The sequence below is a fragment of the Salvelinus fontinalis genome, unplaced genomic scaffold (assembly GCF_029448725.1).
Source record: "Salvelinus fontinalis isolate EN_2023a unplaced genomic scaffold, ASM2944872v1 scaffold_0027, whole genome shotgun sequence".
Classification (NCBI taxonomy): Eukaryota; Metazoa; Chordata; class Actinopteri; order Salmoniformes; family Salmonidae; genus Salvelinus; species Salvelinus fontinalis.
Genome location: NW_026600236.1, coordinates 506,639 through 648,298, shown reverse-complemented (window position 1 = coordinate 648,298; position 141,660 = coordinate 506,639). Strand labels below are relative to the sequence as shown.

The following is a 141,660-nucleotide window of genomic DNA, read 5'->3' as shown; positions in this document are numbered from 1 at the left end:
CTGATGTACGACCACATTTTGAAATTGCACCTTGGTGTATTGTGTCTTAACTGGCAACAGTAAGTTGTGATGGTTTGTCAGGGCCAGGGGCATTGTTAGTACGATTCCTTCCACTACCGTCCTCACCTAGCCACATCCTTGACCCTGACTGTGGAATAGAACACATTCGGTACGTCACGTCAGGAGAATACAACCTTGCTCTGTTTTGTGTAAGGCAGCAATAACACCTGCAAGGAAAAATATAATATACCTGTAGATGATGGAAAATAAGCCATTTTGATTCTCACATCTCAACCATCCATAGCACCTTCGTCTTCTCTCCCACAATAAAAAAAAAACATTTTATTTTACTTCTCCCTTTTTCTTTGCCTCTTGTCTCTTATTCTTTGCCTCTTGCCTCTTGTCCTACATTTCATCTCTTTAATCCTATTTTCTCCTACCATCAAACGCCATCCATCTTTTCCTCTCCTCTCTTCCAGACTCTAACCCCTCCCCTGTCTCTTTACGCCTCTCTTCCAGACTTTAAACCCTCCCTGTCTCTTTTTGCCTCTCTTGCAGACTCTAACCCCTCCCCTGTCTCTTTTCGCCTCTCTTCCAGACTCTAACCCCTCCCCGTCTCTTTTTGCCTCTCTTCCAGACTCTAACCCCTCCCCGTCTCTTTTTGCCTCTCTTCCAGACTCTAACCCCTCCCCGTCTCTTTTTGCCTCTCTTGCAGACTCTAACCCCTCCCCGTCTCTTTTTGCCTCTCTTCCAGACTCTAACCCCTCCCCGTCTCTTTTTGCCTCTCTTCCAGACTCTAACCCCTCCCCTGTCTCTTTACGCCTCTCTTCCAGACTCTAACCCCTCCCCGTCTCTGTTCGCCTCTCTTCCAGACTCTAACCCCTCCCCTGTCTCTTTACGCCTCTCTTCCAGACTCTAACCCCTCCCCGTCTCTGTTCGCCTCTCTTCCAGACTCTAACCCCTCCCCTGTCTCTTTACGCCTCTCTTCCAGACTCTAACCCCTCCCCGTCTCTGTTCGCCTCTCTTCCAGACTCTAACCCCTCCCCTGTCTCTTTTCGCCTCTCTTCCAGACTCTAACCCCTCCCCGTCTCTTTTCGCCTCTCTTCCAGACTCTAACCCCTCCCCTGTCTCTTCGCCTCTCTTCCAGACTCTAACCCCTCCCCTGTCTCTTTTCGCCTCTCTTCCAGACTCTAACCCCTCCCCGTCTCTTTACGCCTCTCTTCCAGACTCTAACCCCTCCCCGTCTCTTTTCGCCTCTCTTCCAGACTCTAACCCCTCCCCTGTCTCTTCGCCTCTCTTGCAGACTCTAACCCCTCCCCTGTCTCTTTTCGCCTCTCTTCCAGACTCTAACCCCTCCCCGTCTCTTTACGCCTCTCTTCCAGACTCTAACCCCTCCCCGTCTCTTTACGCCTCTCTTCCAGACTCTAGCTCCTCCCCTGTCTCTTTTCGCCTCTCTTCCAGACTCTAGCTCCTCCCCTGTCTCTTTTCGCCTCTCTTCCAGACTCTAACCCCTCCCCGTCTCTTTACGCCTCTCTTCCAGACTCTAACCACTCTCCGTCTCTTTACGCTTCTCTTCCAGACTCTAACCCCTCCCCTGTCTCTTTTCGCCTCTCTTCCAGACTCTAACCCCTCCCCTGTCTCTTTTCGCCTCTCTTCCAGACTCTAACCCCTCCCCTGTCTCTTTTCGCCTCTCTTCCAGACTCTAACCCCTCCCCTGTCTCTTTTCGCCTCTCTTCCAGACTCTAACCCCTCTCTGTCTCTTTACGCCTCTCTTCCAGACTCTAACCCCTCCCCTGTCTCTTTTCGCCTCTCTTCCAGACTCTAACCCTTCCCCTGTCTCTTTTCACCTCTCCCTCCAGAGACCAGGTGGGATGCCCCCATCCAGCCGTATGACCCCTCAGGGCCCGCCCATGGGGCCTCCAGGCTACGGCTCCAGCCCTGTGTCCCGACCAGGGATGCCCAGTGTCATGGACCCCTCCCGTAAAAGGCCTGCACCCCAGCAGATCCAGCAGGTCCAACAGCAGCGCAACCAACAGTAAAATCTAAATATTATTTTAGGCTTGACAGGATTTACTTAAACAGTAGGCTTTCACATTGTTACCAGGGTATAAGGAGGGACGTTACAAATTATTATTAGATTACTGTGATTATTCGTCCTCATTAAGAGTTGACCATGTCTTTGTAAGGGGAAATGAATGTATATACATAGTGTGTATAGGCCTTTTCATTCCTTATCATCTCACACTATTGTTATCTTCTGTTGCAGTACCAAGAAGAAGAAGATGGCGGATAAGATTTTACCTCAGAGGATCCGGGAGCTGGTGCCAGAGTCTCAGGCCTACATGGACCTGCTGGCGTTTGAGAGGAAGCTGGACCAGACCATCATGAGGAAACGCCTGGACATCCAGGAGGCACTCAAGAGACCCATCAAGGTAAACAGATGGGGTTATTTCCTCACTAGGAGCCAAGGCCTGTATTCATAAACCACTTCAAAGTAACCGTGCTGATCTAGGATCATTGTTTCCTTTTAGATCCTAAGGAATAACATAATATGAACAGGGATTTTATAGGCTACAACTCAGCCCAGGACTTTTTCCTGATTTAACAAGTTGACCTGACCAGGAAAAGCTCAGGGCCTGACTTGTAGCCCGGCTCAGGGCCTGACTTGTAGCCCGGCTCAGGGCCTGACTTGTAGCCCGGCTCAGGGCCTGACTTGTAGCCCGGCTCAGGGCCTGACTTGTAGCCCGGCTCAGGGCCTGACTTGTAGCCCGGCTCAGGGCCTGACTTGTAGCTCGGCTCAGGGCCTGACTTGTAGCCCGGCTCAGGGCTACAACTCATTAGGGCCTTCCTCTGACACCGCCTGATATAGAGGTCCTGGGTGGCAGGGAGCTTGGCCCCAGTGAGGACCTGGGGGTGTAAGCGCTTCCATCTGTAGTGTCTTGTGGTCGGATGCTAAGAAGTTGCCAAAGCAAGCGGCGATATAAGAGGCGTTGTCGTGCCCCCTTCACGACTATGTTGTTGCGTGGGTGGACCATGATAGATCCTTAGTGATGTGGACACCGATGAACATGACGCTCTCGACCTGCTCCACTACAGCCCTGTCGATGTGAATGGGGGCGCGCTTGGCCCTCCGTTTCCTGAAGTCCACGATCAGTTACTTTGTCTTGCTGACGTTGAGGGACAGGTTGTCCTGGCACCACACTGCCAGGTCTCTGACCGCCTCCCTATAGGCTGTCTCATCGTCGTCTGTGATCAAGCCTACCACAGTTGTGTCGTTGGCAAACTTAATGAGTCGTGCGCGGCCACACAGTTGTGGGTGAGCAGGGAGTACAGGAGTGAGCAAGCACCCCTGAGGGGCCCCTCATGTTGAGGGTCAGCGTGGCGGATGTGTTGTTGCCTACCCTTACCACCTGGGGGGGCGGCCCGTCATGAAGTCCAGGATCCAGTTGCAGAGGGAGGTGTTTAGTCCCAGGGTCCTTAGCTTAGTGATGAGCTTCATGGGCACTATGGTGTTGAACGCTGAGCTGTAGATAATGAACAGCATTCTCACATAGGTGTTCCTCTTGTACAGGTAGGAAATGGCAGTGTGGAGTGCAATAGAGATTGCATCATCTGTGGATCTGCTTGGGTGGTAGGGGAATTGGAGAGGGTCCAGGGTGATGGTGTTGATGTGAGCCATGACCAGTTTTCAAAGCATTTCATGGCTACATATGTGAGTGATAGTCATTTACACAGGTTACCTTGCCGTTCTTGTGCACAAGAACGATGGTGGACTACTTGAAACATGTAGGTATTACAGACTGGATCAAGGAGATGAAAATGTAGACACTTGTCAGCTGGTTAGCGCATGCTCTGAGTACGCATCCTGGTAATCCATCTGACCTGCGGCCTTGTGAATGTTAACCTGTTTAAACGTCTTAAGGAGAGCGTGATCACACATCCGTCTGGAACAGCTGCTGCTCTCATGCATGTTTTGGTGTTGCTTGCCTTGAAGCAATGCATAGAAGGCATTTAGCTCATCTGGTAGGCTTGTGTCACTGGGCAGCTCACGGCTGTGTTTCCCTTTAATCTGTCATAATTCTCATATATAAACTAATGGCAATATATGCAAATTAATATTAATACCATTTTAATGTAGATGTTTTTTGCATTGGATATATTTACCATATCATTTGGAGACAGAAACCTAAACCTTTTACGTTATCATAAGTAGACATAATTGCAAATATTTAAATCCTTCCAATAGAAATAGAGTTAAGAATTTAACTTTAAGTGAGTTGACTCTTCACATGGGGTGATTTCACTGAACAACAAAAGAAAGGGAATATTGAATGATCCCCAATGATCCATCGCATCTCCCAAATACGTTTTCAACCAACATCTGTAAAACGATAGTCTAGAAACTAAAGCTTTGGTTGTCTTCCTCTCAGGCTTCCATGTCTTCTCCCTGGACCTCCTCAATGTCCACCTCTTGAACATCAGGCCTCATCTTCACTGTCACTTTCCAACCTTGTTGAGGATGGCTCATTGTCGGGCTCAAAAAGACCCATTTGCCCAGATGGCCACCAATTTTTCAACCCTTGTATTGCTCAGCCTGTTGCGTGCTTTGGTGTGTGTGTTCCCAAACAAGGACCAGTTGCGCTCTGAGGCGGCTGATGTTGGTGGGATTTGGAGGATGATGGAGGCAACAGGGGAAAGAACCTCAGATTCACAAAGTCCCTTCCACCAGGTGGCTGATGAGATATGTTGGCAAGACTGCCATATTGCATCTCCATCCCAAAGCCCTTGCTTGGAAGTGTACATCGCCAGACTGCCAAGAACCTTGCCCTCATCCAGGCCAAGGTGGCGAGACACAGTAGTGGTGACATCATAGGCCTTGTTGATCTCTGGCCCTGACAGTATGGACTTCAGGCAGAAGTTTTCACGCTTTTTTATGTATTTCAGAACTGCAGTTTCCTCTGCTTGGAGCACCAGTGAAGTGGGCAGGGCAGTATGGATTTCTTCTCTTACATCTGCAAACAGAGTCTGAACATCAGACAGGATGGCATTGTCTACCTCAATCCGTGCAATGGCTACTGCTATAGGTTTCAGGCTGCTTTACCACTCTCTCCCAAAATACATCATCCAGGAGGATCCTCTTGATGGGGCTGTCCATATCGGCAGACTGTGATATGGCCATTTCTTGGAGAGACTCCTTCCCCTCCAGGAATCTGGCAGCTTCCATGTGGTGCTCTTATTATTCTCACTTTGCTTGGTGAGGTAGATTGCTGCTATAACTTGATGACCCTTCACATACCTAACCATTTCCTTGGCTCTCTTGAAGAGTGTATCCATTGTTTTCAGTGCCATGATGTCCTTGAGGAGCAGATTCAATGCATGAGCAGCACAGCCAATGGGTGTGACATGAGGGTAGGTCTCCTCCACTTTAGACCAGCAGCCTTCATGTTCTTAGCATTGTCTGTCACCAGTGCAAATACCTTCTGTGGTCCAAGGTCATTGATGACGGCCTTCAGCTCATCTGCAATGTAGAGACCGGTGTGTCTGTTGTCCCTTGTGTCTGTGCTCTTGTAGAATACTGGTTGAGGGGTGGAGATGATGTAGTTAATTATTACTTGCCCACGAACATTCGACCACCCATCAGAGATGATTGCAATACAGTCTGCTTTCTCTGTGATTTGCTTGACCTTCACTTGAACTCTGTTGAACTCTGCATCCAGCAAATCAGTAGATAAAGCATGTCTGGTTGGAGGGGTGTATGCTAGGCAAAGAACATTCAGAAATCTCTTCCAATACACATTACCTGTGAGCACCAGAGGTGAACCAGTTACAGACACAGCTCGAGCAAGACATTCATCAGCATTTCTCTGACTACGTTCCGTCTGATTCCAGGAGGACCGTGAGCTGCTGCTATCGATAAGGTGTCTGATTCATCATTTTCACCTTGAATAGAAGTAGAGGGACTTTTGTCAGAGGTTGTGAGCGCTGAGGGAACTTTATGCACTTGGCCAGATGATTCTGCATCTTTGTTGCATTCTTCACAAATGATTTGGTACAGTATTTGTAAACGTACACAGTTTTCCTTCTACATTAGCTGCAGTGAAACGTCTCCACACATCAGATAGTGCCCGTGGCATTTTCCTGTAAAGATTAGGGGGAAAAAATGTTTAAAAAATAAAAATACAATTCTATGTACAGATAAATAGTTAAGCAGTTAGATGAAACAACTCCTTTTTAAGATACATGTTATAAAAATTAAACATGTATGGAAACAGGTGAATTAACACTCCTCAGTTAGCAGGCTAAAATCCCACATGGTAGCAAAAACTAGCAGAAAGTGTTAACAAGTTAGAAATAATTTAAACACATTTTGCTGTAGGCTACTATTTACTAGTTAACAAAAAATCATGTATGTCATATAACATCTCAGGTGATTGTACGTTCACCAATAGAACGGAGGGTAGAGGCAATTTTATGTACCCGTCGACGTAGTTTTGTCAGGGTACCCGCACGTCGGCCTTTTTTACATCGCCTATTTCTCTTTCGTGTCTAGTATTAGGGTCCAGGTTGAGTTTTCCCTGCTCATCACTTCCCATGTTTTCCCTGCTCATCACTTCCCATGTTTTCCCTGCTCATCACTTCCCATGTTTTCCCTGCTCATCACTTCCCATGTTCTCCCTGCTCATCACTTCCCATGTTCTCCCTGCTCATCACTTCCCATGTTCTCCCTGCTCATCACTTCCCATGTTCTCCCTGCTCATCACTTCCCATGTTCTCCCTGCTCATCACTTCCCATGTTCTCCCTGCTCATCACTTCCCATGTTCTCCCTGCTCATCACTTCCCATGTTCTCCCTGCTCATCACTTCCCATGTTTTCCCTGCTCATCACTTCCCATGTTTTCCTCTGAAGATTAAACACATTTTGATAGTGAAATTCAACATGACTGGACTTTTTGTGTTTCAGCAAAAGCGAAAGCTTCGTATCTTCATATCCAACACGTTCAACCCTGCCAAGCCCGACGCAGAAGACGGGGATGGCACTGTTGCATCATGGGAACTGCGTGTCGAAGGACGCCTGCTTGAAGATGTAAGACTAATTTATTAGTTGTGTGTTTGTGTGTTGAAGGTTAGCGTCTGTGTGATTTTATGTAACTTGGTGAAATGTCTGATAATTGTTTTCTTTCTCAGACTGCTGTGTCCAAGTATGAAGCCACCAAGCAGAAGAGAAAGTTCTCTTCCTTCTTCAAGTCTCTGGTCATCGAGTTGGACAAGGACCTCTATGGGCCTGACAATCACTTGGTCGAGGTAAAAAGATGCGGTTTAATGTTAGGTTGCAAAAATCTATGATTAGATTTATTTTCATGAACAATGTAAGCGAATTGCCACCTCCACTCTTCTTAACCACTTTCTCTATTGTAGTCTTAGTAATGAGATTCTGTTCTAAAGTTATTTCTATTGCATAGTGGCACAGGACTGCGACCACTCAGGAGACAGACGGGTTCCAGGTGAAGAGACCAGGTGATGTAGGGGTACGCTGCACTGTCCTGCTGATGCTAGACTACCAGGTAAAAACACATATTATTACACTGAGTACGTTTACATACACAGTAATAATTCAATATTAAACTGATTATGGCCTACCTTACTCGGCTTATCTTAATCAGCGTACGGTCAAAATTGAAGTTAAACACCTGGTTTTCTGAGCATTCTTTCAAATTATTAGGACATGTAAATACCTTAATCGGAGTTCCAGCTGTGTATTTGATCTGCTAGTACCAGCCGAGAGTCTCCCTCGTTAGCCCAGCCGAGAGTCTCCCTCGTTAGCCCAGCCGAGAGTCTCCCTCGTTAGCCCAGCCGAGAGTCTCCCTCGTTAGCCCAGCCGAGAGTCTCCCTCGTTAGCCCAGCCGAGAGTGTCCCTCGTTAGCCCAGCCGAGAGTCTCCCTCGTTAGCCCAGCCGAGAGTCTCCCTCGTTAGCCCAGCCGAGAGTCTCCCTCGTTAGCCCAGCCGAGAGTCTCCCTCGTTAGCCCAGCCGAGAGTCTCCCTCGTTAGCCCAGCCGAGAGTCTCCCTCGTTAGCCCAGCCGAGAGTCTCCCTCGTTAGCCCAGCCGAGAGTCTCCCTCGTTAGCCCAGCCGAGAGTCTCCCTCGTTAGCCCAGCCGAGAGTCTCCCTCGTTAGCCCAGCCGAGAGTCTCCCTCGTTAGCCCAGCCGAGAGTCTCCCTCGTTAGCCCAGCCGAGAGTCTCCCTCGTTAGCCCAGCCGAGAGTCTCCCTCGTTAGCCCAGCCGAGAGTCTCCCTCGTTAGCCCAGCCGAGAGTCTCCCTCGTTAGCCCAGCCGAGAGTCTCCCTCGTTAGCCCAGCCGAGAGTCTCCCTCGTTAGCCCAGCCGAGAGTCTCCCTCGTTAGCCCAGCCGAGAGTCTCCCTCGTTAGCCCAGCCGAGAGTCTCCCTCGTTAGCCCAGCCGAGAGTCTCCCTCGTTAGCCCAGCCGAGAGTCTCCCTCGTTAGCCCAGCCGAGAGTCTCCCTCGTTAGCCCAGCCGAGAGTCTCCCTCGTTAGCCCAGCCGAGAGTCTCCCTCGTTAGCCCAGCCGAGAGTCTCCCTCGCCGAGAGTCTCCCTCGTTAGCCCCCAACCCGAGAGTCTCCCCCGTTAGCCCGGGTGAAGTGAATTCGGAACAGATAAAAGTATGCATCTTAGAAGTAGTTTTCACATAGAAACTTTGTCTGAACTCCGAATCAAATATTCTTCACAAAAATAACATGGTCGCTGGGGTAGAACATTTATTTTGATTGGCTATTTTCTGCATTCTTCAGTGTGTCATCAGGTTGCATGGAAATCATGTATGTGTCCATGTAAACAGGATTATTAGGGAAATCGTTCTTTATGCAAAGCACGTAAACGTTTTAATCAAACTATTATATTAATCTGACTGTAAACAATAATCGCATTGATTCCATGTAACCGTACTCACTGTCCTGCTCATACTAGACTACCAGGTAAAAACACATCCTATTAGTACTGTCCTGCTCATACTACACTACCAGGTAAAAACACATCCTATTAGTACTGTCCTGCTCATACTAGACTACCAGGTAAAAACACATCCTATTAGTACTGTCCTGCTCATACTACACTACCAGGTAAAAACACATCCTATTAGTACTGTCCTGTTCATACTACACTACCAGGTAATAATAATTGCAACCTGGGACCTCTCATATACATCCTCTAGGTGTCACTGAAGGTTTTAAAGAGACACTCCGGCAAAAACAAAAGGATTCAGCTCTTAAAGAAAAGATTCAGACATTTTGAATGTTACTATTTTTGTGCATCTTTGAGCGATGTTATTTATTCCCGGGGTCATTTCATGTGTATCTGCCGTTCAAGCAGGCAGAAATACAGCCGGTATGACGAGTTTTGCATCATATATATAAAACGATAACATTAAAAATGAGGGAATCTTTCCTTTTTAAAGTGAAACTGACAGAATTTTAACTACTTTGCCGATATGAAACAGACAATCGTAAAATCTGTCAAAAATATTAAATTCCCACTTGATGCTACAAAACTACTTTATAAGAAGTTTTAAAAATAGGTAATATTTTATTCCAAATCCCATGCTGTAGAGTCAGGCATTGTTGTCAGAATAGATGGATGCAGTTCAATGCATGATTCATATAACTCACCGATACATTTCTTGGTAGTACAAAACATATAGCTATCAGGTTGTAAATCCCAACTGGCCTGGTACATCGTCTGCTGCCTCCATTCAGGATGCACTGGTTCAGCTTCAATGACTCAATATTCTGGACAGAGACAAATGCAACCAAGGCTGGGAATGTCAATACAATCTAACTAGGAAGGACAATGATCACAAGTTAGTCATAACGTGACTAATAGACTAGCATATCTATTAATGTAGCTAAGAACACTGAGCCTAACGTTAGCTAGATAGCTGCTGGGAGGATGTCATGTCTTTGGACGAGTGGGTAAGTGGCAGAGTTCTCCCCACCATATTGTTTTTCTGTGGCTACGGCTAGAGACGCCGTTCTGTGGCTACGGCTAGAGACGCCGTTCTGTGGCTACGGCTAGAGACGCCGTTCTGTGGCTACGGCTAGAGACGCCGTTCTGTGGCTACGGCTAGAGACGCCGTTCTGTGGCTACGGCTAGAGACGCCGTTCTGTGGCTACGGCTAGAGACGCCGTTCTGTGGCTACGGCTAGAGACGCCGTTCTGTGGCTACGGCTAGAGACGCCGTTCTGTGGCTACGGCTAGAGACGCCGTTCTGTGGCTACGGCTAGAGACGCCGTTCTGTGGCTACGGCTAGAGACGCCGTTCTGTGGCTACGGCTAGAGACGCCGTTCTGTGGCTACGGCTAGAGACGCCGTTCTGTGGCTACGGCTAGAGACGCCGTTCTGTGGCTACGGCTAGAGACGCCGTTCTGTGGCTACGGCTAGAGACGCCGTTCTGTGGCTACGGCTAGAGACGCCGTTCTGTGGCTACGGCTAGAGACGCCGTTCTGTGGCTACGGCTAGAGACGCCGTTCTGTGGCTACGGCTAGAGACGCCGTTCTGTGGCTACGGCTAGAGACGCCGTTCTGTGGCTACGGCTAGAGACGCCGTTCTGTGGCTACGGCTAGAGACGCCGTTCTGTGGCTACGGCTAGAGACGCCGTTCTGTGGCTACGGCTAGAGACGCCGTTCTGTGGCTACGGCTAGAGACGCCGTTCTGTGGCTACGGCTAGAGACGCCGTTCTGTGGCTACGGCTAGAGACGCCGTTCTGTGGCTACGGCTAGAGACGCCGTTCTGTGGCTACGGCTAGAGACGCCGTTCTGTGGCTACGGCTAGAGACGCCGTTCTGTGGCTACGGCTAGAGACGCCGTTCTGTGGCTACGGCTAGAGACGCCGTTCTGTGGCTACGGCTAGAGACGCCGTTCTGTGGCTACGGCTAGAGACGCCGTTCTGTGGCTACGGCTAGAGACGCCGTTCTGTGGCTACGGCTAGAGACGCCGTTCTGTGGCTACGGCTAGAGACGCCGTTCTGTGGCTACGGCTAGAGACGCCGTTCTGTGGCTACGGCTAGAGACGCCGTTCTGTGGCTACGGCTAGAGACGCCGTTCTGTGGCTACGGCTAGAGACGCCGTTCTGTGGCTACGGCTAGAGACGCCGTTCTGTGGCTACGGCTAGAGACGCCGTTCTGTGGCTACGGCTAGAGACGCCGTTCTGTGGCTACGGCTAGAGACGCCGTTCTGTGGCTACGGCTAGAGACGCCGTTCTGTGGCTACGGCTAGAGACGCCGTTCTGTGGCTACGGCTAGAGACGCCGTTCTGTGGCTACGGCTAGAGACGCCGTTCTGTGGCTACGGCTAGAGACGCCGTTCTGTGGCTACGGCTAGAGACGCCGTTCTGTGGCTACGGCTAGAGACGCCGTTCTGTGGCTACGGCTAGAGACGCCGTTCTGTGGCTACGGCTAGAGACGCCGTTCTGTGGCTACGGCTAGAGACGCCGTTCTGTGGCTACGGCTAGAGACGCCGTTCTGTGGCTACGGCTAGAGACGCCGTTCTGTGGCTACGGCTAGAGACGCCGTTCCGTGGCTACGGCTAGAGACGCCGTTCCGTGGCTACGGCTAGAGACGCCGTTCCGTGGCTACGGCTAGAGACGCCGTTCCGTGGCTACGGCTAGAGACGCCGTTCCGTGGCTACGGCTAGAGACGCCGTTCCGTGGCTACGGCTAGAGACGCCGTTCCGTGGCTACGGCTAGAGACGCCGTTCCGTGGCTACGGCTAGAGACGCCGTTCCGTGGCTACGGCTAGAGACGCCGTTCCGTGGCTACGGCTAGAGACGCCGTTCCGTGGCTACGGCTAGAGACGCCGTTCCGTGGCTACGGCTAGAGACGCCGTTCCGTGGCTACGGCTAGAGACGCCGTTCCGTGGCTACGGCTAGAGACGCCGTTCCGTGGCTACGGCTAGAGACGCCGTTCCGTGGCTACGGCTAGAGACGCCGTTCCGTGGCTACGGCTAGAGACGCCGTTCCGTGGCTACGGCTAGAGACGCCGTTCCGTGGCTACGGCTAGAGACGCCGTTCCGTGGCTACGGCTAGAGACGCCGTTCCGTGGCTACGGCTAGAGACGCCGTTCCGTGGCTACGGCTAGAGACGCCGTTCCGTGGCTACGGCTAGAGACGCCGTTCCGTGGCTACGGCTAGAGACGCCGTTCCGTGGCTACGGCTAGAGACGCCGTTCTGTGGCTACGGCTAGAGACGCCGTTCTGTGGCTACGGCTAGAGACGCCGTTCCGTGGCTACGGCTAGAGGCGCCGTTCTGTGGCTACGGCTAGAGACGCTTATTTGCATATAGGCCTACTGTAGCTCTGATTGGCTATGATGCACCGCTCTGAGTCTGGTCCCGGACAAGACAGGCTTTTATAAGGTTTTATTTACAGAAGTGTCTATTAGTTGTCTAAATGTACGGTCACTTTCCCACTCTATTTTGCTATAGAATCTTCTCAAATGCCTGACTATAACGTCATTCCCAAACATTCTATGAATTTCTGAAAACGTGTAAATGACCATGTCTGTGCTTGCTTCAGAATGTAAACAAAGGTATCATATTCTTCTTTGAGGTATATATATGAACAGATTTCTATACGATTTAATGTTGATTAAAAAAAAACTGTCAGTTCCATTTTAAATGGTGTCATGTTGACGTTCTGTTTTTTTATTTATTGAATTTAATATGAACCAGGTGGTTTTGGCAGCAGGACCTTTCTATATCTCTCCCAAATACATTCTTGTCATTTGAGTCTCTTTTCAGAGACTTTTCAATTTGATGGTGTAATGTCACTGCTAATTTCACCTCTCCATACCTTCTCCATTCCCAGCCCCCTCAGTTCAAGTTGGACCCTCGCCTGGCCCGTATGTTGGGGATCCACACCCAGACCAGGCCTGTCATCATCCAGGCCCTCTGGCAGTATGTTAAGACCCACAAGCTGCAGGACCCCCACGAGAGAGAGTTCATCAACTGTGACAAGTACCTGCAGCAGGTGAGCGAGTACATCAACTGTGATAACGACCTGCAGCAGGTCAGTGAGCAGCAAGTGGTCCCGTTGTGGCTCAGTTGGTAGAGCATGGCGCTTGTAACGGCAGGGTTGTGGGTTCGATTCCCATGCGGGACCAGTACAAAACAGTCTCCTATGTTCACAGCTGGAAGATACACAGCGTTCTATGGGAGAGTATCTTTTCCCCACGTTTGTATCTGTAATGTTGAGTCATAGTTATATAACCTGGTGGATGTTATGCAATGTCATTTGCCATTTCATAACCTTTATGGTTAAGGGTAAATGGGCCAGGAATATTGTCCCTAGCCTTAACACACTGTAGACCTCCAACAAATAGCCATCTTTATTAACTGTCCAAAGCTGTAACACACAAAGCACAATACTGAATCCGTGCGTGTCCAGTTCTTGAGCAAATTAATAAGGTTCTGTTTATCCATTTTGTTCTAGATCTTTGAGACCCAGCGTATGAAGTTCTCTGAGATCCCCCAGCGTCTACACGCTCTGCTGATGCCTCCAGAACCCATCATTATTAACCATGTCATCAGGTAGGCCTCTCATCATTATTAACCATGTCATCAGGTAGGACTCTCACCATTATTAACCATGTCATCAGGTAGACCTCTAACCATTATTAACCATGTCATCAGGTAGGCCTCTCACCATTATTAACCATGTCATCAGGTAGGCCTCTCACCATTATTAACCATGTCATCAGGTAGGCCTCTCACCATTATTAACCATGTCATCAGGTAGGCATCTCATCATTATTAACCATGTCATCAGGTAGACCTCTCACCATTATTAACCATGTCATCAGGTAGGCCTCTCACCATTATTAACCATGTCATCAGGTAGGCCTCTCACCATTATTAACCATGTCATCAGGTAGGCCTCTCACCATTATTAACCATGTCATCAGGTAGGCCTCACCATTATTAACCATGTCATCAGGTAGGCCTCACCATTATTAACCATGTCATCAGGTAGGCCTCACCATTATTAACCATGTCATCAGGTAGGCCTCTCACCATTATTAACCATGTCGTCAGGTAGGACCTCTCATCATTATTAACCATGTCATCAGGTAGGACCTCTCATCATTATTAACCATGTCATCAGGTAGGACCTCTCACCATTATTAACCATGTCATCAGGTAGGCCTCTCATCATTATTAACCATGTCATCAGGTAGGCCTCTCACCATTATTAACCATGTCATCAGGTAGGCCTCTCACCATTATTAACCATGTCATCAGGTAGGCCTCATCATTATTAACCATGTCATCAGGTAGGCCTCATCATTATTAACCATGTCATCAGGTAGGCCTCTCACCATTATTAACCATGTCGTCAGGTAGACCTCTCACCGTTATTAACCATGTCGTCAGGTAGGCCTCTCACCGTTATTAACCGTGTCGTCAGGTAGGCCTCTCACCATTATTAACCGTGTCGTCAGGTAGGCCTCACCATTATTAACCGTGTCATCAGGTAGGCCTCACCATTATTAACCATGTCATCAGGTAGGCCTCACCATTATTAACCATGTCATCAGGTAGGCCTCACCATTATTAACCATGTCGTCAGGTAGGCCTCTCACCATTATTAACCATGTCGTCAGGTAGGCCTCTCACCATTATTAACCATGTCGTCAGGTAGGCCTCTCACCATTATTAACCATGTCGTCAGGTAGGCCTCTCACCATTATTAACCATGTCGTCAGGTAGGCCTCTCACCATTATTAACCATGTCGTCAGGTAGGCCTCTCTCCATTATTAACCATGTCATCAGGTAGGCCTCTCACCATTATTAACCATGTCATCAGGTAGGCCTCATCATTATTAACCATGTCGTCAGGTAGACCTCTCACCATTATTAACCATGTCGTCAGGTAGGCCTCTCACCATTATTAACCATGTCGTCAGGTAGGCCTCTCACCATTATTAACCATGTCGTCAAGTAGGCCTCTCACCATTATTAACCGTGTCGTCAGGTAGGCCTCTCACCATTATTAACCGTGTCGTCAGGTAGGCCTCTCACCATTATTAACCGTGTCGTCAGGTAGGCCTCTCACCATTATTAACCGTGTCGTCAGGTAGGCCTCTCACCATTATTAACCGTGTCGTCAGGTAGGCCTCTCACCATTATTAACCGTGTCGTCAGGTAGGCCTCTCACCATTATTAACCGTGTCGTCAGGTAGGCCTCTCACCATTATTAACCGTGTCGTCAGGTAGGCCTCTCACCATTATTAACCGTGTCGTCAGGTAGGCCTCTCACCATTATTAACCGTGTCGTCAGGTAGGCCTCTCACCATTATTAACCGTGTCGCCAGGTAGGCCTCTCACCATTATTAACCGTGTCGCCAGGTAGGCCTCTCACCATTATTAACCGTGTCGCCAGGTAGGCCTCTCACCATTATTAACCGTGTCGCCAGGTAGGCCTCACCATTATTAACCGTGTCGCCAGGTAGGCCTCACCATTATTAACCGTGTCGCCAGGTAGGCCTCACCATTATTAACCATGTCTTCAGGTAGGCCTCACCATTATTAACCATGTCGTCAGGTAGGCCTCACCATTATTAACCATGTCGTCAGGTAGGCCTCACCATTATTAACCATGTCGTCAGGTAGGACTCTCACCATTATTAACCATGTCGTCAGGTAGGACTCTCACCATTATTAACCATGTCGTCAGGTAGGCCTCTCACCATTATTAACCATGTCGTCAGGTAGGCCTCTCACCATTATTAACCATGTCATCGGGTAGGCCTCGTCACTAGGGTCGACGCCTCGCTTTGTCCTCGTCACTAGGGTCCAGAGTATTTGCGTGGTCAGGGGAAAACTCTGGGCCCTTTTTATAACTCTTAGCTCAGATCAGATCTCAATGCCTACAGAATTGTTCAAATGTCTCAGGAACCACATCAATACGATATAGAACTCTTCTGAGATGTGCAGCCTGACTGCAAGAAATGACCATCTGGAACGAACCCAATAAAATGGACTCTGCATGAACTAAATTCTGTCTCTACAGATAGAAGACTGCATGATCTAACTCCTCTCTGTGTGTCACCAGTGTGGATCCCAACGACCAGAAGAAGACGGCCTGCTATGACATCGATGTGGAGGTGGACGACACTCTAAAGACCCAGATGAACTCCTTCCTCCTATCCACCGCCAGCCAGCAGGAGATAGCTGGCCTGGACAACAAGGTATGTAATGGAGCTCATAGTTGAAGGGTCCAGTGTTTCATTGATTTTCAAGGGACAGAATCTAGCCTACAACTTACGGTAAGCTATTCTGAGGCTGTGTGACTGAGGCAATAAACAGCTGTTCTTTCACACTCTGTTTATCTCTGCTATTGTACAGATGGTGGAAGAGTTGGAAAAATAGAGGTGAACAGACAGGAACAGACTGTACAGAGAAACTCACTGAACCTGAAATCAAACAACAAATAGACAGCCCTCCTCCCCCTCTCCTCTTCCAGCAGCCTACTTCAAGTTCAGACTGTTAACAATACAGACAAAGAACAAGACCCCACAGGATGGACTCTGACACACAAAACACACACCCTGTTAGTAGTAGCACTGGCTGCATGTCTCATTGCTGTGATTGTAGAGCGAGCAGAGCTGAGGTAACTAGTGCAGACTAAGGTCGAGAGACCCTGGCTAGCTGCTGTGGCAAAGGCCAATGAAGCACAGCAAATGTACAAGACAACGGTCACGGTACTACTCTACTGAGTGAGGAGCGCTAGATAACATAATGTTCTCCTACAGGGGACAACAGGTGAAGTTTGGCTGGCTGGCTAAATCTGGAACAATGTTAAGAAGTATCTATTTGTATTTAGGGCCCTATTCATTATTTTTTGTTGCCTGATTATTATTATTTTCCTGTTTTTGTTTTTCCAGGTTTCAGTTTTTCCCACGTTTTTATTTTATTACATTTTTTATGTTTTTGCTCCCAAATTAGCACTTCTTTTTTTGCGCCCATAAATCTAAGCCCTGTCTAAACTAGGGGGGGGGGGTATCCTACTAAACTACATGTAATTGTTTTAAGAAGGTCATGCCAAGGATCATTTAGCTGTTTGATTTGGAGTTTGAAAACCCCTTGAAGTATTTTTTTTATTTTTTATTAAAAAGTTTTTTTTAAAGCTTTTAAAAAGAAGAGCATTTTTATTTGGCCCTACTGCTATTAGCCCATACAATTGCTGGGGTATTTTATTAGGATCCTCATTAGCTGTTGCAAAAGCAGCAGCTACTCTTCCTGGGGTCCACATGAAACATGACATAATACAGAACATTTAATAGACAAGAACAGCTCAAGGACAGAGGTACACAAATTTGAACAAATGCAATGAATAACAGATTAACTACATGGAACAACAGATAGTTCCCCCACCAAAAAACTAAAGGAAGTTTGTTCTGAAGTGCCTGTCCTATATCTGAGAGAGATAAGAAAGATCAGGAAACGTATTTATAAAAATAAATAAAATGTTTAGTTATTTAACCCATATTTTTGGCACTAACGTCTCCATATATAGTTACATTCATTTTTTTCATCTTGTACCGGGGACCCTTCAGACGAGGCCTGTGGACCACAGATGAATCATATTACTATGTAGCCCAAACTGTTCGGACGCTACAGACTGAAGTTGGCAGATCGGCTGTACCGACTTCAAACGAGTCCCAAGATGCTTGTGGGGGATGTAGAGTAAAACGGAGAACACCATGGTGTTCGTGGGAGTCTCATCTCTCCATAGAGGGCGTCGTAATCGTTTGTAGGCCGTTCAGACACTACAGACGATTTTATGAGAAAGACGGTCTCATGTAGTCTGACAAACACCGCTTGAGCACTTTCACCGCAGATGCGAAATCATCCAATGCAAAAAAACACATATTATTATTTCATTATGCTGATTAGATAATTAGGCGACGACATCGACTCTAGGGGGTTAATAGATAAACAACAAAGAAATTGGATGGTGAAAGTCCACAAAAATGCTTAAAACCACATCAAGAGACCACTTTTGAGGTCTGGGGAAAAACGATATTTTTTTATTTATTTTGGGGTGTAGTTCCCATTTTAATTCCAGTGTGCGCCTAGCAAGCGGCTGCTGTTAAGTTGTGTTTCTAGCACACGTGATAGAGTTGGCAAAAAGAAATACCCACCGGATTGATTAAAATAATCACGTTTATCTGGCAGAGTGATATCATAAGCTACTATGGCTGCGTTTTGACAGGCAGCCCAATTCTCATCTTTTCCCCACTAATTGGTATTTTGACCAATCACATCAGAATAAAAATTAGGTTACTTTTTTGGGGGGGGGGGTCAAAATATCAATTACTAAAAGAAATCTGTGAATTGTGCTACCTGTCTAAATGCCGTCTGTAGTAAACGTTTGACTGAAGGTTTTTGACAAAGCCTTTCCATCTACCTTGACTGTTTTCGTTTCCTATCATCGCTAACGGTAGATGCGTTAGCGTTAGCGTCATACACAGACAGGGCCATTCTCGATGCCTCTTCAGAAAGTTGTAAGGAAATACAAATTACTGGTGCATTCTGTTCATGTGTTATGATAAATTTGGGCTAATAAATGTTTAATACATTTACCTGTTTCCCTACTAAGTACAATATATTGTTCAATATCTTTTTTTTCCTTCTGGATGTTGTTTTGGCCTAGATTCCTTCTGTGTTCTCTGCATCGCAGATTTTTTTTGTCCCTGTACAAAACAAACTACTTAATCCATCTTGGTTTGGATGTCCATCCTGCAGTATTTTCCCGTTCAGATCCATAAGGGTGTCAGCGGGCTTCAGTTTGGCTGGCACCTAGACGAACCGAACGAGTGTGCTCGCATACTCCCTTAAAAGACGTTAAAGAAAAAAAACTCACCCAAGTACAAAACTAACAAATACGTCGTCGTCATATGTGCTCGAACTCTAGCGAACTGTTTCGGCTGGGAAGCATGCAGACGCCTTTAGACAATAGTGTATTTTAATGGTGAGCTAGGCTTGACCCTCGATATCTCTTCTTCCCCTGTAGATCCATGAGACCATAGAGACGATCAACCAGCTGAAGACCCAGAGAGAGTTCATGTTGAGCTTCGCCAGAGATCCCCAGGGCTTCATCAACGACTGGCTGCAGTCACAGTGCCGGGACCTCAAGGTACACACACACACAAAGGGAAAAGAGTGAGTAGGGAGTGAGACGAGGAGGTACTTCAGGGCTTTATCAATGGCTGGCTGCGGTCACAGTGCAGGGGCTTCAAGGTAACCTAACAGGAAAACACCTCTCTGGGACCTCAAGGTAAACTATGAATTGAACTCTAGTGAACTGGTGCTTCAGATGAAGAAATGAGGCCCCCATGTGTGGGGAGCAGCAATATTATGTGTACAGGCCTCTTTTCTTAACTTGCAAGGTAAACAAAAAAGCTCTCTAGTGCTGCCCAGTTACTGATTACACTTTACTTAATACCTCGCAAATCATCTGGGTCATGTTCATTACGAAGAAAATGCATTGAAATTAACTAAAATGGAGAGGTACTACTTCCAACTTCTCCAGATTGTTATTTTCTTTTGCAAAGCATTTTGCTATGTGTCTTACTGAACATGACCCTTTCCTTGTGTAGTCATAGACTTAGTTAGCCGTTAGCACTAGCTAGCTGCCATGTACGAATGTTGGCTATTAGCACAGTCTAGCTGCCGTGGATGTATGTTAGCCATTAGCACTAGCTAACTGCCATGGATGTATGTTAGCCATTAGCACTAGCTAACTGCCATGTATGTATGTTAGCCATTAGCACTAGCTAGCTGCCATGGATGTATGTTAGCCATTAGCACTAGCTAACTGCCATGGATGTATGTTAGCCATTAGCACTAGCTATCTGCCATGGATGTATGTTAGTCATTAGCACTAGCTAACTGCCGTGAATGTATGTTATCCATTAGCACTAGCTATCTGCCATGGCTGTTTGTTATCCATTAGCACTAGCTAGCTGTTCCGCATGTAGTGTTTGTTCAGCTGATTCTTGGAGGATGACCAAACACCACACTGACTGGACTGTCAATGACAACGAAACCAAGGGGTGAATCTAGCTGAATCCAGTCCAAAGTTCATGGTTATTTCTTCCCCCCCTTCCGCATGGTTGCCTGGCGCCCAGTAACCTTAGTTGTCCTTATGCAAGAACATGCCAGAGTGAATGAAGATGTGTTTTATGAAGCTTGTTGCATGCTTCCCAGTCGAAACAGTTTGGTCATATAGACTATGACGACAATTGTGACGTTTTTGTTCGTTTCGATGTTCGGCTGTTTATATTTTCTGGCTGTTCGAGCACACAATGTTAATTCTTGAGGCAAGTCTTCAAGTTTTGGGTAGCTGAAGTCTACGCCCATTCGTCTGTGATTGGCCGACAGTAAAACTCCTAGTAGGAGTGGCAATGAATTGTTTTTGTTGGCATTCAAGGAGAGACAGATTTATTTTAGATGAATTAAGACTATTTTGAGGAAGTGTATACTGGCTCTGTTGCTACGGCGTCTCGAGGGACAAACATTTAATATTGCTGCTTTTTTTAGTTTTTCAAGCAAAGTTATTTTAAGGGAGTCCTGCTAGGAGCAAACCAAACCTAGTATGCTTTACACAGAGATGGTCCCAAAGCGGTCTCTTCGACCACAATATAGGGATAGGGTTGATGTTGCCTCCTTGCCACAGGTCCACCCCTGGTAAAGATATTTCTGATCTCAATAGAATTTTACTTGTATGAAAAGATAAATATAGATAACATGCATGATGCTTATAGTGCGTAAACAACAACACATTATACCTGTCGGCTTTTAATGATTTGTTACTAAAAGCTGAAAGTTTCTCATGTATATGTGATTCTTTTTTACAGACTATGACTGATGTGGTTGCGAATCCAGAAGAAGAGAGGAGAGCCGAGTTCTATTTCCAACCCTGGGCCCAGGAGGCCGTGTGTCGTTACTTCTACTCCAAGGTAACGTCCTCACCTCTCACCATTCTGTATGTTGCTACTTCTACTCCCAAGGTAACCTCCTCCCTTCTGCCATTCATTCCCCATGAATGGTCATCATTGCTGAGTCATACCGCCAAGTTTTTCTGCCCTACTAAATACTTACGATCGTTATCTAACATGATTTTTAATTATACTTTGTTTTACGGTACTGTTCCCACTGCTATTTACCTAGTATTACCTGGTATTTACCTGGTATTTACCTAGTATTACCTGGTATTTACCTGGTATTCCTTTCACTTATAACACATGCTCTAATCTGTTCTAAAGTGCTCTATGAAATTGAAAATTGGATTACCATTTCTGAAATGTAATATTGTTCTTTATCTACATTTTTAATCTCTTAATTTTTGTGTTTCTTTAAAATGTATTTCAGGTCCAACAGAGGCGCCAGGAGCTGGAACAAGCCCTTGGAATCAGAAACACCTAGACAAGGTTATGTCAAAGAAAAGCAGTGTCTGTTCTCTCTGGGAGGACGAAAAGAGAAGTTTTGGACGTTCATATTTATAAATACACCGCTGATTTTTGTGAAAAGCTTAGATAAACATCTTAGATATAGACTGCTTTATTGCTGATGGTAACTGTAGGATATATTTTAACATCAACTAGCAGCTGTTATGGTTATGTATAAATGTTTGATTGCTACTTACTTTTTTTATATTTGTCCCATTGTCCCACTAAAATATATTTTTGACTTATTTTCTCTCAATGGTCTATCTCTGTTTAACTCCCAAAGCATTTATTTTCTGTGCTGAACTCTCACAGATCTTGAATCTATATTCAGGCCTAAGTGAGGTTGAAATTACCCCCAACCTAAGTATTGATGCTACTTCACAATAACTAATATTGGGTATTTTAAGTAGGGGGCTTTTCAATTAAAGTCGTAACATTTGGCCATGGTGAAAGAGCATTTGGTTCATTTTAAATGCTTGGACTATCTACCTCTGAGTCCAAACTAACTCATAACTGATCAGGTGATAGCCTACGCACACTACCATTCTGCCTTTGGTCTGGAATTGATATTCAGTGTATGTTTGGTATTGATAGGGTTGTGTGAGTATTCAGTATTCACTTCTATTGCCCCGCTGGCTGTTCATTTCTTACCAAGATTATTTTAAATGATTCTAGAATGTTGTGTACCTCCAAAAATTCTACTTTTAGAATCTTGTGTGCTTCTAAATTCTCCTATGAACACTTCAAAGCATGGTGATGACAGGCAAGGCTGTACAATGTTGTGAAACTTCAGTATATTGGTTAATTTATCATTGAAGTAGCCTTTTCATTTTAACCCTACTTTGGTGGAGCTTTGTTTTGGGGTTTTTTGTATAAAAAATTAAGTTTTGAAAGTATGAAGTCTTGTTAGTTAGAAGTAAAGAATATTAAGGAAGTTGTGTTTTAGTAGTAATTACCTCAAGTCTATCTAGTTTTTGTAAATAATGAGCAGAATAATCTGATGTGAAGAGAAAAATGTCTGTTTTTAAAGGACATACCATTTTTGACTCATTGTCTAATGAGCCGTTTGCCTAAGACGTTCCCCAAGGGACCCCAATGGTTTAATCCAGAACATTCTCTATAACCTAGCAGCAAGTTGCAGTTGCTTGTTGGTCCTGTGTGGAAGAGGGGAGACCGTTTTTAGGCTTCACCTGTTCGTTTCAGATGAAATCCTCTGGGGTTTTTTCTCCTTTTTATTTGTTAGTGTGCAGAAGTTATCAACACCCGGGGAAGAGAAGCGTAGAGCTGGGTTCACTTTTTTAGCTGTGACATTCATGAATTTCAGCTTTTTTGCTAGTATGGTAGAAGGCTTTAGGCCTTTAGGTATTTCTGTTTAGATATGACATGTAGAGGATGTAAGAAGCTTTTTCATTGGGCTCAATTCAGTATCAGTCCAGGTGTTCATTTAAATACATCTATTTTCAATGGGTATTTTTATTTGTTTTTCGATATTGAGTGTAATTTCAATCAACGTTCTGATTTTAATGCTGAATTGACCGCAAACCTGTAAAAGGATGATACTGAAGACTGATTTTAAATCTTCAGACATGAATTGTATTTTTTATTTCACGGACCAAACCTATTTTTTTCCTGTATGTTTGAACCCTATGCTATAATAAAGGATATCGTCAATGATAACTTCTCGGGTTGTGAATTAATTATTTAAAGTTGAACCATTTGATGCACAAACTGGCATTCTTACCATTTTAAAGATGTTACCTGCCTAGTGCTCACCTCAGCATCACCGTTTAGTTCTAATAACACACACACCTGTGTTTGTGTCGTTGCTGTGAGAAGTGGGGTGATGCAGAAGAGGGTTTAGTATAACAACCAGGGGAACGATCTGGTCATTGACCTGCAGGTCAGCATATCGTATATCGTGTTCATAGGATAAGGAGTTTAGACATTATTGATATTACTTCACCAAACTTTTTTTTTGCCTTTGACATTATCCTAATCATTCTAGGTCATAGCCTCACCTCTGCGAACATTGAGGTGTGCTAAAGGACACGATGTGAGACTCCTTCCTAACCCAACACATTGTTCCTAATGGGATTAGAACTGGTCCTCTTCTAGCTGGCCCTGCCCGCGCTGACCAATAACTACGAGGGGGCGGGACCCAGACGGTCTGCTAGCCCACGTGTCAGGTATAAATACATTTCGTCTCGGCTTCAGACGCGTCTCGCACCAAGCACTTCAGGAGAAGCTACAGACACGGTGGACTGTCGCACTGTACATCATGGCACTCAAGAAAGTATGCATCATTGGCTCTGGCAACTGGTAAGCACCTTTTTATATATATATTTATTCTAAACATATTTAGCTCTTTCTGAGCTGATGATGCAGAATGATCTTAATAATGTACACGAGAGGGCAGTTTTTGCATGTCAGCGGTTTTCAAATGCCTCACTTAAGGGACTGTAATTTGAGGCGGTAATAACACGGTGAATCTTTGGATCGGCTGTGTATCACGTTTTTAGGTCGTAGAATTTAAGCTGTGAGTGTATCGAGTTTTTTTTTTAGCTCGATGTGATCTCACCAGAAAAATGACAGTTTGAAAGATAGTCCTACAGTAAACTACTGTTGCCCTGTTCGTGTTAGATTTTCCATGCTTTATGATCTCAATATAGTTTATTTAATCTAGTATAATTGCTGGGTTATTGAAGTTTCAGCCACAGTGACTGCACTGGATGTTTGGCTCATGTTGAATGCAGTTCAACTCCGTATGGTTTCTCTCACACACACACAAAAGGGCTGATCGTGTCATATTAATCATATTATGTGATGAACTTGAAGGGTGGCGGTGGTATGTCCAGCAGCCGTGCTGCTATTTTTTATGTTTTATGTAACCTTTATTTAACTAGGCAAGTCAGTTCAGAACAAATTCTTATTTTACAATGACGGCTAAACCCTCCACTAACCCGGACGACGCTAGGCCAATTGTGCGCCGCCTATGACCATAAACGCTTTGAACTGCTGCACTCCAGGGCCTTGGATTTACTTCCTCGGGAATGCTCTTATGTTCTCTGAGGTTGTATTGTGTTGTTATGTAGGCTACTAGTACAATGGGGGGAAAGTAGCTGAATCAATATTGAGTTGTCTGATCTTTAAAATAACTTTTGCCTCATTGATTGACGTAAAATAATGTTTGAGTAATCACTACTGTGCCATTGCACTCATTAGGTGTGGTTTATATTCATTATAAACAGTGAATGTTAATTATTGACTCAATAATAATTTGAGTCCACTTTTTAAGAATGAATTATGGCATCATTGTTTTTTCCTGATCTCTCTCTCCAACATCTGTTACATAATATGTGGTGCTAGAAAGCCTAACTGATTGGCAGCAGTGAGAAACAAGCTTCACTAACCAAATAGAATTGCAAGACATTCAACATCCTAAAATCTCACTCCTAGCCTGTTTATCTCTCAAAGTGGGATTACCTCACTGGGTCTTGCACCCTGATCTAATACAAGTGTGAAGTATATTAGCCTCCTTCAATTTAAGTCATTTCTTAAGATCCTAAAATGTGAACAGGAATGAAACAATAGGATTGTTTGAAAAAGACACTTTTTTGTTTCACATCTACAGGGGCTCTGCCATTGCTTTTTTTGTTTCACATCTACAGGGGCTCTGCCATTGCCAAGATTGTAGGCGCCAATGCAGGAAAGCTTGACGTGTTCGACACGAAAGTGAACATGTGGGTGTTTGAGGAGACGGTGAACGGACGTAAACTCACAGAGATCATCAATACAGACCATGAGAACGTCAAGTACCTGCCCGGACACAAGCTTCCCCCAAACATCGTAAGACTCATTTATTTCAGGCATTCAAAATACTCTGTGGGGGGGGGGGGGGATTGTGTGTTTTAATCATTTTAGAAGTAACACACAACCAAATGTCTTGTGCAGCTAACATACATTTTTTACAGTTTGTCACGATAGAAAACAAAATGTATGTATTACCTTTTCGGTTCAATAAAAAAACAAATTTGATTATTACCTGATTATTAACAAATTATTACCTAATCATTTATTTTTTTACCGACTTTTAGATGTAAGTCTGCCACACATCCACCCGATGAATCTGTCTTCACCCATGTAGGTGGCTGTTCCAGAGGTGACGGATGCTGTGAAGGGAGCAGACATCTTGATCTTCGTTATTCCACACCAGTTCATCAACAGAATCTGTGACACCATCAAAGAACACATCAAGAAGGATGCTGTGGGCATGTCTCTTATCAAGGTGACCGGTTTTTGCTTTCAGGGCCTGTTTTAAAAAATGGCCAGATGTTCAAATGACTACCTCAATGCAGCAGCAAGAGCAAACAATGACCTTTTTTAAGTGCAAACTTCTGATTTGAATATACATAATTTAATACTGCTGCTTCTATTTGTTGTTTGTTGCTGTAAATAGGATGAGGCCTACATTCCTGGTGATCGGTTGTTGTAGGATGTTGATGAGGGAGATAATATGAATAAACGTATCCATGGTGATCTATGTTTCAGGGTGTGGATGAGGGAGATAATATGAATAGACATATCCATGGTGATCTATGTTTCAGGGTGTGGATGAGGGAGATAATATGAATAGACGTATCCATGGTGATCTATGTTTCAGGGTGTGGATGAGGGTCCCGAGGGGTTGAAGCTGATCTCTGAAGTCATCAGAGAGAAGCTGGGCGTCACCATGACAGTGCTGATGGGAGCTAACATAGCCAACGAAGTCGCGGAGGAGAAATTCTGCGAAACAACAATCGGTAAGGGGTGTGTGTTTGGTTGTTTAGGAAAATAGAACACCGTATATCTCTTACCATTAAAATAGCACGTCAATGCTTTTGTGCTACATAAGTAAATATCAATGTATTTCATGATTGTTTTTAAATAATTGTTTTTATTTAATTTAACCTTTATTTAACTAGACAAGTCAGTTAAGAACAAATTCTTATTTACAATGACGGCCTAGGGAACAGTGGGTTAACTGCCTTGTTCAGGGGCAGAACGACAGATTTTTACCTTGTCAGCTCGGGGATTCGATCTAGCAACCTGGCCCAACGCTAAAACCACTAAGCTACCTGCCGCCCCAGGTATGATATTGAAGATATTTTTTCACTGTGTAATAATTCTCCATGGTTTTGTATTTGTCACACAGGGTGCAAGAACAAAGAGTGGGGCCCCATCCTGAAACAACTGATGCAGACCACTAACTTCAGAGTTACCGTGGTGGAGGAAGCTGATGTGGTAGAGATCTGTGGCGCCTTAAAGGTGGGCCTTTAGTTACGCCGGAAGGAGAGGGGGGGGGGGGGAGTGTTACAACGTTCTAACCGGAATGGGGCGGCAGGTAGCCTAGTGGTTAGAGCGTTGGGCCAGTAACCGAAAGGTTGCAAGATCGAATCCCAGAGCTGACAAGGTAAAAAACTATCTGTTGTTCTGTCTCTGAACAAGGCAGTTAACTCACTGTTCCTAGGCTGTCATTGAAAATAACAATTTGTTCTTAACTGACTTGCCTAGTTAAATAAAGGTAAATTTAAAAGAAATGTAAAAAGTGGATGGAGGAAACAGACAGGAAATTTAAGGAAAAAATGCTGATGATCGTGTTTGTGTGTGTATTAATAGGTGCTCAAACAAAGGAGTAACAGACGTGTTTTGGTCATGCGACTGTAACGGATGTGAAATGGCTAGCTAATAGCGTTTCAATCGGTTACGTCACTTGCTCTGAAACCTAGAAGTCGTGTTTCCCCTTGCTCTGCAAGGGCCGTGGCTTTTGTGGAGCGATGGGTAACGACGCTTCGTGGGTGACTGTTGTTGATGTGTGCAGAGGGTCCCTGGTTCGCGCCCGTGTCGGGGCGAGGGGTCGGTCTAAAGTTATACTGTTACACGACCATATTCAGAGAATCTTTTAAGACAAAATTGCTTTTTAGATTTCTATTTTCAGATAAGATCATAATGGTTTAAAACGAGCTCTTCTTCTCCCACCCCAGAACATAGTGGCGGTGGGAGCAGGGTTCTGTGACGGCCTGGGCTTCGGTGATAACACCAAGGCAGCGGTGATCAGACTGGGACTGATGGAGATGATCGCCTTCGCCCGGATATTCTGCACCGCTGGACCCGTCTCCCCCGTCACTTTCCTGGAGAGCTGTGGCGTCGCCGACCTCATCACAACTTGCTACGGCGGACGCAACCGTAAGATCGCAGAGGCCTTCGCCAAAACCGGAAAGGTGCTGTGAGGAGTGTGGAAAGAGTGTGTCATACCTGTTGTCGTTGATATTCTAAATGTTAAAAAATTTCTCTCATGTGTCCCCTCTCTCTCTATATATACCTCTTTCTTTTTTATCTCACTCTGTCTTTGTCTTTGTGTCTCCCTGTGTAGACTATTGAGGAGTTGGAGAAGGAGATGTTGAATGGTCAGAAGCTACAGGGTCCAGCCACTGCAGCTGAAGTCAACCACATTCTGAAGAAGAAGGGCCTGGTGGACAAGTGAGTTACATTTGATGAGTTTGCCTTCAGAATCTTCTGAGAGCGAGTTATGTTCTTAATTGAACATCCAATGACATGTATAAACCACTCTTATAACTTTTTCACACTACTGAGCTGATACATTAATAGTAAATACTCAAGTAAAAGTGAGTCACCTAGTAAAATACTACTTGAGTATAAGTCTAAAAGTATTTGTTTTTAAATATACTTAACTATCAAAAGTAAATGTACATCATCATTTCAAATTCCTTATATTAAGCTAACCAGACGGCGCCATTTTCTTGTTTTCTTTTAATTTACGGAAAGCCAGGGGCACACTCCAACGCTCAGACATCATTTACAAATGAAGCATGTGTGTTTAGTGAGTCCACCAGATCAGAAGCAGTAGGGATGACCAGGGATGTTCTCTTAAAAAGCAGACCATTTTCCTGTCCTGCTAAGTATTCAAAATGTAACGAGTAGTTTTGGGTGTCAGGGGAAAATGTAAAAATACCATTATTTTCTTTAAGAATGTAGTGAAGTAAAAGTTGTCAAAAATCTATATAGTAAAGTACAGATACCCCAAAAAAACGACTTAAGTATTACTTTAAAGTATTTTCACTTAAGTACTTCACACCACTGTATATATACTGTAAGCCAGTATGGTTTGGGTTGGCACTTTGGTGTGAGTCTGAAACTGATGTCCCAGGTTTCCACCTTCCAGGTTCCCCTTGTTCAATGCTGTCAACCAGATCTGTTTCCACGGACACCCCGTCAAAGAGTTCATCACCTGTTTGCAGAACCACCCTGAACACATGTAACTGACTGAAGGATGCTGGGACGCTTTAAATGTTGGAACCAGCCGAAGGAAGCGAGGCCTGACGAGGAGCGGGTTGGACGATGATTCCACCTCATCTGTCTAAATACTAAGACACGCGGAGCGGACAACAAAAAAACTCAGAAAGAAAACTTCTCAGTCAAACCTACCTCTGGTTCTGGCCTGCTGTAATATGCCACTACAATATCATCAAAAATACCCCTTGTTCCGACTGATTCTTAAGTTGTTATTGGTGATGTTGCCACTAGGTAATGTGTCAGATTTTCCAAAATACATTTTGTTTAGAAGAATGTCCCTTGGCCTTAAACAGGTGAATTGTTTTCTGGGAGGGGAAGGGTATGTCTTTAGTTGTCTCTTTTTTTTTGAATTACACATGAGTGGCAGCAGCTATTTTGTGTAAGTTGCGTTTTTCATAGTCGGCAATCCCACACAAAAACACATGAAAGAAGTGCCTTAATATACCTTTTGACCCAGTCACACATTTGTCTTGCAAACAGATTTTATTACCTTGTTATTTTTAACAAAGGACTTGAATAAACAACCGTTATTCACTGCTTATCCCTGGTTACCGCCTTCATTATGTCCCTCTTTATTGAAGTAGCCTATTGCTTAAATGAAAGGATGACATTCATATAGGAATAAATTGTTCAAATAATTCACCCCTAATGTTTTTGGACAGATGTCTTTTCACTGTCAACTGCGTTTATTATCAGCAAACTTAGCATGTGTAAATATTTGTATGAACATAACAAGATTCAACAACTAAGACATAAACTGAATAAGTTCCACAGACATGTGACTGACAGAAATTGAATAATGTGTCCCTGAACAAAGGTGGGGTCAAATCAAAAGTAACAGTCAGTATCTGGTGTGGCCACCAGCTGCATTAAGTTTTGCAGTGCATTTCCTCATGGACTGCACCAGATTTGCCAGTTCTTGCTGTGAGATGTTACCCCACTCTTCCACCAAGGCACCTGCAAGTTCCCGGACATTTCTGGAGGGAATGGCCCTTGCCCTCACCCTCCGATCCAACAGGTCCCAGACGTGCTCAATGGGATTGAGATCCGGGTTCTTCGCTGGCCATGGCAGAACACTGACATTCCTGTCTTGCAGGAAATCACGCACAAAACGAGCAGTATGGCTGGTGGCATTGTCATGCTGGAGGGAGGAGGATGTCTTCCCTGTAATGCACAGCGCTGAGATTGCCTGCAATGACAACAACCTCAGTCCGATGATGCTGTGACACACTGCTCCAGACCATGACGGACCCTCCACCTCCAAATCGATCCGGCTCCAGAGAACATGCTCATACCTTTGACGATAAACGCACCTTTGCCAGTCCTGTCTGGTCCAGCAATGGTGGGTTTATGCCCATAGGTGACGTTGTTGCCGGTGATGTCTGGTGAGGACCTGCCTTACAACAGGCCTACAAGCCCTCAGTCCAGCCTCTCTCAGCCTATTGTGGACAGTCTGAGCACTGATGGAGGGATTGTGCGTTCCTGGTGTAACTCGGGCAGTTGTTGTTGCCATCCTGTACCTGTCCTGCAGGTGTGATGTTCGGATGTACCGATCCTGTGCAGATGTTGTTACACGTGGTCTGCCACTGCGAGGACGATCAGCTGTCCATCCTGTCTCCCTGTAGCGCTGTCTTAGGCGTCTCACAGTACGGACATTGCAATTTATTGCCCTGGCCACATCTGCAGTCCTCATGCCTCCTTGCATGCAGCATGCCTAAGGCTCGTTCGCCTAAGGCCTCTTTAGTGTCCTAAGTTTTCATAACTGTGACCTTAATTGCCTTCCGCCTGTAAGCTGTTAGTGTCTTAAAGACCGTTCCACAGGTGCATGTTCATTAATTGTTTATGGTTCATTGAACAAGCATGGGAAACAGTGTTTAAACCCTTTACAATGAAGATCTGTGAAGTTAATTGGATTTTTATGAATTATCTTTGAAAGACAGGGTCCTGAAAAAGGGACGTTTCTTTTTTTGCTGAGTTTATATACAGTACAGTACATCAGTGTTTTAACTTGGCCGTGTTAGGCCTTCAGTCAGTAGATTGCAGAGGACCTTTCCACAAGTGCATGCTGTGCTCTCAACACCCCTCAATGAAACCTGACCTGAATCTGACTAGCCTGCTACCCTAAACTCTTCACCTTTACCATTTTCTAGAGTGACTACTGCAATGGTTCTCTCTACCGAGAAGTGGATCTCACATAGTAATCTGAAGTGATGGGAGAGAAGACTTGGGCCTATGCAATATTACAATAGATTAAATTATGATCATATCTTGTTTTGGAGCATGGGAATCGTTACACACATGATTTTGAAACTTGCCCGAAATGTCTTCAATATTTGCTGAAGCAGTTCACTCAGGAAAAACCTCTGGAACATTATTATATACCCTAGTGTATTCCAATTTGAATATATTCAGGATAGTCTGTTATTGGTTAGAAATTAAAGCAAAAAAATGATACATATATTCTCAAATTTGTGACGTTGCCATTGTGCCAAAATCATTATGTGAAAGCGAAAGTAGGATCTGCTTAAGTCTGTGAGCAAATGACTAGCTTGTTCAGTACATAGACCAACAGAAGTAGATTTTTTTTCTGACAACAGCTGAAAACATCCACAGGTGGACAGTTCAGAAGGGTTAAGTGGGAACATGCCAATTTGCCAGTGTTATGTAATAAGTAGGCTATCATTGGATTCCCTAGTTGACATGGTTTGCATATTTATTGAGTCAGTGTACTAATAATAGCTAGTCTCCATCACGGCAAAGGTGGAAGTTGAACTATATTTAGTACAGGGCTCAGTGTAGATGGCTGTGGACAAGGGAGCGACTGCTCTAATGTCCATCATGACATTAGCTGCCCTATCAGACATGTAGGACTGGGATACCCCCCATGAGAACATATACTACATGACTAAATAAGTATGTGGACACCTGCTCGTCGAACATCTCATTCCAAAATCATGGGCATTAATATGGAGTTGGTCCCCCATTTGCTGTTATAACATTTTTCCACTAGATGTTGGAACATTGCTGGGGGGGACTTGCTTCCATTCAGCCACAAGAGCATTAGTGAGGTCGGACACTGATGTTGGGCGATTCAAACGACGTTCCAATTCATCCCAAAGGTGTTCAATGAGGTTTAGGTCAGGGCTCTGTGCAGGCCAGTCAAGTTCTTCCACACCGATCTCGACAAACTTTCTCTGTATGGACCTTGCTTTGTGCATGGGGGCATTGTCATGCTGAAACAGGAAAGGGCCTTCCCCAAACTGTTGCCACAATGTTGAAAGGACAGAATCGTCTAGAATGTCATTGTATTCTGTAGCGTTAAGATTTCCCTTCACTGACACTAAGGGGCCTAACCCGAACCATGAAAAACAGCCCCAGACCAATATTCCTTCTCCACCAAACTTTACAGTTGGCACTATGCATTGGGGCAGGTAGTGTTCTCCTGGCATCCGCCAAACCCAGATTTGTCTGTCGGACTGCCAGATGGTGAAGCGTGATTCATCACTCCAGAGAACGAGTTTCCACTGCTCCAGAGTCAAATGGCGGTGAGCTTTACACCACTCCAGCTTGTGCTTGTCATTGTCCAGGGTGATCTTAGGCTTGTGTGCTGCTCCTTGGCCAAGAAACCCATTTCATGAAGCTCCAGACGAACAGTTCTTGTGCTGACGTTGCTTCCAGGGGCAGTTTGGAACTCAGTAGTGAGTGTTGCAACCGAAGACAGATGATTTTTATGCTGTGAGCTTGTGTGGCCTACCACTTTCACAGCTGAGCCGTTGTTGCTCCTAGACGTTTCCACTTCACAATTACAGCACTTGCAGTTAACCGGGTCAGCTCTAACAGCGCCGAAATGTTATGAACTGAATTGTTGGGAAGGTGGCATCCTATGACGGTGCCACGTTGAAAGTCTCTAAGCTCTTCAGTAAGGGCCATTCTACTGCCAATGTTTGTCTGTGGAGAATGCATGGCCGTGTGCTCGATTTTATAAACCTGTCATCAACGGGTGTGGCTGAAATAGCCGAATACACTCATTTGAAGGGTTGTCCACATACTTTTGTGTATATATATATAGTGTACACACAGCTAAATGTGTATCCTCATACAGGATGCTGTTTATGTTTTCTCCCTCCGGTCTATTTGGAGAAGTGCCTAATCTATCTTTACTAGTTTCACGTTTTATTGTTACATACACAAGTACAGTGACAATCTTAACTAGCAAGCCCTTCCCAACTGTGCAGTATTCACTGTCAAAATAGTAGAACAAAAAGAAAAGGTAACAAAATGAGAATGTGAGCTATTTGGGACAGTGCCGTTAGCACATTTACAACGTGCAGAGATACCGGAAATAATTTGAGGTAGATATATAGGCTGGGATTAGAAAGTGACTGGTAGCAGGATAAATAATAATACTAGTCAACAGTATGGCAGCAGCATAGTGTGTGTGTGTGTGTGTGTGTGTGTGTGTGTGTGTGTGTGTGTGTGTGTGTGTGTGTGTGTGTGTGTGTGTGTGTGTGTGAGTGCGTGCGTGCGTGCGTTAGCAAGAGTGTCAGTGTAAGTGTGTCTGTTTGTGTGGGTAGAGACCTGTGAGTGTGCATATAGTCCGTGGAGGGGGGTGGGCAGCTATTGTCTATCTGTTTAAAAGTGTCATTGCTTGGGGGCAGAAGGTGTCTCGGAGCCTGTAAATCCGAGACTTCATACTATGGCGCCATCTGCCGGCTAGAAGCAGAGAGAACAGTCTAATGGCAGGGTTGGCTGAAGTCTGACATTTTTTCGGGCGTTCCTCAGACACCGCTTGGTGTGTATGTCTAGAATGCCTGGGAGCTCTGTAGGGCCTTGTGGACGAGGGCGGTGCAGTTGCCATACCAAGCGGTGATGCAGCAAGTCAAGATACTCTCAATGGTGCATCTGTAGAAGTTCTTGAGAATCTGAGGGACCATTCCAAATCTCTATCTATGCATTATTTTACTGGTTGTTTTCAACATGCCTTACCCAATGGGAGTGGGTGTTATTAGACATAAGACCTATTTTATTACACAGTTATTGTGCTATTATTGTCATACTGTATTTAGATGACATTTCAGAATGTCTCCGTTGCGATGGACGCCTGGTGGGTTATGGGTTATGGACGCCTGGAGGAGCCATCATCTCGTACAGAGAACTCTGAGGGTGGGTTATAGACGCCTGGTGGAGTCATCATCTCCTACAGAGAACTCTGAGGGTGGGTTATGGAGTCATCATCTCCTACAGAGAACTCTGAGGGTGGGTTATGGACGCCTGGTGGAGTCATCATCTCCTACAGAGAACTCTGAGGGTGGGTTATGGACGCCTGGTGGAGCCATCATCTCATACAGAGAACTCTGAGGGTGGGTTATAGACGCCTGGTGGAGTCATCATCTCCTACAGAGAACTCTGAGGGTGGGTTATGGACGCCTGGAGGAGTCATCATCTCGTACAGAGAACTCTGGGGGTGGGTTATGGACGCCTGGAGGAGCCATCATCTCATACAGAGAACTCTGGGGGTGGGTTATAGACGCCTGGAGGAGTCATCATCTCGTACAGAGAACTCTGAGGGTGGGTTATGGACGCCTGGTGGAGCCATCATCTCGTACAGCAAGATTAATTACTTAAAAATCATACAATGTGATTTTCTGGATTTTTGTTTTAGATTCCGTCTCTCACAGTTGAAGTGTACCTATGATAAAAAAATTACAGACCTCTACATGCTTTGTAAGTAGGAAAACCTGCCAAATCGGCAGTGTATCAAATACTTGTTCTCCCCACTGTACCTGGAGCGCCTGCTATGGGTGGGTGCTGCTATGGTGACCAGTGAGCTGAGATAAGGCGGGGCTTTACCTAGCAAAGACTTATAGATGACCTGGAGCCAGTTGGTTTGGCGATGAATATGAAGCGAGGGCCAGCCAACGAGAGCATACAGATCGCAGTGGTGGGTAGTATATGGGGCTTTGTTGACAAAGCGGATGGCACTGTGATAGACTGCATCCAATTTGCTGAGTAGAGTGTTGGAAGCTATTTTGTAAATTACATCGCTGAAGTTAAGGATCGGTAGGATAGTCAGTTTTACGAGGGTATGTTTGGCAGCATGAATGAAGGATGCTTTGTTGCGAAGTAGGAAGCCGATTCTAGGTTTAGTTTTGGATTGGAGATGCTTAACGTGAGTCTGGAAGGAGAGTTTACAGTCTAACCAGACACCTAGGTATTTGTAGTTGTCCACATATTCTAAGTCAGAACCGTCCAGAGTAGTGATGCTGGGCGGGCAGGCAGCAATCGGTTGAAGAGCATGCATTTAGTTTAACTTGCATTTAAGACCAGTTGGAGGCCACGGAAGGAGAGTTGTATGGCATTGAAGCTCATCTGGTTGTTAGTTAACACAGTGTCCAAAGAAGGGTCAGTAGTATACAGAATGGTGTCGTCTACGTAGAGGTGGATCAGGGAATCACCAGCAGCAAGAGCGACATCATTGATGTATACAGAGAAAAGAGTCGGCCCGAGAATTAAACACTGTGGCTGTCACGCCCTGACCTTAGAGAACTTTTTTATGTCTCTATTTGGTTTGGTCAGGAGGTGAATTGGGTGGGCATTCTATGTTCTTTATTGCTATGATTTGTGTTTCTATGTTTTGGCCGGGTATGGTTCTCAATCAGGGACAGCTGTCTATCGTTGTCTCTGATTGGGAATCATACTTAGGCAGCATGTTTTGCCACCTTAGGTTGTTTGATGTTGTTTTTGTTAGCTCTGATGAGCCTTCAAGACGTTACGTTCGTTGTTCTTTTGTTGTTTGGTGTTGGGTTTTTTAATAAAGAAGCATGAACACGTACCACGCTGCACCTTGGTCTTCTTCCGTCGAGCGTTACAGTGGCACCCCCATAGAGACTGGCAGAGGTCCGGACAATAGGCCCTCCGATTTGACACACTGAACTTTGTCTGAGAAGTAGTTGGGGAAACAGGAGAGCCAATAATTTGAGAAACCAAGGCTGTTGAGTCTGCCGATAAGAATGTGGTGATTGACAGAGTCGAAAGCCTTAGCCAGGTCGATGAATACAACTGCACAGTATTGTCTCTTATCGATGGCGGTTATGATATCGTTTAGGACCTTGAGCGTGGCTGAGGTGCACCCATGACCAGCTCGGAAACCAGATTGCATAGCGGAGAAGGTACGGTGGGTTTCGAAATGATCAGTGATCTGTTTGTTAACTTGGCTTTCGAAGACCTTAGAAAAGGAGGGTAGGATAGATATAGGTCTGTAGCAGTTTAGGTCTAGAGTGTCTCCCCCTTTGAAGAGGGGGATGACCGCGGCAGCTTTCCGTACTTTGGGGATCTCAGACGATACGAGAGGTTGAACAGGCTAGTAATAGGGGTTGCAACAATTTTGGCTGATAATTTTAGAAAGAGAGAGTCCAGATTGTCTAGCCCTGCTGATTTGTATGGGTCCAGATTTTGCAGCTCTTTCAAAACATCAGCTATCTGGATTTGGGTGAAGGAGAAATGAGGGAGGCTTAGGCAAGTTGCTGTGGGGGGTACAGGGCTGTTGACCAGGGTAGGGGTGGCCAGGTAGAATGCATGGGAAAATACTTATTTAAATTCTCAATTATTGTGGATTTATCAGTGGTGACAGTGTTTCCTATCCTCAGTGCAGTGGGCAGCTGGGAGCAGGTGCTCTTATTCTTATTACGTCAAGAAAGACACTAGTCTATCTGGTTGGAAAAGTAATAGTGAAGGACCCATCAATAATACCACAGTTTATAAACCCAGAGGTGCAGCATTGCTAGACTACCGGGAACGCTTACTAAACAGACCAAGAAGACCAGGCCAGGGTTTGAAATTTGCGAAGTCAATGAGAGAAGTGAAAAATTATTTCTTAGTTGTTAATTTTCACGAAATCTAAAGTGACAAACAAGATTCTAGCCAGTGTCTTAAGTAGTTGAACATGTTATTACTCCAAGCTCGTGAATGTGACAAACTGACACGTTTTTATTTTCGTCAAAAACAACTTTATATTGAAGAAGTGCTTTAGACTTAACGACTTGCACCACATGCGCAGTTTGGCTAGCAAACATCGCCATCTTCATACCACAAGACAGAACAATGAGACATCTATTTCACAGGATGTATAAATGTGAAGCATCCGCCTGGAGTCTCCACTCACTTCCAAATATGGTAGTGAGAGGAAGCCCAGTGGCCGGCAGTGGGAAAAGATGGAACGAGATGGTTTTTGGCCGATATTCTGATAGTTTTCTCGTCGATTAAACATTTGATCTCAATATAGGTGTCTTTTCCCAAAACTAGAATATGTAACGAACAGAGTGGACTATGTTATGTAGACGTTTACCCTTTGCCAAAGTTTTAAAGAATAGCGTTGTTTAGAAGGAGTGCAAAGGCGAATTGAGTTATTGCACACGCGCACATCACAGAGTAGGCGTTCCCTGTTGCTAGAACGAGCCAATAGGATCTCGCTAGCTCATGCTTGGCTCTGCCCACCTTCTCGTTTGTTCTGCCCACATTTCTTCCCATCTTAAGGCTGTGGTCTTTTTAGTAAAAAAATGTAAAATCTTTGTTCATTCTGGACTGTCTTTGATGATTCCTCTGTTGTGAGGCCTGTTTAATTTCATCAATCCAACAATTCTATCACGGACAACGAAACGTTTCTAGTCTCATCCAACACGGGCACAAAACGTTTCTGGACTCATCCAACACACAGTCCTCAAAGGAAGGGCGGTGGAAACGTTTCCCTCGTTATTTTCCAGAGGATTACATTTCTTAAATCGAAGCCACTTTTGGTGACAATGGCTGCTCTTTCAGTGTGGTTTTGGAACGAGAGGTTTTGGCTCCCACATAATGTGACTTGGGCGGATCTTGCAGACCCAGCGCCCGGGGTGGAGTATCCAAAAGCCGGGCACTTACTCTCTGCCTTACCGCTGGCTGTGGGGATCTTTGCTGTCAGAATACTATTTGAGAGGTACGCACTGTTTTGCTTTTCGAAGTCATGTTACCATGACGTTTTTTCCCTCATGTTTTCTTTTATTAACTATTTCTTGAAGATAACACTCGCCCGGCGGTATATGCACGCACGAGTCTTCGATTGAATAAAAAAATGTCCTTGCAATCGTATTTTTTGGGGGGTAGTCCCATAGATTTATGAATTAGAATACTTTAATAGGATCTCTATGGTTGCCCATCCATGTCAGCCTTATGCTAGCTAAGGGAACCTCTAGCTGCTTGCTACTTCCTAGGGCATGGGGTCGGCAAAAGGTGGCCTACGGGCCAAAACCGTTCCTCTATTTATTTTTTTTGGTCTTCATAATCCTTTCAACTTTTTGGTAAAAAAAAAAACCTCTGTAAAATCACCAATATATTTTTTAATCTGTTCCCAAGTATTCCCACAAATAAAAATAGACATATTTGATTGTATCTCAATGTAATCAAGGTAGGAAAGGATTATGTTATTTTCAAATACAACCTCCTTTTGGGCTTTCTTGTGGTCAATTTGAGCGTACAAATTATTATAATTATGTTCCGGCCCCTTTACCATCCGCTCGGACAAACATCGTCCCGCTGCTAAATCTAGTTGTCTACCCCTGTCCTAGTGAGAGCACTAGCATCTAACAATAGATATCGAAAATAAGCTCATTATCCATTGATATAATAACTTTGACCGACAGTGACAGTACAACAACTTGATGACAAAGTTTGCAGACGGTTCTCAGGGCTGGCCTATGGCCTGTAAAGCACACCTCCCACAATCTCCAGTCCAGGTTGTCTTTAATTCAAACCATGCTCAGCAATCATGGCTATAGACATGGTGGGGAGTAAAACAGTTATAAACCATTATAAACTGGTTATAACAGACCCTTGTCATTGAGAAACTGACACAGCAGGGCTGCAGAATCACAAATCAATCCATTACCAGGACTAATGACACCTGTCCTGTCAGTCCACCCATCCATACCTAAAGAGCTTATCATCATTACCAAACAGCCTCAGGCCTGGTTGGGGACCGACATACAGTATATAGCCTAGCCCACGTCTCTACAACCCTGTTCCTGGAGCGCTACCGTCCTGTAGCTTTTACGCTCCGACCCTAATCTAGCACACCTGATTGTAATAGTTTAGCTAGTTGATAAACTGAATCAGGTTTAGTTACAGGTGGGATTGGAGTGAAAACCTACAGGAGATTAGCTCTCCAGGAAGAGGATTGCAGAACTCTGCCCTCCCCTATGTGTCATGAGTTGGGTTGGGACTTGTCACGTCTATGTGGGAACTAGGCCTATTTGTCATGGATGAGAGAGGAGGAGATGGGTTCCTTTTCTGTTTAATTAGCTTCTGGTATAAACTTGCTTTGACAAGTTTTAGAATCTCAAGGTTTTTGCTTCGGAGGGAGTTTTCCCTTGTAACTGTTGTCCTTTGGGTTAGTCAGGGTTAGTCAGGGTTAGTCAGGGAAAGTTTGGCTGAAATCCAGGATGAAGTATTGCAATGGATGGAGGGATATTGTACGTTTTTAATAGTGGCTCTGAACATCGTGGGCATTTCACCAAACTGTTGGTCATCTTGTACTTGCAGAACCCACATTCATAAATCATCTCAGAGTAGGAGTCCTGCTTTAAGATAGTCCGAAATGTTGTCTTTAGATCACAATGAATAAGTTTAAATGGGCAGGGGTACCTGATTCTCGGGGTGGCAGGAAGCCTAGTGGCTTGAGCGTTGGGCCAGGAACCGAAAAGGTTGCTGGATCGAATCCCAGACCTGACAAGGTAAAAATCTATTGTTCTGCCCCCGAACAAGGCCGTCATTGTAAATAAGAATTTGTTCTTAACTGACTTGCCTAGTTAAATAAAGGTTAAATAAAAAATGCACTACTCTGAGATGCTTGGTACATAACTCCCCAGATCTTCACCAATACAAAGGAGATGGGAAGTCCAAGGGCAAGGGGTTGTTTCTGGAAATAAGGGACCTTAGTCCTTCCTCACCTCTCATGAGAACAAGGGTTTGTTTCTGGAAGTAAGGGACCTTAGTCCTTCCTCACCTCTCAGGAGAATAAGGGTTTGTTTCTGGAAGTAAGGGACCTTAGTCCTTCCTCACCTCTCATGAGAACAAGGGTTTGTTTCTGGAAGTAAGGGACCTTAGTCCTTCCTCACCTCTCATGAGAACAAGGGTTTGTTTCTGGAAGTAAGGGACCTTAGTCCTTCCTCACCTCTCATGAGAACAAGGGTTTGTTTCTGGAAGTAAGGGACCTTAGTCCTTCCTCACCTCTCATGAGAACAAGGGTTTGTTTCTGGAAGTAAGGGACCTTAGTCCTTCCTCACCTCTCAGGAGAATAAGGGTTTGTTTCTGGAAGTAAGGGACCTTAGTCCTTCCTCACCTCTCATGAGAACAAGGGTTTGTTTCTGGAAGTAAGGGACCTTAGTCCTTCCTCACCTCTCAGGAGAATAAGGGTTTGTTTCTGGAAGTAAGGGACCTTAGTCCTTCCTCACCTCTCATGAGAACAAGGGTTTGTTTCTGGAAATAAGGGACCTTAGTCCTTCCTCACCTCTCAGGAGAATAAGGGTTTGTTTCTGGAAGTAAGGGACCTTAGTCCTTCCTCACCTCTCAGGAGAATAAGGGTTTGTTTCTGGAAATAAGGGACCTTAGTCCTTCCTCACCTCTCAGGAGAATAAGGGTTTGTTTCTGGAAATAAGGGACCTTAGTCCTTCCTCACCTCTCAGGGAAATAAGGGTTTGTTTCTGGAAGTAAGGGACCTTAGTCCTTCCTCACCTCTCAGGAGAATAAGGGTTTGTTTCTGGAAATAAGGGACCTTAGTCCTTCCTCACCTCTCAGGGAAATAAGGGTTTGTTTCTGGAAGTAAGGGACCTTAGTCCTTCCTCACCTCTCAGGGAAATAAGGGTTTGTTTCTGGAAGTAAGGGACCTTAGTCCTTCCTCACCTCTCAGGAGAATAAGGGTTTGTTTCTGGAAATAAGGGACCTTAGTCCTTCCTCACCTCTCAGGAGAATAAGGGTTTGTTTCTGGAAATAAGGGACCTTAGTCCTTCCTCACCTCTCAGGGAAATAAGGGTTTGTTTCTGGAAGTAAGGGACCTTAGTCCTTCCTCACCTCTCAGGGAAATAAGGGTTTGTTTCTGGAAGTAAGGGACCTTAGTCCTTCCTCACCTCTCAGGAGAATAAGGGTTTGTTTCTGGAAGTAAGGGACCTTCGTCCTGGAAGTTGTGAAGTAGCCAATCATCACATTCACTCGGTCTAGAACAGAAGTTGATTGTGTTGAAAGTTCAGTTTTTGTAGGCCATAAACCAGTTAATTTATAAGCCAATTCATGAACTTGAACTGTGTTACTAGTGCCAATAATGAAATAAAAAGTTGAATAAATCCATGTAATATAGCCTACAACTTCACAATAAATGAAGAAAATTGATATGAAGAAAATTGTGTTTTATTTCAGAATAAAATAATATCATAATCTGAGTTGTCCTTATGTTAAGGTCCTGATCTGGCTATGCCAAATGGCTGTAGGCTACACTAGTTCATTTAGCAGGTCCTGATCTGGCTATGCCAAATGGCTGTAGGCTACACTAGTTCATTTAGCAGGTCCTGATCTGGCTATGCCATATGGCTGTAGGCTACACTAGTTCATTTAGCAGGTCCTGATCTGGCTATGCCAAATGGCTGTAGGCTACACTAGTTCATTTAGCAGGTCCTGATCTGACTATGCCAAATGGCTGTAGGCTACACTAGTTCATTTAGCAGGTCCTGATCTGGCTATGCCAAATGGCTGTAGGCTACACTAGTTCATTTAGCAGGTCCTGATCTGGCTATGCCAAATGGCTGTAGGCTACACTAGTTCATTTAGCAGGTCCTGATCTGGCTATGTCAAATGGCTGTAGGCTACACTAGTTCATTTAGCAGGTCCTGATCTGGCTATGCCAAATGGCTGTAGGCTACACTAGTTCATTTAGCAGGTCCTGATCTGACTATGCCAAATGGCTGTAGGCTACACTAGTTCATTTAGCAGGTCCTGATCTGGCTATGCCAAATGGCTGTAGGCTACACTAGTTCATTTAGCAGGTCCTGATCTGGCTATGCCAAATGGCTGTAGGCTACACTAGTTCATTTAGCAGGTCCTGATCTGGCTATGCCAAATGGCTGTAGGCTACACTAGTTCATTTAGCAGGTCCTGATCTGGCTATGTCAAATGGCTGTAGGCTACACTAGTTCATTTAGCAGGTCCTGATCTGGCTATGCCAAATGGCTGTAGGCTACACTAGTTCATTTAGCAGGTCCTGATCTGGCTATGCCAAATGGCTGTAGGCTACACTAGTTCATTTAGCAGACAATATTTGCTTATAATTCAGTGACATTATTTTATAGTATTAAGAATACAATTGAACAAAGGCTGAATATAAATATTAAGAATACAATTTAACAAAGCTGAATATAAATATACATATTTTCTCCAAACAATGAGGGAATGCGCACATCTGGCTATTCTTGGCTAACCTTTAAGCGGTTAATAGGTACTCCTATGCTTAATGTAGAGTTGTTAATGTAACCTTAGTTGTTCAACAAATGTTGGGCTGTATGTTTTGAAATTTAATACATTATAAGGCTGCATGATGCGACTCATAATCCAGTTAATTTATAAGCCAATTCATGAACTTGAACTGTGTTACTAGTGCCAATAATGACACATGAAGTAGGATTATCTCTGTTTAACCTGTACCTTGGAAACCTTTTCTTTGTGCGCAGAGGAATAAGCAAAAAAAAACAGTTTCTGTTTTGGCCTAAAACATCCTAAAATGTCTTTACCTAATCCTTTTCTACTGAACTGATTTGGCTTGGCTAATAGCCTTGTTTATGTAAACAGCACATCCATCAGTTCATTCAACATCTCTTTACACTCTCACATACGCACACCTCTAGGCTACATTCATTTTGTGGTTTATTTAATGTTTTTTTCAAATGCCATACAGACAGAGAGAGACAGCTAGCTTGCCGGACTAGCTCAGGTGGCTCCCACCACTGTTGCTGCTCTCAGATATTGTTGACTGTCACAGGAATTACAATCTGTTGTAGTTTCAGCACTGCCTCTGTCTCTTGGCAACAGACCTGGCTTCCAACAGGATGTATTTTCAATAGTACTTTCTTTGGGCTTGATTGAGCTTGCCTGGTTTAATGGACCCATTTGAATAGTCCCAAAACTGGAAACCCTTCCCACCTGGCACTCCAGGCAGGCTAGACATTTTTTAAATGTTTAGAATAGTACTTGAACCCAGGTCTGTTTGGCAGCATGGCAGCATGGCAGCATGGCAACATGGCAGCATGGCAGCTTGGCAGCATGGCAGCATGGCAGCTTGGCAGCATGGCAGCATGGCAGCTTGGCAGCATGGCCCACGGTTTGTTTAAATGGTCTGGTCCCGAGGAAGAAAAGGAACGTTTTAATATGTCTGTTATGTCTCTTCCTGTTGCTTCTGCCTCTGGTCCTATCATCCTTCCCTGCTCAGGAGACCGGTTGTATTAGTAACCATCAGGAGACCAGTTGTAGTAGTAACCATCAGGAGACCAGTTGTAATAGTAACCATCAGGAGACCAGTTGTAATTGTAACCATCAGGATACCAGTTGTATTATTAACTATCAGGAGACCAGTTGTATTAGTAACCATCAGGAGACCAGTTGTAGTAGTAACCATCAGGAGACCAGTTGTAGTAGTAACCATCAGGAGACCAGTTGTAGTAGTAACCATCAGGAGACCAGTTGTATTAGTTACCATCAGGAGACCAGTTGTATTATTAACCATCAGGAGACCAGTTGTATTAGTAACCATCAGGAGACCAGTTGTATTAGTAACCATCAGGAGACCAGTTGTATTAGTAACCATCAGGAGACCGGTTGTATTAGTTACCATCAGGAGACCGGTTGTATTAGTTACCATCAGGAGACCGGTTGTATTAGTTACCATCAGGAGACCGGTTGTATTAGTAACCATCAGGAGACCAGTTGTATTAGTAACCATCAGGAGACCAGTTGTAGTAGTAACCATCAGGAGACCAGTTGTATTAGTAACCATCAGGAGACCAGTTGTAGTAGTAACCATCAGGAGACCAGTTGTATTAGTAACCATCAGGAGACCAGTTGTAGTAGTAACCATCAGGAGACCAGTTGTAGTAGTTACCATCAGGAGACCAGTTGTAGTAGTTACCATCAGGAGACCAGTTGTAGTAGTTACCATCAGGAGACCAGTTGTATTAGTAACCATCAGGAGACCAGTTGTATTAGTAACCATCAGGAGACCAGTTGTATTAGTAACCATCAGGAGACCAGTTGTATTATTAACCATCAGGAGACCAGTTGTATTAGTAACCATCAGGAGACCGGTTGTATTAGTAACCATCAGGACATTAGTAACCATCAGGAGACCAGTTGTATTATTAACCATCAGGAGACTGGTTGTATTAGTAACCATCAGGACATTAGTAACCATCAGGAGACCAGTTGTATTATTAACCATCAGGAGACCAGTTGTATTAGTAACCATCAGGACATTAGTAACCATCAGGAGACCAGTTGTATTAGTAACCATCAGGAGACCAGTTGTATTATTAACCATCAGGAGACTGGTTGTATTAGTAACCATCAGGACATTAGTAACCATCAGGAGACCAGTTGTATTATTAACCATCAGGAGACCAGTTGTAGTAGTAACCATCAGGAGACCAGTTGTAGTAGTTACCATCAGGAGACCAGTTGTAGTAGTTACCATCAGGAGACCAGTTGTAGTAGTTACCATCAGGAGACCAGTTGTAGTAGTAACCATCAGGAGACCAGTTGTAGTAGTAACCATCAGGAGACCAGTTGTATTAGTAACCATCTGGAGACCAGTTGTATTAGTAACCATCAGGAGACCAGTTGTATTAGTAACCATCAGGAGACCAGTTGTATTAGTAACCATCAGGAGACCAGTTGTATTAGTAACCATCAGGAGACCAGTTGTATTAGTAACCATCTGGAGACCAGTTGTAGTAGTTACCATCAGGAGATTAGTTACCATCAGGAGACCAGTTGTAGTAGTTACCATCAGGAGACCAGTTGTAGTAGTAGTTACCATCAGGAGATTAGTTACCATCATGAGACCAGTTGTAGTAGTTACCATCAGGAGATTAGTTACCATCAGGAGACCAGTTGTATTAGTAACCATCAGGATACCGGTTGTATTAGTTACCATCAGGAGACCAGTTGTAGTAGTAACCATCAGGACATTAGTTACCATCAGGAGACCAGTTGTATTAGTAACCATCAGGAGACCAGTTGTATTAGTAACCATCAGGAGACCAGTTGTATTAGTAACCATCAGGAGACCAGTTGTATTAGTAACCATCAGGAGACCAGTTGTAGTAGTAACCATCAGGAGACCAGTTGTATTAGTAACCATCAGGAGACCAGTTGTATTAGTAACCATCAGGAGACCAGTTGTATTAGTAACCATCAGGAGACCAGTTGTAGTAGTTACCATCAGGAGACCAGTTGTATTAGTAACCATCAGGAGACCAGTTGTATTAGTAACCATCAGGAGACCAGTTGTAGTAGTTACCATCAGGAGATTAGTTACCATCAGGAGACCAGTTGTATTAGTTACCATCAGGAGATCAGTTTTTAACCCTAATGCAGTGTGTTTGGACAATAGTCATATTTTTCATAGCTTGTAAACTGGAATGATAGGAGGAAGAGGAAGAGGGGGGATAAAAGGGCCTTTTGTCCCCCCACAAACTGGTCGGAGTAGTTTCAGAAACAAGATCAGATTAAGGGCTGTTTTTGTATTTCTCACATTCTAATCAACCACACTACTCTGGCTGGCTGAATGACTGCCACACCGGGCGAGTAGTGTCAGATTCCACCGCAGTTTCCCTTCCTTTAGCCTGATCCCAGATCTGTATACGGTGTAGCCAACTTCCTGGTCATTGTACATTTACAGATCTGGGACCAGGCTACCACTCTCCAAAGCCACAATACCACACTGCTTTCTCTACTCTAGGTTTCTGGTGTACCCACAGTTAGGCTAACATTTATTGTAGACTACTGGCTTACACACAGTTAGGCTAACCTTTATTGTAGACTACTGGGGTATCCACACAGTAGGCTAACCAATGTTGGGACGGCTGGGTCAAAGGGGTTTGAATCTGTTAGACTAGTGTGTGGTCTGTCTGTTTTCTGAAAACAATTGTTATGATTTTAAACTGTAAACAGTCCAGCCTATAATGACAAAGGACAAGGTCTATACTCTCTATGATCTCTAGGTCTATACTCTCTATGATCTCTAGGTCTATACTCTCTATGATCTCTAGGTCTATACTCGCTATGATCTCTAGGTCTATACTCTCTATGATCTCTAGGTCTATACTCTCTATGATCTCTAGGTCTATGATCTCTAGGTCTATGCTCTCTATGATCTCTAGGTCTATACTCTCTATGATCTCTAGGTCTATACTCTCTATGATCTCTAGGTCTATGATCTCTAGGTCTATGCTCTCTATGATCTCTAGGTCTATACTCTCTATGATCTCTAGGTCTATACTCTCTATGATCTCTAGGTCTATACTCTCTATGATCTCTAGGTCTATACTCTCTATGATCTCTAGGTCTATACTCTCTATGATCTCTAGGTCTATGCTCTCTATGATCTCTAGGTCTATGCTCTCTATGATCTCTAGGTCTATACTCTCTATGATCTCTAGGTCTATACTCTCTATGATCTCTAGGTCTATACTCTCTATGATCTCTAGGTCTATACTCTCTATGATCTCTAGGTCTATACTCTCTATGATCTCTAGGTCTATACTCGATGATCTCTAGGTCTATACTCTCTATGATCTCTAGGTCTATACTTTCTATGATCTCTAGGTCTATACTCTATATGATCTCTAGGTCTATACTATCTATGATCTCTAGGTCTATACTCTCTAAGATCTAAAGGACACTGAAGGAACACTAACATATTGAATGCTATTGAAAACACACTTCACTTGGACAGTCCAGTTGTCTGTACTCTATTGTGTGCAGGACTCACTGATTATGTGCCAAACGAGTTATGCATATGACATGATATTTCATCTCTTCCTCTCTTCCTGGCATCTTGTCCTGACACATAAAATGTTTTGACAGGTCCTGCTCTTTTTTATTAGTTACTGTATATTTCATCTCTTCCCTCTGTCTTTAGCCTGGTGTTGGACAAATATTGAAATGACAGATATACATAACAAAAACAAGTATATCCAACAAGTCATGTCAGCCATTGTGTGAATATAAGTATACCGATGAGAATGGAAGCAGTGTGCACTAAATTGTGAAGAATACAAATGATACTTTAAACTTTGTGTTCCGATAAGTCGTCCTTCACTGATATTCATCCAGGCTTATGAGTCCGTCTGTAAGTGATGATGATGTGCATCGGTAATATACTAAAAGCAATAAGGTACAGATAGGCTGTGTGTTCTGATAGGGCTTTCACTGCTGTTATTCCTTCAGGTTCATAGCCAGTCCATGTGCCTTCCTCTTGCATATCCACGCTGCCTCAGTCCACTGGCGAGCCACACCCAACCCTGTCCTGGAGAAGGTGTTTACATCCATCACAAAGGTACACTAGCATGCTGGCCCGACACACACACACACACTACACACACACACAAAGGTTGAATCAATGTGGTTTTGACCTAATTTGACAATGTATTGTGACTTGGAATCTACATGGAAAATACATTGGATTTGAAAATAAGTCATCAACAACTGTTGTTTTGAGGTGAAATGTCAGCCTAAGGATTACGTTATTATGGTAACCAAACATGGTATAAAATATGTTGAAGAATTTAACTTTAAAACAACGTTAAATGTTATATACACTATCAGAAAAAAAAGCTATAGGCTGGGCAGCACCTCCTACTGGAGAGTTGACGTATCTACAGCACCTCCTACTGGAGAGTTGACGTATCTACAGCACCTCCTACTGGAGAGTTGATCCATCTACACCACCTCCTACTGGAGAGTTGATCTATCTACACCACCTCCTACTGGAGAGTTGATCCATCTACAGCACCTCCTACTGGAGAGTTGATCTATCTACACCACCTCCTACTGGAGAGTTGATCTGTCTACAGCACCTCCTACTGGAGAGTTGATCTATCTACACCACCTCCTACTGGAGAGTTGACGTATCTACAGCACCTCCTACTGGAGAGTTGACGTATCTACAGCACCTCCTACTGGAGAGTTGATCTATCTACACCACCTCCTACTGGAGAGTTGATCTATCTACACCACCTCCTACTGGAGAGTTGATCTGTCTACACCACCTCCTACTGGAGAGTTGATCCATCTACAGCACCTCCTACTGGAGAGTTGATCTATCTACACCACCTCCTACTGGAGAGTTGATCTATCTACAGCACCTCCTACTGGAGAGTTGATCTATCTACACCACCTCCTACTGGAGAGTTGATCTATCTACAGCACCTCCTACTGGAGAGTTGATCTGTCTACACCACCTCCTACTGGAGAGTTGATCTATCTACAGCACCTCCTACTGGAGAGTTGATCCATCTACACCACCTCCTACTGGAGAGTTGATCTATCTACACCACCTCCTACTGGAGAGTTGATCTATCTACACCACCTCCTACTGGAGAGTTGATCCATCTACAGCACCTCCTACTGGAGAGTTGATCCATCTACAGCACCTCCTACTGGAGAGTTGATCCATCTACAGCACCTCCTACTGGAGAGTTGATCTATCTACAGCACCTCCTACTGGAGAGTTGATCTATCTACAGCACCTCCTACTGGAGAGTTGATCCATCTACACCACCTCCTACTAGAGAGTTGATCTATCTACAGCACCTCCTACTGGAGAGTTGACGTATCTACAGCACCTCCTACTGGAGAGTTGATGTACCTACAGCTCCCCTTTAGTCTCCCATCCAGGGTTTTAACCAAGCCCAGCCCAGCTCACTGACTACCAATGTGCTAGCATGAGAATGATTGTTGAGAAATCTCCTCTTAAAAATAGATTCGCTGTTGTTATGGAAGTCATTCCGAAGGGTAGGTTTAACAGAGCAAATTAAATGTGACCAGACTTTATCAATCATCAATGATGATATTTAGGCCTAAATAGCATTTGCAAAGTCATCAACAGCAAAACATATTATTCAACCCATAATTTAACTATAAATAGACAGTAGAATAGGCCTAGGGTTTCAAGCTCTGGTTGATTTCAATTGTAATGATATTTAGTGCTATTGTGTTTGGTTGTTGATATTTGGTTGCATTAACATTTGAAGGAGATTTTGTCTTCTGCTTGGATAGTTCCATCTGTGCCACTGACTTTTAGTATGTCTTTTAATTCCAGTTTGTCTACAAATTGATAATTTATATTTTGGATTCACTTCTCAAATCTCAACCAAAAATCTAAATCAAAGAATAGGACTAAATACAAAATCCAACTTTATTTAAAGTGCATTTAAAAGTTGGATTTGATTTAGTACTATGTTTGGTTTGAGATGAAGACATGAATCCAACATGTCAATTATTAATTTGTAGACAAACTGGAATTAAAGGCAGACTAAGTCAGTGGCACAGATGGAACTATCCAAACAGCAGATGAATCTCCTTCAAATGTTGATATTTGGTTGCACAATCAAACACAACTCAATATCACTTTTGAAATACAATAAATAGCCTATTAACTTGTCAACCAAGCACAATCAATATCACTTTTGAAATACAATAAATAGCCCATTAACTTGTCAAGCAAGCACAATCAATATCACTTTTGAAATACAATAAATAGCCTATTAACTTGTCAAGCAAGCACAATCAATATCACTTTTGAAATACAATAAATAGCCCATTAACTTGTCAACCAAGCACAATCAATATCACTTTTGAAATACTGTGAATAGACTAAAGTTAAGGCTATTTTACAAACTAATGTAACATTCAACTTTAAAACATTTTGAGGTTAATGTAATGGTCTGTGGAGATCTTCACCGTTACTGTAATAATCTGTGCAGAATCTCCCAACAGCATTGATCACTTGCACTATGTACCTTTAATGTAATCTCACCTGTAATCCAGGTCATTTGGTTCTGAGAGAGAGAGAGAGAGAGAGAGAGAGAGAGAGAGCAATCCGAAGCGTCTCTCACTCGCACGGCTCTCTGTCACGTGATAATAATATATGTGTGAAATTTGTTATAATTTAGAATGGACCATTATCATGCACCTGTATCGAAACAGGGTCAGTGGGAAAATAAATGACACCTATACACTTAAATAGCGAATGGAGGACACTTTTCCCCTGGTTCATTTTCATTCCAGCCAGGTAGGAAAGATAAGCAATGTGCTTAATATTAGGAAAGTTAATAAATAAATATAGCAGGCCTAGCCTATAGAAAGCTGATGGAATCCTCCTCTTTTTAATAGAGGCCATCGCTGTTTTCTTGAGCAACATGAGCTCATGGGATCTCATGAAGTGATTGATTCGATTTTCGATTACATTTGCATTGATGTCCGAGTGATTAGAGGGACATTAGAGTGCAGAGTAACAGGCTGTTAGTAAGATTAGTAGACTACTAATGACCATCAGCAGCATCAGAGATTGGAGAAGCCTAATTACTGTGACTAAACGTTCACGTGGAATTTGACTGCCTTCATGACTCGTGACCGCTGGTGTGTGGCGGTAATACGGTCACCGCAACAGCCTTGGTCTCACCCAAATATTACCCAATTATCCACGTTGAAATGACGTAGTGTGCCCCGTGGGAAGTTATTAAGGAAGGTGTTTACAGTGTTTACATCCATCAAAGGTAAGCAACGCTAGCTCGCTGCCACACACACGCAAATATGGTATTAGAGGTAGAAAGAGGAGGAAGGGAAGCGCAATTAAGGTACACTATAGTACATTTTGGTAGATAGAAGGTGCTCTTTGGTAAAAGGGGTAAATAGGTCATCTAAAAGAAAGGAGGACCAAGGCACTCTTCATATAATTAATTAAAATGCCTTTTAGTATGGAATGTTCAATAGAAACAAAGTTTTTTTTTAAACTTTGTTTCTATTGAACATGCCATACTAATAAAGGCATTTTAATTAATTATATGAAGAGTGCCTTGGTCCTCCTTTCTTTTAGATGAAGGTATTAGAAGTGTTTACACCCGTCACAAAGGAAAGCTCGCTGCCACACACACACACACACACACACACACACACACACACACACACACACACACACAGACACACACACACACACACAGACACACACACACACACACAGACACACACACACACACAGACACATACACACAGACACACACACACACACAAAAAAGGTATTATAGAAAGTGTTTAGAGTTTACATACATAAGAAAGGAATGCTTGCTGCCATACACACACACACACACACACAAACACATTAGCTGCCAGGAAAATATTTCTCTCAATGGCGGTAAGCTAGCTCCCAGAAAGAAAACATTTCTGTCTGTCAGCTTTCCTCCTCAGTCCTCACACCGGTCTTACGCAATACAATGCTTCATTTGTTCCTTCTTTCTTCCTCATCCCATCATACTTTCATTTCTCTCTCTGTAACTTTCCCACGTGGGAATTATCTCATCGAAATTGTGGTAAAACTTGGGAATTTGGGAGAAAATTACCAGAACTTTTCGACCCTCGATGTGCCCTCTCTTGGTGATTACTTGTGAGCTGTGAAAATAATTTTGTCTTGAAGGACAGTTAAACGTCAATCAATCAATCTCTACCCCAGAAAACATTTTGACTTCCTGTCAGCTTTCTCCTGATGGCCCACTCCCAGGCACTTGTCCTGTTTTACACAATACTCAACCACCTGACATTCTTCACCCGCTCCTTCCTCCTACTCTCACTCATACTCTATATCATGATGTCATCAAATAGGTCATCTGAGGTGATGTCTAGTACTGTAAACCAGGACTGCCTGTCATCTGAGGTGATGTATGGTACTGTAAACCAGGACTGCCTGTCATGGTGATGTCTGGTACTGTAAGCCAGGACTGCCTGTCATCTGAGGTGATGTATGGTACTGTAAGCCAGGACTGCCTGTCATCTGAGGTGATGTCTGGTACTGTAAGCCAGGACTGCCTGTCACCTGAGGTGATGTATGGTACTGTAAGCCAGGACTGCCTGTCATCTGAGGTGATGTATAGTACTGTAAGCCAGGACTGCCTGTCATCTGAGGTGATGTCTGGTACTGTAAGCCAGGACTGCCTGTCATCTGAGGTGATGTATGGTACTGTAAGCCAGGACTGCCTGTCATCTGAGGTGATGTCTGGTACTGTAAGTCAGGACTGCCTGTCATCTGAGGTGATGTATTGTACTGTAAACCAGGACTGCCTGTATGTTGCAAAGCAGATTTCCCTATTGGAATTTCCCTCATTTATTATTTCATTCATAGTTTCTTCCTCATACTCTTTCATTTCTGACTTATCTCCCTCTCTAATTCCTCCCTCTCTCTGTCTCTCTCTAAAACCTCTCTCTAATACCTCCCTTTCTCTGTCTCGCTCGCTCTTTAATACCTCCCTCTCTCGCTCGCTCTTTAATACCTCCCTCTCTCAGTCTCTCTAATATCTCCCTCTCTGTCTCCCGTAGTGCCCAGACTCGCGACACCTGGATGGGTTATCTAAGCAGTTGGACTGGGATGTGAGGAAGGTCCAGCGATGGTTCAGACACAGACGCAACCAGGACAAACCCAGCATACTCACCAAGTTCTGTGAGAGCATGTAGGTTATCAAACCCAGTACAGAACATATAGGTTATTAAACCCAGAACATATAGGTTATTAAACCCAGAACATGTCGGTTATTAAACCCAGAACATGTCGGTTATTAAACCCAGAACATGTCGGTTATTAAACCCAGAACATGTCGGTTATTAAACCCAGAACATGTCGGTTATTAAACCCAGAACATGTCGGTTATTAAACCCAGAACATGTCGGTTATTAAACCCAGAACATGTAGGTTATTAAACCCAGTACATGTTGGTTATTAAACCCAGAACATGTAGGTTATTAAACCCAGAACATGTAGGTTATTAAACCCAGAACATGTAGGTTATTAAACCCAGAACATGTAGGTTATTAAACCCAGAACATGTAGGTTATTAAACCCAGAACATGTAGGTTATTAAACCCAGAACATGTAGGTTATTAAACCCAGAACATGTAGGTTATTAAACCCAGAACATGTAGGTTATTAAACCCAGAACATGTAGGTTATTAAACCCAGAACATGTAGGTTATTAAACCCAGAACATGTAGGTTATTAAACCCAGTACATGTTGGTTATTAAACCCAGAACATGTAGGTTATTAAACCCAGAACATGTAGATTATTAAACCCAGAACATGTAGGTTATTAAACCCAGAACATGTAGGTTATTAAACCCAGAACATGTAGGTTATTAAACCCAGAACATGTAGGTTATTAAACCCAGAACATGTAGGTTATTAAACCCAGAACATGTAGGTTATTAAACCCAGAACATGTAGGTTATTAAACCCAGAACAGAACATGTAGGTTATTAAACCCAGAACAGAACATGTAGGTTATTAAACCCAGAACATGTAGGTTATTAAACCCAGAACATGTAGGTTATTAAACCCAGAACAGAACATGTAGGTTATTAAACCCAGAACATGTAGGTTATTAAACCCAGAACATGTAGGTTATTAAACCCAGAACAGAACATGTAGGTTATTAAACCCAGAACATGTAGGTTATTAAACCCAGAACATGTAGGTTATTAAACCCAGAACAGAACATGTAGGTTATTAAACCCAGAACATGTAGGTTATTAAACCCAGAACAGAACATGTAGGTTATTAAACCCAGAACATGTAGGTTATTAAACCCAGAACATGTAGGTTATTAAACCCAGAACATGTAGGTTATTAAACCCAGAACAGAACATGTAGGTTATTAAACCCAGAACAGAACATGTAGGTTATTAAACCCAGAACATGTAGGTTATTAAACCCAGAACATGTAGGTTATTAAACCCAGAACAGAACATGTAGGTTATTAAACCCAGTACAGAACATGTAGGTTATTAAACCCAGAACATGTAGGTTATTAAACCCAGAACATGTAGGTTATTAAACCCAGTACATGTAGGTTATTAAACCCAGAACATGTAGGTTATTAAACCCAGTACATGTAGGTTATTAAACCCAGTACATGTAGGTTATTAAACCCAGAACATGTAGGTTATTAAACCCAGTACATGTGGGTTATTAAACCCAGTACATGTAGGTTATTAAACCCAGAACATGTAGGTTATTAAACCCAGAACATGTAGGTTATTAAACCCAGAACATGTAGGTTATTAAACCCAGAACATGTAGGTTATTAAACCCAGAACATGTAGGTTATTAAACCCAGAACATGTAGGTTATTAAACCCAGAACATGTAGGTTATTAAACCCAGAACATGTAGGTTATTAAACCCAGAACATGTAGGTTATTAAACCCAGTACATGTAGGTTATTAAACCCAGAACAGAACATGTCGGGTCATTTCATAGACTATAACATCTAGTCTGGATCTATGGTAGTTATCGACTAATGAGTTTGCCCTTGACCTCTGTGAGATTGTGCACACATTGGTTTGTGGTGTGTGTGTGTGTGTGGTGTGATATGCTCTGACTTGTGCTCCTGTCATTAGTCCTAGCTTGGTTACATCACTGTCTACATGGTTGATCAGGGTCTATATAGTGCATCCAAGGTGAGAGACTGACACGCACATTATTTTGCCAGACGCTTTTTCCCCTCTGTCTGACCCACATCTCTGTCATCTATTTTCAGGTGGAGGCTTATATTTTATCTGTTCATGTTTACCTACGGGATCTGCTTTCTATGGAAGGTGAGATAGTGTGGTGTGTGTGTGTACGTGATTGCTGTTGGCGTAACATTGGTGCGCTGAATTGAGACTGATTGTTGTTGGTCTTTGTTAACAGTGCTCATGGCTGTGGGATACACACCACTGCTGGTACAACTACCCCTACCAGGTGACCTTATACTGACTCTTTATTTGGTTGGATGTATTTTGGAATTACAAAGAGTACTGTTGTTGACATTTTCTGGCAGGGTAGCCTAGTGGTTAGAGCGTTGGGCCAGTAACCGAAAGGTTGCTAGATCGAATCCCCGAGCCGACAAGGTAAAAATCTGTCGTTCTGCCCAGTGTTCCCTGGTAGGCCGCCATTGTAAATAAGAATTTGTTCTTAACTGACCTGCCTAGTTAAATAAATGTTTAATTAAGTAAACTCATGAAGGTGCAAGACAAATAATAGTATGTTACACACATTCAGTAATGTCTGTATCCTTATTCAGATTAACCCTTTCTGTCCCTCCTCCTGACCCCTGCATGTCCTGACCCCAGGCCTGTATAGTCCGTATTAACATAAACCCTGTCTGTCGTGGTCCCTGTTACGATCTAACAGGTCCTGACCCCAGGCCTGTACAGTCCGTATTAACATAAACTCTGTCTGTCTTGGTCCCTGTTGCTATCGAACAGGTCCTGACTCCAGGCCTGTACCACTACTACGTGACTGAGCTGGGCTTCTACTGGTCTCTCATGTTCTCTCAGTTTACTGACATCAAACGCAAGGTGAGACGCAAGACAGGCAACAGATGCTGTCTGTCTGATGGGAACACACACACACACACACACACACACACACACACACACAGTGCTGCTCCTTGTTGGGGGGAGGACGATATAGATATGTTACTAACTAACTAAGATATTTCCTTCTGTTGTGTGATATACAGAGTCAAGTATAGGAATGTCCTTGACTCCACTGGATTAGAGCAGTTGAGCATGGCTCATTATGAAAGGTCACATGGGTTCTGCTCAGAAATACTGTTTGTTTCCATGGTTCCAGCACACGGGACAGGATTCATAGTCATGTGATCGCAGGATAGAATATCCCGGTCCTTAATAGAATTATTGAGATTCCTTTCATGGGTTCCATGGAGTCCAGGAAATCCGTCTGGGGTTGGATAAATCTTAAGAAAACTATGTTGGAGTTTGTAAGACTGAGATTAAGATTTGTTTTTCAAAGCAGGCCCTGTTTTTGGTAGGCTCGAGTATGGACGAATCAGGGAGGAGTTCTAGAACCAAACAGTCTCTCTGTTTGTCAGCCTTATTGAATGATCTCAGTAATTCTTTGCCTTTGATGTGATCAGGAAGGAAGCAGTCATTTTCAATTTAACCAGGAAGTGCCAGATACATTTCACTCATATCATCCTGCCTTGGGCAAGAAATTGCATCCAGTTTATGGAACAAACATAAAATTGCCTCTATGTAAACTGGTAGGGCATGTAAATGCGGCATCACCATTAGGGCTACATAAACTCAGCAAAAAAAAAAAGAAACTGTCTTTCAAAGATAATTTGTAAAAATCCAAATAACTTCACAGATCTTCATTGTAAAGGGTTTAAACACTGGTTTCCCATGCTTGTTCAATGAACCATAAACAATTAATGAACATGCACCTGTGGAACGGTCGGTAAGACACTAACAGCTTACAGACGGTAGGCAATTAAGGTCACAGTTAAGAAAACTTAGGACACTAAAAAGGCCTCTCTACAGACTGAAAAACAAAATAAAGGGAGACAGGATGGACAGCTGATCGTCCTCGCAGTGGCAGACCACATGTAACAACACCTGCACAGGATCGGTACATCCGAACATCACACCTGCGGGACAGGTACAAGATGGCAACAACAACTGCCCGAGTTACACCAGGAACACACAATCCCTCCATCAGTGCTCAGACTGTCCGCAATAGGCTGAGAGAGGCTGGACTGAGGGCTTGTAGGTCTGTTGTAAGGCAGGTCCTCACCAGACATCACCGGCAACAACGTTGCCTATGGGCACAAAACCACCGTTGCTGGGTCAGACAGGACTGGCAAAAGGTGCTCTTCTCTGACGAGTCTCGGTGTTGTGTATATTGTCGAAGGAATGAGCGTTATACCGAAGCCTGTACTCTGAAGCGGACTCGATTTGGAGGTGGAGGGTCCGTCAAGGTCTGGGGTGGTGTGTCACAGCATCATCGGCCTGAGCTTGTCATTGCAGGCAATCTAAACGCTGTGCGTTACAGGGAAGACATCCTCCTACATCATGTGGTACCCTTCCTGCAGGCTCATCCTGACATGACCCTCCAGCATGACAATGCCACCAGCCATACTGCTCGTTCTGTGCGTGATTTCCTGCAGACAGGAATGCCAGTGTTCTGCCATGGCCAGCGAAGAGCCCGGATCTCAATCCCATTGAGCACATCTGGGACCTGTTGGGTCGGAGGGTGAGGGCTAGGGCCATTCCCCCCAGATATGTCCGGGAACTTGCAGATGCCTTGGTGGAAGAGTGGGGTAACATCTCAAAGCAAGAACTGGCAAATCTGGTGCAGTCCATGAGGAGGAGATGCACAGCAGTGCTTAATGCAGCTGGTGGCCACACCAGATACTGACTGTTACTTTTGGTTTTGACCCCCCCCATTGTTCAGGGACACATTATTCCATTTCTGTTAGTCACATGTCTGTGGAACTTGTTCAGTTTGTCTCAGTTGTTGAATCTTATGTTCATACAAATATTTACACATGCTAAGTTTGCTGAAAATAAACGCATTTGACAGTGAGAGGACGTTTCCTTTTTTGCTGAGTTTATTTGCCTGGAGGGGGTGTTTTAGTCACAGACGACTTCAACCGTTTGTCTGGTCATTGTAGCTGTCAGTTTGTCTGGTCATTGTAGCTGTCAGTTTGTCTGGTCATTGTAGCTGTCAGTTTGTCTGGTCATTGTTACTGGACATGTCCTCAGTGTGACAGAGTCAGACTGTCAGTTTTGTTTTTGTGGTTCTTCAAAGTGTTCCTTTCTGACCTTGGCTTCCAGTGCTCCCCCTGTTGGAGTCCATGTGTCTTACTGTAGTAGAGTAGATAATGTGTCTTACTGTAGTAGAGTAGATAATGTCTTACTGTAGTAGAGTAGATAATGTGTCTTACTGTAGTAGAGTAGATAATGTGTCTTACTGTAGTAGAGTAGATAACGTGTCTTTCTGTTACTGTAGTAGAGTAGATAATGTGTCTTACTGTAGTAGAGTAGATAATGTGTCTTACTGTAGAAGAGTAGATAATGTGTCTTACTGTAGTAGAGTAGATAATGTGTCTTACTGTAGTAGGGTAGATAACGTGTCTTACTGTAGTAGGGTAGATAATGTGTCTTACTGTTACTGTAGTAGAGTAGATAATGTGTCTTACTGTAGTAGAGTAGATAACGTGTCTTTCTGTTACTGTAGTAGAGTAGATAATGTGTCTTACTGTAGTAGAGTAGATAATGTGTCTTACTGTAGTAGAGTAGATAATGTGTCTTACTGTAGTAGAGTAGATAATGTGTCTTACTGTAGTAGAGTAGATAATGTGTCTTACTGTAGTAGAGTAGATAATGTGTCTTACTGTAGTAGAGTAGATAATGTGTCTTACTGTAGTAGAGTAGATAATGTGTCTTACTGTAGTAGAGTAGATAATGTGTCTTACTGTAGTAGAGTAGATAATGTGTCTTACTGTAGTAGAGTAGATAATGTGTCTTACTGTAGTAGAGTAGATAATGTGTCTTACTGTAGTAGAGTAGATAATGTGTCTTACTGTAGTAGAGTAGATAATGTGTCTTACTGTAGTAGAGTAGATAATGTGTCTTACTGTAGTAGAGTAGATAATGTGTCTTACTGTAGTAGAGTAGATAATGTGTCTTACTGTAGTAGAGTAGATAATGTGTCTTACTGTAGTAGAGTAGATAATGTGTCTTACTGTAGTAGAGTAGATAATGTGTCTTACTGTAGTAGAGTAGATAATGTGTCTTACTGTAGTAGAGTAGATAATGTGTCTTACTGTAGTAGAGTAGATAATGTGTCTTACTGTAGTAGAGTAGATAATGTGTCTTACTGTAGTAGAGTAGATAATGTGTCTTACTGTAGTAGAGTAGATAATGTGTCTTACTGTAGTAGAGTAGATAATGTGTCTTACTGTAGTAGAGTAGATAATGTGTCTTTCTGTAGTAGAGTAGATAATGTGTCTTTCTGTTACTGTAGTAGAGTAGATAATGTCTTACTGTTGAAGAGTAGATAATGTGTCTTACTGTTGAAGAGTAGATAATGTGTCTTACTGTAGTAGAGTAGATAATGTGTCTTACTGTAGTAGAGTAGATAATGTGTCTTACTGTAGTAGAGTAGATAATGTGTCTTACTGTAGAAGAGTAGATAGTGTGTCTTACTGTAGTAGAGTAGATAATGTCTTACTGTAGTAGAGTAGATAATGTGTCTTACTGTAGTAGAGTAGATAATGTCTTACTGTAGTAGAGTAGATAATGTGTCTTACTGTAGTAGAGTAGATAATGTGTCTTACTGTAGTAGAGTAGATAATGTGTCTTACTGTAGTAGAGTAGATAATGTGTCTTACTGTAGTAGAGTAGATAATGTGTCTTACTGTAGTAGAGTAGATAATGTGTCTTTCTGTTACTGTTGAAGAGTAGATAATGTGTCTTTCTGTTACTGTAGTAGAGTAGATAATGTGTCTTACTGTAGTAGAGTAGATAATGTGTCTTACTGTAGTAGAGTAGATAACGTGTCTTTCTGTAGTAGAGTAGATCATGTGTCTTACTGTTACTGTAGTAGAGTAGATAATGTCTTACTGTTGAAGAGTAGATAATGTGTCTTACTGTAGTAGGGTAGATAATGTGTCTTACTGTAGTAGAGTAGATAATGTGTCTTACTGTAGTAGAGTAGATAATGTGTCTTACTATAGTAGAGTAGATAATGTGTCTTACTGTAGTAGAGTAGATAATGTCTTACTGTAGTAGAGTAGATAATGTGTCTTACTGTAGTAGAGTAGATAATGTGTCTTACTGTTACTGTAGTAGAGTAGATAATGTGTCTTACTGTAGAAGAGTAGATAATGTCTTACTGTAGTAGAGTAGATAATGTGTCTTTCGGTTACTGTAGTAGAGTAGATAATGTGTCTTACTGTAGTAGAGTAGATAATGTGTCTTACTGTAGTAGAGTAGATAATGTGTCTTACTGTAGTAGAGTAGATAATGTGTCTTACTGTAGTAGAGTAGATAATGTGTCTTACTGTAGTAGAGTAGATAATGTGTCTTTTTGTTACTGTTGTAGAGTAGATAATGTGTCTTACTGTAGTAGAGTAGATAATGTGTCTTTCGGTTACTGTAGTAGAGTAGATAATGTGTCTTACTGTAGTAGAGTAGATAATGTGTCTTACTGTAGTAGAGTAGATAATGTGTCTTACTGTAGTAGAGTAGATAATGTGTCTTACTGTAGTAGAGTAGATAATGTGTCTTACTGTAGTAGAGTAGATAATGTGTCTTACTGTAGTAGAGTAGATAATGTGTCTTACTGTAGTAGAGTAGATAATGTGTCTTACTGGAGTAGAGTAGATAATGTGTCTTACTGGAGTAGAGTAGATAATGTGTCTTACTGTAGTAGAGTAGATAATGTGTCTTACTGTAGTAGAGTAGATAATGTGTCTTACTGTAGTAGAGTAGATAATGTGTCTTACTGTAGTAGAGTAGATAATGTGTCTTACTGTAGTAGAGTAGATAATGTCTTACTGTAGTAGAGTAGATAGTGTCTTACTGTAGTAGAGTAGATAATGTGTCTTACTGTAGTAGAGTAGATAATGTGTCTTTCTGTTACTGTAGTAGAGTAGATAATGTGTCTTACTGTAGTAGAGTAGATAATGTGTCTTACTGTAGTAGAGTAGATAATGTGTCTTACTGTAGTAGAGTAGATCATGTGTCTTTCTGTTACTGTAGTAGAGTAGATCATGTGTCTTTCTGTTACTGTAGTAGAGTAGATAATGTGTCTTTCTGTTACTGTAGTAGAGTAGATAACGTGTCTTACTGTTACTGTAGTAGAGTAGATAATGTGTCTTTCTGTTACTGTAGTAGAGTAGATAACGTGTCTTTCTGTTACTGTAGTAGAGTAGATAACGTGTCTTTCTGTAGTAGAGTAGATCATGTGTCACTGTTACTGTAGTAGAGTAGATAATGTGTCTTTCGGTTACTGTAGTAGAGTAGATAATGTGTCTTACTGTAGTAGAGTAGATAATGTGTCTTACTGTAGTAGAGTAGATAATGTGTCTTACTGTAGTAGAGTAGATAATGTGTCTTACTGTAGTAGAGTAGATAATGTGTCTTACTGTAGTAGAGTAGATAATGTGTCTTACTGTAGTAGAGTAGATAATGTGTCTTACTGTAGTAGAGTAGATCATGTGTCTTACTGTAGTAGAGTAGATAATGTGTCTTACTATAGTAGAGTAGATAATGTGTCTTACTGTAGTAGAGTAGATAATGTCTTACTGTAGTAGAGTAGATAATGTGTCTTACTGTAGTAGAGTAGATAATGTGTCTTACGGTAGTAGAGTAGATAATGTGTCTTACTGTAGAAGAGTAGATAATGTGTCTTACTGTAGTAGAGTAGATAATGTCTTACTGTAGTAGAGTAGATAATGTGTCTTACTGTAGTAGAGTAGATAATGTGTCTTACTGTAGTAGAGTAGATAATGTGTCTTACTGTAGTAGAGTAGATAATGTGTCTTACTGTAGTAGAGTAGATAATGTGTCTTACTGTAGTAGAGTAGATAATGTGTCTTACTGTAGTAGAGTAGATAATGTGTCTTTCTGTTACTGTTGTAGAGTAGATAATGTGTCTTACTGTAGTAGAGTAGATAATGTGTCTTTCGGTTACTGTAGTAGAGTAGATAATGTGTCTTACTGTAGTAGAGTAGATAATGTGTCTTACTGTAGTAGAGTAGATAATGTGTCTTACTGTAGTAGAGTAGATAATGTGTCTTACTGTAGTAGAGTAGATAATGTGTCTTACTGTAGTAGAGTAGATAATGTGTCTTACTGTAGTAGAGTAGATAATGTGTCTTACTGGAGTAGAGTAGATAATGTGTCTTACTGTAGTAGAGTAGATAATGTGTCTTACTGTAGTAGAGTAGATAATGTGTCTTACTGTAGTAGAGTAGATAATGTGTCTTACTGTAGTAGAGTAGATAATGTGTCTTACTGTAGTAGAGTAGATAATGTGTCTTACTGTAGTAGAGTAGATAATGTGTCTTACTGTAGTAGAGTAGATAATGTGTCTTTCTGTTACTGTTGTAGAGTAGATAATGTGTCTTACTGTAGTAGAGTAGATAATGTGTCTTTCTGTTACTGTAGTAGAGTAGATAATGTGTCTTACTGTAGTAGAGTAGATAATGTGTCTTACTGTAGTAGAGTAGATAACGTGTCTTTCTGTAGTAGAGTAGATCATGTGTCTTACTGTTACTGTAGTAGAGTAGATAATGTCTTACTGTAGTAGAGTAGATAATGTGTCTTACTGTAGTAGAGTAGATAATGTGTCTTACTGTTACTGTAGTAGAGTAGATAATGTGTCTTACTGTAGAAGAGTAGATAATGTGTCTTACTGTAGTAGAGTAGATAATGTGTCTTACTGTAGTAGAGTAGATAATGTGTCTTACTGTAGTAGAGTAGATAATGTGTCTTACTGTAGTAGAGTAGATAATGTGTCTTACTGTAGTAGAGTAGATAATGTGTCTTACTGTAGTAGAGTAGATAATGTGTCTTTTTGTTACTGTTGTAGAGTAGATAATGTGTCTTACTGTAGTAGAGTAGATAATGTGTCTTTCGGTTACTGTAGTAGAGTAGATAATGTGTCTTACTGTAGTAGAGTAGATAATGTGTCTTACTGTAGTAGAGTAGATAATGTGTCTTACTGTAGTAGAGTAGATAATGTGTCTTACTGTAGTAGAGTAGATAATGTGTCTTACTGTAGTAGAGTAGATAATGTGTCTTACTGTAGTAGAGTAGATAATGTGTCTTACTGGAGTAGAGTAGATAATGTGTCTTACTGGAGTAGAGTAGATAATGTGTCTTACTGGAGTAGAGTAGATAATGTGTCTTACTGGAGTAGAGTAGATAATGTGTCTTACTGGAGTAGAGTAGATAATGTGTCTTACTGTAGTAGAGTAGATAATGTGTCTTACTGTAGTAGAGTAGATAATGTCTTACTGTAGTAGAGTAGATAGTGTCTTACTGTAGTAGAGTAGATAATGTGTCTTACTGTAGTAGAGTAGATAATGTGTCTTACTGTAGTAGAGTAGATAATGTGTCTTACTGTAGTAGAGTAGATAATGTGTCTTTCTGTTACTGTAGTAGAGTAGATAATGTGTCTTACTGTAGTAGAGTAGATAATGTGTCTTACTGTAGTAGAGTAGATAATGTGTCTTACTGTAGTAGAGTAGATCATGTGTCTTTCTGTTACTGTAGTAGAGTAGATCATGTGTCTTTCTGTTACTGTAGTAGAGTAGATAACGTGTCTTTCTGTTACTGTAGTAGAGTAGATAACGTGTCTTTCTGTTACTGTAGTAGAGTAGATAATGTGTCTTTCTGTTACTGTAGTAGAGTAGATAATGTGTCTTTCTGTTACTGTAGTAGAGTAGATAATGTGTCTTACTGTAGTAGAGTAGATAACGTGTCTTTCTGTTACTGTAGTAGAGTAGATAATGTGTCTTACTGTAGTAGAGTAGATAATGTGTCTTACTGTAGTAGAGTAGATAACGTGTCTTTCTGTAGTAGAGTAGATCATGTGTCACTGTTACTGTAGTAGAGTAGATAATGTGTCTTTCGGTTACTGTAGTAGAGTAGATAATGTGTCTTACTGTAGTAGAGTAGATAATGTGTCTTACTGTAGTAGAGTAGATAATGTGTCTTACTGTAGTAGAGTAGATAATGTGTCTTACTGTAGTAGAGTAGATAATGTGTCTTACTGTAGTAGAGTAGATCATGTGTCTTACTGTAGTAGAGTAGATAATGTGTCTTACTATAGTAGAGTAGATAATGTGTCTTACTGTAGTAGAGTAGATAATGTCTTACTGTAGTAGAGTAGATAATGTGTCTTACTGTAGTAGAGTAGATAATGTGTCTTACGGTAGTAGAGTAGATAATGTGTCTTACTGTAGAAGAGTAGATAATGTGTCTTACTGTAGTAGAGTAGATAATGTGTCTTACTGTAGTAGAGTAGATAATGTGTCTTACTGTAGTAGAGTAGATAATGTGTCTTACTGTAGTAGAGTAGATAATGTGTCTTACTGTAGTAGAGTAGATAATGTGTCTTACTGTAGTAGAGTAGATAATGTGTCTTACTGTAGTAGAGTAGATAATGTGTCTTACTGTAGTAGAGTAGATAATGTGTCTTTCTGTTACTGTTGTAGAGTAGATAATGTGTCTTACTGTAGTAGAGTAGATAATGTGTCTTTCGGTTACTGTAGTAGAGTAGATAATGTGTCTTACTGTAGTAGAGTAGATAATGTGTCTTACTGTAGTAGAGTAGATAATGTGTCTTACTGTAGTAGAGTAGATAATGTGTCTTACTGTAGTAGAGTAGATAATGTGTCTTACTGTAGTAGAGTAGATAATGTGTCTTACTGTAGTAGAGTAGATAATGTGTCTTACTGGAGTAGAGTAGATAATGTGTCTTACTGGAGTAGAGTAGATAATGTGTCTTACTGTAGTAGAGTAGATAATGTGTCTTACTGTAGTAGAGTAGATAATGTGTCTTACTGTAGTAGAGTAGATAATGTGTCTTACTGTAGTAGAGTAGATAATGTGTCTTACTGTAGTAGAGTAGATAATGTGTCTTACTGTAGTAGAGTAGATAATGTGTCTTACTGTAGTAGAGTAGATAGTGTCTTACTGTAGTAGAGTAGATAGTGTCTTACTGTAGTAGAGTAGATAGTGTCTTACTGTAGTAGAGTAGATAATGTGTCTTACTGTAGTAGAGTAGATAATGTGTCTTTCTGTTACTGTAGTAGAGTAGATAATGTGTCTTACTGTAGTAGAGTAGATAATGTGTCTTACTGTAGTAGAGTAGATAATGTGTCTTACTGTAGTAGAGTAGATCATGTGTCTTTCTGTTACTGTAGTAGAGTAGATCATGTGTCTTTCTGTTACTGTAGTAGAGTAGATAATGTGTCTTTCTGTTACTGTAGTAGAGTAGATAACGTGTCTTACTGTTACTGTAGTAGAGTAGATAATGTGTCTTACTGTTACTGTAGTAGAGTAGATAATGTGTCTTACTGTAGTAGAGTAGATAATGTGTCTTTCTGTTACTGTAGTAGAGTAGATAATGTGTCTTTCTGTTACTGTAGTAGAGTAGATAACGTGTCTTACTGTTACTGTAGTAGAGTAGATAATGTGTCTTTCTGTAGTAGAGTAGATCATGTGTCACTGTTACTGTAGTAGAGTAGATAATGTGTCTTACTGTTACTGTAGTAGAGTAGATAACGTGTCTTACTGTTACTGTAGTAGAGTAGATAATGTGTCTTACTGTAGTAGAGTAGATAACGTGTCTTTCTGTAGTAGAGTAGATCATGTGTCACTGTTACTGTAGTAGAGTAGATAATGTGTCTTTCGGTTACTGTAGTAGAGTAGATAATGTGTCTTACTGTAGTAGAGTAGATAATGTGTCTTACTGTAGTAGAGTAGATAATGTGTCTTACTGTAGTAGAGTAGATAATGTGTCTTACTGTAGTAGAGTAGATAATGTGTCTTACTGTAGTAGAGTAGATAATGTGTCTTACTGTAGTAGAGTAGATAATGTGTCTTACTGTAGTAGAGTAGATAATGTGTCTTACTGGAGTAGAGTAGATAATGTGTCTTACTGGAGTAGAGTAGATAATGTGTCTTACTGGAGTAGAGTAGATAATGTGTCTTACTGGAGTAGAGTAGATAATGTGTCTTACTGTAGTAGAGTAGATAATGTGTCTTACTGTAGTAGAGTAGATAATGTGTCTTACTGTAGTAGAGTAGATAATGTCTTACTGTAGTAGAGTAGATAGTGTCTTACTGTAGTAGAGTAGATAATGTGTCTTACTGTAGTAGAGTAGATAATGTGTCTTTCTGTTACTGTAGTAGAGTAGATAATGTGTCTTACTGTAGTAGAGTAGATAATGTGTCTTACTGTAGTAGAGTAGATAATGTGTCTTACTGTAGTAGAGTAGATCATGTGTCTTTCTGTTACTGTAGTAGAGTAGATCATGTGTCTTTCTGTTACTGTAGTAGAGTAAATAACGTGTCTTTCTGTTACTGTAGTAGAGTAGATAACGTGTCTTTCTGTTACTGTAGTAGAGTAGATCATGTGTCTTACTGTAGTAGAGTAGATAATGTGTCTTACTGTAGTAGAGTAGATAACGTGTCTTTCTGTTACTGTAGTAGAGTAGATAATGTCTTACTGTTGAAGAGTAGATAATGTGTCTTACTGTAGTAGAGTAGATCATGTGTCTTACTGTAGTAGAGTAGATAATGTGTCTTTCTGTAGTAGAGTAGATAATGTGTCTTACTGTAGTAGAGTAGATAATGTGTCTTACTGTAGTAGAGTAGATAATGTGTCTTACTGTAGTAGAGTAGATCATGTGTCTTTCTGTTACTGTAGTAGAGTAGATCATGTGTCTTTCTGTTACTGTAGTAGAGTAAATAATGTGTCTTTCTGTTACTGTAGTAGAGTAGATAACGTGTCTTTCTGTTACTGTAGTAGAGTAGATAATGTCTTACTGTTGAAGAGTAGATAATGTGTCTTACTGTAGTAGAGTAGATCATGTGTCTTACTGTAGTAGAGTAGATAATGTGTCTTTCTGTAGTAGAGTAGATAATGTGTCTTACTGTAGTAGAGTAGATAATGTGTCTTACTGTAGTAGAGTAGATAATGTGTCTTACTGTAGTAGAGTAGATAATGTGTCTTACTGTAGTAGAGTAGATCATGTATCTTACTGTAGTAGAGTAGATCATGTGTCTTACTGTAGTAGAGTAGATCATGTATCTTACTGTAGTAGAGTAGATCATGTGTCTTACTGGAGTAGAGTAGATAATGTGTCTTACTGTAGTAGAGTAGATAATGTGTCTTACTGTAGTAGAGTAGATAATGTGTCTTACTGTAGAAGAGTAGATAATGTGAGATTACACAACTCCTAGTTTCCCCTACAAAGGAACAAACACTCACATACATCGAATGGAGAGGGGTCTCGAGATGCCACACGTCAAAGTCTTAATTTTCACTCGGTTATTGATTTTCACATCGAACGTGAGAAAACAACTGGAAGACGAGTTACGTAGGAGATAAATGAGGAAGTCATAAATGTTATTGAGCAGAGTTACTGTATGGAGCTGCTGTAAATGAAATCTGTCCTTACCAACGCAACAAATAAATACACATCTGTATACAATATCTGTGATATATATGAAAACAAACCCAACGTCCTCGTGGTTCCGTGTTGCATTGCAGGACTTCCCCATCATGTTCATTCATCACCTAGCAACAGTGAGCCTGATCAGTTTCTCCTACGCTAACAACATGCTACGTGTCGGGAGCCTGGTGATGTGCGTTCACGACGCATCAGACTTCCTACTAGAGGTGAGTGTGGACACACGCACACACACGCACACACACACACACACACACACACACACACACACATACATACTACTCGGAATGAGTTGGGAATACATTCTCAGTGATATTCTAGTGTAGATATTGGAATATACGTGAAAGTACAGTACATGTATTTTGTTCCTCACGAAACTTTTAGAACGTACAATATGACAGTATATCGATGTTTACCTTCTCTCCTTCTTCAGGCAGCCAAGCTGGCCAACTACGCCAAGTACCAGCACCTGTGTGACTTCCTGTTTGTTCTGTTTGCAGTAGTCTTCTTCATCACAAGGCTTGTCCTCTACCCTCTATGGTTAGTGACGGTATGGGTGTCCTCTACACTAAGGTGTATTCATTTAGGAATCAAACGAAGTAAATGGGCCAAAACAGGAAGGTACTTAACTGAATTTGTCCAATAAGTAACTTTTGGTTTTGTTTGGAAACTTGAGTTGAAAACATTTTGCTACAGTTTTCACTAACAAAACATCCCTGTTATTTGTCTACCTTCTACCTTTATGGTTAGTGTCTGTGTGTGTATCTGTCTGTCTGTCTGTAGTCACAGCAGCTTGTCTGTCTGTCTGTCTGCCAGGTCTCGCTTGGGAAACAGGTCTGACCTCAATGGGACTTCCTGGTTAAGTGAAGGTTAAATAACATTCAGCAGAGCTATCTAACCTCTGTGGTTAGTTATTGACTCTAAGGGTGCATCCCTATCCCCTATTCCAGAGCCCAAAGTGCCCTGGTCAACAATAGTCGACTACTTAGAGAAGAGGTTTGGGACGCGGAAACCATCTGTGATATTAGTATGGATGGAAGCAGCTCTACGGGACGACCGACAGTCGAGGGCCAGGTCTATGATGGCCAGTGGAGGTAACCTCCTGAGCTGCTATATTCAGCGTCTTGGAAGTGTTTCCCAAATGACACCCTATTCCCTACGTAGTGCACTACTTTAGACCAGAGCCCTATAAAACCCTATTCCCTACATAGTGCACTACTTTAGACCAGAGCCCTATGGCACCCTATTCCCTATATGGTGCACTACTTTAGACCAGAGCCCTATGGCACCCTATATGGTGCACTACTTTAGACCAGAGCCCTATGGCACCCTATTCCCTATATAGTGCACTACTTTAGACCAGAGCCCTATGGCACCCTATTCCCTACGTAGTGCACTACTTTAGACCCTATTCCCTACATAGTACACTACTTTAGACCCTATTCCCTACATAGTACACTACTTTAGACCCTATTCCCTACATAGTACACTACTTTAGACCAGAGCCCTATGGAACCCTATTCCCTACGTCGTGCACTACTTTAGACCCTATTCCCTACATAGTACACTACTTTTTACCCTATTCCCTACGTAGTGCACTACTTTAGACCAGAGCCCTATGGCACCCTATTCCCTATATGGTGCACTACTTTAGACCAGAGCCCTATGGCACCCTATTCCCTATATAGTGCACTACTTTAGACCAGAGCCCAATGGCACCCTATTCCCTATATGGTGCACTACTTTAGACCAGAGCCCTATGGCACCCTATTCCCTATATAGTGCACTACTTTAGACCAGAGCCCTATGGCACCCTATTCCCTACATAGTACACTACTTTTTACCCTATTCCCTACGTAGTGCACTACTTTAGACCCTATTCCCTACATAGTACACTACTTTAGACCCTATTCCCTACATAGTACACTACTTTAGACCAGAGCCCTATGGAACCCTATTCCCTACGTCGTGCACTACTTTAGACCCTATTCCCTACATAGTACACTACTTTTTACCCTATTCCCTACGTAGTGCACTACTTTAGACCAGAGCCCTATGGCACCCTATTCCCTATATGGTGCACTACTTTAGACCAGAGCCCTATGGCACCCTATTCCCTATATAGTGCACTACTTTAGACCAGAGCCCTATGGCACCCTATTCCCTATATAGTGCACTACTTTAGACCAGAGCACTATAGGCCCTTGTCAAAAAGTAGTACACTATAGTTTATATAGGGCAAGGGTCCCCAATTGCATTTAGTCTTGGGGCATATTTTCTATTGAGCGGCTAGTCAGGGAGCCGGAGCATAGTTATAAAACATTTATATACTGCAAATTGACCACAAGAATCCAAAACAAATACAGTATTAGACAAATAATTTCAAACCTTGATTACATATGCCTCTATTATTTCGGGGGAATACTTGGGAACAGATTTACGAAATTTAAATCACTTTGAGCTGATTTCCTATCCAACTCAAGGTGCCTTTAAAAAATGTTTACCCCCCCCCCCCCTACCCAACGTAAAACATATTTTCACATGACCCTCCCCTTGTACTCCAAAATAAATTGCACCCCCCCCCCTCCCCCCTCATGGAATTAACTCAAAAGTTCACAAATAACTGTGTGTTATAATATGGACTTCAGCATGCTTTTGTGGCACAGTCGATGCCACGCAGGGCTATGGGCCAGGGTTGAAGGTTCACCGGTCACCACGGACTAGCTCACCCTCTCTGTTTCCCTGTTTCACCTACACTACAATCAGAGCTGTCTGTAGACAATAATCAGCTAGGGGGGGGGGGGGGAATGAGATTTAACATATTTATAATTATATAAAGTTATTACAACACCTTTTCCACCAACAGGTTTCTGTGACAAACACAAAATAAACAAAGCATACCGACTTCAGGTACTTCAATATCATGGTTTGTGTTTTCAACACACTAATAAATAGACTGTCAAACAAACAGAAAATACATCCCTCCCTTGTAGGTTTACCCTTTATAGAAGGCTTGACAGTCTCTTAATGTCATTCAACTTTTTGGTGTTTTGTAACAGACGTCTCGTTCCATTGATCAGTTTGGATTGATTTGATTTGTCAGTTAAGACCAGTATATATACACACACAGTGGCCAGTTTATTAGGTACACCACCCCATCATGAAACTGGTTCGTTCCTACAGACAGTGAGTCACGTAACCGTGGCTTGCTATATAAAGCAGGCAGACAGGCATCGAGACATTCAGTTACTGTTTGATTGAAGGTTAGAATGGGAAAAACAACTGATCTAAGCGACTTTGAACGTATGATCGTCGATGCCAGACGCGCCAGTTCCAGTATCTCAGAAACAGCCGGCCGCCTGGGCTTTTCATGCACGACAGTTTCTGGGGTTTACAGAGAATGGTGCGACAAACACACAGTCAGTGGCAGTCCTGTGGGTGAAAACAGCTCGTTGATGAGAGGTCGAAGGAGAATAGCAAGAATCGTGCAAGCTAATAGTCGGGCCACAAACTGCCAAATTACGGTGCAGTCGTTGTGTATCTCGGGAACGCACAACTCGGCGGTCCTTGTCACGGATTGGCTATTGCAGCAGACGACCACACCGGGTTCCACTCATATCAGCTAAAAACAAGAAGAAGTGGCTCCAGTGGGCATGCCATCACCAACACTGGACCATTGAAGAGTGTAAAAACATTGCCTGGTCTGATGAATCTCGGTTCTTGTTGCGTCATGCTGATGGCAGAGTCAGGATTCTGCGTAAGCAGCATGAGTCCATGGCCACGTCCTGCCTGGTGTCAACGGTACAGGCTGGTCGCGGTGATGTCATGGTGTGGGGAAATGCTTTCCTGGCACACGTTAGGTCCCTTGATACCAATTGAGTAACGTTTGACTGCCACACCTTGTAAAATCCAACACCCGAAGAATTCAGGCTGTTCTGGAGGCAAAGGTGGGTCCGACCCTGTACTAAGTGGGTGTACCTAATAAACTGTACACTGAGTGTATCCACACAGTACACATATTGTTTTCAAAGTGACCGGGATTGCACAATAGTCAGGGACTTATTTTCATTATGGTCCCTATTTTATTTACATAGATACAGACACATTACATAGGTACAGACACGTTACATTGATACAGACACATTACATAGATGCATACCAAAAAAGGATTCACACAGATAGACTCTTGTCTTTAAAACAGTGAATATTAATACAGTGAATATTAAGAGTCTCTGGCTGGTGGACATATCTAACAAATGAAAAAGAGTCTGTGATAATTCTGTGGACCAAACCAAGTTGAATGAATACTCCTCTTTTTTTCCCCACAGATAGCCAGCCTAGTGTCATGTAAATATTCAGTCAGTCATATTTCTCAAATACCGGAGCCCGTGGAGTTCAAATAGACTTTTATTACAACGTAACAAAAGTCAAGCTGGTTCATGAATACAATTAACTTTCCAGTCTCAGTACTAGCTGCGTAAAATGCTTGACCATCAGTTGAGTATGAGGGGGGAGTTTAAGTACAATTCTTAGCAGCTTGTTTTGCCTGGTCTTTAGATGTTTGGGACTGCTGGTGAACCATGGTCTGCAGGCATAATCAAAGTGACACTGGACTAGCACACCTTCTAGGGTGTCAGTAGCTTGGCTTCCATCCAAAATGGCGTCTAAAATCCGCAAATAGGCACATTCTCCCATCAGAATTGTGTTTCCATTAAATTGGCTTATTGCGGATAAAAGTCTGTGTGGTGCACATCAAAAACTACCCTTTGAGGTTAAATTACTACGTATTAAATAAAAGTTAAATGGGTTTCCATCACATTTTCAACTCTAGTTCTACTGTTACGTAGGAATATGGAATGTTCCCACTCTGATGTTGACAGTTCCAGCTAACAGCTCACAGATACAGTGTAGGTATAACCTATATACTCTAGTTCTACTGTTACGTAGGAATATGGAATGTTCCCACTCTGATGTTGACAGGTCCAGCTAACAGCTCACAGATACAGTGTAGGTAAAACCTACATGATGACATTATTATGGACAAAAGATTATTTTTATTTGTCAAACGGCAGCCAAGCATCGGTCATCTTGTCACCACAATAAAACCCTCGATATTTATTGTAAAGGAGCATCAATCTCATCACCTTGTGAACTTCATCGTAATTAATTTAATCTGTAGCCTAATAAACTTCATGCTTTCCTGACGAGTCAAAGTGGGAGGACCACACAACATATCATCGTGTGACTCCCGAGTTTACTTCCATATAATGGTTATTATATCAATAAATCAAATCAAATTTTATTAGTCACATGCTCCGAATACAACAGGTGTAGTAGACCTTACAGTGAAATGCTTACTTACGAGCCCTTAACCAACAATGCAGTTTCAAAAAATACGGATAAGAGATAAAAGTAAACAAGTAATTAAAGAGCAGCAGTAAAAAATAACAATATATACAGGGGGGTGAGGTACAGAGTCAATGTGCGGGGCACTGGTTAGTTGAGGTAGTATGTACATGTAGGTAGAGTTATTAAAGTGACTATGCATAGATGACAACAAAGTGGCAGTGGTGTGGAGGGGGGGGGGGGCAATGCGAATAGTCTGGGTAGCCATTTGACTAGATGTTCAGGACTCTTATGGCTTGGGGGTAGAAGCTGTTTAGAAGCCTCTTGGACCTAGACTTGGCACTCCGGTACCGCTTGTGGTGCGGTAGCAGAGAGAACAGTCTATGACTAGGGTGGCTGGAGTCTTTGACAATTTCTAGGGCCTTCATCGGACACCGCCTGGTATAGAGGTCCTGGATGGCAGGAAGCTTGGCCCCAGTGATGTACTGGGCCGTACACACTACCCTCTGTAGAGCCTTGCGGTCGGAGGCCGAGCATTTGCCATACCAGGCAGTGATGCAACCAGTCAGGATGCTCTCGATGGTGCAGCTGTAGAACCTTTTGAGGATCTGAGGACCCATGCCAAATCTTTTCAGTCTCCTGAGGGGGAATAAGTTTTGTCGTGCCCGCTTCACGACTGCCATGGTGTGCTTGGACCATGTTAGTTTGTTGGTGATGTGGACACCAAGGAACTTGAAGCTCTCAATCTGCTCCACTGCAGCCCCGTCGATGAGAATGGGGGCGTGCTCGGTCCGCCTTTTCCTGTAGTCCACAATCATCTCCTTTGTCTTGATCACGTTGAGGGAGAAGTTGTTGTCCTGGCACCACACGGCCAGGTCTCTGACCTCCCTATAGGCTGTCTCGTTGTTGTCGGTGATCAGTCCTACCACTGTTGTGTCATCGGCAAATTTGATGATGGTGTTGGAGTCGTGCCTGGCCATGCAGTCGTGAGTGAACAGGAAGTACAGGAGGGACTAAGCACGCACCCCTGAGGGGCCCCTGTGTTGCGGATCAGCGTGGCGGATGTGTTGTTACCTACCCTCACCACCTGGAGACGGCCCGTCAGGAAGTCCAGGATCTAGTTGCAGAGGGAGGTATTTAGTCCCAGGGTCCTTAGCTTATTGATGAGCTTTGAGGGCATTATGGTGTTGAACGCTGAGCTGTAATCAGTGAATAGCATTCTCACATAGGTGTTCCTTTTGTCCAGGTGGGAAAGGGCAGTGTGGAGTGCGATTGAGGTGGTGGTGTTGTAGGCTAGTCTAGGTAGGATAATTGTATTGTCCCTAAACAAGATCAATAGGGGAGCTTTTTGCGCTGCGTGTCTCATGTCTTCACTGTTATTTCATGTACAATGATGCACCTGGCCTCTTCCGCTTCCTATCAGCTATTCCTATGTCCTATTTGTTATTGTGGATTGATATTGAAGATTGATGCAGCTTTGAATGCGTGGTGTTGGATTCTAAACTTTGAACATTGAGATATTAAAGACATGATAGATCAGACGCATAGTATATAAAGGAGTGAGATCTGTAGAAAGACAGAATGGCTGTGGAATGTGCTGGGTGGACGGGAGGAGATCACAGGATTGCTATAGGGGAAGCGAATGGACATCTGTGGATTAGGCGAAGGAGGGGTTGAGGTCAGGTCAGATCCCCTGAAGGGAGTAATAGTGGTTTATTATCCTATTACCCTCTTCCTTTAGAACCAGAAGATGTAAGGATTGGAGAGAAGGAGGGGTTGTTGTCAGGTCAGATCCCCTGAAGGGAGAAATAGTGGTTTATTATCCTATTACCCTCTTCCTGTAGAACCAGAAGATGTAAGGATTGGAGAGAAGGAGGAGTTGTTGTCAGGTCAGATCCCCTGAAGGGAGAAATAGTGGTTTATTATCCTATTACCCTCTTCCTGTAGAACCAGAAGATATAAGGATTGGAGAGAAGGAAGGGTTGTTGTCAGGTCAGATCCCCTGAAGGGAGAAATAGTGGTTTATTATCCTATTACCCTCTTCCTGTAGAACCAGAAGATGTAAGGATTGGAGAGAAGGAGGAGTTGTTGTCTTTATACTGATGTATCGACCCTTTGAGAAGAACCTGGTGAAGCTTCTCTAGTGTCCGTGAGTTATTTACTCTGTAAAATAAGAACCTAACAGTGGTATAAAAATTAAAAAAACACACACTACCCTCCCCTGTGTACAATCAAATAAAACACACACAACACTCTCCTATTTTCGACCATAAATGTCTAACTGTCCCTAAGGGCTGTAATGGAAACCTAGGTAGGGCATAAGGACTAGGGAGGCATATGTTGCCTGACAACAGCCTATCTGTCTGACTGTTTAACTACTGCACTGCAGGCCTCACAGGTCTAGTTTATTAGAAAAATTACAAAAAAATATGTGGATTTAATTATGTAGTCTTGGAGGAATGGAAACTACTAAATGTTTTTAGTGAGCTGGTTGGTAGGAGAGTACACTCTCAGCAGGGGAAGGCAGTTCTCAGAAAAGTCCAACTTGTTTTCCCATTTGGAGAAATTACTGTGTGGTTGCATGTGCATTTCCTTCCTTCCTTCCTTCCTTCCTTCCTTCCTTCCTTCCTGTCTGTCTGTCTGTCTGTCTGTCTGTCTGTCTGTCTGTCTGTCTGTCAACATACTTTCCATACACATATTAATTCATGGTGTGATCCTTCCTGTGTTGTTCCAGGATCCTGAACACAACATTGTTTGAGAGCTGGGAGATCATTGGTCCATACCCTTCCTGGTGGCTCTTCAACTCCCTACTGCTGGTGCTACAGGTGCTGCATGTCATCTGGTCCTACCTCATAGCCAGGATCGCCTACAAGGCCTTGGTCCGAGGAAAGGTGGGTGGATTGTGAATGTACAGCTCTGAGCTCATTTTGTTACATTACAGCCTTGTTCTAAAATGGATGAAATCGTTTTCTCCCCTCAATCTACACACAATACCCCATAATGACAAAGCAATTTAAAAAAACAACTGAAATATCACATTTACATAAGTATTCAGAACCTTTACTCAGTACTTTGTTGAAGCACGGCGATTACAACCTTGAGTCTTCTTGGGTATGACGCTACAAGCTTGGCACACCTGTATTTGGGGAGTTTCTCCCATTCTTCTCTGCAGATCCTCTCAAGCTCTGTCAGGTTGGATGGGGAGCGTCGCTGCACAGCTATTTTCAGGTCTCTCCAGAGATGTTCAAGTCTGGGCCACTCAAGGACTTGTCCTGAAGCCACTCTTGCATTGTCTTGGCTGTGTGATTAGGGTCGTTGTCCTGTTAGAAGGTGAACCTTCGCCCCAGTCTGAGGTCCTGGAGCAGGTTTTCATCAAGGATCTCTCTGTATTTTGCTCCGTTCATCTTTCCCTCAATCCTGACTAGTCTCCCAGTCCCTACCGCCGAAAAACATCCCCACAGCATGATGCTGCCACCACCATGCTTCACCGTAGGGATGGTGCCACCACCATGCTTCACCGTAGGGATGCTGCCACCACCATGCTTCACCGTAGGGATGCTGCCACCACCATGCTTCACCGTAGGGATGGTGCCACCACCATGCTTCACCGTAGGGATGGTGCCACCACCATGCTTCACCGTAGGGATGGTGCCACCACCATGCTTCACCGTAGGGATGCTGCCACCACTATGCTTCACCGTAGGGATGCTGCCACCACCATGCTTCACCGTAGGGATGGTGCCTCGTTTCCTCTAGACGTGACACTTGGCATTCAGGCCAAAGAGTTCAATCTTGGTTCATCAGACCAAAGAATCTTGTTTCTCATAGTCTGATTCTTTAGGTGCCTTTTGGAAAACTCCAAGCGGGCTGTCGTGCATTTTACTGAGGAGTAGCTTCCGACTGACCACTCTACCGGATTGATTGAGTGCTGCAGAGATGGTTGTCATTCTGGAAGATTCTCCCATCGCCACAGGGGAACTCTAGAGCTCTGTCAGAGTGACCATCAGGTTCTTGGTCACCTCCCTGACCAAGGCCCTTCTTCCCCGACTGCCCAGTTTGGCCGGGCGGCCAGCTCTAGGAAGAGTCTTGGTGGTTCCAAACTTCTTCTATTTAAGAATGGAGGACACTGTGTTCTTGGGGATCTTTAATGCTGCAGAAATGTTTTGTTACCCTTCCCAATATTACATTATGGGTTATTGTGTGTAGATTGATGAGGAAAAACATTTATTTAATCAATTTCAGAATAAGTCTGTAACGTAACAAAATGTGAAAAAAATTGGGTCTGTATTGGCTATTACAGGTGAGATGTAGACAGGTGAGTGTGAGGTGTAACTACCAAAGGTAACTACTAGGTACTAGTAGCTGGGATAACCTACCTACTTAACATGGTCAGAGGAAAGGTGAGTGGGATTGATGTATGACAGCTCTGACTCAAGGTTAGAGACAAAACTCTGTGTTCTAGCCAGTCTGTATGAGGACAGGGCCTGTATTCAGACAGCGTCTCAGAGTAGAAGTGCTGATCTAGGATCAGGTCCTTCCTGTCTAGTTCATCTTATTGATTATGATCTAAAATACAAAACGGATGCTATATCATCAATGTTACTCTTAGAATGTTGTGAATACAGGCCCAGACTTAAGAAATTCCATTATGTCAGACCTCAGGCTATAGTTATTTAATTCCATTATATCAGACCTCAGGCTATAGTTATTAAATTCCATTACGTCAGACCTCAGGCTATAGTTATGAAATTCCATTATGTCAGACCTCAGGCTATAGTTATGAAATTCCATTATGTCGGACCTCAGGCTATAGTTATGAAATTCCATTATGTCGGACCTCAGGCTATAGTTATGAAATTCCATTATGTCAGACCTCAGGCTATAGTTATTAAATTCCATTATGTCAGACCTCAGGCTAGTTATTAAATTCCATTATGTCAGACCTCCGGCTATAGTTATTAAATTCCATTATGTCAGACCTCCGGCTAGTTATTAAATTCCATTATGTCAGACCTCCGGCTAGTTATTAAATTCCATTACGTCAGACCTCCGGCTAGTTATTAAATTCCATTACGTCAGACCTCCGGCTAGTTATTAAATTCCATTACGTCAGACCTCCGGCTAGTTATTAAATTCCATTACGTCAGACCTCCGGCTAGTTATTAAATTCCATTACGTCAGACCTCCGGCTAGTTATTAAATTCCATTACGTCAGACCTCCGGCTAGTTATTAAATTCCATTACGTCAGACCTCCGGCTAGTTATTAAATTCCATTACGTCAGACCTCCGGCTAGTTATTAAATTCCATTACGTCAGACCTCCGGCTAGTTATTAAATTCCATTATGTCAGACCTCCGGCTAGTTATTAAATTCCATTATGTCAGACCTCAGGCTAGTTATTAAATCCCATTATGTCAGACCTCCGGCTAGTTATTAAATTCCATTACGTCAGACCTCCGGCTAGTTATTAAATTCCATTACGTCAGACCTCCGGCTAGTTATTAAATTCCATTATGTCAGACCTCCGGCTATAGTTATTAAATTCCATTATGTCAGACCTCAGGCTAGTTATTAAATTCCATTATGTCAGACCTCAGGCTATAGTTATTAAATTCCATTATGTCAGACCTCAGGCTATAGTTATTAAATTCCATTACGTCAGACCTCAGGCTATAGTTATTAAATTCCATTATGTCAGACCTCCGGCTATAGTTATTAAATTCCATTATGTCAGACCTCAGGCTATAGTTATTAAATTCCATTATGTCAGACCTCCGGCTATAGTTATTAAATTCCATTATGTCAGACCTCCGGCTAGTTATTAAATTCCATTATGTCAGACCTCCGGCTAGTTATTAAATTCCATTATGTCAGACCTCAGGCTAGTTATTAAATTCCATTATGTCAGACCTCCGGCTATAGTTATTAAATTCCATTATGTCAGACCTCAGGCTATAGTTATTAAATTCCATTATGTCAGACCTCCGGCTATAGTTATTAAATTCCATTATGTCAGACCTCAGGCTAGTTATTAAATTCCATTATGTCAGACCTCAGGCTATAGTTATTAAATTCCATTATGTCAGACCTCCGGCTATAGTTATTAAATTCCATTATGTCAGACCTCCGACTATAGTTATTCAATTCCATTATGTCAGACCTCCGGCTATAGTTATTAAATTCCATTATGTCAGACCTCCGGCTAGTTATTAAATTCCATTATGTCAGACCTCCGGCTAGTTATTAAATTCCATTATGTCAGACCTCCGGCTAGTTATTAAATTCCATTATGTCAGACCTCCGGCTAGTTATTAAATTCCATTACGTCAGACCTCAGGCTAGTTATTAAATTCCATTACGTCAGACCTCAGGCTATAGTTATTAAATTCCATTACGTCAGACCTCAGGCTATAGTTATTAAATTCCATTATGTCAGACCTCCGGCTATAGTTATTAAATTCCATTATGTCAGACCTCCGGCTAGTTATTAAATTCCATTATGTCGGACCTCAGGCTATAGTTATTAAATTCCATTACGTCAGACCTCAGGCTAGTTATTAAATTCCATTACGTCAGACCTCAGGCTATAGTTATTAAATTCCATTACGTCAGACCTCAGGCTATAGTTATTAAATTCCATTACGTCAGACCTCAGGCTATTGTTATGAAATTCCATTACGTCAGACCTCAGGCTATAGTTATGAAATCCTAATGCTATGATTGTGGAAGCTATAGGTAACATTTCATCTGTGTTTGTTCATTGCTTTCTTCCTCTTCTTGTATTGATTCTCTGTCCTTCTCTCTGCAGAGATGGTTTGTTTCCTCTCTTGGGTGGAGGGTCCCATCTCTCCATCCGTCTCCTCAGTCCTCATTCTCCGCTTTACTGTCTAAACTACGATTAAGGTCCGTCTATTGGTCAGTTGCACACAAGGTCCAACCGAAATTTGACTTCCACATTTAACCCAACCCCTCTGAAAGACACATATACTGTTTTTTTTTATGGAGAGGTGCGGGGAGCTGTTGTTATTTTGGGGGGATAAGTGCCTTGCTCAAGTGCACAACTGCAGGCAATAGCATCCTGGTTGTCAGCTCACTTCCCGCCAGATTGACAACTACCTTTTCTGCTCTGCAGTCTCCTATCATTCCTTTCACTCTTATGCCAATATCATTTATTTTTGTTCATGTGGTTGTGGCTTCATGCATATGAGCCAGACGGGCTGTCAGGTTTTTACATGCTCCTTTACACTCCATCTTGTGGCACTTGTGAGCATGTGCAGTTTGAGTCAGAATTCATTAAGGAAGTCTGATCTATTTTTTGGGGGACCAGAAATAAATTTACATATGAAAATATTCTAATGTTATTTATGTATTTGTAAATAAGCTATGAAGATGAAGTGCCCTAATCTTTTCCGATCTGGTAACATGTTTCCAGGCTGTCTAGCTAAATGTCTACGGAGTTCAATTGTGATGCGTCTATCAGAGTACCGTCAACTGTGATACGTCTATCAGAGTACCGTCAACTGTGATACGTCTATCAGAGTACCGTCAACTGTGATACGTCTATCAGAGTACCGTCAACTGTGATACGTCTATCAGAGAGTACCGTCAACTGTGATACGTCTATCAGAGAGTACCGTCAACTGTGATACGTCTATCAGAGAGTACCGTCAACTGTGATACGTCTATCAGAGTACCGTCAACTGTGATACGTCTATCAGAGAGTACCGTCAACTGTGATACGTCTATCAGAGAGTACCGTCAACTGTGATACGTCTATCAGAGTACCGTCAACTGTGATACGTCTATCAGAGAGTACCGTCAACTGTGATACGTCTATCAGAGTACCGTCAACTGTGATACGTCTATCAGAGAGTACCGTCAACTGTGATACGTCTATCAGAGTACCGTCAACTGTGATACGTCTATCAGAGTGTACCGTCAACTGTGATACGTCTATCAGAGTGTACCGTCAACTGTGATACGTCTATCAGAGTACCGTCAACTGTGATACGTCTATCAGAGAGTACCGTCAACTGTGATACGTCTATCAGAGAGTACCGTCAACTGTGATACGTCTATCAGAGTACCGTCAACTGTGATACGTCTATCAGAGTACCGTCAACTGTGATACGTCTATCAGAGTACCGTCAACTGTGATACGTCTATCAGAGTGTACCGTCAACTGTGATACGTCTATCAGAGAGTACCGTCAACTGTGATACGTCTATCAGAGTGTACCGTCAACTGTGATACGTCTATCAGAGTACCGTCAACTGTGATACGTCTATCAGAGTGTACCGTCAACTGTGATACGTCTATCAGAGTACCGTCAACTGTGATACGTCTATCAGAGAGTACCGTCAACTGTGATACGTCTATCAGAGAGTACCGTCAACTGTGATACGTCTATCAGAGAGTACCGTCAACTGTGATACGTCTATCAGAGTACCGTCAACTGTGATAAGTCTATCAGAGTACCGTCAACTGTGATACGTCTATCAGAGTACCGTCAACTGTGATACGTCTATCAGAGAGTACCGTCAACTGTGATACGTCTATCAGAGAGTACCGTCAACTGTGATACGTCTATCAGAGAGTACCGTCAACTGTGATACGTCTATCAGAGAGTACCGTCAACTGTGATACGTCTATCAGAGTACCGTCAACTGTGATACGTCTATCAGAGTACCGTCAACTGTGATACGTCTATCAGAGTACCGTCAACTGTGATACGTCTATCAGAGAGTACCGTCAACTGTGATACGTCTATCAGAGAGTACCGTCAACTGTGATACGTCTATCAGAGTACCGTCAACTGTGATACGTCTATCAGAGTACCGTCAACTGTGATACGTCTATCAGAGTACCGTCAACTGTGATACGTCTATCAGAGTACCGTCAACTGTGATACGTCTATCAGAGAGTACCGTCAACTGTGATACGTCTATCAGAGAGTACCGTCAACTGTGATACGTCTATCAGAGTACCGTCAACTGTGATACGTCTATCAGAGTGTACCGTCAATTACATATGCACCATCAGCCAATACTTGTAAAAATGTCCCTTCCTTAATGTACCTGTTTGTCCTGTGTAACTGCGTGCTGTTCTTTGGGTGCTGATATCCATAGTTTAAAAATAAATAAAAACGTCATTCTATGTGACTACGTGCACTACTACTCAATACTTTTGGAAATATCCATTCTGTTACTTTGAATCGTAACATTGTATATCTCTCTGTCTGACAGGTTTCTAAGGATGACCGCAGTGATGTTGAGAGCAGCTCAGAGGAGGAGGTGGACACCAACGGGACCAATGGCAGGGGGGTTAAAATGGTGTTCTCTCGTAAGGTAGAGAACGGTACCAACGGCCACGCCGTCACCACTAGAACCTGGCCACAACAGATACGTAGCAGCAGCAGCAGGTGATAGAAAAAGAGGAGTCTGCTGTCTGATTCACAGTATAGGGCTGACTGGGGTCCGATATGTCTGGCCTGGTTACACTGGGCATCCACTAGTTGTCGGAACTGTGCTGGAAAGGACCATGTGGAAAAGAAAAGGAAAATATCTGAGCCAGCACAGTACTGTTCAGGTCGGCCCTATAGTGAGAATCAGGCATATCTGAGCCAACACAGTACTGTTCAGGTCGGCCCTATAGTGAGAATCAGGCATATCTGAGCCAACACAGTACTGTTCAGGTCGGCCCTATAGTGAGAATCAGGCATATCTGAGCCAACACAGTACTGTTCACGTCGACCCTATAATGAATGTCTGTGAGACCTTTCCACTACTAGTTCATCCTATCCTACACTACATCTTGAAGTGCTTTTCCTCTCATCCAGTTCCCTGGACGTTTTAAGTCCGTTTCCTCATTCAACTCTGACTCTTAATAATACTGTTTTTTTCCAGCACTGACAATGATCGGTGACTATGACAACAGACGATGGATGAATAGACAGACACTACCGTGACCCATAGAATCCAAACTGATTACATTTAACTGATTAAAAACACTATTTTCATTCCCTTGTGTCAAGTGAATGGGTCTGACTGTATTTTAATTCCCTTGTGTCCATAGAATGGGTCTGACTGTATTTTAATTCCATTGTGGCCATAGAATGGGTCTGACTGTATTTGAATTCCCTTGTGGCCATAGAATGGGTCTGACTGTATTTGAATTCCCTTGTGGTCATAGAATGGGTCTGACTGTATTTTAATTCCCCCGTGTCCATAGAATGGGTCTGACTATTTTAATTCCCTCGTGTCCATAGAATGGGTCAGACTGTATTTTAATTCCCCCGTGTCCATAGAATGGGTCTGACTGTATTTTAATTCCATTGTGCCCATAGAATGGGTCTAACGGTTTAAATTCTTATTCCACTTTTTAATGTGATGCCGCAGTTTGTTGGGGAGGATGTTCTCTCCCTGTTTTATGTCAGTTGAACTGAAGTTATTACTGTATATATTTTTTAAACAAATAAATGTTTATTTGTGAAAGATATGTTTTTATTCATATTACACGGCTGTAAAATGACAATACCCCACCACCCAAACCCGTGCTTCAGTGTATCCTGAGAGAAATGAAATATGAGATATGATAGGAGAGGGATTTTACATTTAACTTGATTTAATATGACAATTTAGGCATTTAATAACTTAACAAGTAATCCAGTAGTTTAGAACGATCTCTGCTGCAGTCCTCTCTGTAGTGGCATCTTCTGTATGCTAAAGGGCCAAGTCAGGACCATGGGGAGAAAGAGACTGAAGACAGATGACATTCTCATTCTTTAGCTACACAAAACGGTTGATCACATGATCAATACCCAAATATTATAATTTGAAGTCTATTGGGAGGAATAGAAATGCCCATGAGTGTGAGGACAAACTATCCAGGCCTCTATGGTTTGAGGGCCTCCACGTTCTGGGTTTCTGCCGCTACCTGCAGCTCTTTCTGCTTGTTCATGTAGCGGTATCCCCGCATGGTGCACAGGTATCCTCCGTAGAGTGTCAATAGCATCATCGAGGCAGAAAATCCCCGGTATCCGAAGTCGGCGAGGCGCTTTGCAGTGGTCAACATGGTGATGGTGTTCCTGGCGGAACCAAATACATGTTGGTCTCGGAGCAGGTTCTCCAGGAACGTCACAACGACGAGTGCTAGCTACATGAATCTCATCGTTTACCGACGTGCTTAACAAAGTGGTTATCACAGCTAATTAATATGCTAACATTTCCCTTAACATTATAATCGGGTGTTGATGCTAAAGACCCTGATGTAACTTAGCCAGCTAACGTTAGCGAGTTACTGTTAGCTAGTTAAAAGTTAGCAAGCAAGCGTTTTGTTTTTATCAACAAATAACATCAAAATGCTGTGATTTTCCCGTTTCAGATGATTATGTAGCTACATTGCATTGTTGCTTACCTTTCTTGTAAAGGAGAATGACGGTCAGATTGTTGATACCCTTCTCAATGTTAACACTCACCTAACCAAATGGCTAACTGCACCTTTCGTAACTGATAGCAGGGAGGTTTTGCGAGAGAAAGTCCATTCGGTTCTTCAGTAATCAGTAGAGGGATGAGTAACGTTCTATCGATGTTTCCTGCCGGACGTATTTTGATGACGCACTCGATGGCACAGTTTGACAATGGTTTCTTTCTACTAGTTCACACAGCCACAAATGTAATATCGTGGCTATATCGTAAAAAATGTATGAAAACAAAAATGTGCTTTTTAGTCTTAATTTGGGGTTAATGTTAGGCATTATTTTAGCAGTGTGGCTAATGTTAACATCTAATTTTAAGATTAGAAATTGTAGGAATATGCCAGGTTTATGACTTTGTGGCTGTGGTAACTAGTAACGATTCCATAGCGACTGCAGCATGTGGAGCAGAGAGTGACGTTCTGGTGGAAAAACTATTTAATAAATTCTTACACAATCCACCAGGAGGACACTAGTGCCAGCCAGCTAAATGACTACCAGAGACGACATCGTTGCTCCCGCTTCCACCTCTCCCTGGCTGTCACCATGTGGGTCCCTCTGAACCATGGAAACTCTGCCCTGCTGGGGCTCAGCCCTGGAAGTGCTACCGCTCGGCTGCCCGGAGGCTGAGGAAGCTCGGGCGGTCTGACTTTGACCACTTTAAGGAGTTAAAGATCAGAGGAGACATGGCGGAGCACGCCAGGGAACACTTAACAAAACACAGTGGGATGGCGCTAATGCAGTGCTTTGAGTAGTACCACCTGGGATCCTAGACTGCTGCTCTTCATGAGAAAATAGACACTTCCTAGTAGATCAAATCTGACTGGACATTTACTTTTAGTGTCTGTTATAATGATTGTGTTAAAGGAGTAATGTGAAATTCTTGTAAAAATATGTTGCTTGAAGTGACAATGAAGCCCACTTGAAATCTGTATGTGCAGGAGCTTCAAGCAAAGTTAAACAAGGATCAGTATGTTGATTGAACACTGGGGGACAATACTGGGTTGTTATCGCTGTCTAATGCCACCTGCATCATGCATATTTTAGACAACTATACAGTTGGTTGATCTAACTCAATACGCTTCATACAGGAGGTATTTTTGGGCAATTTCGTGGTAATGGAATTAAGCTGACAGATTTTTCACTTTAAAATGTATGCCAAACATAAAACATTGATTTTAAAGTTTAACAAACCATAGAACTCTATGCTCAATGATCAATTTACACAGTAAATAAAAAAAATACATTTACTGGAAAAACTGCAGATGCAAAGGTTGATAACAAAATTATGGTAAAATCTCCCTCAGTTTTGTTCTGTTACATAACTTTGTATCTGCCACATGTGGCTTGTTGCACCTTAATTGCGGAGGAAAGGCTTGTGGTAATGCCTGGAATGGAATAAATGGAATGTTATCAGACACATCTAACTAATGGTTTCCATGAGTTTTATACTATCCCATTCACTCCATTCCAGCCATTATTATGGGCCGTCCTCCCCTCAGCAGCCTCCTGTGATTTATTCTGCACAGTTCTTCCTGTAAATGTGTATTTTCTGTGGAGTATGTTAAAAGTAGTCCTTGTGCATAGAGTTGTATGGTTTGTTAAACTTTGAAATCAATATTTTTTGTTTGGCATACATTTTAAAGTGAATAATCAGAGTCTCTCAGCCTAATTCTTTTACCATAGAATTGCCCTTTGGCAAACAATCATGAATGTTCGACTGATAGATAACATAATAAATTAATTGTGTATGTTTTCAAAATCAGAAATAAGGCACATGATTTTAACTTCTCCAAAGCATGTTACATTTGTTAATGTAATGAATTCTAAACTTGAACAGAACTCTCTCAAAGTGCAGTAGAAAATCACCTCTATTAGCCCTGTCTACAACATGCACCTGTGACACAGGAAGTAGATAGCCTAAGCCAGTTGGTCCTATTTCCTGACCCCATAATAACCACTATCTCGCTGCATGAGGATGATGCTGTTATTAGCCTACTGTCTCACTACAATTGGTTATGACCGCTATTCCAGCTGTTGCATAGCGCTTTGTATGCGCCAAATAAGACAAACGGTTTCTTAAAATACATATTTTTATATACTGATACATATCTTTTTATTTTCTTTACATTAAGAACAATCAAATGTTTCAATTCCTCAGGCTACAAACACAAATCTATCACGTCATGATCTTATGCTATTCTCTCATGCTCTTTACAGAATGTAGATTGACAAAATAATCCAGAAAGTTGATATAGATCTGGTATAAACTCTTATATAATGGTTCTTCAACCTCAGCCAGAAGGATCTGACGTTTTTTTTTTTTTTTTAATGAGAGCTTAATCTGGAGCTGTCTCTTTGTTCAGTTGTTTTAATCAGCAGCTTGGGTGTAGGGGAGCTGGAGCTGCTGTGGAACCCATTACTGGAACTCTTAGAACCTGGACAGAACGCAACAGCGGCAATATAATGGTTAGAACCTAATATCTGCTCTTGTGTCTCAAAATACATAATTTAGTGTCATTCTCGTCAGTGGATAACATTAAATAGAGTACATTTACTGATGTATTATTTCAGTAGTACCTACAGTATTCTACTTACTGTAGTTGGACACTGACTGGATGTTGAGAATAGATTGATGTCCAATCCTGAGAGAAAAATAGATACAAGTGTTCTGCTTCAGTGTGTGAAGATGGCAGATAATACTTTTCACACATTGTTCGGTCCTTGTTTAGAACCTCAACCTATAGACACCATACATACTGTGTAATGTGTATCTATAATAATACCTGTCCTCCTCTCCCTCCATACATGTCCTCCTCTCCCTCCATACATGTCCTCCTCTCCCTCCATACCTAACCCCCCCATACCTGTCCTCCTCTCTCTCCATACCTGTCCTCTTCCTCCTCCATACCTGTCATCCTCTCCCTCCATACCGAACCCACCCCCCTCCATACCTGTCCTCTTCCTCCTCCAAACCTGTCCTCCTCCAAACCTGTCCTCCTCCATACCTGTCCTCCTCTCCCTCCATACCTGTCCTCCTCTCCCTCCATACCTGTCCTCCTCTCCCTCCTTACCTACCCCCCCCTCCATACCTGTCCTCCTCTCCCTCCATACATGTCCTCCTCTCCCTCCATACCTGTCCTCCTCTCCCTCCATACCTGTCCTCCTCTCCCTCCTTACCTACCCCCCCTCCATATCTGTCCTCCTCTCCCTCCATACCTGTCCTCCTCTCCCTCAACACCTGTCCTCCTCTCCCTCCATACCTACCCCCCCTCCATACATGTCCTCCTCTCTCTCCATACCTACCCCCCTCCATACCTGTCCTCCTCTCCCTCCATACCTGTCCTCCTCTCCCTCCATACCTATCCCCCTCCATACCTGTCCTCCTCTCCCTCCATACCTACCCCCCCCACCATACCTGTCCTCCTCTCCCTCCATACCTACCCCCCCCTCCATACATGTCCTCCTCTCCCTCCATACCTAACCCCCCCTCCATACATGTCCTCCTCTCCCTCCTTACCTACCCCCCCCCCTCCATACATGTCCTCCTCTCCCTCCATACATGTCCTCCTCTCCCTCCATACATGTCCTCCTCTCCCTCCATACCTAACCCCCCCCCCCCCCCTCCATACCTGTCCTCCTCTCCCTCCAGTAATTTTCTGTAGGTGGCTATCTCTATGTCCAGGGCCAGCTTGACATTCATCAGGTCCTGGTACTCTCTGAGCTGTCTGGCCATGTCCTGCTTGGCCCTCTGCAGAGCATCATCCAGATCTCTGATCCTGGACTTAGCCTCCTTCACAGCCAGCTCCCCGCGGCCCTCAGTCTCAGCTATCTGGTCCTCCAGGTTGGCTCGCTACATGATAGATAGGTAGAGTTAGAGTTAGGTTAGGTTAGAGACAGCCACTTCCACAGCCAGCTCCCCCCCCGGCCCCTCAGCCTCGGCTATCTGGTCCTCCAGGTTGGCTCGCTACATGATAGATAGGTAGAGTCAGAGTTAGGTTAGGTTAGAGACAGCCACTTCCACAGCCAGCTCCCCCCCGGCCCCGGCCCCTCAGCCTTGGTTATCTGGTTCACCAGGTTGGCACGCCATGGGACATCAACACCAGAGTTAGGCTGCATTAAGTCCATGGCAGTACTTGCTTGCTTAAGCCTCATCACACCGAATGGCATATATACGGTCTTAGCGGCAACACTCCATGGCATAGCTGCTGAATCTTTTATCCCACAAAGTAGATCCCATCCCATACAACAGGGTGCTGCATCCATAGTTTTGTTTGATATTACTGTGCCTCAAAGCGGTCCGAACCATAAGTGAACTGAGTTGAATAAGTGAACGAACTACCTGTCGTTTGACAGCTTCTATCTCACTCTGCAGACGGCCGATCAAGCGGTTGATTTCTGCTATCTCTCCCTTGGTGTTTCTCAGCTCGTCTCCGTACTGCGTGGCCTGGATGGCCATCTGGTTAAACTGAGGGAAAATAACAACATGCATTACTTAAAGGTCCTGAGACCACTTCTCTTGTAGCTTGGCTACCAGTCTGTTTAGCTAACCTTCCACTCATTGTACTGTGTCATATGCCAAAGATATATGTTTAGCATGACAAAGAGTGGGAAAGGAGTGGAATGATAGCTAATCAGACTGACAGCCAGGCTAGACCAAGGAGTGGAATGATAGCTAAGCAGACTGGTAGCCAGGCTAGACCAAGGAGTGGAATGATAGGAATGATAGCTCTTTCACCATCTTCCAACTATCTGCCGGACTGCTTTGAGTGGGATATGTTTCTTTCACATTGTCCTTTTACTGTAGCATGGTTCCAGCAACAATGGCTCGGTAGTGTGAAAAGGCTATCGATTTCAATGTAGTAAGACTTTAAAAAATCCTCTTTTTAACCACTTAAATCCTAGAATAGTCAACTGTTGTTCACCTTGGATCTGTACCACGTCTCAGCCTCCTCTCGGCTTTTGGTAGCAATGTCTTCGTACTGAGCCTTGACGTCAGCCACTATCTGGTCCATGTTGAGGTCTCGACTGTTGTCCATCTGCACCACCACAGAAGTGTCCCTGATGCTGGTCTGCAGCTCACGCAGCTCCTGGATGGAAACAAACATTCTAACAGTGTGTTCATACATTTTTTTAGTATGTGTATGTGATCCTTGCCCGGATTTGAACCGACCACCTTCCACCAACTGCCTGCGCCATACAGGGCAAGTTGTGTAATTGTATTGCATTGTAATGTATTGTAATGTATTGTATTGTAATGTATTGTATTGTAATATATTGTATTGTAATATATTGTATTGTATTTTACTATATTGTATTGTAATATATTGACTTGTATTGTATTGTAATATATTGTATTGTATTGTAATATATTGTATTGCAATATTTTGTATTTTAATATATTGTATTGTATTGTACTATATTGTATTGTAATATATTGTATTGTAATATTATGTGCTGTATTGTACTATATTGTATGGTAATATTTTGTGTTATAATATATTGTATTGTATTGTAATATATTGTATTGTAATATATTGTATTGCAATATATGGTATTGTATTGTAATATATTGCAATGTAATATATTGCAATTTATTGTAATATATTGAAATATATTGTATTGTATTGTAATATATTATATTGTATTGTATTGTAATATATTGTATTGTATTGTATTGTAATATATTGTATTGTATTGTAATATATTGTATTGTATTCTATTGTATTGTAATATATTGTATTGTAATATATTTTATTGTATTGTAACATATTGTATTGCAATATATTGTAATGTATTGTAATATATTGTATTGTATTGTAATATATTGTATTGTATTGTAATATATTGTATTGTAATATATTGTATTGTATTGTAACATATTGTATTGCAATATATTGTAATGTATTGTAATATATTTTATTGTATTGTATTGTATTGTAAAATATTGTAATGTATTGTATTGTAATATATTGTATTGTATTGTAATATATTGTACTGTATTGGTAATATATTGTAATGTATTATATTGTCATATTTTGTATTGTGTTGTAATGTATTGTATTGTATTGTAATGTATTGTAATATATTGTAATGTATTGTAATGTATTGGTAATATATTGTAATATATTGTATTGTAATATATTGTACTGTATTGGTAATATATTGTAATGTATTATATTGTCATATATTGTATTGTATTGTAATGTATTGTGTTGTATTGTAATATATTGTACTGTATTGTAATATATTGTATTGTAATGTAATGTATTGTTTTGTAATATATTATAATGTATTGTATTGTAATATATTATATTGTTTTGTAATATGTTGTACTCTATTGGTAATATATTGTAATGTATTGTATTGTAATATATTGTATTGTAATCTATTGTATTGTAATATATTGTACTGTAAAGTACTGTGTTGTAATATATTGTACTGTAATATATTGTATTGTAATATATTGTATTGTACTGTATTGTACTGTATTGTAATATATTGTACTGTATTGTAATATATTGTACTGTAATATATTGTATTGTAATGTAATGTATTGTATTGTATTGTAATGTAATGTATTGTATTGTAATATATTGTACTGTATTGGTAATATATTGTAATGTATTGTATTGTAATATATTGTTAGTGTAATATATTGTATTGTATTGTAATACAGGAAATACAGTAATGACCTTACCTCCTCATAGATGGACCTGAGGAAGTTTATCTCATCAGTCAGAGCTCCCCCCTTGTTTTCCAGGTCTGCCTTCACCAGGTATGCTGAGTCCACATCCTGAAAGGACAACAAACTGTAGTTACTCGTTGGCTAGCACTTTAGAGCATTGGGTCAGTAACCAAGAGGTCGCTGGTTTGAATCCATGAGCCGACTAGGTGAAACATCTGCCGATGTGCCCTTGAGCAAGGCACTTAATCCTAATTGATCTGGATAAGAGCGTCTGCTAAACGACTCAAATGTAACTACCACTGTTTGTCGAAACATACCAGGAGCAATTTAGACGGATTGCAAAGTTTCATTGCAAAGTTATTAGGTTGAAATTGGCTTTGATCGTGGCCGGTTGAGATTTTCTCTGTCTCCCCTATACACCGCACGCTCAGTTCTTGTTCAGTGGCGATATGATATCTTACGAGCTTAACGTTTTTTTTCATCTCGTAGAAGGTGGGGCAGGTTTGCTCATACTAGCTATTGTTGTCGCTGTCTCGCTGTGTCCTTTTCACCTGCAGTGCTTGTTCATTAAACTTAACCTCACTCCCATGGTGCTGCAGTGTATCGCTGATTACAACATCAAGTTGATGTCATAGTATGGTGTTGTGTCCATAAAGTAGTCCAAAAGGCATGTAATGTTGATCTTCAGAGACTACACCATTAAAACACCAATCAGGTATCACTGAGGAAACGTGATGTTCTCACCTTTTTCAGGATCACAAATTCATTCTCCAGATTGTTTCTCTTGTTGATCTCATCTTCGTATCTAGGTCAGAAGAACAGGTGACAAGATATTGAATTAGGTCATGGAAGTAAGGTTCTGGCATCCATCATTTAGGGTTTAATAAATAGGTTGGCTCTGTCTCAATTGCTTACAAATCTGTTTAAGGCTATTGAGACTTTTTGTGTTTGAAGTCCCCCACCAGCCCCTGCATGTTCCTCAGCTCTCCAGACAGACAGACAGACAGAGACAGACAGACAGACAGACAGACAGACCCCTACTTGTGTTTGAAGTCCTCCACCAGACCCTGCATGTTCCTCAGCTCTAAAGACAGACAGACAGACAGACAGACAGACAGACAGACTCCTACTTGTGTTTGAAGTCCTCCACCAGCCCCTGCATGTTCCTCAGCTCTACAGACAGACAGACAGACAGACAGACAGACAGACAGACAGACAGACAGACAGACTCCTACTTGTGTTTGAAGTCCTCCACCAGCCCCTGCATGTTCCTCAGCTCTACAGAAAGACAGACAGACAGACAGACAGACAGACAGACAGACAGACAGACAGACTCCTACTTGTGTTTGAAGTCCTCCACCAGACCCTGCATGTTCCTCAGCTCTCCGTCCAGCTTGGTCTTGTCGTTGTTGACCACGTCCATCTGGCGGCGGAGGTTGGCCATGTAGGCCTCGAACAGCGGCTCGATGTTGGAGCGGCCCGTCTGCTTACCGTGCAGCAGATCAAACTTAGTCTCTAACACCTTATTCTGCTGCTCCAGGAAACACACCTAAAAGGGAGGAGAGAGAGAAGCCCGTAGCTGATGAAATAGTCGCAACAGTCCAAGCATCGGGAGGAAGATGTTGAGTGTAGTCTACTATACATACACATTGTAGCAACTTTAATAGAGACCTTGGTACAACACTTTGTCTTGGTTATACACCTCTTGGTGTAATGGCTTAAATCTGGACCGACAGTCGCAGGGACCTGGGTCCAAGTCCTGGTTGGACTAGCCACCTCAAATTGCTACAATATTTTGTCTTGACATGTCATTGATGCCCTTTACCTTCCAGCATGTTTTCTGCAGTAATGTACGGGCTTGGAGTGAACTGTTTAATTAATAGACCTTTGAAGCAATCAGAAGCAATCTGAAGAAATCTCCCAGACTTTTTAAATATCAGCTGTGCTGAGTAGATGGATAACAACAGTGTTTGTATGTTACGTTAATTATTCTGGTTTTAACGGCTACAACTGACTGAGATCTCTCTAGGATCTATTTCACGCATAAGGTCTCACTATTCTCTTCGTATTGTCCGTCTGCGATCAACACAAAAGCTCCCTTCCTAAACACTTCAGGGAATTTTCCGGTCTTGGATGATCACACCACGTCTGACCTGTTTTTATCAGGTTACCACCGAGCTGAGAGAAATAGGACATAGTACTTTATATGTATTTGACTTGTTATTTGATGTCTTTAAATGTATTTGACTTGTTATTTGATGTCTTTAAATGTATTTTACTTGTTATTTAACGTCTTTAAATGGGCTTTGCATTCCAAGTGAATCACACCCTTAGGGCATTATTTGTGTCAAAATATCTCAGGTCCAGGCTACCTGTTGAGAGGAATAGGAGCTTGTTATTACAGGAAATCCAGAGCTGTAGAGCTGATGATCCGTAGCGTAGAACAGACACAAAGCCTCTATTGTGACTCTGTTACCCACTCCGTGAGAAAGGGGAATTGTAATGTAAGCTGTGTGTCAGTGACCACGGCTGTGAAACAGCAGGTGACTTTGTTTTCATGGGTTAGCTCAAGTCAAACTGATATCCGCATTTCCATCGATCCCAGAGTCCAATGGCTGAGAGCTTTAAACGACCAAAACACGTACTGTGCTGATGTTGTTTCCAGAGGCAGTTTGGAAGTCGGTAGTGAGTGTTGCAACCGAGGGCAGATCATTTTTTACGTGTTACGCGCTTCAGCACTCGGCGGTCCTGTTCGGTGAGCTTGTGTGACCTACCACTTCGCAGCTGAGCCGTTGTTGCTCCTAGACGTTTACACTTTACAATAACAGCACTTACAGTTGACCGGGGCAGGGCAGACATTTGACTAACTGACTTGTTGGAAAGGAAGCATTCTATGACGCTGTCACATTGAAAGTCACTGAGCTCTTCAGTACGGGCCATTCTACTGCCAGTGTTTGTCTATGGAGATTGCATGGCCGTGTGCTCGATTTTATGCACCTGTCAGCAACGGGTGTGGCTGAAATAGCCAAATCCACTAATTTGAAGTGGTGTCCACATACTTTTGTATGTATATATATATATATATATATATATATATATATATATATATATATATATATATATATATATATATATATGTATATATATATATGTAAAACAGGTTTACTGCTGTGTGGCACCCCCAATTCTCATACAAATACTGTAGGTGTACATTTGCATTTCAGACCCATATTACATACCTACAACGTCTGCACCTGTGCTTGAACCCAATTAGTCAACTAAGACAGGTCTATATGGGCCAAAGACTGAATACTCATAAACTGTAAGTCAGGTTTACCCCTGAACCTCAGCTCCAATACTCCTACAAACCAGGTTTACCCCTGAACCTCAGCTCCAGTACTCCTACAAACCAGGTCTACCCCTGCACCTCAGCTCCAGTACTCCTACAAACCAGGTCTACCCCTGCACCTCAGCTCCAGTACTCCTACAAACCAGGTCTACCCCTGCACCTCAGCTCCAGTACTCCTACAAACCAGGACGACGCCTGAACCTCAGCTCCAATACTCCTACAAACCAGGACGACGCCTGAACCTCAGCTCCAATACTCCTTCAAATCAAATCAAATGTATTTATATAGCCCTTCTTACATCAGCTGATATCTCAAAGTGCTGTACAGAAACCCAGCCTAAAACCCCAAACAGCAAACCAGGACTACCCCTGCACCTCAGCTCCAGTACTCCTACAAACCAGGTCTACACCTTTGACTGTGTCCCAATACTAATATAACCCAGATCAATGCCTGCATATCTCAGCCCATACGAACCAGGATTCCACCTATGGCTACATGTCCCAATACTCTGACAAACCAGGTCTACCCTTGTGCAAGAAATACTAAACAAACCTACTGACATTAAATATTTGTTAAGTTATTACACTAATTCAGTTTATGGGTCTATACATGGCCAATTATGGGTCTATACTGAAATAACACAATATGATGTTTTACAGTCAAAATCCCTATTTCAAACATAAAGGCTAATGGATGATGGTAAAGATCATTTTGATCAAGTGTATCCATAACCCAACTCAACTCCAATCTACTGAGAACATTACTAATCTGCTGTTGAATACGGACTTCTGGTGTCAAATTTATCTGTAAAAGTACACCTTGTATGATGTATGCTTGTGACCATTTTGAGAAATCATATGAAACGTCTATGATTCATAATAGACAACTTTAATAATGCATAATTTAAAATAAATATCTCACTATTGTGATCAATGGGATTGAATGGGTTATTGTTGCAATGCATGTGAAAACAGACACAGATGGCAATCACTTTGTTTGTTCTCCCTTTTCCAGGCTGGCTAAAACCAAACTAGCTTTCGCTCCTTTTGTAGCTGCTTCAAAAGACAATAAATCAGTGCCATCTATGATGATGACTAAAACCAAAGTAGCTTGTGTAGTAGGGGCTCCTGAGTGGCGCAGCGGTCTAAGGCTCTGCATCTCAGTCCTAGAGGTGTCACTACAGACACCCTGGTTCGATTCCAGGCTGTATCACTCACAACAAGCCGTGATTGGCAGTCCCATAGGGCGGCGCACAATTGGCCCAGCGTCGTCCGGGTTAGGGTTTGGCCGTCATTGTAAATAAGAATTTGTTCTTAACTGACTTGCATAGTTAAATAAAAGAAAAAATAAAACATTAATTGAATGACTGTATTGGGCAAGCAATCAAAGCAGTATGCTAGTATAGACATTGGGATGTGACCTAATAATTCTCAGCGATGACTACATACCTTATCGATGAAGGATGCGAATCGGTTGTTGAGGCCCTTGATCTGCTCTTTCTCATGGATACGTGTCACCTGTATGTTGGGGTCGATCTCCAGGTTAAGGGGGGCCAGCAGGCTCCTGTTGACAGAGACTGAGTGGAAAGGACTGCTGTGGTGGCCGTTTGAGCCCCCCGCGTACAGAGAGCTGCTACCCAGGGACATGCCACTGAAGCCCCCGCTGTGTCTCCGCACAGAACCACTGGAGCTGCTGATACGCTTGGACCTCAGGCTCATGGTGGAAGGAGAGACGGAGAGGTGGAGGGAGAGTCACAGACAGAGAGGTGAAGACGTGTGAGAGTCACAGATGGAGAGATGGAGACGCGTGAGAGTCACAGATAGAGATGGACACGTGAGAATCACAGATGGAGAGATGGAGATGCGTGAGAATCACAGACGGAGATGAGCGAGAATGAAAGTGATAGTGCAGAAGAGGACAGGACAGCAGCGGGGCTATCTGACCTCAGTGAGTTGTCTCAGGTGTTCTGCCCCCCTTATAAACTCCTCGTCCTCAGAGTGGGGGTGGTTATGTTATTCTCACTGCAGAACCAGTTAAACACCCCATTCAGCTCTCTCCTCTTCATGGCCCCACACTGCCTGGCTCGGTGCCTCCTCTCCCCCACCTCTCTCTCTCCCTCTCTCAATTTCAATTCAAAGGACTTTATTGGCATGGGAAATATACATTTATATTGACAAAGCAAGTTAAATCGATAATAAACAAAAGTGAAATAAAAAATGTACAGTAAACATTAAAGAGACATTTCAAATGTCATATGTTTATATACAGTGTAATAATGATGTGCAAACAGTTAAAGTATAAAAGGGAAAATAAATAAACATAAATATGGGTTGTATTTACAATGGTATTCACTGGGAACCCTCTCTCCCCCCTCTTTCTGCCCCCTCTCTCTCTCTCCTACCTCTCCTCCCTCTCTATTTTCTCTCTCCCTCTCCTCTCTCTCTCCTCCCCCTCTCTCCCTCTCCTCCCTCTCTATTTTCTCTCTCCCTCTCCTCTCTCTATCTCCTCTCTCTCTCTCCCTCTCCTCCCCCTCCATCCCTCTCCTCCCTCTCTATTTTCTCTCTCCCTCTCCTCTCTCTCTCTCTCCCTCTCCTCCTCCTCTCTCCCTCTCCTCTCTCTCGGTCTCTCTCTCTCCCTCTCTTCTCTCTCTCGCTCTCTCTCTCATCCCCCTCTCTTCTCTCTCTCTCTCCCTCTCCTCTCTCTCCTCCCCCTCTCCTCCCTCCTTCCAGCTACAGAGCACAACAGCACTTTTTTGTTGTGATTAGCTATGACTCATTGATTACTTCTTAAGTTCACTATTTCTGGCTACAATCATTTCTGTTTTGTCATATAAACTCAAAATAAAAAGAAACGTCCTCTCACTGTCAACTGCATTTATTTTCATCAAATTTAACATGTGTAAATATTTGTAGGAACATAACAAGATTCAACAACTGAGACATAAACTGAACAAGTTCCACAGACATGTGACTAACAGAAATGGAATAATGTGTCCCTGAACAAAAGTAACAGTCAGTATCTGGTGTGGCCACCAGCTGCATTAAGTACTGCTGTGCATCTCCTCCTCATGGACTGCACCAGATTTGCCAGTTCTTGCTTTGAGATGTTACCCCACTCATCTACCAAGGCACCTGCAAGTTCCCTGACATTTCTAGAGGGAATGGCCCTAGCCCTCACCCTCTGATCCAACAGGTCCAAGACGTGCTCAATGGGATTGAGATCCGGGCTCTTCGCTGGCCATGGCAGAACACTGACATTCCTGTCTTGCAGGAAATCACGCACAGAACGAGCAGTATGGCTGGTGGCATTGGCATGCTGGAGGGTCATGTCAGGATAAGCCTGCAGGAAGGGTACCACATGAGGGAGGAGGATGTCTTCCCTGTAACGCAGGGCGTTGAGATTGCCTGCAATGAAAACAAGCTCAGTCTGATGATGCTGTGACACACCGCCCCAGACCATGACGGACCCTCCACCTCCAAATCGGTCCCTCTCCAGAGTACAGGCCTCGGTGTAACGCTGATTCCTTCGACGATAAACGCGAATCCGACCATCACCTTTGGTGTGACAAAACCGTGACTCGTCAGTGAAGAGCACTTTTTGCCAGTCCTGTCTGGTCCAGCGACGATGGGTTTGTGCCCATAGTCAACGTTGTTGCTGGTGATGTCTGGTGAGAACCTGCCTTACAACAGGCCTACAAGCCCTCAGTCCAGCCACTCTCAGCTTATTGCGGACAGTCTGAGCACTGATGGAGGGATTGTGCGTTCCTGGTATATCTCAGGCAGTTGTTGTTGCCATCCTGTACCTGTCCTGCAGGTGTGATGTTCGGATGTACCGATCCTGTGCAGGTGTTGTTACATGTGGTCTGCCACTACGAGGACGATCAGCTGTCCGTCCTTCTCCCTGTAGTGCTGTCTTAGGCGTGTCACAGTACGGACATTGCAATTTATTGCCCTGGCCACAGATGTGCAGGGATCCATGGCATCTTTCTTTTGGTGTTTTTCAGAGTCGGTAGAAAGGCCTCTTTAGTGTCCTAAGTTTTCATAACTGTGACCTTCATTGCCTACCGTCTGTAAGCTGTTAGTGTCTTAACGACCGTTCCACAGGTGCATGTTCATTAATTGTTTATGGTGCATTGAATAAGCATTGGAAACAGTGTTTAAACCCTTTACAATGAAGATCTGTGAAGTTAATTCGATTTTTACGAATTATCTTTGAAAGACAGGGTCCTGAAAAAGGGATGTTTCTTTTTTTATATCTCATTAGTTATAACGAGTTTATATCTCATATTATATTAGATATTAGACCAGATAGTAACCAGTAACCAGATTGTCTTTCTGAGCTGAGTGTGTAAACAGGTTCGTCCTTTGCGGACCGGCCCACAATTCCGTGGTAACTCCTGGGAGAAACGGTGTCATCTCTCTCCATCCTGCTGTAGAGTGTCTGCTGTAGTACATTACAGTACACCATATGCAGCATTGTCAACCACCAGAAGTGTGGTTAGAATACACTCACAAACCGTTTTAAGCCCTGTAGCTGCAGCAGTTTCACACTGTGTTGTTAGGACTACCTCTGAACACTGTGTTGTTAGAACTACCTCTGAACACTGTATTGTTAGCCAGTTGATATTTTTTTGTGACCTATTTTTATGTTGAAAATATATTTTATAATGAAGATAAACAGACAACTTGGATTGGTTTACTTAGGAAATGTTTTTTTGTAAAATATTTCCTGCATAGAAGATTGCATGTAGGTCTTTATTAAATAAAGCACTTGAAACATTTGAAACAGAAACAGAAACAGATTTACATAGTTAGAATATAATTTTTTATATAAATCATGTTTTGGCATTTCTAGGCTTGTTCTGACTTCCCCTTGAACTTTCTCACAAGTCTTTTCTTCTTCCGTGGTGTTGGGTTTACACTGAGAGACTCTACTTCCTCTATCTCTTTTTCCTCTTTCTTCTGTGGTACAGTTTCAGCCGTCGCCAGCTCCACCTCTACAGGGTAGTGGTCACTGATACTCAAAGCCTGCATCAATGGAGGGAGTGAAATATTTATGAAGTAAGGGATTAGCTAAAAACACACAACAACAAAAAACCTCAACGGAGAATCTCAATTGAAAATGTTTTTAGTCCAAGATGGAAAACAGATGGCTGAAAGATGAAATATGACGTACCATAGCTTCAGATAAGTCAAAGGCTTTGTGGTAGTTGAAGGGCTTGGCTGAGTTGGGGACCATCGCCTTCAACATGTTATCCCCGTACATCACAATCCTGATAGGACGCAAAGGAAACAAAAATATTCCACAATGGCTAAAGAAATTACATGATGATATGTGTCTTCAGAGGTCCTGTTTGCAATATTGAACATATATATATTTTTAAACTTTGCTTCACAGTTAACCATTAATTTCATAGGGTTCTTTTGGATACCATTTTTGAGAAAGGATTATGAGAAATTGAGAAAGGACTATAATTGTACCTTATTTGATGTATTTGATCCAATTCATAACCTTTTTGTCGTACACCATGAGTCTATAGCCTATTTGGAGTAGGTCTACCTGTCGTAGGTGTGGTCGTTGCTTGTGTTGGCTGTGGTGTCCACATCATCTCCAATCACCCAGTGGAACTTCTTGTCACTGCGAATACGGATTTTTGTCATGCCTTTCTTGGTGACATAACTTCCGTCCGCATTGAAATCGCCCAGGATCATGATGTTCTGCCAGAGACACAAACAGTATTTCTATGAAGAAAAATTTTCGTTTTTTTAAATAATACAAATTTTAAAAGGAAAATAATAGAGAATATACAAAATTACTTCTATATTCTCTTGATTTTAAGCTAAATCCTGTCAACAATGATATGATGTTGTGATAAAAAAGTGGCTAACACTTTTTAAGGTGCACGTTAGCTATTAATTTGTACTGTATAAGTGTGTATATAAGTAGCCAATAAGGCCTTTATTATGTCTTATTAGTCATATATTATACCTTAATTAAGTTATTTTTTTTTATCAAACAGTATAAGTCACAGCTTACTTAATAACCTCATTGTTGGCCATGATAAAGTATTTAATAAAGAGCAAGTTACACAAGAAACAGACTCTTAGCCTGTCTAGGATGAGAGTGCCGCTAGCGGCACTCCCCCCCCCCCCCCCCCCCCCACTGAAAAGGCAGAGCCGCGAAATTCAAAAAAAATTTTTTTTTTAAATATTTAACTTTCACACATTAAAGTCCAATACAGCTAATGAAAGACACAGATCTTGTGAATCCAGCCAACATGTCCGATTTTTAAAAAAAAAATTCATCAGATGACAGTCTGATAACATATTTATGGTATGGGATAGGTTTTGTTAGAAAAAAGTGCATATTTCAGGTAGATGGCATAGGTTACAATTGCACCCACCGTCACAAATGGACTAGAAGAACTACATTGAGCAACGTGTTTACCTACTTACTAATCATCAAACATTTCGTAAAAATACACAGCATACACTAATCGAAAGACACAGATCCTGTGAATACAGACAATATTTCAGATTTTCTAAGTGTCTTACAGCGAAAACACAATAAATCGTTATATTAGCATAGCACATAGCACATAGCAGCCCAGCATTGATTCTAGCCAAAGTGAGCGATAAAAGTCAACATCGCCAAAATATATTAATTTTTTCACTAACCTTCTCAGAATTCTTCAGATGACACTCCTGTAACATCATATTACACAATCCATATAGAGTTTGATCGAAAATGTTTATATTTAGCCACCAAAATCATGGTTAGACAATGTGATATGTAGCAAAGCTGGTGAGAAAATGTCCGTGCGCCACTTAGACAGTGATCTACTCTTATACATAAATACTCATAAACGTGACTAAAAAATATAGGGTGGACAGGGATTGATAGACAATTTAATTCTTAATACAATCGCGGAATTACATTTTTTAAATTATCCTTACTTTTCAATACAGTTTGCGCCAAGCGAAGCTACGTCAAAAAACATGGCGTCCTAAGCCACTAACATTTTTCGACAGAAACACGATTTATCATAATAAAAATGTCCTACTTTGAGCTGTTCTTCCATCAGTATCTTGGGCAAAGGATCCTTTCTTGGGTCCAATCGTCTTTTGGTGGAAAGCTGTCCTCTTGCCATGTGGAAATGCCAACTGCGTTCGGGATGAACTGGAAGCGTGCCCAGCAATTCAGAGCGTTTCAGAAATAAATGTCCCAAAATCGCACTAAACGGATATAAATTGCTATAAAACGCTTTAAATTAACTACCTTATGATGTTTTTAACTCCCATAACGAGTAGAAACATGACCCGAGTAATATTACTCCCTCCACTAATGCTTGGAACAGGCGCGGGTCGGTGTCCTCTAGGCGCATGACGCAGCTCCAAAAGAGTGACTAGTCTCAGGGTTTTTTCATTTGTAGTGCCTGTGAACGCGCAATCGACCCCATTCAAATCGTCATCACGTAAAGGCATCCAGGGGAAGACGTAAGCAGTGTCCGTATACTCATAGCAATAACTGTGCCTTTTTAACTGACTCCAGATCAGGGGCCAAAATTTCTGAAATCTGACTCCATGTCAGGGAAACTGCTGTAGAATGGGCTCTGTTCCACTTAGAGACAAAATTTCAACTCCTATAGAAACTATAGACTGTTTTCTATCCAATAATAATAATAATATGCATATTGTACGATCAAGGATTTTGTGGGAAGCCGTTTCAAAAATTACACGATTAGCATAAATAGTCACAACAGCGCCCCCATCCTCAACAGTTAATAAAGGTTCTCAATGTGGAACTACATTTACATTTTACATTTTAGTCATTTAGCAGACGCTCTTATCCAGAGCGACTTACAGTAGAGTGCATACATTTTATTACATTATTATTTTTATTTTTTTTACATACTGAGACAAGGATATCCCTACCGGCCAAACCCTCCCTACCGGCCAAACCCTCCCTAACCCGGACGACGCTATGCCAATTGTGCGTCGCCCCACGGATCTCCCGGTTGCGGCCGGCTGCGACAGAGCCTGGGCGCGAACCCAGCCCAGCCTGGGCGCGAACCCAGAGACTCTGGTGGCGCAGCTAGCACTGCGATGCAGTGCCCTAGACCACTGCGCCACCCGGGAGTAGTAACTAATAAGGTTGTAGTACCGCAATAGGCGTTCCCTGTTCTAAAGCGTTATCTTTCGTTACACTTTAGAATAGGGAACACATTTTATGTACTATGTCCTTATTAGTCCCACATTGAGACACCTTACTAAGAACATTGTTCCTGTGTGACTTGCTCTTTATTAAATACTAATATGTCTTTATTATGGCTAACGAGGAAGTTATTAAGGATTTCACCAGTAGCACATGACAATGTTTGAATAAGAAAACACTTAATTAAGGTATAATATATGACTAATAAGACATAATAAATAGCTTATTAGCTACTTATATACACACTTTTAAACTACAAATTAGTGGCAACTATTTGTACCTAAAAATAAAGTGTCAGTGAACCTTAACTTTCAGAATACACATTAGATACTATGCCTGAAAAGAGGCACCAAAGAGCAAGTTACACAAGAAACTGACTCTTAGTAAGCGTTCTCAATGTGGAACTAATAAGGTCATAGTATCTCAATAGGTGTTCCCTGTTCTAAAGCGTTATCTTTCGTTACACTTTAGAATAGGTAACCAAGGTGAGCATTAGTGAGTAACCCTACATCCGTCTTCCATTTCTTCTTCACTACTTTGACGACGTCGTACAGCTCATCCAATTCCTTCACAGAGTCTTCGGGCTTTGTGTGCACCGGGATCAACACGAGGTCTTTCAGCACTATGGGATGTAAAAGCAATCATGTCATATCCTGAAAGTAAATTGTCCTAGGACCCAACCCCAGGTCTACTGTGAACAGTCTGGAGTAGGTATCATAGGAGTTAGGAGTTATTCCTGACCACATCACCTGATCAGAGCAAAAAAATATCTGCCAGAGTTACATGTGTTGGGTTCTAATTCTCAGAGTAATAAACTCCACGGACATTATGAAAGCTTAACCAAGTGTTATTCTTCCCAGAGGATCAATACAGCTGCATGAGTCAAAACATGTTTCCACCAACACAAGTATATAAACTCCAGTTTAGATGCACTCCTCCTTCTCTCCAACCCTGACATCTGTTTTTGTTCGACAGGAAGACGAAGTGATACGGCTAATAAACCATTCCTCCTCCCTTAAGGGGATCAGACCTGATGCCTAATCCAAAGCTCTCCACCCGTATCCCCTATAGCAATCCTGTGACTTCGTCCCATATACCCAGCACATTCCAAAGCCATCTGGCTCCTACAGATAACCATTATCTTCTGATGTAACAACCAGTCTCTATCACTCCTCAGATACTGTAGTATTACCTCAGACAGGTGAAACAGGGCTCTCTAGTGAAGACATTACTTTAATACTACCTGTATTTAGACAGGTGAAACAGGGCTCTCTAGTGAAGACATTACAATAATACTACCTGTATGGAGACAGGTGAAGCGGAGGATGTAGGGCTCTCTAGTGAAGACATTACTTTAATACTACCTGTATTGAGACAGGTGAAACAGGGCTCTCTAGTGAAGACATTACTTTAATACTACCTGTATGGAGACAGGTGAAACAGGGCTCTCTAGTGAAGACATTACTTTAATACTACCTGTATTTAGACAGGTGAAACAGGGCTCTCTAGTGAAGACATTACTTTAATACTACCTGTATGGAGACAGGTGAAGCGGAGGATGTAGGGCTCTCTAGTGAAGACATTACAATAATACTACCTGTATTTAGACAGGTGAAACAGGGCTCTCTAGTGAAGACATTACAATAATACTACCTGTATGGAGACAGGTGAAGCGGAGGATGTAGGGCTCTCTAGTGAAGACATTACTTTAATAATACCTGTATGGAGACAGGTGAAACAGGGCTCTCTAGTGAAGACATTACAATAATACTACCTGTATGGAGACAGGTGAAACAGGGCTCTCTAGTGAAGACATTACTTTAATACTACCTGTATGGAGACAGGTGAAGCGGAGGATGTAGGGCTCTCTAGCGAAGGCGTCCTCATCTCCCACCTGGTTGTCCTTATACTGATAGCTGTCAGTCAGCTTCACATGGTCCTCTCTGGCACCAACAATACATGAGGCATCTGTCATCTTACAGCTGATCACGTTCATCTACAGGGCCCGTATTCATAAAGTGTCCCCTGAGTAGGAATGCTGATCTCGGATCAGGTTCCCCTTGCTGTTTATGTACACGTGTTCATTATTATCTAAAAGGATCCGTTCATTTCAGATCTTAGATAAGCCTCAATGTGAAGTGAAATCGGATTTTGTTGTCTTTAATTTTTATTTTCTCGTACTCTACTTCTCATCCTCCCACGTTCTCATTTACAGCAACGACCCGGTGGAATAGTTACAGGGGAGAGGAGGGGGAGATGAATGAGCCAATTGTAAGCTTGTCAAACAACACATTGTGTCAGTACCTGTAGAGGAAGACAAACTGTTCCTTGTAGGTGTCGCGCCCCAATCTGGAACTCTTCACCATGGTGTAGGGATGCTTCTTATTGGCCCTGCCAAAAGGATATAACACATATTATAAACTGGGTGGTTCCAACCGTGAATGCTGATTGGCTGACAGCCATGATATATCAGACTGTATACCACGGGTATGACAACGCTTTTGTTTTTTACTGCTCTAATTACGTTGGTAACCAGTTTATAATAGCAATAAGGCACCTCGTGAGTTTGTGGTATATGGCCAATATACCACGGCTAAGGGCTGTATCCAGGCTATCTGCGTTGCGTGGTGCCTAAGAACAGCCCTTAGACGTGGTATATTGGTCATATATCACACCCCCTGGTGACTTATTGCTTAAATGCCTTTTTCTTCAGTGGCATGGGTTACAACAGTAAGGTATTAATCACTGTATTATATTGATGTGGATATATGACATTGTATACAGGAGAATTGCTAGGGATCCAGGTATTATTGTATGTTTTAGAACAGAGATTAAGAAAATACTTTGTGGTAGCACACCTTGTGTCATTCAGCTCTTTAAGGAACGTTGTCATGGCCTGGCCAGTCCTATCAACCACTTCTAGGATCAAGAAGACACTGTAGCGGGACACAATCTGGCCATATGGAATAGAATGGAATGAATTAAATAGAATATAACGACAGACACAAAGTTAAATAATAAGTATGAAATGAGAATGTGAATGTATTTCCAGAACAATGAGAGAATAATCACCTTGATGAGATATTGCAGGACGTTCTTATCAGCCACTTTCCTTCTGCCCAATCTTCTGACGTTGAAGGACGCCACCTTCATGATTGCTTCGGGTAATAGAGCAGTTATTATACATCTTAGGAGTTGGTATAGAGTCTTGTCTATAAACTGTCTGTATATGTCAGTCAAGATGATTTGTAAAAAAACAAACAGTTAATTCACACCAAAAAAACATTTTATTTGTGCAGTATATGTTTACATTCTCTTACCATACAAAAAGAGATTAGACTTCCTGACGTTTTATGGTAGAAATGATCTGGTAGAAATAATTTGCTATTATAGCCCCCCACAAAGTGTTGATCGGAGTCCGGGTCAGTCCTGGTCATTTAATTCCGCTGTAAATTGTCAATAGATATCAGACCAAAATGCTTTAAAAAGACAGAAAGGAGAACACTAGCCTAGCAGACTTGTCTGACCTCAAGAAGAGCGGAAGCCTCAAAACATCTGACATATGCATACAGCTGCTTCCTGTGCAGTCTCACGGCAGTTTTTCACACGAAGAACATCAACATGAAATATTATGCAAATATTATGAAAATTATGCAAATCTCTTTTGCTCCGTTTTTTTTTTGTGTTGGTACAAAATAATAGATATTGCAAACAATTTTATATGACATTTACTCAAAGAAGATTATTGAATAAGGTTGATTGATAATAGTTTCATATTTAGTCTATTTGAACCGTATATAACTTTTTAATTAATCAAATTCATTACCGTGTTATGATGATGTACCCAGGAGCCGAAGGATGCTCTGATGCTTTTAGTAAACAGCAGAAATCCGCTTCAGAGAGAACATTGTATGGCCTGAACTGCACGATATAACCATCTCTCTCCCTGTATACCTAGGTTGTGGCTAAAGCTTTATTAACATATCACTTCCTGTATCTGAAGAACAGTTTGTGGTGTTGATGTTATCTATGTGTTTGCATATTTTCTTCCCATTTCCTTATCACAGTGACATTTGTGTCACTTTACACACGAACACCGTGCTGTCTGATTCACTCAGGCAGGCCACATTCTTCCTAACCGCTTGGTTGTGAAATGTGTAAATATATGACTTAGTTACTTACCAGACCAGTTCTATATAGCGCACCTAAAATGTATTTGAGATAGTGACCATGTTATTATTGGATCTAGAGTTATCTATAGTGTTGGGAACCTGTCATCTGGTCCCAGTGTATCCAGGGCCCCTAATTCTATTATTTATTAGGGGGCAGCCTCCCCCCACCACTCCTTCCATATTTTGTTCATGTTTATTAAACAGGATAGAGAGACAGATAAGAGGAGAGAGTTTTCTGAAATAGCAGTGGGCTGGATTTAAATCCATGCTGCAGAAGGTCAGAGGGACAGGTCAGAGGGACAGGTCAGAGGGACAGCTCAGAGGGACAGCTCAGAGGGACAGGTCAGGGGGACAGGTCAGAGGGACAGGTCAGAGGGACAGGTCAGAGGGACTGGTCAGGGGGACAGGTCAGAGGGACAGGTCAGAGGGACAGGTCAGAGGGACTGGTCAGAGGGACAGGTCAGAGGGACTGGTCAGGGGGACAGGTCAGAGGGACAGGTCAGGGGGACAGGTCAGGGGGACAGGTCAGAGGGACAGGTCAGAGGGACTGGTCAGAGGGACAGGTCAGAGGGACAGGTCAGAGGGACAGGTCAGAGGGACAGGTCAGGGGGACAGGTCAGAGGGACAGGTCAGAGGGACAGGTCAGAGGGACTGTAGGCTATAGGTGTTAGAGAGGCCATTAACACCACCAGACCACCAAACTAAACCGCGAGGCCCCCATTTCTTTTGGCCCCTCTGGTCAACAGGGCACATTTCCAACATGTCATGAACAGGAAAGCCTAACATGTGCAAAAAAATGTATAACAATAAATGTAAACAGGCCCTAAAAAATATTATTTTGTAATGTTGGTGTGTTGTTTTGTTGTAATTTTCAGTGAAGGATAAAAAGCTCTAAGCCTTTCCTGACTTTTACGGTTTATACACTATAGTACATAGCAGAGACATCTAGAGATGTCATCTCTGACAGGATAGCCCTGGGGGTACAGAATACTGTATAACCACAGTATGTATCTGGAATAGGTATTTCTCATCTGTCATCCTGGGTAGTCTATGAGTAGCTCAGAAGTTACTGTAAATCTGAGTGGTGATGGCAGGCCTGGAATTTTGTGACTTTAGAGGCAAGACCATTTGGCTTTTAAGAGGTGCCCAATCTGCCAGGGCACCAACGCCATCTGCCAGGGCACCAACGCCATCTGCTAAGGCACCAACGCCATCTGCTAAGGCACCAACGCCATCTGCTAAGGCACCAACGCCATTTACCAAAATAGCAAATTAAATTGATTTGATAACCGAACAACACCAATAACTAATTAGCCTACATGCCAAATTTGAGGTGATAGCCTATGTGTATTGGCTATAGTCTGTCAATACAATCAATCAAATGTATTTATAAAGCCCTTCTTACATCAGCTGATGTCACAAAGTGCTGTACAGAAACACAGCCTAAAACCCCAAACAGCAAGCAATGCAGGTGTAGAAGCACGGTGGCTAGGAAAAACTCCCTAGAAAGGCCAAAACCTAGGAAGAAACCTAGAGAGGAACCAGGTTCTGAATGGTGGCCAGTCCTCTTTTGGCTGTGCCGGGTGGAGATTATAACAGAACGTGGCCAAGATGTTCAAATGTTCACAGGTGACCAGCAGGGTCAAATAATAATAATCACAGTGGTTGTCGAGGGTGCAGCAAGTCAACACCTCAGGAGTAAATGTCAGTTGGCTTTTCATAGCCGATCATTCAGAGTATCTCTACTGCTCCTGCTGTCTCTACCACTCCTGCTGTCTCTATCACTCCTGCTGTCTCTACCACTCCTGCTCTACCACTCCTGCTGTCTCTACCACTCCTGCTGTCTCTACAGACCGATGCTGACGGGAGAAATGTAGCCAAACTTTAGTACATAGGCTAAACGCCAGTCATGTTTAACCAATATAATGTAGGTTGTATAATTAATATTAACATTAAAAGGCTTGATTCTGTCAAACTCAAGGCACCTCTCATTGAGTAACTCAAGTTGAAGGGTCGACCGGGGTACTGCAGGTTGCCATTAGCAACTAAATGATCCTTATAACTTCTTCTGTGTGGGATTTTAAAATAATCAGTTCAAGGACATACATCTGGTTTATTAGAAGCAATTTCTCCGCAACGCAGAGTGCCTGGATACAGCCCTTAGTCGTGGTATATTGGCCATATATCACAAACCCCAGAGGTGACTTATTGCTATTATAAACTGGTTACCAACGTAATTAGAGCAGTAAAAATAAATGCTTTGTCATACCAGTGATATACGGTCCGAGTAAACCATGGCTGTCTGCCAATCAGCATTCAGGGTTGGAACCACCCAGTTTATAATATGTGTTATATCCTTTTGGCAGGGCCAACAAGAAGCATTCCTACACCATGGTGAAGAGTTCCAGATTGGGGCGCGACACCTACAAGGAACAGTTTGTCTTCCTCTACAGGTACTGACACAATGTGTTGTTAGACAACTTTATCCGATTTCACTTACATTGAGGCTTATCTAAGATCTGATTTGGAGGGTTTACACAAATATCTCAATTTTTCCACACACTATAATGAGGGATCCTGTTTTCTGCTAACAATGCCTGCAGTACCGTGGTCGGCCTTGAACTTCCATGGCTTTCAATGAGAGGAGGCAGACGTTTTAAGCAGTGAAACCTGATTTGAGAAGACTAATGTCCTGCTCACATGCTAGTTGGAACTCAGAAATGTCCGAGTTGCTAACTGGTTGAAATCGGCAGGTGTTTAGTTACAACCACCACGTGTTTAGTTACAACCACCACGTGTTTAGCTACAACCACCATGTGTTTAGTTACAACCAGCACGTGTTTAGTTACAACCACCACGTGTTTAGTTACAACCACCACGTGTTTAGTTACAACCACCACGTGTTTAGCTACAACCACCATGTGTTTAGCTACAACCACCACGTGTTTAGCTACAACCACCATGTGTTTAGTTACAACCACCATGTGTTTAGTTACAACCACCACGTGTTTAGTTACAACCACCATGTGTTTAGTTACAACCACCACGTGTTTAGTTACAACCACCACGTGTTTAGTTACAACCACCACGTGTTTAGTTACAACCACCACGTCTTTAGTTACAACCACCATGTGTTTAGTTACAACCACCATGTGTTTAGTTACAACCACCACGTGTTTAGTTACAACCAGCATGTGTTTAGTTACAACCAGCACGTGTTTAGTTACAACCAGCACGTGTTTAGTTACAACCACCACGTGTTTAGTTACAACCACCACGTGTTTAGTTACAACCAGCATGTGTTTAGTTACAACCAGCATGTGTTTAGTTACAACCAGCATGTGTTTAGCTACAACCAGCATGTGTTTAGTTACAACCACCACGTGTTTAGTTACAACCAGCACGTGTTTAGCTACAACCAGCATGTGTTTAGTTACAACCACCACGTGTTTAGTTACAACCACCACGTGTTTAGCTACAACCAGCACGTGTTTAGCTACCTGTACTGAACCATACTGTACTGAACTATACTCTACTGTACTGTACTGAACTACACTCTACTCATGTTTACTGTACTTGAGTTTCTTATAATTCACTGGGTCTATGTTCTTACAATAAATATTTTTTATATTAATCACCAGCCTTGCTATTTTCAATGTTGCTGATATTTAATTGGGTCAAGGTGTACAGAACATAAACGCAGCTGTCTGGTATCTAACTTATTCCTGTGGGTTTTTAGTTGCAGGAAAGTTAACTTCCCTTTTTTAACTCTTACATTTTTTACTCTAACTTGCAGATGCATGTTTGGGGATCCCGAGTGGCGCAGTGGTCTAAGGCACTGCATCTCAGTGCTTGAGGCGTCACTACAGACACCCTGGTTTGAATCCAGGCTGTATCACAACTGGCCGTGATTGGGAGTCACACAGGGTGGTGCACAATTGGCCCAGCATTGTCCGAGTTTGGCCCGTGTAGGCCGTCATTGTAAATAAGAATTTGTTCTTAACTGACTTGCCTAGTTAAATAAGGTTTAAATAAAGTAATCTCCAATTATAAGTGTTTAAAGAATTACAGCCCTAAACTGCAGCTGTGCATTAAGCTCTGCCTGTTGGTTGCAATTGACCCAAGTAGGCTGGCTATTCAACTTGTTTCAGTTTAGGCTTGCTTGTTTGATCAACTAGTAGTTTATGATAGTTTTACATGAATGTTGATTATTATATTTTTTGGGCAAGATTTCAGACCCACAGAGCCATGCTATCCTTGTTAAGGTATAGTATGATTGTATACCTGATCTTCTATTTATTTATTTATTTAATTTCACCTTTATTTAACCAGGAAGGCCAGTTGAGAACAAGTTCTCATTTACAACTGCGACCTGGCCAAGATAAAGCAAAGCAGTGTGACACAAACAACCACACAGAGTTACACATAAACAAATCATAAAAATCTTATAATCACCTTTAAGAAAAATTAGGCAAAACTATCCTCAAAACAAAAATGTTGTCCTGCAGATAAACAGACACAGGAATGAATGAACATGTTCTCCTCCCCCTTCCTTTTGTCCATTCAGATTGCGTGCCGCTATGACATCATAGGGATTCTGGAGGTGGTGGACGTGAGCGGCGCTTCAGGGAAAAATGTTCCTGAAGGATTTAAATGAGTCAAGTGATTTCTCTCAAGGTGGGTAGTTTCCTAGTAGCGATTTGAATGGTCGTATCAGGGTGCAGTAGCCGGATGTTTTTCCAGACCACGAGACACTATAAATACATAAATAAAACCTCCTTGTCAGGTCAGGAAAACTCCTGGTCCTACATGATAATAATGATTCATTTACAAGTGTGTCATTTGATCTTGTGTTCTTGTCCAAATAGGTCCAATAAGAAGCAACACTACACTTTGAAAATCAGCACTCGTCTGGGAAGAAACAGATACAAGGAGCAGTTTATGTTTCTGTACAGGTACAAATCAAACCCATGGTCAACCTTACCCTCATGAACCTCTATCTGATGTCAAACATATTTTTCATTGTGATCTGATTCAATGCTATTAAATGTATTGCATTGTTTGTTCTGAAAAGGGATGATTTGGTGGACTTGGTCGGCGCCTGGCAACGAGTACAACCAGGCTGAAGATGTGGATACCTTCGCCAGGGATCCGTCCATTCTCCTCTTTAAATGTCTCAACACTGGTAAGGGGCACAGGAGCACTGGAATTTAGCGTGATCCATCCATATGCCATTTGATTTAGCAAAGCATATGAAAGTGAATGGTAAACCGACAGGTGGAGATTAAAGCAGAGAATAAAAGTCCATCCATAAACAGATGAAATATTGACTTCTCATCTCTTCCTGGGTTTCTCAACACTAGAGGACTTGGTACTGAACCCAGTGCACACCAAGCCTGAGAACTCAAGAGAAGGAGCTAGATGAGCTTTATGATCTTCCTGGAAATTAAAAATAAATGGAAGATGGATGTAAGTTCTGAGATTAGCCATTGACAGAGCTGGTTTAGAAAGTGGACCTACATGAGCCTTTGACAAGTAAAATACAAAACCAGCCACATCTTGATTGCAAGATAACTCTTGTGTGAGAATAACATTGATTTATGAACAAACTGCTCTCATAAAAACACTATCCTCATTCTGGATGACAAGTAAATACATTTGTGTAATGTTTCTCTTGTATCATAACTTTATGATCCTAGGTGACTTTAACGCAGACAGGTCCTATGTTTCTAACATGAAAACATCTGCAGTGACAAAAAATGTCCACTGGCTGATTAAAGATGACTGATACCACAACAAACACAGGCAACGAGAACACTTGACAGGTGGCTCACTGATTTATGAACATGTCTGAAAATGGACAATCGCCTATGGAGATAACGTGCACTTTTTTGTTGTATTGTTAAAATGTCTTAAGTATTATAAAACACATTTACTTGTGTAATATGACTGCTGACTTGGTCTGATCCACAGATTACATGCTTTACACCATCGTTCCAAACTATTCTGCTTTCAGAAGGCATATGTGCTTTCTAAAAAAGATGGAATTAGACAATACAAGCCAAGTTCAATCCTGGTAGATGGCTTGATTAACAATATTATAAACTATATGAAATGAACACTTTAGTAGCCTACATTTACAATCGGTCTACACTAGAAATACATGTAAAAGGTGAACCCCCTGACTTACGTCTCCACATCTACCATGTTTTATCCTGCCCCTGAAGGTGAGTGACCTGTTGAGGTACAGCTGAAAGGACTGACACCAACTAAATACAGTAAGCAGCATCCTTGCGCTTTATTCTGAATCTCACAAACGTTCCTCTTAAGGGAAATCATTAAAACAGGGTAAACAAGCAACATATTTAACACACATCACTCCACACACATTCAAAAAATCTGAACAATAAAATGAATTGTAGATAAGAAAACTAATTTTCTGGAAGTGGGAAACAGAACCCTCTACTTGGACAAAATTGGACTGTATGAAGAGAATTTAGGGAACCGAAGAGAACCTCAATGAGAGAAGCTGGATTTACAGATGCAGATGGCCAAGCTTAGAAGTGAAACTGATTACATTTAACCATAATACTAGCTATTTGTGCTGCACATCATGTTGGTATGTGTAGTGTAGCTACTGATCTAATGCTGATGTGTTTCCAACAGACAGAATCTCAAAGTTTACAGAGGAGTGTAAATACAACAGTAGTTACAAGACTTTTATTAGTTCAGAGCTTTTTCCTTTACAAGAACACATTGGAAATTATTTAAAAAAAGGGTCATTTCATGTATTTTTCTCATTCTACAATGGACCCAAACAAGAAAAAAAAATGGGGGTAGGGGGGGGGTTGGATTTGCCATGGGGCTGCGATTCAGCAAATGAGTGCATGATCTTCTAATGCCAAATCACTTTTTTCCAGACTTCTTGATTCCTCCACCAGCTGAAAGAAAATGGAGAAGTTGAGAAAACCATCTGAAATGTGTATAACTTTTTCTAGAAAACTCATGTAGTGAGGCACTAAATGTATAGAAGCAAAGACATCTGTGGCAAGCAGATTGAATGTCAGGCAAGAATACCCCAAAAAAAGCTACCACTGCCACCTAGTGTTATGAGAATCAATAGGCCTATTCTCCTCTGTGTTTGAGTTGCCTTTTCGTTATCCTCTGCAGTATAAAAACAGTTAAACATTGGCATGGGTAAATAATACTCTATATATCTGGAGTCAGTGAATGGGTGGCTGGGGAGATTTGGGGCAAGTTGAAAGTCCACCCTTTTGATTTATTTGGAGGTATTGGTCAGTTTAATCAGAAAAAGCAAGGAATCCTGATTAGACTCTTATTGTCAACAAGAACAAATACATTATTCTTACTCAAAGGTCCTTTTCCTGCTGCTTTCGTCTTCAATGCATCCAAGGCTTTCTGGTCTTCTTTCTGCTTCTGCTTGAAGGCCATTTCCTCCTGGATTTGACAAAGCAAATCTGCTCAGGATTACAATGGAAAATGCACTAGTCCACATTTTAATTTATTCGAATTTTCAAAGATACTGAGCGTTCCCTCAGAATGATATAGGCTACATACAACATTGTGCTAACAACACAATGACTTACATCGTCCATCTCCTTCGTCGCTTTCTTGGCAGATTTGAGAGGCTTCTTCTTACCACCTGTAAGACAAGAACACATCTCATTGAATTCATACGAATCAATACCGCATATGAGCATCACACAAAGCCCAGAAGGTAGCATGCTACATAACTAGCTAAACTTGATTAAGACATGTGGAAGAAATGTACACATTACACAGCTAGCTAACCATCTAGCATAACTGTGGTGCATGTATTAGCAAGCAGATGTAAGAGCAAGCCACAATATATGAACATGTATGGTACATGCGAATGCCATCTCTGTAAATAGATGGAACTTTCTAGCCTAAGTAGCATGGCCATGGCTTGCCAGGCGCCAGTTATTCCAGCTACAGTAGCTAGCTACATTGCAATGCATTGCACGAGTTGCTAGTTAGCTAGTATTTACAGTCGTAGTCGAAACTTTTCTTCTATCTAGTAGTGGCAATATTAAGTTTCACCTGAAAATAAATGTCGAGCTTTATGTCAAAAATGTAAATGTGTATCTCACCTTCTCTTCCGGACATATTTGAGACTTTTCAATAAAATCTCAATAAAACAACTGAGCTAGCGTGTTAGCAGTTGCGTACTAATCCGCGCTGTTAGGACCTTACTTCCGCTCTAAACCGGATGCAGGATGTTTGTGATGCGCCTGATCATAAAATCACCATTCACGTTCTGTAGCCAGCTGATAATTTGCCGAACAATCAACAATTGAAGACAACAGGTACGTGATTATACTGTTTTAGGTAAAAAGAAAATCAGAGAGATTAATAGCTACGAGTAGAACATGATGTTAATTTAGGCTTGGGTTCCCTTAAAGCAAGTTTTCAAACTGTCAGCTGCTGGCTATCTAGGTAGCTGTGCTCGCTAGCTCGTTCTCTATGGTAATTGATTGGGGGTCTCAGCCACTGCATCATGCATAACATCCAAAATGGCCATAGATTTTCAATGAATTGCATAAACATCAGCATTGTAGAGGTCAAATGAGCAGTGCTAAAAAATATTGATGAACATTCATTGATACATCAAACCTCAACAGCCCACCCATATACTGTACTTTGATAGAGTTTGACTGTACTGTTTTACAGGTGGCAGCTCCAATGTCTTCTGCTGTAGTTTCATAGTGAATATAACCGACTGGCTTCTCAAATGAGGTACAGAGGGAAACCGCTCATACCATGGTGCCATGGAACATCATGTCTCTACCGTTTCCACATCGCTTGGACGGTCAGAGGGACTGTGTATTCCAGCAGGAGCTACAGCACACAACAACAACAGAAACCACCACAGCCAAAAGATGACCGAGTAGACAAACCTGCTTTGCCTATTCAGGAGCATGCCATAGCTACAATACAGCATCTGACTGACTTGGGGAAGCAGTGGGGACAGAAGTCTATGAGCACAGCCTCAAACACAGTTAACTACTGGTGGGAGAGGTACGAGGAGTTTGTCGGCCTGAATGAAGTCAGATATGCCCAGTCTAAAGTTACAGAGGTAAGACAATATGCAAGCCAGGTGTATTGAACCAGAGGTTTTGATGCATTTTTCACTGTATCTATCTTGTATTTATCTTACTATCTCTTCGCTGAGTTTTCCTTGACCTGGCCAGGAGAAAACCCTAGTTTGTCCTGGGACCCAGAGTTTGGCATGTTTTCCTTCAGGCAGAAAAGGCCTTCATGGTGGCCAGAGGGATGGTGCGGGAGGCCCATGGCAGCCTGGAGGCCCTACAGGTCCGGCTGAAGGAGGTGAGAGATCGACTGGATCGGGTCTCACGAGAGGAGGCCCACTACCTGGAGCTGGCCACGCTGGAGCACAAGTTGCTGCAGGTAACTACTGTCAACACAGAATAAAATGGAACATACACACATCTGTAGTGTTGCACTCTATTTAAAGAAGCAAACATTCTCACAATGTCTTGACCATAGGAGGAACGTCGCATGCGAACAGCCTACGAAAACGCAGAAGGGGCTGAAAGGGAGAAGTTTGCCTTATTCTCAGCGGGTGTACGTGAGAGCCACGAGAAAGAACGGACGCGGACGGAGCGCACCAAGAACTGGTCCGTGATAGGCTCTGTACTCGGTGCCTTCATAGGGGTCATGGGTTCTACCTATGTCAACAGGGTACGCCTACAGGAGCTGAAGAATTTACTACTAGAGGCCCAGAAAGGACCAGTCAACCTACAGGAGGCTATCAAAGTCCAGGCCAGTATGCATAAGACTCAACAAGAGGAGCTGAGAGGCCTTATCGACACCCTGAGGGCGACACTACAGCATAGTGCAGCTCAGGCTGAGAAACATGTGAAGAAGCCAGTGACAGGTCCTGTTCCGGTTCCAGAACCCATCGTGGTTCCACCTCCACCCTCTCCAAGTGCCTCTGAGACAGTTCTAAAAGAGATACTGCTCTATAGCCAGAAGGCACAGGTTCTTATAGAAGGAGTCCAGCCCCAGCTTGGGCAGCTAGACCAGGGTGTTGGAAAGGTTGAATCGGAACTCAAGGAAGTGAAGAATTTAATTGAGACGTATCATAGAGAAGAGAAGCCACCTGTAGTGATAAGTCAACAAGATTCCCAGATGTTTGTATGTGAAACAGAGAGTGTTATGCAAGGACTTGACCAGACGGAGAAAAGACTTGAGGCTCAGATAAAGCAGACTACCGTGTACAACACTGTTCTGGCTTACGTTGCGCTTGCTGTCACTGTACCTGCACTGTATATTCTCTTTAGAGGTGTTTGACTAATGTTGTATACTGTAAAAGAGTGTTATTAATCTAACCATGTACATCTTGATTTTACAAATGAAATAATTACAAATTAATATTGTGATTTGCTATTTATGTCTTTTATACAGGGAAAATGAACCGTGCACTGATGTGAAATCAATGACTGTACGAGAGTACTATAATTATGTTTAAATGTAATACGTTATCAAATATTTTGAATTACAGTACTCAATCTATTAAAATGTAATATGTTGTCAAATATTTTATGTTTGTGTCTATTGAATGTAGATTGTTCTATAAATTAATCCAAAATAAATTCTCACTCCTAGAAAAAGGAACATAAAACGTGTATTTCACACAAAAATATGGTCAAGCGTGACAGCGTTACCCAATTTATTTATCAGTTGGTCCTATGACGGAAGTTATACAAGCGGTAACCCCGACCACCCGGCTTGCTGGGCGAACCAAAACGAGTGCACCTAAATTATCTCCATACGACTGACCAATCGCAGAGCCATTAATTAGCGCCGACCAATCATAATACTGAGTTTGGTTTTCAACGTTACATATTCATGAGATTTCGCGCGCTTTCCATACCACGTGAAGATTTCGCGCGAAAAGTCAGTGGTCAGAAAAGAAAACACTTGCGTGGAAGCAGCGGAGACAAGCCAGCGATACACTATGGCGGTGAGTGATTATTCTAGAAAATAGTTTTATATTAATATTGCATGCTGTTTCTTAGTTCGCAGATGGCTGGATCTCCTGTGATTGGTCAGCTAGCCTTGCTCGTGTTCTCTTTTTGCTCTTTAGTAAAGCAAGAGCAGAAGAACATGTCAGGAAGCAGATTAGCTAACGTTAGCTACGTTGTCTTGCCAACGAATCTTAGCGAGCTATGTTACTTGCCCATTTAACTAGGCAAGTCAGTTAAAAACATTCTTATTTACAATGACGGCCTCACCCGGCTGACGCTGAGCCCATTGTGCGTCGCCCTATGGGACTCCCGATCACGGCCGGTTGTGATACAGCCTGGAATCTAACCAGGGTCTGTAGTGACGCCTCTAGCACTGAGATGGCAGTTCCTTAGACCGCTCATAACTAGATGTAAAGTTAACTAACACTTTAGTTAGAGATCAACGTGATAGAAAGTACATTTATTAAGTTTATACATTTTTATTGGCCATGTTAAAGGTATACAAATCGTTTCATCTAGAATTGTATTGTGCGCTAGTAATGACGTTAGCTAGTAGTTAGCTAGCTAGTTTGATTGCCAGGTTGTCAGCCATCAGTTGGCGTACGAGCACTCCATTGTCACCAGCATAGTTAGTTAGCTAACTAGAAATACCCTGGTAACTAACTTGAAAATTAAATGTTCATCTTCGCTAGCTAATTAACGTTAGCTCTTTGTTTACAACGTTACAGTACTTTCTACGAGCTAAACACATTTAGGGAATCCGCATTGGAACATCATGTTACAATAACATTGTTATGCTTTAAGTCATCACATAAATAACTAGCAAAGTTTAACAAATCGATTTTTAACAAGGGCTGTGTATTCTCCTCTGTCAGGATTCATCTGAGTCATATCACATGGCGACTAGCCCCAGCCATGGTTCCAGACGGGGAGACCTGACCTCCAGCCCGGGGAGAGACCTGCCCCCCTTCGAGGACGAGTCAGAGGGACTCCTGGGTGATGGTCCTCTGCCAGGGGTGGAGGAGGAGGGAGATGATGGGGAGGAACTGATAGGAGATGCGATGGAGAGGTGAGCAAGGGGAGGTGTTATAGTATTACTGTGTGTTCATCTTCCTTGTGCTGCTGTGTAACATGATTACAATAAAATAAAAAGTATTCGATACCTTTTTAGGGATTCAGTCATGGACACTCTTACTGACAGTTGTGGCTGCTTTGCTTGATCTATTGTTGTCTCTACCTTCTTGCCCTTTGTGTTGTTGTCTGTGCCCAATAATGTTTGTACCATGTTTTGTGCTGCTTCCATGTTGTGTTGTTACGATGCTGTGTTATCATGTGTTGCTGCCTTGCTATGTTGTCTCTCATCGTGATTTGTGTTTTGTCCTATATATATATATATATATATATATATATATATATTTAATCCCAGCCCGTCCCCCGCTTGAGGCCTTTTGGTAGGCCGTCATTGTAAATAAGAATTTGTTCTTAACTGACCTGCCTAGTTAAATAAAATACATTAATTTAAAGTGGAATTTATCCTTGTCGTTTACCTCATCCTGACTTAAGACGTAGTTCTTTACATAGTGTTCTGGTTGCTTTTATATTATCAAAGCATTTTTGTGTTCACCACACTGATGCCATCTCCCCACCCATACAGGGACTACCGAGCCATCCCTGAGCTAGACAGGTATGAGGAGGAGGGTCTGGATCTTGATGAGGAGCTGTCGGAGCTGTCTCCTGGAGCCAGGGCTGCAGCTGAGGACGCCATGAGGAGAAGAGACAGGGAGCAGGGAGGCAGGCTGAGGAGAGGTCTACTTTATGGTGAGGATATTATATACATGCGATTCAGGGACAAGGAGGGTAGGCTGAGGAAATTAGGATATATATATATATATATATCTCTTGAGGGGGCACTCAGGAGAGGACTGTCCTATGGTGTATATATTCCATACTCTGGTCATGGTAAAGGCCCAGAGAGCCAAATATACTGTAGGCCCTTTAAGACCTGTACGTTTGGCCCGTAGCCTTTGTCTTTGAAAATACTGCATTAGGCCCATATACTATATCGTAATCTTACGCCGTTGTGGAATGTATGAAGTAACTCCAAACCTTGCTGCATCAACGACTTCCACTAATCGGTCACTTTTCTTCCCAAACCTTTCTGTTCATCATAACAGTGAGGATGAGAATTATCCTAAGCTTGCCGCATCGATGAACCCTACGTATTTCTACTCAATTCTTTTCCTCCAAACAGACAGTGAGGATGAGGATGAGCGCCCGGCCCGGAGGCGTCGCCTGGCTGAGCGGGCTGCAGATGGGTCCGGGGTGGAGGGAGAGGATGATGAGATGATTGAGAGTATTGAGAACCTGGAGGACATGAAGGTAAGAAACAAATAAGTTGTTTTTATTATTTGTTTAGTTTTTCAGACTTTTTAAAAATGTCTTTATTTATTTCCCTGTGATTGGTTGGTTGTAGGGTCACTCAGTCAGGGAGTGGGTGGTCATGGCCGCTCCTCGTCTGGAGATATACCACCGTTTTAAGAACTTCCTGCGCACCCACGTGGATGAGAACGGCCACAACGTGTTCAAGGAGAAAATCACCGACATGTGTAAAGGTATTCAATAAAAGTACTAGATTAAATCTATCTGAAACTTCTCACAGAGAACAAGGACAGACTGGTGAGCTATCAGGACGTAGCAGCATGTCCTGGCCTACTTCCTGCCTGAGGCACCTACTGAAATGCTGATTTTCTTTTTCTTTTTTTATAATGTATGTAAATAACCAATGATAATGTATTTAAAACTTCCAGAGAACAAGGAGAGTCTGGTGGTGAACTACGAGGACCTAGCAGCCAGGGAGCATGTCCTGGCCTACTTCCTGCCCGAGGCCCCTACTGAGATGCTGAAGATATTTGACGAGGCAGCCAAGGAAGTAGTCCTGGCCATGTACCCCAAATACGACCGCATCGCTCACGAGATCCACATCAGGATCTGCAACCTGCCCCTCGTCGAAGAGCTGCGATCCCTCAGGTAAATACTGATGGGAAATGATCACGTGTCTTCCATGATTTTAAAAGTAGACTCGGTGATACAAAGTAGGCATTAGTAGATGGGATGGGGGGCAACTTTTTCAACAAAAAAGACTGAGGCTAATCTCATCTACAGTTGTTACAGAGCTATTATTTGACCATGCTGGTCATTTATGAACATTTGAACATCTTGGCCATGTTCTGTTATAATCTCCATCCGGCACAGCCAGAAGAGGACTGGCCACCCCTCACAGCCTGGTTCCTCTCTAGGTTTCTTCCTAGGTTCCTGCCTTTCTAGGGAGTTTTTCCTAGCCATTGTGCTTCTACATCTGCAGTGCTTGCTCTTTGGGGTTTTAGGCTGGGGTTTCTGTACAGCTGATGTAAGAAAAGGGCTTTATAAATGTGATTTGAGGTAGAATATTAGAGGGGAGGTGCTCACAAATGCAGCCTCTTGCACCACTCCCTCTATAGGACTAATAGGATTGATTTGCCTCTTTCCAAAACACGAGCCTTTGTTTTTTTCCTCTCTAGACAACTCCACCTGAACCAGTTGATCCGTACCAGTGGAGTGGTGACCTGCTGTACAGGTGTTCTGCCTCAGCTGGGCATGGTCAAGTACAACTGTAACAAGTGTAACTTCATCCTGGGGCCCTTCTTCCAGTCCCAGAACCAGGAAGTGAAGCCAGGGTCTTGCCCTGAGTGCCAGTCCTTCGGACCTTTTGACATCAATATGGAGTTGGTGAGTCCAGTCGACCAAATAGATATGCTGTAAGGTAGTAGGCTAATAGCAATATAGAATCTAGGTGAGTGAACCAATAGAGAATCTAATGAGATTAGAATGAGGAAGTGAAGCCCGAGTGCCAGTCGACCAATCAGGCTCTTGACACAGGTATGACCCTGGTGACTTGATTTCCATCATTTAATAAATACAGGAAGGAAAAGTGAAATAATAACACTTTTTTTTTTTTTTTTCTTCACAGACTGTGTACCAGAACTACCAGCGAATCACCATTCAGGAGAGCCCCGGGAAGATGGCCGCTGGCCGCCTCCCACGCTCCAAAGATGCCATCCTGTTGGCTGACCTGGTGGACCAATGCAAACCTGGAGATGAAATAGTGAGTCTGACTCCTAACAGAACTAACTTTGTTGTTGTATTTCTCAACAGCGTAGGGTACAGTGACATGATCTGCTAGTGTGATGTACAGGGACCTGAGGACTCTATTATAACGTATGGTTTCATAGGTAGATGTACCATGTTGTTTGACCCCGTTTTGAACAGTCATGTGTTTGTTCATGCTAGTAAAAATACCAAAGCAACTCTTCATATTTGGGGCATAACATTCTTTTAAAGCATTTAAACTTTTTCATCTTTAAAAAAAAAAAATATTTTCCCAAAAGTAACATTCTAACGTTTTTCCCTCCAGGAACTGACGGGCATCTACAACAACAACTATGACGGCTCTCTGAACATGGCCAACGGCTTCCCCGTGTTCGCTACGGTCATCATGGCCAATCATATCGCCCGGAGAGACAACAAAGTGGCCGTGGCCGAGCTCACTGACGAGGACGTCAAGGCCATCGTGGCGCTGTCTAAGGACGAGCGCATCGGCGAGAGGGTGAGTTAGGAGGACCCTGCTGAAAGAGAGAGATTTTTGTGTGTATGTGGACACCCCATTCAAATTTGTGGATTCGGCTATTTCAGCCGCACCCTGCTGGTGTGATGTGGGTGAAGCGTGATTCATCACTCCAGAGAACGCGTTTCCACAGCTCCAGAGTCCAATGGCGGCGAGCTTTACACCACTCTAGATGATGCTTGGCATTGCACATGGTGATCTTAGGCTTGTGTGCAGCTGCTTGGCCATGGAAACCCATTTCCCGAAGCTCCCGACGAACAGTTATTGTGCTGACGTTGCTTCCACAGGCCGTTTGGAAGTCGGTAGTGAGTGTTGCAACCGAGGACAGACTATTTTTACTTAGGCGCTACACGCTTCAGCACTTGGCGGTCCGGTTCTGTGAGCTTGTGTGGCCTACCACTTTGCGGCTGAGCCGTTGTTGCTCCACTTCACAATAACAGCACTTACAGTTGACCGGGGCAGCTCTAGCAGGGCAGACATTTGACAAACTGACTTGTTGGAAAGGTGGCATCCTATGACGGTGCCACGTTGAAAGTCACTGAGTTCTTCAGTAAGGCTATTCAACTGCTTGTCTATGGAGATTGCATGGTTGTGTGCTCAATTTTGTAAACCGGTCAGCAACGGTTGTGGCTGAAATAGCCGAATCCACTAATTTGAATGGGTGTCCACATACTTTAGTGTATATATATATATAGACATATATGTGAGAGTACGCAATTTTCGGCGACCACTTTTGGCTCGTGGGTGCTACTTTCAGAACTATTGGCTAGAAGGTAAACTAAAGTACCGGCGAAGCTCTTTGTCTTGCAGCTCAATGTGTGAAGTAAATGTTGCTCGTCAATACACATAGCTCAAAGGGCTTTTAGGAACTCCTATCTAGGCGTGTTGTCGTTCCTCGTATCATTAATATACCCTATTCATCCCCTGGTCTGTCTCCTGTCTCTCTGCAGATCTTTGCCAGTATCGGCCCCTCCATTTACGGCCACGAGGACATCAAGAGAGGCCTGGCTCTGGCTCTGTTTGGTGGAGAGCCCAAGAATCCAGGTTTGTGGACAATAGACAAGGCTATTCCCGTCGTCCCAATTCTATACCCTTTTCCCTGAAGTGTGCACCACTCCTATGCTTACATTTTTATTTATTTTTTATCCCTGTGGGGGAGTGCACAAGTGTACACTTCAAGGGGAAAGGAATGGAGGATTTGGGAGCAGAGTTTTGATTACACAACCTGACAAAGAAATATAACACAGCACTATTTAAAACCATCCACTGACTGATCCGTGCTCTTACCGTGCTCTTACCGTGCTCTTACCGTGCTCTTACCGTGCTCTTACCATGCTCTTACCGTGCTCTTACCATGCTCTTACCGTGCTCTTACCGTGCTCTTACCGTGCTCTTACCATGCTCTTACCGTGCACTTACCATGCACTTACCGTGCTCTTACCGTGCTCTTACCGTGCTCTTACCATGCTCTTACCGTGCTCTTACCGTGCTCTTACCGTGCTCTTACCGTGCTCTTACCATGCTCTTACCATGCTCTTACCATGCTCTTACCATGCTCTTACCATGCTCTCTTCTAGGTGGGAAACACAAGGTGCGAGGTGACCTTAACGTGCTCCTGTGCGGTGACCCCGGTACGGCCAAGTCCCAGTTCTTGAAGTACGTGGAGAAGGTGGCCAGCAGAGCGGTGTTCACCACCGGCCAGGGAGCCTCCGCTGTGGGCCTGACCGCCTACGTACAGAGACACCCAGTCACCAGGGAGTGGACACTGGAGGCTGGAGCCCTGGTGTTAGCGGACAGAGGAGTCTGTCTCATCGACGAGTTTGATAAGGTGAGGGGGATTCTATACTCATCTGCTGACGCCTTGGTAACCGTTTTTATTTGGGGGAGGAGCTTGTGATATTCACGTTTCTCAAGAGTAGGGCCTGGAGTCTCTTCTGGGCAGGGGTGGGGGGGGTGGGGGGGGCGTGTCTCTTCTGGGCAGGGTCGAGGGGGAGGGTCTTCTGATCTGTAACTTCTAATTTAGGCCATGAGATTTCCCTGAACATGTGACGTGACCAGGTAAAACTCTTGGCCCCACTCAAGATGTGGGTAACGGTATGAGGCTTTAAAAAAATCTCTCCTCTCTAGATGAACGATGCAGATAGGACCAGTATCCACGAGGCCCAGTGCTCAACATGTCTCTGTTCTCTAGATGAACGATGCAGACAGGACCAGTATCCACGAGGCCCAGTGCTCAACATGTCTCTCCTCTCTAGATGAACGATGCAGACAGAACCAGTATCCACGAGGCCCAGTGCTCAACATGTCTCTCCTCTCTAGATGAACGATGCAGACAGAACCAGTATCCACGAGGCCCAGTGCTCAACATGTCTCTGTTCTCTAGATGAACGATGCAGACAGGACCAGTATCCACGAGGCCCAGTGCTCAACATGTCTCTCCTCTCTAGATGAACGATGCAGACAGAACCAGTATCCACGAGGCCCAGTGCTCAACATGTCTCTCCTCTCTAGATGAACGATGCAGACAGAACCAGTATCCACGAGGCCCAGTGCTCAACATGTCTCTGTTCTCTAGATGAACGATGCAGACAGAACCAGTATCCACGAGGCCCAGTGCTCAACATGTCTCTCCTCTCTAGATGAACGATGCAGACAGAACCAGTATCCACGAGGCCCAGTGCTCAACATGTCTCTGTTCTCTAGATGAACGATGCAGACAGGACCAGTATCCACGAGGCTCAGTGCTCAACATGTCTCTCCTCTCTAGATGAACGATGCAGACAGGACCAGTATCCACGAGGCCCAGTCCTCAACATGTCTCTTCTCTCTAGATGAACGATGCAGACAGGACCAGTATCCACGAGGCCCAGTCCTCAACATGTCTCTTCTCTCTAGATGAACGATGCAGACAGGACCAGTATCCACGAGGCCCAGTGCTCAACATGTCTCTTCTCTCTAGATGAACGATGCAGACAGGACCAGTATCCACGAGGCTCAGTGCTCAACATGTCTCTCCTCTCTAGATGAACGATGCAGACAGGACCAGTCCTCAACATGTCTCCTCTCTCTAGATGAACGATGCAGACAGGACCAGTATCCACGAGGCCATGGAACAACAGAGCATCTCTATCTCCAAGGCCGGCATCGTCACCTCGCTCCAGGCACGCTGTACCATCATCGCTGCCGCCAACCCTATCGGTGGTCGCTACGACCCGTCTCTGACCTTCTCTGAGAACGTGGATCTGACCGAGCCTATCGTGTCTCGTTTTGACGTCCTGTGTGTAGTCAGAGATACTGTGGACCCGGTGCAGGTAAAGATGCAAAATCAACTAGTTTCCCGAATGCTAACTTCCTTCATACATTTTTTCATATATTTTGGTACAAACCGGATTGTAATACTACTGTTGCCTAATTGATACTCTACAAAAACCCTGAAAACTCGACATTTCTCATCAGATCTTAACCTCTCTCTCTCTTTACTACAACAGGATGAGATGCTGGCTCGTTTCGTGGTTGGCAGCCACATTAAGCATCACCCCAGCAACAAGGAAGCTGGGATGGCTGGCTTGGAGGAGGTGGTTCTGCCCAACACAACAGATGTACCTCCTATCCCCCAGGAGCTGCTGAGGAAATACATCATGTACTCCAAGGAAAGAGTCCGGCCCAAACTCAACCAGATGGACCAGGATAAGGTGGCTCACATCTACAGCGACCTGCGCAAAGAGTCCATGGTGAGTCTGTGACAAGTCTAGTATTGCCTCGATTACAAAAGTCTCGTTAACTTGGTAGCTATTGGCTATTCAGAACAAACGTGAAAAAAAGCTGGAAATTAAGGTTATCTGTGTGAATCAGGGTTTGAATCCTGCGTACCACAATTCTGTTAGCCAGGTGAGTTTAAATCCCAGAGCCTAGAGACAGGATTAATGAGACTCACTCAGACCTGAACAGGTGAGTTTAAATCCCAGAGCCTAGAGACAGGATTAATGAGACTCACTCAGACCTGAACAGCCGTGATGCAAATAGGAATCAATAGCTTTGTCTTGTCCCTGTCTGCTGTAAGGGGACTGGCAGCATCCTGCTGTAGTATAAATAGTGAGTCACAGCGGAATATCTTCTCTAGGCGGCTGATTTTATTTTGTTCTGATCACATCCCTGTTAGTGTGACGTTTTGTGTATTTACATCCATATTATTACTGAGTAGGAGACAGGCAGGCTCCCCGTCACATCCAGTGTCTCCTCACTGTTTATTATTAGTAATAGATCTATGTATTACTCTCTAGGCGACGGGCAGTATCCCCATCACGGTGCGTCACATCGAGTCTATGATCCGCATGGCGGAGGCCCACGCCAGGATGCACCTCCGAGACTACGTAGTGGAGGATGACGTCAACATGGCCATCCGAGTCATGCTGGAGAGCTTCATCGACACTCAGAAGTTCAGCGTCATGAGGAGCATGAGGAAGGTAAGCACAGGAACGGGGTCCTCGACCTTAGGGGCCCGGGGTCCTCGACCTTAGGGGGCCCGGGGTCCTCGACCTTAGGGGGCCCGGGTGCTCGACCTTAGGGGGCCCGGGTGCTCGACCTTAGGGGGCCCGGGTGCTCGACCTTAGGGGGCCCGGGTGCTCGACCTTAGGGGGCCCGGGTGCTCGACCTTAGGGGGCCCGGGTGCTCGACCTTAGGGGGCCCGGGGTCCTCGACCAAAGTTCACTTTCAATGGATATGAATTGGTGTCTGGGAAACCAGTCCTAGGAGGGGGCTTGCTAGGCGGCTTCCTCTAGTGACATCCTGAAAGCAACCCAGTCTTCTTCCTTCCTCGTTAACTGGTTTTCAGACAGGACAACTGGCTGCTGTTTATTTTGAAACCAACTTCTCCCTCTTCTCTCTAGACGTTTGCCCGTTACCTGGCATTCAGACGAGACAACAATGAGTTGCTGCTGTTCATCCTGAAGCAGCTGGTGTCAGAGCAGGTGGCGTATCAGAGGAACCGGTACGGAGCACAGCAGGACACCATCGAGATCCCAGAGAAAGACCTGGTGGACAAGGTAATGAGCTGCTAGTCACGGTGTTGTCTTAACGAATGGTGTAAAATGTCTTCCTCGGTAATGGACTATAACAAGCTGCTAATCATGGTGCTGTCTCAATAGTCTGATGGTTTCGTCTCGTCTGTTGTCTAGCGAGATGCTAACCGTTGGCCTAATCTCAATAATGTCAACTTGATTCATCTCTATTTCTAATCTTCCCCTCGGGGGGGGGGGGGGGAATATCTTGTTACATTTTGTCATCATCACTGCTATAGTTTCTGAATTGTTCTGTTCTCCTTCCCCAGGCCAGACAGATCAGCATCCAGAACCTGTCAGCATTCTATGACAGCGATGCCTTCCGATCTAACAAGTTCTCTCACGACATGAAGAAGAAGTTGATTCTGCAACAGTTTTAAATCTGTTTCCTGGGTAAAAAAAGACGAGCCTCTGTCTGTGTTCTAAATTCACCCTTTCCCTATGTAGTTCACTACTTTTGAATAGGGCCCATAGGGGTGTGATTTTTTTTGGGGGGGGACACAGCCTGTCTGGATGTGTAAATAGTTGTGAATGTTTGTCATCCTGTTGTTGGCTAAAAGAAGAGTCCTAATAGGATCTAAATGGCCTGATTTTAATGCTATCGATGTTACAATTTGTATCTGTTAATGTATAAGTGTTGTGGACGTAGCCTATACCTGCATTCCAAAGAACTTTCTACTTTTACATCTTGGAACACAGCTTGTGTGTTTTTGTAACAGGCTTTTTGACATTTAACTGTATTAATGTTTCGAAAGTTATTTAAAAACATATATTTTTTTGATAATCTGATTTCATGTTAGACTATCTTCTCGACGCTGAAATATGATGTAATATTATTTCCTTCTGGACCAATGACTTTCTGATCACCTTCACGATTTCCTGTTTTGGTCTGTGACTAGAATTCTGGGATCATGTTTTGATAATAAATTACATTTGTAGAAGCGTGTCATCACCCTGATTGTACTGAAGACATGGATCCCGAGTGGCGCGGCGGTCTAAGGCGCTGCATCTCAGTGCTAGAGGCGTCACTACAGACGCCACTATCACTGGCTGTATCACAACCGGCTGTGACCAGGAGTCCCATAGCGCGGCGGACAATTGGCCCAGCGTCGTCCGGGTTAGGGGAGGGTTTGGCTGGGGTAGGTCGTCATTGTAAATAAGAATTTGTTCTTAACTGACTTGCCTAGTTAAATTAAACAGTAAATAAATGTAGATCCTTTTAAGCTTAAATGGTGTCACCTGCCGCTACTGCAAGGCATCGACATCTGTAGTGGTGCGTTGTCTCTAATGTGAAGGAAGTCTCACGTTTTTGCTCGTCTCAGTTTGAATACGTAAAGCGTATTAAATCGCAGAGCATACTATTTACCAAGGGCCCGTTTCCGATTTAGGCAATTACACTTCTCAGTAGTATTCTGGCTTTACCTTCTGAAGGGCTTTGCATTACGCACGCTGAATACATGTAATTCAACCGCTGGAAAATCTCCCACTTGCTTACCGACAGATTTTTCTCTTGGGTGTTTTCAATAAATTTATCTTACTAATGCAAATGTTGACAGACTAAAATAAATTGAGAAAATTAGTTCAGAAAATAGGGATCAATTCAAGAAATTCATCTAAATATATGCATATTCATCTCTGTTTCAACACCAATTTGATAGATGTGTAAAATACTCCATCTTGTCTATTTAGACATATTTGGGGGTTAGGAAAGTATGTATGAATTATTTTTTTATTTATCCGTTATTTTACCAGGTAAGTTGACTGAGAACACGTTCTCATTTGCAGCAACGACCTGGGGAATAGTTACAGGGGAGAGGGGGATGAGAGCCAATTGTAAACTGGGGATTATTAGGTGACCGTGATGGTTGAGGGCCAGATTGGGAATTTAGCCAGGACACCGGGGTTAATACCCCTACTCTTACGATAAGTGCCATGGGATCTTTAATGACCTCAGAGTCAGGACACCTGTTTAACGTCCCATCCGAAAGACGGCACCCTACACAGAGCAGTGTCCCCAATCACTGCCCTGGGGCATTTGGGATCTTTGTTTAGACCAGAGGAAAGAGTGCCTCCTACTGGTATGAATTATAACTGGTTTGGAGAGCGTTTACGAAGATTAATCAGTTCTATAACCCATGGTAATGTTGGAAGATTAGTCTACGAAGAATTGTAATTCCTCTATTGCCTGTTCTAACCAGAACTGTGATGGTGACCAATTCGGGTTCAAATGGTTAGGGCCTGCGCTCTGTTCCGTAACGATTTAACTATTCCCATTTTTTAGGGGGTGGAGCAGCACCCTTGGCACCTCTGCATCCCACAGCTGTTGGTGTATCTGTAGACACACCTATAGTCCTTACATCTCCTGCTTCCTTACGAGCAAAAACTTAAACAGGAAGTAGTAGTGACACGTTCAAAATTCCTGACATTTAATTCTAGTAAAAATGCCATGTCTTAGGTCACTTAGGATCACCCCTTTATTTTAAGAATGAAATGTCGGAATTATAGAGATTTATTTAATCTTTTATTTCTTTCATCACATTCCCAGTAGGTCAGAAGTTTACATACACTCAATTAGTATTTGGTAGCATTGCCTTTAAATTGTTTGACTTGGGTCAAATGTTTCTGGTAGCTTTCCACAAGCGTCCCACAATATGTTGGGTGAATTTTGGCCCATTCCTCCTGACAGAGCTGGTGTAACTGAGTCAGGTTTGTAGGCCTCCTTGCTCGCACACGCGTTCAGTTCAGCCCACACATTTTCTATAGGATTGAGGTCGGGGCTTTGTGATGGCCAATCCAATACCTTGACTTTGTTGTCCTTAAGCCATTTTGCCACAACTTTGGAAGTATGCTTGGGGTGATTGTCCATTTGGAAGACCCATTTGCAATCAAGCTTTAACTTCCTGACTGATGTCTTGAGATGTTGCTTCAATATATCCACATGATTTTCCTGCCTCATGATGCCATCTATTTTGTGAAGTGCACAAGTCCTTCCTGCAGCAAAGCACCCCCACAACATGATGCTGCAACCCCCGTGCTTCATGATTGGGATGGTGTTCTTCAGCTTGCAAGCCTCCCCTTTTTTCCTTCAAACAAAACAATGGTCATTATGGCCAAAAAGTTCTATTTTTGTTTCATCAGGCCAGAGGACATTTCTCCAAAAAGTACGATCTTTGTCCCCATGTGCAGTTGCAAACCGTAGTCTGGCTGTTTTATGGTTGTTTTGGAGCAGTGGCTTCTTCCTTGCTGAGCGGCCTTTCAGGTTAGGTCGATATAGGACTCATTTTACTGTGGATATAGGTACTTTTGTCCAGCATCTTCACAAGGTCCTTTGCTGTTGTTCTGTGTTTGATTTGCACTTTTCACGACAAAGTACGTTCATCTCTAGGAGACAGAACGCATCTCCTTCCTGAGCGGTATGACAGCTGCGTTGTCCCATGGTGTTTATACTTGCGTACTATTGTTTGCACAGATGAACGTGGTACCTTCAGGCATTTGGAAATTGCTCCCAAGGATGAACCAGACTTGTGGAGGTCTACAATTTCTTGGCTGATTTCTTTTGATTTTCCCATGCTGTCAAGCAAAGAGGCACTGAGTTTGAAGGTAGGCCTTGAAATACATCCACAGGTACACCTCCAATTGACTCAAATTATGTCAATTAGCCTATCAGAAGCTTCCAAAGCTATGACATCATTTTCTGGAATTTTCCAAGCTGTTTAAATGCACAGTCAACTTAGTGTATGGAAACTTCTGACCCACTGGAATTGTAATACAGTGAAATAATGTGTAAACAATTGTTGGAAAAATTACTTACTAACCGACTAGCCAAAACTATAGTTCGTTAACAAGAAATGTGTGGAGTGGTTGAAAAACGAGTTTTAATGACACCAACCTAAGTGTATGTAAACTTCCGACTTCAACTGTATGTTCCGGGATTCATCCGATAACATTGAGTTTACCACAGTCACCATCTTCATTAGGTGCATTGATGACATCGTCAATGCATTCGGAAAGTATTCAGACCCCTTGACTTTTTCCACATTTTGTTACGTTACAGACTTATTCTAAAATTGATTTTTTTTTTTTTTATTCCCCTCAACAAGCTACACACAATACCCCACAATGACAGCAAAAATAGGTTTTTAGAAATCTTTGCAAATGTATTAAAAATACAAAACTGAAATAACATTTACATAAGTATTCAGACCCTATACTATACCCTAGTACTTTGTTGAAGCACCTTTGGCAGCGACTGCAGCCTCGAGTCTTCTTGGGTATGACGCTACAAGCTTGGCACACCTGTATTTGGGGAGTTTCTCCCATTCTTCTCTGCAGATTCTCAAGCTCTGTCAGGTTGAATGGGGAGCGTCACTGCACAGCTATTTTCAGGTCTCTCCAAAGATGTTCGATCGGGTTCAAGTCCGTGCTCTGGCTGGGCCACTCAAGGACATTGAGACTTGTCCCAAAGCCGCTCCTGCGTTGTCTTGGCTGTGTTCTTAGGGTTGTTGTCTTGTTGGAAGGTGAACCTTCACCCCAGTCTGAGGTCCTGAGCGCTCTGGAGCAGGTTTTCATCTAGGATCTCTCTGTACTTTACTCCGTTCATCTTTCCCTCGGTCCTGACTAGTCTCCCAGTCCCTACCGCTGAAAAACATGCCCACAGCATGATGCTACCACCACCTTGCTTCACTGTAGGGATGGTGCCAGGTTTCCGCCAGATGTAACGCTTGGCATTCAGCACAAAGAGTTCAATCTTGGTTTCATCAGACCTGAGAATCTTGTTTCTTATGGTCTGAGAGTCTTTTTAGGTGTGTTTTGGGAAAACTCCATGTGGGCTGTCATGTGCCTTTTTTACTGAGGAGTGGCTTCTGTCTGGCCACTCTACCATAAGTTTTCTCTTTGTCATTATGGGGTATTGCATGTAGATTGATTGAGGGGGGGGGGGATGATATAATCCATTTTAGAATAAGGCTGTAACGTAACAAAATGTGGAAAAAGTCAAGGGGGTCTGAATACTTTCTGAATGCACTACATGGCTACCTCAGCTACCTCAATTACCTGTCATTGCTATTTGCTGTGGAATGTATTCCTTGTGTCACAATTTCTTTTTATTTTATTTTTTACTTTGCGTTGTTAGAAAAGGACCCGTATGTAAGCGTTTCACTCCCCAGTCTCACCGGTTGTTTATGATGCATGTGACAGATAAAATGAGTTGATTTGATTTTGTCTCTACATCTCGTCTATCAGTGACTTGAACTCCTAGCCTGCTGTATATCTCAGCCTGGTCTCATAGACTAGACGTAACATAGACTAGACGTACTATGACACTCAAATTAGTTTGACATGCTACGTTTACTTAACACAAATGAAAGGAGTGTGCGTGTTCGAATCTCATCACGGACAACTTTAGCATTTGAGCTAGTCAGCAAAAACAACAAAAAATGATTCTACTTTGCATGTTTGCTAACCCTTCCCTTAACCCTTCTCCTAACCTAAACTTTTTAGCTAACCCTTATCCTAAAACTTTAACCTAACTCTTAACCTTAACCCCTAGAGCTAGCTAACGTTAGCATTTGCCACCTAGCTAACGTTAGCTACAATTGGAATTTAGAGTGGTAGAAAGTGGCTTTAGCAGCAGAGACAGAAGAGGAAAATGTAGAGAGGAGGGAGTGAAAGGATGCCAGGTCCGCAGGGAGGTGAGTTTTCCTCCATTTCCGCTCGGCTGCCCGGAGCCCTGTTCTGTGAGCTCGCAATGAGTCGTCGAGCCACGGAGCAGGAGGGGAGGACCGAGCCGGCCTGGAGGATAGGGGACATAGAGAGTCAAAGGATGCAGAAAGGGAGGAGAGGAGGGTTGAGGAGGCAGAATCAGGAGATAGGTTGGAGAAGGTTTGAGCAGAGGGAAGAGATGATAGGATGGAAGAGGAGAGAGTAGCGGGGGAGAGAGAGCGAAGGTTGGGACGGCGCGATACCATCCGAGTAGGGGCAGTGTGGGAAGTGTTGGATGAGAGCGAGAGGGAAAAGGATACAAGGTAGTGGTCGGAGACTTGGAGGGGAGTTGCAATGAGGTTAGTGGAAGAACAGCATCTGGTAAAGATGAGGTCAAGCGTATTGCCTGCCTTGTGAGTAGGGGGGGGGAAGGTGAGAGGGTGAGATCAAAAGAGGAGAGGAGTGGAAAGAAGGAGGCAGAGAGGAATGAGTCAAAGGTAGACGTGGGGAGGTTAAAGTCACCCAGAACTGTGAGAGGTGAGCCGTCCTCAGGAAAGGAGCTTATCAAGGCATCAAGCTCATTGATGAACTCTCCGAGGGAACCTGGAGGGCGATAAATGATAAGGATGTTAAGCTTGAAAGGGCTGGTAACTGTGACAGCATGGAATTCAAAGGAGGCGATAGACAGATGGGTAAGGGGAGAAAGAGAGAATGACCACTTGGGAGAGATGAGGATTCCGGTGCCACCACCCCGCTGACCAGAAGCTCTCGGGGTGTGCGAGAACACGTGGGCAGACGAAGAGAGAGCAGTAGGAGTAGCAGTGTTATCTGTGGTGAGCCATATTTCCGTCAGTGCCAAGAAGTCGAGGGACTGGAGGGAAGCATAGGCTGAGATGAGCTCTGCCTTGTTGGCCGCAGATCGGCAGTTCCAGAGGCTACCGGAGACCTGGAACTCCACGTGGGTCGTGCGGGCTGGGACCACCAGGTTAGGGTGGCCGCGGCCACGCGGTGTGAAGCGTTTGTATGGTCTGTGCAGAGAGGAGAGAACAGGGATAGACAGACACATAGTTGACAGGCTACAGAAGAGGCTACGCTAATGCAAAGGAGATTAGAATGACAAGTGGACTACACGTCTCGAATGTTCAGAAAGTTAAGCTTACGTTGCAAAAAAAAATAAAAAATCTTATTGACTAAAATGATATAGTACTGCTGGCTGGTGAAGTAGGCTGGCTAGCAGTGGCTGCGTTGTTGAAAGTGTAGCTGGCTAGGTAACCTCGACAATTTCTCTAAATTTCTCTAAACTACACAATTATCTTGGATACAAGGACAGCAAAGACAACTATGTAGCTAGCTAACACTACGCTAATCAAGTCGTTCCGTTGTAATGTAAGTTTCTACAGTGCTGCTATTCGGTAGAAGTTGGCTAGCTAGCAGTGTTAGCTAGCAGTGTTGGCTAGGTAGGAGAACGGCAGCGCGGCGGACGAAAATAGCTGGCTAGTTAACCGATAATTACTCAAAACTACACAATTATCTTAGATACAAAGATAGCAAAGACAACTATGTAGCTAGCTAACACTACACTAATCAAGTCGTTCCGTTGTAATGTAATCGTTTCTACAGTGCTGCTATTCGGTGGCTAGCTGGCTAGCTAGCAAGGGTTGACTACGTTACGCTACGTTAGGACGAAAATAGCTGGCTAGCGAACCTCAATAACTACACATTTATCTTTGATACAAAGACGGCTATGTAGCTAGCTAAGTAGCTAGCTAAGATCAAACAAATCAAAGATAGCAAAGACAACTGTGTAGCTAGCTAACACTACACTAATCAAGTCGTTCTGTTGTAATGCAATCGTTTCTACAGTGCTGCTATTCGGTGGCTAGCTGGCTAGCTAGCAGTGTTGACTACGTTACGTTAGGACGAAAATAGCTGGCTAGCGAACCTCAATAACTACACAATTATGTTTGATACAAAGACGGCTATGTAGCTAGCTAAGATCAAACAAATCAAACCGTTGTACTGTAATGAAAATGAAAATGAAATGGTAATACTACCTGTGGAGCGAAGCGGAATGCGACTACTCCCTCCAACCCGGAAGTCCACATCATGATGCAGTGATGTATTTACATCCATATTATTACTGAGTAGGAGACAGGCAGGCTCCCCGTCACATCCAGTGTCTCCTCATGGTTTATTATTAGTAATAGATCTATGTATTACTCTCTAGGCGACGGGCAGTATCCCCATCACGGTGCGTCACATCGAGTCTATGATCCGCATGGCGGAGGCCCACGCCAGGATGCACCTCCGAGACTACGTAGTGGAGGATGACGTCAACATGGCCATCCGAGTCATGCTGGAGAGCTTCATCGACACTCAGAAGTTCAGCGTCATGAGGAGCATGAGGAAGGTAAGCACAGGAACGGGGTCCTCGACCTTAGGGGCCCGGGGTGCTCGGCCTTAGGGGCCCGGGGTGCTCGGCCTTAGGGGCCCGGGGTGCTCGGCCTTAGGGGCCCGGGGTGCTCGGCCTTAGGGGCCCGGGGTCCTCGGCCTTAGGGGCCCGGGGTCCTCGGCCTTAGGGGCCCGGGGTCCTCGACCTTAGGGGCCCGGGGTCCTCGACCTTAGGGGCCCTCGGACCTTAGGGGCCCGGGGTGCTCGACCTTAGGGGCCCGGGGTCCTCGACCTTAGGGGCCCGGGGTCCTAGACCTTAGGGGCCCGGGGTCCTCGACCTTAGGGGCCCTCGAACCTTAGGGGCCCGGGTGCTCGAACCTTAGGGGCCCGGGTGCTCGACCAAAGTTCACTCTCAATGGATATGAATTGGTGTCTGGGAAACCAGTCCTATGAGGGGGCTTGCTAGGCGGCTTCCTCTAGTGACATCCTGAAAGCAACCCAGTCTTCTTCCTCCCTCGTTAACTGGTTTTCAGACAGGACAACTGGCTGCTGTTTATTCTGAAACCAACCTCTTCCTCTTCTCTCTAGACGTTTGCCCGTTACCTGGCATTCAGACGAGACAACAATGAGTTGCTGCTGTTCATCCTGAAGCAGCTGGTGTCAGAGCAGGTGGCGTATCAGAGGAACCGGTACGGAGCACAGCAGGACACCATCGAGATCCCAGAGAAAGACCTGGTGGACAAGGTAATGAGCTGCTAGTCACGGTGTTGTCTTAACGAATGGTGTAAAATGTCTTCCTCGGTAATGTACTATAACAAGCTGCTAATCATGGTGCTGTCTCAATAGTCTGATTTCGTCTCCTCTCCCTCGTCTGTTGTCTAGCGAGATACTAACCGTTGGCCTAATCTCAATAATGTCAACTTGATTCATCTCTATTTCTAATCTTCCCCTCGGGGGGGGGGGGGGAACATCTTGTTACATTTTGTCATCAACACTGCTATAGTTTCTGAATTGTTCTGTTCTCTCCTTCCCCAGGCCAGACAGATCAGCATCCAGAACCTGTCAGCGTTCTATGACAGCGATGCCTTCCGATCTAACAAGTTCTCTCACGACATGAAGAAGAAGTTGATTCTGCAACAGTTTTAAATCTGTTTCCTGGGTAAAAAAAGACGAGCCTCTGTCTGTGTTCTAAATTCACCCTTTCCCTATGTAGTTCACTACTTTTGAATAGGGCCCATAGGGGTGTGATTTTTTTTGGGGGGGGGACACAGCCTGTCTGGATGTGTAAATAGTTGTGAATGTTTGTCATCCTGTTGTTGGCTAAAAGAAGAGTCCTAATAGGATCTAAATGGCCTGATTTTAATGCTATCGATGTTACAATTTGTATCTGTTAATGTATAAGTGTTGTGGACGTAGCCTATACCTGCATTCCAAAGAACTTTCTACTTTTACATCTTGGAACACAGCTTGTGTGTTTTTGTAACAGGCTTTTTGACATTTAACTGTATTAATGTTTCGAAAGTTATTTAAAAACATATATTTTTTTGATAATCTGATTTCATGTTAGACTATCTTCTCGACGCTGAAATATGATGTAATATTTTTTCCTTCTGGACCAATGACTTTCTGATCACCTTCACGATTTCCTGTTTTGGTCTGTGACTAGAATTCTGGGATCATGTTTTGATAATAAATTACATTTGTAGAAGCGTGTCATCACCCTGATTGTACTGAAGACATGGATCCCGAGTGGCGCGGCGGTCTAAGGCGCTGCATCTCAGTGCTAGAGGCGTCACTACAGACGCCACTATCACTGGCTGTATCACAACCGGCTGTGACCAGGAGTCCCATATCGCGGCGGACAATTGGCCCAGCGTCGTCCGGGTTAGGGGAGGGTTTGGCTGGGGTAGGTCGTCATTGTAAATAAGAATTTGTTCTTAACTGACTTGCCTAGTTAAATTAAACAGTAAATAAATGTAGATCCTTTTAAGCTTAAATGGTGTCACCTGCCGCTACTGCAAGGCATCGACATCTGTAGTGGTGCGTTGTCTCTAATGTGAAGGAAGTCTCACGTTTTTGCTCGTCTCAGTTTGAATACGTAAAGCGTATTAAATCGCAGAGCATACTATTTACCAAGGGCCCGTTTCCGATTTAGGCAATTACACTTCTCAGTAGTATTCTGGCTTTACCTTCTGAAGGGCTTTGCATTACGCACGCTGAATACATGTAATTCAACCGCTGGAAAATCTCCCACTTGCTTACCGACAGATTTTTCTCTTGGGTGTTTTCAATAAATTTATCTTACTAATGCAAATGTTGACAGACTAAAATAAATTGAGAAAATTAGTTCAGAAAATAGGGATCAATTCAAGAAATTCATCTAAATATATGCATATTCATCTCTGTTTCAACACCAATTTGATAGATGTGTAAAATACTCCATCTTGTCTATTTAGACATATTTGAGGGTTAGGAAAGTATGTATGAATTATTTTTTTATTTATCCGTTATTTTACCAGGTAAATTGACTGAGAACACGTTCTCATTTGCAGCAACGACCTGGGGAATAGTTACAGGGGAGAGGGGGATGAGAGCCAATTGTAAACTGGGGATTATTAGGTGACCGTGATGGTTGAGGGCCAGATTGGGAATTTAGCCAGGACACCGGGGTTAATACCCCTACTCTTACGATAAGTGCCATGGGATCTTTAATGACCTCAGAGTCAGGACACCTGTTTAACGTCCCATCCGAAAGACGGCACCCTACACAGAGCAGTGTCCCCAATCACTGCCCTGGGGCATTTGGGATCTTTGTTTAAACCAGAGGAAAGAGTGCCTCCTACTGGTATGAATTATAACTGGTTTGGAGAGCGTTTACGAAGATTAATCAGTTCTATAACCCATGGTAATGTTGGAAGATTAGTCTACGAAGAATTTTAATTCCTCTATTGCCTGTTCTAACCAGAACTGTGATGGCGGCCAATTCGGGTTCAAATGGTTAGGGCTTGGTCTGCGCTCTGTTCCGTAACGATTGAACTATTCCCATTTTTCAGGGGGTGGAGCAGCACCCTTGGCACCTCTACATCCCACAGCTGTTGGTGTATCTGTAGACACACCTATAGTCCTTAAATCTCCTGCTTCCTTACGAGCAAAAACTTAAACAGGAAGTAGTAGTGACACGTTCAAAATTCCTGACATTTAATTCTAGTAAAAATGCCCTGTCTTAGGTCAGTTAGGATCACCCCTTTATTTTAAGAATGAAATGTCGGAATTATAGAGATTTATTTAATCTTTTATTTCTTTCATCACATTCCCAGTAGGTCAGAAGTTTACATACACTCAATTAGTATTTGGTAGCATTGCCTTTAAATTGTTTGACTTGGGTCAAATGTTTCTGGTAGCTTTCCACAAGCGTCCCACAATATGTTGGGTGAATTTTGGCCCATTCCTCCTGACAGAGCTGGTGTAATTGAGTCAGGTTTGTAGGTCTCCTCGCTCGCACACGCGTTCAGTTCAGCCCACACATTTTCTATAGGATTGAGGTCGGGGCTTTGTGATGGCCAATCCAATACCTTTACTTTGTTGTCCTTAAGCCATTTTGCCACAACTTTGGAAGTATGCTTGGGGTGATTGTCCGTTTGGGAGACCCATTTCCAATCAAGCTTTAACTTCCTGACTGATGTCATGAGATGTTGCTTCAATATATCCACATGATTTTCCTGCCTCATGATGCCATCTATTTTGTGAAGTGCACAAGTCCTTCCTGCAGCAAAGCACCCCCACAACATGATGCTGCAACCCCCGTGCTTCATGATTGGGATGGTGTTCTTCAGCTTGCAAGCCTCCCCTTTTTTCCTTCAAACAAAACAATAGTCATTATGGCCAAACAATTCTATTTTTGTTTCATCAGGCCAGAGGACATTTCTCCAAAAAGTACGATCTTTGTCCCCATGTGCAGTTGCAAACCGTAGTCTGACTGTTTTATGTTGTTTTAGGTTGTTTTGGAGCAGTGGCTTCTTCCTTGCTGAGCGGCCTTTCAGGTTAGGTCGATATAGGACTCATTTTACTGTGGATATAGGTACTTTTGTACCTGTTTCCTCCAGCATCTTCACAAGGTCCTTTGCTGTTGTTCTGTGTTTGATTTGCACTTTTCACGACAAAGTACGTTCATTTCTAGGAGACAGAACGCATCTCCTTCCTGAGCGGTATGACAGCTGCGTTGTCCCATGGTGTTTATACTTGCGTACTATTGTTTGCACAGATGAACGTGGTACCTTCAGGCATTTGGAAATTGCTCCCAAGGATGAACCAGACTTGTGGAGGTCTACAATTTCTTGGCTGATTTCTTTTGATTTTCCCATGCTGTCAAGCAAAGAGGCACTGAGTTTGAAGGTATGCCTTGAAATACATCCACAGGTACACCTCCAATTGACTCAAATTATGTCAATTAGCCTATCAGAAGCTTCCAAAGCTATGACATCATTTTCTGGAATTTTCCAAGCTGTTTAAATGCACAGTCAACTTAGTGTATGGAAACTTCTGACCCACTGGAATTGTAATACAGTGAAATAATGTGTAAACAATTGTTGGAAAAATTACTTACTAACCGACTAGCCAAAACTATAGTTCGTTAACAAGAAATGTGTGGAGTGGTTGAAAAACGAGTTTTAATGACTCCAACCTAAGTGTATGTAAACTTCCGACTTCAACTGTATGTTCCGGGATTCATCCGATAACATTGAGTTTACCACAGTCACCATCTTCATTAAGTGCATTGATGACATCGTCAGTGCATTCGGAAAGTATTCAGACCCCTTGACTTTTTCCACATTTTGTTACGTTACAGACTTATTCTAAAATTGATATTTTTTTTTAAATTCCCCTCAACAAGCTACACACAATACCCCACAATGACAGCAAAAATAGGTTTTTAGAAATCTTTGCAAATGTATTAAAAATACAAAACTGAAATAACATTTACATAAGTATTCAGACCCTATACTATACCCTAGTACTTTGTTGAAGCACCTTTGGCAGCGACTGCAGCCTCGAGTCTTCTTGGGTATGACGCTACAAGCTTGGCACACCTGTATTTGGGGAGTTTCTCCCATTCTTCTCTGCAGATTCTCAAGCTCTGTCAAGTTGAATGGGGAGCGTCACTGCACAGCTATTTTCAGGTCTCTCCAAAGATGTTCGATCGGGTTCAAGTCCGTGCTCTGGCTGGGCCACTCAAGGACATTGAGACTTGTCCCAAAGCCGCTCCTGCGTTGTCTTGGCTGTGTTCTTAGGGTTGTTGTCTTGTTGGAAGGTGAACCTTCACCCCAGTCTGAGGTCCTGAGCGCTCTGGAGCAGGTTTTCATCTAGGATCTCTCTGTACTTTACTCCGTTCATCTTTCCCTCGGTCCTGACTAGTCTCCCAGTCCCTACCGCTGAAAAACATGCCCACAGCATGATGCTACCACCACCTTGCTTCACTGTAGGGATGGTGCCAGGTTTCCGCCAGATGTAACGCTTGGCATTCAGCACAAAGAGTTCAATCTTGGTTTCATCAGACCTGAGAATCTTGTTTCTTATGGTCTGAGAGTCTTTTTAGGTGTGTTTTGGGAAAACTCCAAGTGGGCTGTCATGTGCCTTTTTTACTGAGGAGTGGCTTCTGTCTGGCCACTCTACCATAAGTTTTCTCTTTGTCATTATGGGGTATTGCATGTAGATTGATTGAGGGGGGATGATATAATCCATTTTAGAATAAGGCTGTAACGTAACAAAATGTGGAAAAAGTCAACGGGGTCTGAATACTTTCTGAATGCACTACATGGCTACCTCAGCTACCTCAATTACCTGTCATTGCTATTTGCTGTGGAATGTATTCCTTGTGTCACAATTTCTTTTTATTTTATTTTTTACTTTGCGTTGTTAGAAAAGGACCCGTATGTAAGCGTTTCACTCCCCAGTCTCACCGGTTGTTTATGATGCATGTGACAGATAAAATGAGTTGATTTGATTTTGTCTCTACATCTCGTCTATCAGTGACTTGAACTCCTAGCCTGCTGTATATCTCAGCCTGGTCTCATAGACTAGACGTAACATAGACTAGACGTACTATGACACTCAAATTAGTTTGACATGCTACGTTTACTTAACACAAATGAAAGGAGTGTGCGTGTTCGAATCTCATCACGGACAACTTTAGCATTTGAGCTAGTCAGCAAAAACAACAAAAAATTATTCTACTTTGCATGTTTGCTAACCCTTCCCTTAACCCTTCTCCTAACCTAAACTTTTTAGCTAACCCTTATCCTAAAACTTTAACCTAACTCTTAACCTTAACCCCTAGAGCTAGCTAACGTTAGCATTTGCCACCTAGCTAACGTTAGCTACAACAAATTT

At 42.9% G+C, this 141,660-nt stretch overlaps 10 protein-coding genes and 1 non-coding gene across 12 annotated transcripts in view; 7 read left to right on the top strand and 4 right to left on the bottom strand.

The window, feature by feature from the left end:
- LOC129842250 (SWI/SNF-related matrix-associated actin-dependent regulator of chromatin subfamily D member 1) overlaps nucleotides 1-23,183 on the top strand; it is a 32,165-nt gene extending 8,982 nt beyond the window's left edge. For both annotated transcript variants that reach the window (XM_055910725.1, XM_055910726.1), the window contains exons 2-12: nucleotides 1,860-2,035; nucleotides 2,267-2,432; nucleotides 6,962-7,084; nucleotides 7,186-7,302; nucleotides 7,461-7,562; nucleotides 12,859-13,020; nucleotides 13,483-13,580; nucleotides 16,106-16,241; nucleotides 19,070-19,192; nucleotides 20,916-21,017; nucleotides 21,430-23,183. In XM_055910725.1, the coding sequence (XP_055766700.1) occupies nucleotides 1,860-2,035; nucleotides 2,267-2,432; nucleotides 6,962-7,084; nucleotides 7,186-7,302; nucleotides 7,461-7,562; nucleotides 12,859-13,020; nucleotides 13,483-13,580; nucleotides 16,106-16,241; nucleotides 19,070-19,192; nucleotides 20,916-21,017; nucleotides 21,430-21,483 (1,359 nt within the window). In that variant the 3' untranslated portion in view covers nucleotides 21,484-23,183. The remainder of the gene's footprint in view (nucleotides 1-1,859; nucleotides 2,036-2,266; nucleotides 2,433-6,961; nucleotides 7,085-7,185; nucleotides 7,303-7,460; nucleotides 7,563-12,858; nucleotides 13,021-13,482; nucleotides 13,581-16,105; nucleotides 16,242-19,069; nucleotides 19,193-20,915; nucleotides 21,018-21,429) is intronic.
- trnat-ugu (transfer RNA threonine (anticodon UGU)) lies at nucleotides 13,077-13,153 on the top strand. The gene has a single exon. It is a non-coding gene; the product is annotated as a tRNA-Thr (tRNA).
- Nucleotides 23,184-23,712: 529 nt separating the features above from the next.
- On the top strand, nucleotides 23,713-29,397 carry LOC129842260 (glycerol-3-phosphate dehydrogenase [NAD(+)], cytoplasmic-like). The gene is made up of 8 exons (XM_055910737.1): nucleotides 23,713-23,825; nucleotides 25,175-25,352; nucleotides 25,651-25,791; nucleotides 26,167-26,305; nucleotides 26,698-26,810; nucleotides 27,527-27,763; nucleotides 27,916-28,022; nucleotides 28,726-29,397. Exons 1-8 carry the CDS (start codon nucleotides 23,785-23,787, stop codon nucleotides 28,820-28,822), a joined length of 1,053 nt encoding a protein of 350 aa, XP_055766712.1. The 5' UTR covers nucleotides 23,713-23,784; the 3' UTR covers nucleotides 28,823-29,397.
- A 7,937-nt stretch (nucleotides 29,398-37,334) lies between these two features.
- LOC129842247 (ceramide synthase 5-like) lies at nucleotides 37,335-83,029 on the top strand. The gene is made up of 10 exons (XM_055910721.1): nucleotides 37,335-37,827; nucleotides 47,373-47,481; nucleotides 52,512-52,642; nucleotides 54,725-54,782; nucleotides 54,877-54,927; nucleotides 55,434-55,526; nucleotides 67,270-67,398; nucleotides 67,623-67,729; nucleotides 75,270-75,426; nucleotides 81,782-83,029. Exons 1-10 carry the CDS (start codon nucleotides 37,655-37,657, stop codon nucleotides 81,959-81,961), a joined length of 1,188 nt encoding a protein of 395 aa, XP_055766696.1. The 5' UTR covers nucleotides 37,335-37,654; the 3' UTR covers nucleotides 81,962-83,029.
- A 112-nt stretch (nucleotides 83,030-83,141) lies between these two features.
- LOC129842248 (cytochrome c oxidase assembly protein COX14 homolog) lies at nucleotides 83,142-84,139 on the bottom strand. Its single transcript, XM_055910722.1, has 2 exons — nucleotides 83,952-84,139; nucleotides 83,142-83,622 (listed from the first exon to the last, which is right to left on the bottom strand). Exon 2 carries the CDS (start codon nucleotides 83,607-83,609, stop codon nucleotides 83,430-83,432), a length of 180 nt encoding a protein of 59 aa, XP_055766697.1. The 5' UTR covers nucleotides 83,610-83,622; nucleotides 83,952-84,139; the 3' UTR covers nucleotides 83,142-83,429.
- A 1,959-nt stretch (nucleotides 84,140-86,098) lies between these two features.
- On the bottom strand, nucleotides 86,099-96,024 carry LOC129842246 (keratin, type II cytoskeletal 8-like). The gene is made up of 9 exons (XM_055910720.1): nucleotides 95,495-96,024; nucleotides 92,038-92,246; nucleotides 91,442-91,502; nucleotides 90,710-90,805; nucleotides 88,935-89,099; nucleotides 88,352-88,477; nucleotides 87,642-87,862; nucleotides 86,608-86,654; nucleotides 86,099-86,447 (listed from the first exon to the last, which is right to left on the bottom strand). Exons 1-9 carry the CDS (start codon nucleotides 95,762-95,764, stop codon nucleotides 86,338-86,340), a joined length of 1,305 nt encoding a protein of 434 aa, XP_055766695.1. The 5' UTR covers nucleotides 95,765-96,024; the 3' UTR covers nucleotides 86,099-86,337.
- A 2,755-nt stretch (nucleotides 96,025-98,779) lies between these two features.
- LOC129842256 (deoxyribonuclease-1-like) lies at nucleotides 98,780-106,212 on the bottom strand. The gene is made up of 10 exons (XM_055910734.1): nucleotides 106,087-106,212; nucleotides 105,581-105,706; nucleotides 105,333-105,418; nucleotides 105,119-105,213; nucleotides 104,565-104,651; nucleotides 104,091-104,203; nucleotides 102,770-102,882; nucleotides 99,606-99,763; nucleotides 99,222-99,318; nucleotides 98,780-99,073 (listed from the first exon to the last, which is right to left on the bottom strand). The coding sequence occupies exons 3-10, from the start codon at nucleotides 105,411-105,413 to the stop codon at nucleotides 98,897-98,899; spliced, it is 921 nt and encodes a 306-aa protein (XP_055766709.1). The 5' UTR covers nucleotides 105,414-105,418; nucleotides 105,581-105,706; nucleotides 106,087-106,212; the 3' UTR covers nucleotides 98,780-98,896.
- A 6,499-nt stretch (nucleotides 106,213-112,711) lies between these two features.
- Nucleotides 112,712-114,682, bottom strand: LOC129842257 (translation machinery-associated protein 7-like). Its single transcript, XM_055910735.1, has 4 exons — nucleotides 114,565-114,682; nucleotides 114,040-114,095; nucleotides 113,803-113,890; nucleotides 112,712-113,373 (listed from the first exon to the last, which is right to left on the bottom strand). The coding sequence occupies exons 1-4, from the start codon at nucleotides 114,578-114,580 to the stop codon at nucleotides 113,339-113,341; spliced, it is 195 nt and encodes a 64-aa protein (XP_055766710.1). The 5' UTR covers nucleotides 114,581-114,682; the 3' UTR covers nucleotides 112,712-113,338.
- A 9-nt stretch (nucleotides 114,683-114,691) lies between these two features.
- On the top strand, nucleotides 114,692-117,035 carry LOC129842255 (mitochondrial potassium channel-like). Its single transcript, XM_055910732.1, has 4 exons — nucleotides 114,692-114,780; nucleotides 115,145-115,550; nucleotides 115,718-115,882; nucleotides 115,982-117,035. Exons 2-4 carry the CDS (start codon nucleotides 115,206-115,208, stop codon nucleotides 116,786-116,788), a joined length of 1,317 nt encoding a protein of 438 aa, XP_055766707.1. The 5' UTR covers nucleotides 114,692-114,780; nucleotides 115,145-115,205; the 3' UTR covers nucleotides 116,789-117,035.
- Nucleotides 117,036-117,377: 342 nt separating this feature from the next.
- On the top strand, nucleotides 117,378-128,123 carry LOC129842262 (DNA replication licensing factor mcm2-like). Its single transcript, XM_055910739.1, has 16 exons — nucleotides 117,378-117,461; nucleotides 118,341-118,534; nucleotides 119,120-119,283; nucleotides 119,717-119,844; nucleotides 119,939-120,077; nucleotides 120,273-120,492; nucleotides 121,023-121,230; nucleotides 121,472-121,606; nucleotides 121,916-122,107; nucleotides 123,076-123,169; nucleotides 123,703-123,953; nucleotides 125,197-125,436; nucleotides 125,614-125,856; nucleotides 126,406-126,588; nucleotides 127,012-127,167; nucleotides 127,452-128,123. Exons 1-16 carry the CDS (start codon nucleotides 117,456-117,458, stop codon nucleotides 127,560-127,562), a joined length of 2,664 nt encoding a protein of 887 aa, XP_055766714.1. The 5' UTR covers nucleotides 117,378-117,455; the 3' UTR covers nucleotides 127,563-128,123.
- A 6,991-nt stretch (nucleotides 128,124-135,114) lies between these two features.
- On the top strand, nucleotides 135,115-136,981 carry LOC129842259 (DNA replication licensing factor mcm2-like). The gene is made up of 3 exons (XM_055910736.1): nucleotides 135,115-135,292; nucleotides 135,862-136,017; nucleotides 136,309-136,981. The coding sequence occupies exons 1-3, from the start codon at nucleotides 135,152-135,154 to the stop codon at nucleotides 136,417-136,419; spliced, it is 408 nt and encodes a 135-aa protein (XP_055766711.1). The 5' UTR covers nucleotides 135,115-135,151; the 3' UTR covers nucleotides 136,420-136,981.
- The last annotated feature ends 4,679 nt before the right edge of the window (nucleotides 136,982-141,660 follow it).

Coding starts and splice junctions, on each gene's coding strand:
- LOC129842257 (XM_055910735.1), bottom strand. Junction 113,891..114,039: donor CGACGAAGGAGATGGACGAT/GTAAGTCATTGT, acceptor TGTCAAATCCAG/GAGGAAATGGCCTTCAAGCA. Junction 113,374..113,802: donor AGCAGGAAAAGGACCTTTGA/GTAAGAATAATG, acceptor ATTTTCTTTCAG/CTGGTGGAGGAATCAAGAAG.
- LOC129842256 (XM_055910734.1), bottom strand. CDS start 105,413: ATGAAGGTGGCGTCCTTCAACGTCAGAAGATTGGGCAGAAGGAAAGTG. Junction 104,204..104,564: donor CAGTTTGTCTTCCTCTACAG/GTACTGACACAA, acceptor TGTTGGTGCCAG/AGAGGACCATGTGAAGCTGA. Junction 99,764..102,769: donor AGAAGAAATGGAAGACGGAT/GTAGGGTTACTC, acceptor TGTCTCTGGCAG/AACATCATGATCCTGGGCGA.
- LOC129842260 (XM_055910737.1), top strand. CDS start 23,785: ATGGCACTCAAGAAAGTATGCATCATTGGCTCTGGCAACTG. Junction 25,353..25,650: donor ACAAGCTTCCCCCAAACATC/GTAAGACTCATT, acceptor TCACCCATGTAG/GTGGCTGTTCCAGAGGTGAC. Junction 25,792..26,166: donor TGGGCATGTCTCTTATCAAG/GTGACCGGTTTT, acceptor TCTATGTTTCAG/GGTGTGGATGAGGGTCCCGA.
- LOC129842255 (XM_055910732.1), top strand. CDS start 115,206: ATGAGGTACAGAGGGAAACCGCTCATACCATGGTGCCATGGAACATCA. Junction 115,551..115,717: donor CCCAGTCTAAAGTTACAGAG/GTAAGACAATAT, acceptor GTTTTCCTTCAG/GCAGAAAAGGCCTTCATGGT. Junction 115,883..115,981: donor TGGAGCACAAGTTGCTGCAG/GTAACTACTGTC, acceptor TCTTGACCATAG/GAGGAACGTCGCATGCGAAC.
- LOC129842247 (XM_055910721.1), top strand. CDS start 37,655: ATGGCTGCTCTTTCAGTGTGGTTTTGGAACGAGAGGTTTTGGCTCCCA. Junction 47,482..52,511: donor TGTTTACATCCATCACAAAG/GTACACTAGCAT, acceptor TGTCTCCCGTAG/TGCCCAGACTCGCGACACCT. Junction 52,643..54,724: donor ACCAAGTTCTGTGAGAGCAT/GTAGGTTATCAA, acceptor ATCTATTTTCAG/GTGGAGGCTTATATTTTATC.
- LOC129842259 (XM_055910736.1), top strand. CDS start 135,152: ATGATCCGCATGGCGGAGGCCCACGCCAGGATGCACCTCCGAGACTAC. Junction 135,293..135,861: donor TCATGAGGAGCATGAGGAAG/GTAAGCACAGGA, acceptor TCTTCTCTCTAG/ACGTTTGCCCGTTACCTGGC. Junction 136,018..136,308: donor AGAAAGACCTGGTGGACAAG/GTAATGAGCTGC, acceptor CTCCTTCCCCAG/GCCAGACAGATCAGCATCCA.
- LOC129842248 (XM_055910722.1), bottom strand. CDS start 83,609: ATGTTGACCACTGCAAAGCGCCTCGCCGACTTCGGATACCGGGGATTT.
- LOC129842246 (XM_055910720.1), bottom strand. CDS start 95,764: ATGAGCCTGAGGTCCAAGCGTATCAGCAGCTCCAGTGGTTCTGTGCGG. Junction 89,100..90,709: donor TCAGGTCCATCTATGAGGAG/GTAAGGTCATTA, acceptor GTTTCCATCCAG/GAGCTGCGTGAGCTGCAGAC. Junction 86,448..86,607: donor CCAGTCAGTGTCCAACTACA/GTAAGTAGAATA, acceptor CGTTCTGTCCAG/GTTCTAAGAGTTCCAGTAAT.
- LOC129842262 (XM_055910739.1), top strand. Junction 121,231..121,471: donor TTGACATCAATATGGAGTTG/GTGAGTCCAGTC, acceptor TTTTCTTCACAG/ACTGTGTACCAGAACTACCA. Junction 126,589..127,011: donor TCATGAGGAGCATGAGGAAG/GTAAGCACAGGA, acceptor TCTTCTCTCTAG/ACGTTTGCCCGTTACCTGGC.